Source organism: Zingiber officinale, chromosome 4B (assembly GCF_018446385.1).
Source record: "Zingiber officinale cultivar Zhangliang chromosome 4B, Zo_v1.1, whole genome shotgun sequence".
Lineage (NCBI taxonomy): Eukaryota > Viridiplantae > Streptophyta > Magnoliopsida > Zingiberales > Zingiberaceae > Zingiber > Zingiber officinale.
In genome coordinates this window covers 139,100,843-139,212,197 of record NC_055993.1, presented here as the reverse complement: position 1 = coordinate 139,212,197, position 111,355 = coordinate 139,100,843, and the positions used below count along the sequence as shown (strand labels likewise).

General features: G+C 38.1%; 6 protein-coding genes and 1 pseudogene across 6 annotated transcripts; 5 read left to right on the top strand and 2 right to left on the bottom strand.

Annotated features, from left to right (window-relative positions):
• Positions 1 to 17,684: 17,684 nt before the first annotated feature.
• LOC121978759 (F-box protein At5g03100-like) lies at positions 17,685 to 19,232 on the top strand. The gene is made up of 4 exons (XM_042531056.1): positions 17,685 to 18,509; positions 18,581 to 18,739; positions 18,806 to 18,967; positions 19,053 to 19,232. The coding sequence occupies exons 1-4, from the start codon at positions 17,685 to 17,687 to the stop codon at positions 19,230 to 19,232; spliced, it is 1,326 nt and encodes a 441-aa protein (XP_042386990.1).
• Positions 19,233 to 20,640: 1,408 nt separating this feature from the next.
• LOC121977079 (transcription and mRNA export factor ENY2-like) lies at positions 20,641 to 23,800 on the bottom strand. Its single transcript, XM_042529590.1, has 5 exons — positions 23,658 to 23,800; positions 23,438 to 23,525; positions 23,160 to 23,254; positions 22,646 to 22,722; positions 20,641 to 20,983 (listed from the first exon to the last, which is right to left on the bottom strand). Coding segments are annotated over exons 1-5 (345 nt in total). The 5' UTR covers positions 23,660 to 23,800; the 3' UTR covers positions 20,641 to 20,900.
• Positions 23,801 to 33,771: 9,971 nt separating this feature from the next.
• Positions 33,772 to 35,387, top strand: LOC121978039. The gene is made up of 3 exons (XM_042530434.1): positions 33,772 to 34,517; positions 34,764 to 34,837; positions 34,969 to 35,387. Exons 1-3 carry the CDS (start codon positions 34,136 to 34,138, stop codon positions 35,107 to 35,109), a joined length of 597 nt encoding a protein of 198 aa, XP_042386368.1. The 5' UTR covers positions 33,772 to 34,135; the 3' UTR covers positions 35,110 to 35,387.
• A 3,737-nt stretch (positions 35,388 to 39,124) lies between these two features.
• On the top strand, positions 39,125 to 44,523 carry LOC121977078 (MKI67 FHA domain-interacting nucleolar phosphoprotein-like). The gene is made up of 9 exons (XM_042529589.1): positions 39,125 to 39,281; positions 40,011 to 40,119; positions 40,218 to 40,338; positions 40,424 to 40,479; positions 41,630 to 41,677; positions 41,759 to 41,856; positions 43,098 to 43,167; positions 43,582 to 43,692; positions 44,272 to 44,523. Exons 2-9 carry the CDS (start codon positions 40,024 to 40,026, stop codon positions 44,326 to 44,328), a joined length of 657 nt encoding a protein of 218 aa, XP_042385523.1. The 5' UTR covers positions 39,125 to 39,281; positions 40,011 to 40,023; the 3' UTR covers positions 44,329 to 44,523.
• An 8,404-nt stretch (positions 44,524 to 52,927) lies between these two features.
• Positions 52,928 to 55,501, top strand: LOC121978038 (CRAL-TRIO domain-containing protein YKL091C-like). The gene is made up of 6 exons (XM_042530433.1): positions 52,928 to 53,203; positions 54,382 to 54,640; positions 54,729 to 54,765; positions 54,847 to 54,952; positions 55,039 to 55,149; positions 55,247 to 55,501. The coding sequence occupies exons 1-6, from the start codon at positions 53,078 to 53,080 to the stop codon at positions 55,349 to 55,351; spliced, it is 744 nt and encodes a 247-aa protein (XP_042386367.1). The 5' UTR covers positions 52,928 to 53,077; the 3' UTR covers positions 55,352 to 55,501.
• Positions 55,502 to 57,319: 1,818 nt separating this feature from the next.
• On the top strand, positions 57,320 to 63,011 carry LOC121977077 (annotated as a pseudogene).
• A 1,369-nt stretch (positions 63,012 to 64,380) lies between these two features.
• Positions 64,381 to 71,769, bottom strand: LOC121977075 (retinoblastoma-related protein-like). The gene is made up of 18 exons (XM_042529588.1): positions 71,302 to 71,769; positions 71,088 to 71,192; positions 70,874 to 71,007; positions 70,695 to 70,791; positions 70,515 to 70,561; positions 68,980 to 69,181; positions 68,829 to 68,895; positions 68,543 to 68,722; positions 68,273 to 68,463; positions 67,326 to 68,199; positions 66,448 to 66,595; positions 66,290 to 66,362; positions 65,999 to 66,175; positions 65,794 to 65,913; positions 65,579 to 65,723; positions 65,386 to 65,498; positions 64,962 to 65,077; positions 64,381 to 64,887 (listed from the first exon to the last, which is right to left on the bottom strand). The coding sequence occupies exons 1-18, from the start codon at positions 71,380 to 71,382 to the stop codon at positions 64,731 to 64,733; spliced, it is 3,027 nt and encodes a 1,008-aa protein (XP_042385522.1). The 5' UTR covers positions 71,383 to 71,769; the 3' UTR covers positions 64,381 to 64,730.
• Between the last annotated feature and the right edge of the window lie 39,586 nt (positions 71,770 to 111,355).

Sequence of the window (111,355 nt, the reverse complement as noted above, 5' to 3'; positions counted from 1 at the left end):
ACTAATAGCAAATAAAACAACCTCCGGACTGTCCGGTTTTGACTTTCGGATTTCCCGAAAACCCTTGGTCAAACTGACGCCAACTGTTCCCTCTTTGGGGAATGCGTCCTCACCTACTCCTCTTAAAAGAAGTTACCTTTTGTCAGACCGGTCCTCCATATCGTATGGACTTTTGCTCGGTGTCTGAGACTCCAAGACTTTCTGTTGAATGTCCGCTCCACGACCTGCCCAGTCTTCCACCCGGTGTCCGCGACCTTTGAGATTTTCACCTAGAGTCCTCGACTCTAGGATTTCGCCCAAAGTACTCGACTCGCCAAGGCTTTGCCTAGTTCTCCAAACCAGGACTTCGTTGCCTAATCACATCTAGGGCTTTCCACCTGCCTAGAATCCACTAGGACTTTTGTCTAAGACAACTTAGGACTTTCGTGCAAGATGAGTCACACGTGTTAAATAACAAGACAACTTAACTTTTGAACCCTTTTTCTATTATTAAAATATAGGTTTGATTGTCTAATGCTTCATGCACCAACAATTATATGTTACATAGGATAACAAATGTATATAGAGAGAGAGAAAGAGAGAAATTTGATATACTACGTGACCGCCTATCTGTGACGCGCGTCTGCTATTAAGAGATCGGGTCGTCGGGTGCCCTAAAGTGAATGCACTCAAAGTGTCCGAAATACTTTTGGGTAACTCATGATAGGACGAACGGACCCGTCAAAAATTCATCATATGACGGGGCGGAGTAGCCCACCATCCTAGCAAGTTGGGGAATCTTCAACCTAACCTAAACCAAGGTGGGGGTGAGTTGTGGGTTTGACGGACCAACCCATGAGTCAGCCAAATATACACAACAAAAAAAATAGCATTTAGCGACAGAATTAGAGACGAAATTATACTTCCGTCTCTAATTTAGAGATGGAAGTATAATTCCATCTCTAATTAGAGAATTTTGGCCGTTTTAAATTTAAAAAAAATGAATCTATAAATATTAGCGACGGAAATAAATTATCCGTCTCTAAATAGAGACGGATATTTTGTTTCCGTCTCTAACCAGGGATAAAATTATATTTAGACAGCGAAGAATTGGCGACGGAAAGTAAAGTTCCGTCTCTAACAAGCGACGGAATAAATATTTCCATCGCTAGTGTCGCGATTTAGGGCACAGAGCAGAACCCTCGCGCTCCTCTCTGCGCGCGTTGTGTTCTCGTCGGCGATCCCTTGTGTTTCTCCTTCTCTCCGCAGACCGTAGCTTTCATCTCCTCTCCGCAGCGGCTCGTCTCCTTCCCAGTTCCCTCTAGGTAAGTTCGCAACAAGCTACGCCCTCGCCTCCTTCTCCTCTGTGCTTCTTCTCTTCTCATCGGCGCCACCTTGGTTTCTCTTCTCCTCTGCGCTCCCTCACTCGTCTCCTTCTCCTCTCCACAGACCGCAGCGGTGCTTTCATCTCCTTGACGTAGCAGCTCATCTCCTTCCCAAGTCCTTGCCAGAAGTGTGATTGGTAATCTCCTCAATTGATTTTGCTAGTTTAAGTTTTAAGCCAGTTTCTTTAAGCTAGTTTACTCCTCTGCTAATTTTTATATCTCATTTAATTTGAATTTCTCTCTTTAAGCATGTTTAGAGAATTTTGATTTGGAGAATGGCTTTCTAGGAGGAACGTTGTATGTTGATTGCCAAATGGTGTTTCCAATCACAACATTTGTTTTTCTCACTATACAACTGATTAATGATTAATGTCAAATGGGTTCTTTTTTACAAGTAAGAGGAAGAAGTGGACTTGTACGAGTAAGATTTGGAGCACTTAGTCAAAGGAAGAAGAGGACTTCTAGGGAAGGGAAGAAGAACGTGATTCAAGGCAACTAAGGGTTGTACTATCTCCGGAAGAATTGGAAGCACTTAAAGTGAAGGAATTACTCTATCTAATGACAACTAAGTGTTGTTGAGGAAAGTGGAGTTTGGATATCTAATGAGTAGGCTTTGGTTGACACGGAGATTAAGAGCAGTATGTATATTTTTGCCAGGCATTGACTTTCCCTTCTAGAGTATAACACTTGATTATAGAATATCGAGATGAAATTCATCTAAGATCACATTCTTTCGATTAGCAAATGAACACAAAACTTCAACCTAGCCAAGTGATGATTGACAAGGTGGTTGCATGAGTTTTAAGCTTACTAGTGGAGTTCCTTCATGATTCAACCCTTTAAATTGATTGAGAGAATTGAAATTCTACAGTAGCAAATAAATAGCATGATCATACCTTCTTATGTTTATTAGGATACAATGTACTTGAACAAAGATTGGATGTACAATAGATTAGAAATGGATTTATCCGAGATGACTATTTTGCTGGAGTTGAAGAGTTTGTGAACTTTGCGAAGAGTCATCCAGAATGTATGGATGGTGTCATGTTACGTTGTCCGTGTAATCATTCCAAATGTAGAAATAAAGCTTTCCATGATGAGGATACTGTCAAAGTACATCTATGTAAAAAAGGATTTGTTCCAAATTACTACAACTGGTACTATCATGGAGAGCCTTATTTGTCTCACCGTATTGGAACTTCGGATGCTTCATCATCAGGCACAACTCCTTTAGGGGAATCATCATCTAATGAGAATACAATGCAATCAATGGTTTATGACACTATGAATGTTGTTGATCATTCAAATATAGATGATGTACCAACACTTGAAGTTCAGCAAATGTATGACATGTTAAAGGCTAGTGAAAGAGAAGTGTGAGAAGGGATTCCGTCTGGTCATTCTCAATTATCAACTACTGCAAGATTATTGAACATAAAGGCAGAGCATCATTTTTCAGAAAGATGCTACGATCACATCTGTCAATTGATGTCTGAGTTACTTCCTGTTGATAACATAATGTCTGATAGCTTCTACAATACAAAAAAATTGGTGAGAGGTTTAGGTTTGCCGGTAGAGAGGATTGATTGTTGCATTAATAACTGCATGATATTTTGGAAAGAAGACAGTGAACTGATTGAATGCAGAATATGTACTCACCCTCGTTATAAGCATAGTAGTCGAATACCAAGGAAGAAAAATAAAAAGGTTTCATGGAAAGTTATGTATTATTTCCCGTTAACTGCTAGACTCCAACGCTTGTACGCATCTACTGCAACAGCAAGTTACATGAGGTGGCATCATGAGCATGTACACGAAGAAGGTATAATGTGTCATCCTTGTGACTCACCTGCATGGAAACATCTTGATACAACATTTTCCTCATTTGCAATGGAGCCACGTAATGTGAGACTCGGACTTTCTGCAGATGGATTTCAACCTTTTGGTCAGTCTGGACAGTAATATTCATCTTGACCAGTTATAATAACACCTTACAACTTACCGTCATGGATGTGTATAAAAGATGAATTCATGTTCCTTACTGTACTTATTCCAGGGCCAACTAATCTAAAAGAGAAGATTGATATTTTTTGCAACCTCTGATTGCTGAGTTGAATGATTTATGGAATATAGGGTCAATGACTTATGATGTTGCAAGTAAAACTAATTTTAGATTGCATACTACATTATTATGGACGATCAATGATTTTTCAGCATACTCAATGTTGTCAGGATAGAGCACGTCTGGTAAATTAGCATGGTCACATTGCATGACAAAGTCTGATGCATTTTATTACCCTGCAGTGGGAAGGTATCTTGATTTGATAATCATCGTAAATTTTTATCAGTTGACCACCCTTTCAGGCGAAATAAGAAAAATTTCATTAGAAATGTTGTAGTTAGAAAACTTCCTCCAACAATCAAGTCAGGTGAAGAAATCCTTGACCAAATAGACAGTTATGGTTTTCTACCAGTAGCTGAGACTAATTTTAATGAGATAAATAAATACATCGTTAGGCAGTGCAAGTGTGGTTGGAAGAAAAGGAGTATTTTTTGGGAGCTACCATATTAGAAGTATCTACTTATTCGACATAATTTAGATGTAATGCACGTTGAGAAAAATTTCTTTGATAATATTTTTAACACTGTGATGAATGTGCATGGAAAAACTAAAGACACTGTAAAATCACGCGAGGAATTAAAAAAGCTAGTTAGCAGACCAGAGTTGCATCAGGATGAAACAACCAATAAATTTCTAAAGGCTTGTTATACATTGGACAAAGACGGTAAACAAGTTTTATGTAATTGGTTGAAAGAAATCAAATTCTCAGATGGGTATGCCTCGAATATGGCTCAATGCGTGGATATGAACAAGTTAAAGATGTTTGGAATGAAGAGTCATGACTGCCATGTATTCATGAAAAGACTTATTCCAGTAGCTTTTCATGACTTACTTCCTCAAAATATTTGGCAAGCACTCACAGAATCAAGTCTATATTTTAGAGATTTGACTGCGAGGTGTATTATGATGGATGATATGCTTTGACTAGAAATAGACATTCCTCTCATACTATGTAAGCTTGAACGTATTTTTCCACCCAGTTTTTTTGACTCAATGGAACATCTACCAGTACATTTAGCATACGAGGCACGAATAGCTGGTCCTGTCCAGTACAAATGGATGTATCCATTCGAACGGTTTTTAAGGAAATTAAAGAATAATGTTCGCAACAAAGCTAGAGTTGAGGGGTCAATCTGTAATACTTATCTGGTTAAAGAAGCATCCTCATTCTGCTCCTATTATTTTGCTGATAATGTAAAAATCAGACATCGCAAGTGTCCTAGAAATTCAGATGATGCACAACCTATAGACCCATCTATGCTTTCTATTTTCAAGTTTCCTGGCAAGCCCATGGGAGCATCTATTTCTAGATGGTTAACTCCACAAGAATATTATGTTGCGAGGACATACATACTCTTAAACTGTGATGAAGTCAAACACTACATAAAGTAAGTTGACTTCTGGAATCAAACATTTATCAAAAACAAAAGTTGTTTCCCGATAGTGTAATTTTTTAAAAATTACCTTATTTTCCAGCTTGTATGAACAACAATTACAAGTAAAAAATCCATCAATTTGTGCAAGTGAGATAGCTGAAAAGTTAGAGACGGAATTTACATTATGGTTTCAAATCTATGTAAGTTAGAGGATAATTTTAATTTCTTACATCCATATTAAATTATCAGAGGCTTATTTTATATTCTACTATTGTTATAGGTGTCTGATCGAAGAATATCAAATCTGCAAGATTCCAGGATAATCAATCTTGCATCAGGACCTCTCCGTAAGATAATAGTCTACTCTAGCTACTATATTAATGGTTTTAAATTTCACGTAACACAACGGGATTCACGCAGATTAACTTTCAATTCGGGTGTTTGTGTGAAAGGATCTATCAACAACAATAATTCTAAGTTTGATTATTATGAGAGACTTGAAGAAATCATAGAAGTTGAATATCCTACTTTACTCATCAAAATATGTGTTATTTAAATGTTCTTGGTATGATCCGACTCCAATAACAGGTACCAGAATACATCCAAACTACAATTTAGTTGAGGTAAATGTAAACAAAAGCTTCAACAAGTATGAACCTTTCATTTTTGCGGTACAAGCGGGGCAAGTTTTCTATCTTGAATATCTCACAAAGAGGAGAAGAGCTAGTGAATGGTTAGCAGTTTGCCGAACAAAGCCACGCTCTACCATAGAAATGCACAACTCTATCGTGTACCAAAACTATGATGCATTTCAAAATGATACAGTGGAGATATATTCAGTAGATTCTCAGATTCAATCAACATCTCAATTACTTATAGATGTTAATGTACCTTATGAGGAGATAGATGATGGAGAAATATCCCGCAGTGAGAAGCTTATTGAACAAACATAGTCCAGTGAGGAGGATCTCCAAAATGTTAATGATTAAAATTGTTATATCTTCAGATTAAGCATTGTTCAATTAAAGTTTAGATCTAAATATTCATGGTTATATCACAATTGTCTTACTCTATTAGTCATTATTATTTGTTTGAATAAACCTAGTGTGCATGCGTATGTGTTATAATGTAATTCTGCAGATATAGACATGTCTGATGCTGGTGGCCAGATTATTCTACGGATTATCGAGGGTTGGTAAGTATTGGTGTTATTAGTCTTATTCACTGCATCTATTTTAAGTATTGATGTTTAACTTTTTAAGTTTTTTTTGTTCATTAATGAAACTATGTCTAACATTATATTATATTTTTTCAGAAACGTTGATATCTATACAACACCATCATCATATAACCAAACTAGCTTTCACCATCATCATATAACCAAACTAGCTTTCAGGCATGTAAAATAAATTCATAATATTAAATTTAATATGTTACTCATAATTGTGAATTAGTTTATTCTTTGTTTTATTAGTAATCTATCGTATTAACATTTTTGCATGATTGATTACTACTCGCTAGCTTAGGATTAGATTTTCTTTGCTAGATGGTGTTGTATTGTGTTTTTAAATTTCAGATGTTGTAGACTTGTAGTACTATACAATCAGGTGTTTATGGTTGGAGATGTTTGGATATTTATCTTTATTTTTTGATTGGATATTTAGTTTAAGTTTTGTGCTTGGATTATTGTTTTGTGCTTGGATTATTGTTTTGTGCTTGGATTAAGTTTTTTGTATGAATGTATTGTTATTTGGAGAGTTTTGTGTTGTTTGAAAATCATTGTATGTGATGGTTTAGATTATTATAAAATGTAAATAAGGATGACTACAGGAACAAAATTGTGATGCTGAAATCTCCAGGTATTAGAGACGGAATTTTAAAATTCCGTCTCTAATTTCTCCATGGAAAATACTGTTATAATGATATTTAGCGACGAAACTTTAATTTTCCGTCGCTGATTGCCTTGAAATTGTCTGAAATGTCGATGCCTTGCGACGGAAAATTAAGTTCCGTCTCTAATTAGAGACGAAATTTTAATTAAATCAGAGACAGGATTTTATTATTAGCGACTGATAATTAAATTCCCGTCGTTAATATTTTAGAGACAAAATATATATTTTGTCGCTAAATTTAAAGAAGGAATATATATTCTGTCTCTAATTAGCGACGGAATTTATATTCCGTCTCTAAATATAGTCAGCAACATAATTTGTATCGACGCAGTGATTTCGTCGCTAATCTAGTTTAGCGACTGAATTTTCCATTTCTAATGCTTATATATATATATATATATATATATATATATATATATATATATATATATATATATAATTTTAGAAGAATTTTTTTTCTCAATGCCCCGTGCGGATCACGAGCCAAGGCAGGTTATCATTCCTAAACTCATCTTAAAATTGATTAATAACATTTTAACACAATCCGTTTAAATTATTTAGTAGAGCTAGGGCTATAATCGAGCTTGGAGCTAAGCTGAGCTCAAGCTCGATAAAATAAAAAGGCTTGGTTCGAGCTTGTGAATTTGATCTTGAGCTTGGCTCAACCATCTAGTCGCAAGCTCGAGCTTTGCTTAGAAAGCTCAAATTAAAATCAAGTTTTAACTCGAGTTCGAGCCCGAATCAAAATAAAAGTAATCTTATAGTAATTTTTTATATGGTATATCAAACCATAATAACTATTTGATTCTTTCAAAAAAAAAAATAGACTTTTAAATTTTAAGATTTTACCTAATATTTATCATTAATTATCTGATGATATTAAATTGTTTAATATATAATATGTAGTATGACTCAAGAAGACCTTGAACTAGTATTAAGTAAGATCGAGATCAAGATCAATTCAAATATTAAATGAGCCAAGTTAAGTTCGATCAACACTGAACTCGAGTTAAATTTTAATCGAACCATCAACGAATAATTCACGAACGACTTAGCACATTTATACTCCTAGTTGAAGCTTCTCCTACTTCGACCTAGAACTCAACATCAAGAAACACTTCTTCATTTCCCGCGGCGGCGACTCTGTTTCTCATCTTCACCTCATCGGACGATCCCAAAAATCTCGTCTTCAACACGGACGACAAATCCTGCGTAGTCTTCATTTCGTGTGAAAAACTCGTCTATGACTTAGTCAAATACGCCAAATCCCACGGTGCCCGGCAGGTGACTCTCCTCAATTTCTTCTACACGCAATGCAGATCTTCTTTTTTTAAACTCGTGTTCGATTGGCCATCGCTCGTGTCACTGAATCTACAAGTCGTCGGCTACGTGGGTTTCATATTTAAGAATCCGATCGGCATTTCTGAAAACATTATCGAAGACGGTTTCAACGTGGGATCGAGTAACAGTCATCTACTAAAATTTGATATGTTAGTTAATACAATTATCTCTATATATGCCTATGCTTCTCCGCCAATTAGTTTTATTAAATTATTCATTATAAAATAAAATTTTATATAAATTGTCATGTAACTTTAGATGTGTAAAATTTGATATGTTAGTTAATACAATTACCTCCCTTAAATGAAGCTTACACTCTTCCAAGTCAACTCAATAAGTTTGGCAAACAGTGATTGAATCATTAAGCTCATGCAATTAGTGACCATAATTGTCATAAACAAAGTCCCAACTACACAAGAGTTTCCCAATCAAGATTCAAGTCCCTGCTAATCAAGAATTTTGTGTCAAGATCACCAATTTAAAAATACCTAAATCATTTCACCAAACCTCTGCATAACAATAACTTGTATAAAAATTAACCAAAATTGACCTAGATGATACCAATGCATTCAGACACAAAGAGTCAAAGACAGACTACAAAAATGTAGAGTTGAAAAAAATTTCTGTCAATCATGTTCATTCATCAATATTATGCCAAATTTATCTTGGATGGTGCCAAAATTCTCTAACTATAAAAATTAAAATGCATAAATCCATTAAATATTTTTGTACAATAGGTTGGGCAGGTCCTGAACTAGATATTATAGGGGAGAGAAGGTAGATGATCCGGTGGTAAGGGAAGGGGGCCCATCTAGCAGGAGGTCAAGGTGGTCAACGCTCTACAGGTATCCGGTCGACGAATTACCCCTCGATTGGCTGGAGGAGAGCCGACCCAGCTTCCGACAGTTCGGCTCGACGCCAAGCTTCTGACACTCTTAAAGCAAGACGGAAGAGGATAACGGACGAGCGAGCATTCCGCTCGGTCGACGGTAGACGAAACATCGGCTCGGCAGTCAAAGCGCACTCACCCGATAGGGTGAGCTCAGCCTAGCTAAGGTGGCCTTCACTCAGCCCAAGGAGGGTGTTTGGCCGAACGGCCCATCCGCCCGGCCTGGTAAAGGACAAAAGGAGCAAGTATCGATATCTTCCTAGGGACCAGTGTCGTCTGTAGGGGGTATGGTTAGTAGCAGTCATACGGTGGAAGCTTCCACTGTCACATCAGAGATATGCTCGTCCTGTTGAGGTATGGGGACTGACACACCCATTCCAGGTATGCTTTGAAGGTCGTGCACGTCTCGGGGAGCGTGCATGCGCCCCTGAGAAGCCCTATATAAGGGCTTTCAGACTCCAACGGAGGTATACGCTATTTATCACTGTAGCTACAGTTCTCATCATTCTACTTCGATTTCTTGCTGCTGGAAGCTGACTTGAGCATCGGAGGACCGTCGCTGGGAACCCCTTCCCGGCTTGGTTTTGTGTTTGCAGGTTCTCGTCGAAGGTCTACGTCACACACCGGGCTACGCGGAGTTAATGAGAGCACCACGTCCCCAGCGACCGTCGACTCAGCACTCAGACAGGATCAAATTGGCGCCGTCTGTGGAAATGCACCTGAATCCGAGTCGAGAAGATGGAGGAAGCTGGACGCTCACATACCGTGACGCTCTCTCCAGAAGAACTTGACGCGCTCATCCAGGCGCGAGCGGCAAAAATAGTGGAGCACCAACAGAGGGCACAAGCCGAGCGGCTTGTGCAACAAGCCACCTTGGCATCCGGTGGCTGAGCGGTGTTGGAAGATTGACCGGAATAATTTTCTACTTGGGCGCAGAATAAAGGACAGACCGGCACGCCAGGAGAAGCACCACCCGCGCCAATTCCCTTCCATCGGGCCCTATTCCAGACTCCCTCCGAACTCGCGCAGGCCAACCAAGGATCGTCAGCCGATGAAGTGCCCGCGCGGGACGTCAAGAAGGGCAAGGCGCCTCAGACCGATTCTTCTCCCGAGCGGATCAATTGCCAGTTCTCAGAGGCGATTCTGCAGGATCCGCTCCCAAGGTACTATGCCCCCCTGGCGATTGGAGAATACAGTGGTGCGACTGACCCGGACGACCATCTCGGTAAGTTCGATAACGCCGCTACTCTACATCAATACACTGACGGAGTTAAGTGCCGGGAATTCCTCACCACCCTGTCCGGCTCGGTGCAACGATGGTTCCGGAGGTTGCCGAACGGATCAATTCGGAGTTTTAAGGACTTCCGAACGGCGTTCTTCCACCACTTCGCAAGTAGCAGGCGATATCAGAAGACGAGCGTCAGCCTATTCTCCATGAAAAAAGGGCCCAGAGAGACTCTCCGAGCCTACATCCAACGATTCAACTAGGCGGCCATGGATATCTCGACAGTTTCATCTGAGACCATGATGCACGCCTTTATCCAAGGACTGACCGATGAGGATTTCTTCCGTTCGCTCATCCGGAAGTCGCCTCGCGATTACGATCATATGCTAAAAAAGACAAGCGAGTACATCAACGTGGAGGAGGCCTAGACAACCAGAAGGAAAGAGACGCCTACTGACTCACCAGCGCCAATCGAGCAGAGGCAGCCAGTCAGTCAACCACCGAGAGGGCCTCGAAACGAGGGGATGAGGCCATATCAAGAAGCTAGACCATGCGTTGTTCAGCATGTGACATCCGAACGGCTGAAGGCAAGGGGAAAGGTATGGACTCTCATGTTTTGTTCCCTACACCAGTCAGCTAGCCACAACACCCGCGATTGTCGAGGGTTCGCCCCAGTTGTCCCGCCGACGCCAAGAAACTATCGACGCCGATCGCCCTCGCCCAACCAGCGGCATCAACACCAGCACGCCGGGCGATGAGAAGTTAGGCAATCATCCGAGCGGCCACATCATGGTGATCAGCCTCGGACCTCTCATGAGCGAGCTAGACTATCCGCACGAGAGGAAGAAAACAGAGGCAATGTCGCTCGTGGGGGATCAATATCATAGCAGGGGGACCCACCGGCGAAGATTCTAACAGGGCATGGAAGTCGCACGCTCGGCAGATAAGGATCCACACAATAGGCTACAGCGAAGAGAAGGCGAGCGGGCCCGATATTAGCTTTGGTCCGAGGAACCTCGAGGGAGTCGAAATACCGCATGACGACGCTCTCATTATCAAAGCGGTAATAGCCAATTATACTATTCACCGCATATTTATTGACACAGGCAGCTCGGTCAACATCATCTTCAAGAAGGCATTCGACTAACTCCAGATTTACAGAGTCGAGTTGTTGCCCATGACAACCCCACTGTACGGGTTCATAGGAAACGAGGTTCTGCCGGTCGGACAGACCAGACTAGCCATATCGCTGAGAAGAGCCGCTTCAGAGGACGCGGGCCACTAACTTTATCGTTGTAGACGCCCCCTCCGCCTACAACGTGATCCTGGGGCGCCCCGCCCTCAACGAGTTTCGGGCGATCGTCTTGACTTTTTGTTAGAAAATAAAATTCCCCGTCGAGGACCAGGTAGGAGAGGTCCGAGGAGACCAGCTAGCAACTCGGCGCTGCTACATGGAGATGATCCGCTTTGAAGCCAGATCCGCACGAAAGACACCCCGGATCGAGGTAAACGCTATAACCGAGAAACCTCCTACTTAAGTTTATGAGGAAAATGAGGAAGTGCAGATTCATTCTTGTCGACCGGAGGCCACCACCTTCATAACATCTGACCTGGATGGGGAACAAAGGAAAGAGCTCATCAAATGCCTTCAACAAAACCACGATGTCTTCGCATGGTCAACGAACGAACTGCCCGCCATTTCCCCAAGCATAGCTCAGCATGAGCTTCACGTCCGACCGAACGCCCGACCAGTAAATCAATGGAAGAGAGAGACTTCAATGTCGAATAGAATCAAATAATCTGAGCGGAGGTTGAGAAACTCTTGGAGGCCGGCCACATACGCGAGGTGCAATTCCCGAGCGGACTCGCGAACGTAGTGCTCGTTTCCAAGTTAAACAACAAATAGAGAGTCTGCATCGACTTTCGGGACCTGAACAAAGCATTCTCGAAGGACATTTATCCTCTGCCCAGAATCGATCAGATGGTAGATTCAACCGCTGGGTGCGATCTAATATGTATGTTGGATGCATACCAGGAATACGACCAGGTGCCGCTCGCCCGCAAGGACCAGGAGAAGGTTAGCTTCATCACGGCGGACGACACCTACTGCAACAACGTGATGCCGTTCGACCTGAAGAACGTTGGGGCCACTTACTAGCATCTTATGAACAAAGTATTCAGGTGGCAGATCGAGCGCAATATGGAGGTATATGTAGATGACATATTGATTAAATCACTTCGGGTTGTCGATCTCTGTGCAGATATAAAGGAGACCTGTCATACGCTACGGACATACGGAATCAAGCTCAACCCCCAGAAATGTTTGTTCAGCGCCAAAAGCAGACGTTTCCTAGGATACATTGTAACTGAGCGGGGCATTAAGGCTAATCCCAGCAAGGTGAAAGCGCTACAGGATATGCTACCACTGAGAAACCTAAGGGAGACGCAGCGTCTTACCGGCCGGATAACAGCTTTATCAAGGTTCATTTCAAAGTCAGCTGACCGGAGCCTACTATTTTTCAAGATCCTGTGCCGAGCCACGAAGTTCTAGTGGGACGAGGAGTGCGATCGGGCGTTCGAGGAGCTCAAGGCCTATCTCAACTCCCTACCAGTGCTAGCCAAGTCAATAGCTGGTGAACCCCTCAAAATTTACCTATCCTCGACCGATCACTTGGTCGGCTCGGCCCTTGTAAGGTCGGACGGCGAGAAATAACCTGTATACTTCTTGAGCCATATATTAAAAGGCACTGAATCCCGTTACACCGGTCTCGAGAAAATCACCTTTGCACTGGTCCTCGACGCTCGGAGGCTCCTTCTGTATTTTCTCGCGCATACCATCATAGTAATGACCAATAGGTCGTTGAGCAGGGTCCTCCTCAATCCATAAGCATCAGGGCGGCTGATCAAGTGGACCACGAAGTTCAGTGAGTTTGATATTCAATATCAACCCTGGACAGCTATAAAGGCACAATCTCTGGCAGACTTCATCGCCGAGGTGCAAGACCCCGAGCCCAAAGTCACCTGGAAGGTGTACGTAGATGGATCTTCCACCCGGCAAGGGAGTGCGGTGGGAATACTACTGATCTCCCCCAAAGAAGAGCGGATGCAGCTGTCTGTTTGGCTGGACTACCGAGCAACCAACAATGAAGGTCGAGTACGAGGCTCTCATAGCCGGGCTGCAAGCCGCTTGGCACGTGGGCGCCATCAGAGTTCTGATTCATTTGAACTCGCAGTTAGTCACCCAGCAGCTCTCCGTAACGTTCGAGATCAATAGTGCTCGGCTCAGGCTCTACGCCGAGGCCTTCGAAAAGTTGAAAGCCAATTTCTAGGAGGTGGTTATAAAGAAGGTTCCCTGAGCACAGAATCAAGCGACGGACGAACTGGCGAAACTAGTCAGCTCTATATCGACGATCGTCATTCAGCAGCCGATTGACCAAGTGTCCCTCGTGGCCCATATCGACCGGATGGAGGGACTCACCTTTCCCAGTGACTGGAGAACGACGCTGATAGAGTTTCTGCGAGCAGGAGCTACGCCTTCTGATCGGGAAGAGGCTCACCTGTTGAGAAGGCGAGCGGACAGATTCACACTAATCGGAGACCAGCTGTACAAGAAAGCTTTCTCCCGACCGCTTCTCAAATGCGTCAGGCCAGAAGACATCGACTACATACTATAGGAGATACACCAGGGCTCTTGTGGTGGACATCCGGGCGGTCGTTCGCTAGCAAGAAAGATTTTGCTAGCCGGATACTTTTGGCCGACCCTTCAGGAGGACGCCGCTCGAACCGTATCCACTTGTCTGTCCTGCCAAAAGTACCACAATCTCTCACACCGCTCGACGGAAGAAATGAAGACATTCGTGGTATCCTACCCGTTCGACCAGTGGGGCCTGGACATAGTGGGGCCCTTCCCCATGGCAAGTGGTCAACGGAAGTTTTTACTCGTTGCTGTTGATTACTTCTCCAAGTGGGTAGAGGCTGAGCCGCTGACCAGGATCACCGAACAGATGGTCAAGAAGTTCATCTGACAGCACCTTATTTGTCGGTTCGGCATCCCGCGCCGACTCATCTCAAACAACGGAAGACAGTTTGTCGGTCAGCAACTCAGAGAGTGGTGTAAAGGATACGACATCCAGCAGGCCTTCATCTTAGTGGCTTACCCCCAGAGCAATGGGCAAGCTGAAGTACCAATCCGGAGATCCTGCAGATTCTCCGAGTTTGACTCGACCATGTCGGAGGTAGCTAGGTGGACGCGCTTCTAGGCGTATTGTGGGCAATCCGAACGACGCTAAAGGAGGGAACGAGTGTCATGCCTTTCCACTTGGTGTATGGGGGCGAGACAGTCGTTCCCGTCGAAGTTGGAATAGAATCTGACCCGGTGCAGCAGTACGATGTGGACAACGCCGAGCGAAGACAACAGGAGCTTGATTTGGTGGATGAGACGCACGCCAAGGCGATCGCTCAGCAGACGGCCTATCGGCAAAGAATGAGGCAAAGCTACAACTGACGAGTGATTCCTCGATCCTTTCAGGTCGGCGACCTAGTATGGAAGAAGGTGAAGTCGATCGGCGACGTCGGCAAGCTGGAGGCTCCGTGGGCTAGACCGTTTAGGATCGTGGAGAAGCTTCGCTCGGGAGCTTACTATTTAGAAGATGAAGACGGACGGCGACTGGAACGTCCATGAAATGCGAACCATCTCCAGCCGTACCGAGCTGGGTGAAAGGTGTGTCAATGTATTAGTATCGTAAATCCCTTCTTTGCCCTACGTCTTTTGACTGCAGGGTTAAAATCGAAAAAGCAAAGGATTGCAAAATCATTGTTGAACGGCTCGGCAACTCGGAAGACCGTCGAGCGACGACGTTAAACGCCATAGCCGAATCGGCGGCTATAAATATCCGGCCTGAAGACTGTCGAGCGGCGACGTTAAACGCCAGAGCCAAACCGGCGACAATAAATACCTGGCCTGAAGACCGTCGAGTGGCGACGTTAAACGCCAGAGCCGAACCGGCGGCTATAAATACCCGGCCTGAAGACCATCAAGCGGCGACGTTAAACGTCATAGCCGAACCGGCGGCAATAAGTACCCGGCCTGAAAACCGTCGAGCGGTGACATTAAACGTCATAGCCGAACCGACGACTATAAATACTCGGCCTGAAGACCGTCGAGCGGCGACATTAAACACTAGGGTCGGAGCGGCGACCATAAATACTCCGCCCTGAAGACCGTCGAGCGGCGACGTTAAACGCCATAGCCAAACCGGCGGCTATAAATACCCGGCCCGAACACCGTCAAGCGACGACGTTAAACGCCAAAGCCGAACCGGCGACTATAAATACCCGGCCTGAAGACCGTCAAGCGGCAACGTTAAACACCAGAGCCAAACCGGCGGCAATAAATACCCGGCCTGAAGACCGTTGAGCGGCGACGTTAAACGCCAGAGCCGAACTGGCGGCTATAAATACACGGCCTGAAGACCGTTGAGCGACGACGTTAAACGCCAGGGGCGGAGCGGCGACCATAAATACTCCGCCCTGAAGACCGTCGAGTGGTGACGTTAAACGTCAGGGTCAGAGTGGCGACCATAAATACTCCGTCCTGAAGACCGTCGAGCAGCGACGTTAAGCGCTAGAGCCGAACCGGCGACTCTAAATACCCGACCTGAAGACCGTCGAGGGGCGACGTTAAACGTCAGAGTTGACGCGGCGACTATAAATACCCCGCGTGGGAGACCGTCGAGCGACGACGTTAAAGCCCGAAAAACCTTCGTTAAACTGATGCCTACTGTTCCCTCTTCGGGGAACGCATCCTCACCTACTCCTTTAAGAAGAAGTTACCTTTTTCCAGACCGGTCCTCCAGAGCGTATAGACTTTTGCTCGGTGTCCGAGACTCTAAGACTTTCTGTTGAACATCCGTTCCACGACTCGTCCAGTCTTCCACTCGGTGTCCGCGACCTTCGAGATTTTCACCTAGAGTCCTCGACTCTAGAATTTCGCCCAAAGTGCTCGACTCGCCAAGGCTTCGCCAAGTTCCCCCGGACCAGTACTTCATTGCCTAACCACATCTAGGGCTTTCCACCTGCCTAGAATCCACTAGAACTTTTGTCTAAGACAACTTAGGACTTTCCTGTAGACTGAGTCACACTTGTTAGATAACAAGACAACTTAACTTTTGAACTTTTTTTTTATTATCAAAACACAGATTCGATCGTTTGATGCTTCCTGCACTAATAATTGTATGTTGCCCAGGATAACAAATATAGAGAGAGAGAGAGAAAGAGAGAAATTTGATATACTACGTGACCGCCTATCTGTGACGCGCGTCTGCGACTAAGAGATTGGGTCGTCGGGTGCCCTAAAGTGAATGCACTCGAAGTGTCCGGAACACTTTTGGGCGACTCATGATAGGACGAATGGACCCGTCAAAAATTCATCATATGTCGGGGTGGGGTAGCCCGCCATCCTAGCAGGTTGGGAAATCTTCAACCTAACCGAAACCAAGGTGGGGGTGAGTTATGGGTTCGAGGGATATATATATATATATATATATATATATATATATAATTTTAGAAGAATTTTTTTCTCAATGCCCCGTGTGAATCACGGGCCTAGGCGGGTTATCATTCCTAAACTAATTTTAAAATAGGTTGATAAAATTTTAACACAATCCGCTTAAATTATTTAGCAGAGCTAGGGTTGTAATCGAGCTAAGCCGAACTCGAGCTTGAAAAAATAAAGAGGCTTGGCTCGAGCTTGATTGAGCTTGCGAATTTGATCTTGAGCTCGGCTCAACCATCTAGTCACAAGCTCGAGCTTGGCTCGAAAAGCTCAAATTAAAATCAAGTTTGAGTTCGAGTACAAGCCAGAATCAAAATAAAAGTAATTTTATAGTAATTTTTTTATATGGTAAATTAAACAATAATAACTATTTGATTCTTTAAAAAAAAACTTTTAAATTTTAAGATTTTATCTAATATTTATCATTAATTATCTGATGATACTAAATTGTTTAAGAATTTATATAAATAATATATTATATGAAGTCTGGCTCAACAAGACCACGAATTAGTATTAAATAAGACCGAGATCGATTTAAATATTAAATGAGTCGGTTCGATCTCAACCAACACCAAGTTCGAGTTAAATTTTAATCGAGTTATCCACGAATAACTCACGAGGAACTTAACTCTAAAATCAAATTGACATCTCTGCCTCAATGTGTTTACATGGTAAGTATTAATTTATTTTATTTTTATTTTAAAAATATCATTTTTATTACTTACACATTACTTCAATTTCGTATATCTATCCGGATTGATTTGTTATTTTTATATTAAATTGTAAAATTAGAATAACATGCCAGAAAACATAAAACAGAAATATTGGAAGTTAAAGATTTTTTATATATATACAATTTTATTTGGTTCGTTATTAATTGTCGGAATTTTCTCTAAATCAAATTATTTATTTCGCTATAAATATGGAGTTCCAGACAAGAGATCGACACACCTTTAACGCCCGCCGCCGCCGCCGCCGCCGCCGCCTCCGCCTCTCTCTCTTCATGGTCATGGGTGATTTGTGTAGCAGAAGCCGCCGCCGCTTTCGCCGCCGGCACGTGCAGTCGGAATTAAAGGAAGAAGACTACCTGAGTACTCTCCCGGACGAGCTTCTCAGCCACATCCTCTCCTTCCTCCCCACCCTCGACTCCATCCGCACCTCCGTTCTCTCCCGCAGATGGCGTCACGTCTGGACTTCCGTCCCCGTCATCAACTTCTCCTACTTCGATCTACAACCCATCATCAAGAAGCACTTCTTCGTTTCCCGCGGCGGCGACTCTGTTTCTCGTCTTCACCTCACCGGACGCAGCATTGATCCCAAAAATCTCGTCTTCAACACGGACGACAAATCCTGCGTAGTCTGCGTTTCGTGTGAAAAACTCGTCTATGACTTAGTCAAATACGCCAAATCCCACGGTGCCCGGCAGGTGACTCTCCTCAATTTCTTCTACACGCAATGCAGATCTTCTTTTTTCAAAATCGTGTTCGATTGGCCATCGCTCGTGTCACTGGATCTACAAGTCGTCGGCTGCGTGGGTTTCATATTTAAGTTTTCCGAACGCATCGCCTTCAGATTGAGCAATCTCAAGACCCTTTCCCTCACACTCGGCGAAAATATTATTCCTAACGAGAGCTTGTCGAGGCTACTCTCGGGTTGTCCTGTTCTGGAAGAACTAAGATTAAAAACAAAATATTTCCGGCCCGAACTCGTTCAAATAGCGGCACCAAATCTTCTCAGATTGACTCTTGTAACTGCTCCAGAAAAACTTCAAATCAATTGCCAGAAACTCGAATATTTAAAACTAAAACCTTATTTTAGTTCGACGAACTTGCAAATCGAAGCACACCCTCTTTGACTTGTGTCCGATTATTCAGAATTTGGCGCATGGGAACATTTGCCCAGACGTTATGCGATGTGACTACGCTGACTATTACTGTGTCGGATAAATGTCTTTCAAGCTTGTCTCCTAGATTCCTGGTACGTATGTTAGTTTATATATGGTCTTCTTCTCCTAATTACAATCAATATTTTTGTTTGTTTCAGGGAAAGTATAGGGCCCTCGTACAAGGGTTTCCTGTCTTTCACAAACTGCACCAGTTGAAGATCAAAATGTATGTGGCAGAGCAATTCAGCCTGGACATAGTGTTTGATCTTCTTCGATGCGCACCGAATCTGCAGTCACTCGTTTTAACTGAGTCCAAAAAGGTTTGAGTTTGGGATAATGTTGATTTTGAAATTAATGGCGATGTTTTCTTTAGTTGCCTTGAAATGATCATCTCTTCAATTTCAGCGACCGAGTGATGAGCATTCCGATGAGTGGGAGAGTAGTTCATCGTCGAGGACTAATGAACCTTTGGAGCATCTGGAAAGGGTTTCGATGAATATCAAGAGTAAAAGAATCCGATGGATGTTTCTAAAGAAATTATCGGAGACGGTTTCAACGTGGGATCGAGTAGCAGTCACCTACTAAAATTTGATATGTTATATAGTTGATACAATTATCTCTGTGCCTGTGCTTCTCCGCCAATTAGTTTTATTAAATTATTCATTATAAAAAAAATTATATAAATTGTCATGTAACTTTAGATGTGTAAAATTTGATATGTTAGTTAATACAATTATCTCCCTTAAATGAAGATACACTCTTCCAAGTCAACTCAATAAGTTTGGCAAACAGTGATTGAATAATTAAGCTCATGCAATTAGTGATCATAATTGTCATAAACAAAGTCCCAACTACACAAGAGTTTCCCAATCAAGATTCAAGTCCCTGCTAATCAAGAATTTTGGGTCAAGATCACCAATTTAAAAATACCTAAATCATTTCACCAAACCTCTGCATAACAATAACTTGTATAAAAATTAACCAAAATTGACCTAGATGACGACACCAATGCATTCAGACACAAAGACGAACTACAAAAATGTAGAGTTGAAAAAAAATTCTATTGTTTAAAGGAGTATTTGATAGAGTATTTAAAGAAGGTAGACAATTGAGACTAATATAGAAGTGATCATGAAAACCGAAAACATAATAAAGGAGTATTTGATAGAGTTTTTATGCTTTTTAAATTCTAAAACTTTACTCAGCTTAAAACTGGAAAGAAGAATTTGATTTTTTTTTTATAGCTTCTGTTTGCTTTTTGTTAATGGTCTGACATTATACCCTTAATAAATTTATCACTTTATATAATTATCACTATACTTTTGAGTTTAATAAATTTATCATTTTATATAATTACCATCACACTTATGTGATATTTATTTTTTTAAATAATATATTATAGTTTTATATAATTTACATTTCTAAAATTGATTATACATATTTTTATATATTTATATAAATTTTATCATTTTTTATTTTTATTAATTATATATATTTTTAATTATAAAAAAATTAATTTTAATACAATGTTAAACATATAATAATAATTATATAACGTGTATCAAGATTATATTTAGATAATTAAATAATATTAATTTATATAGTTTAAAGATATTATTATAAGTTTATATAGTTTAAAGATATTATTATCATTTAACTAAAAATTAAACTTAGAAACAATTATTCATCACACTCAAAGTTTACCTTATATTAACTTTTTACTTCTACTTTCAAATATTCCATACTTTAACTCCTCACTAACTTCAAAATAATCTTTATAAGAATCCCTTTTAAATAAACAAAAACTCTCTCAAATACTCCCTAAATTAAAGTCTGTTGGTTCTGCTAGTTAAACTCACTCAAATACAACACAGCAACAGCAGGGATGTGGTGCTTTAGCATGAACATCATTAGCAGCTTCTGATGCATGCTAATCAATGTTATCATGGCACCTACAATGAATTGTATAAACTGAAGGAACTACAATGGGAGATGAAAAAAACTATAAATACATATCTTGAGTTTAGTTTATGAAGCATTTAAGAATACTACATATCATGCATTTTACAAAATATGACGCAACAAATTGTTGCCGCAGCTTTGAGGAAAAATAGGATAGGAAGGCAACAAGTGATCTCTATCTGCTGCCAGAATCAAGCCCATAGGATTTGATCGATCTCCAACGAGATTTTAGAGAAGAGAGTAGCACAGTTTGTGTGAGATATTATGCTTGCGAGCACCCGCTTTTATAGTTCAGAGGGCATCAAGCGGAACAGATTTGAGGAAAGATTGGATGCGTAGCAGTAGTTCAGCCTTCACAGAATCCGGCACTGAAGCTGCAACAAAGCTCAATCAAATTGTTAAGATAGGTAAAGTGTGACAGAGAACAAGGTTTTAAAAGAATTTACCTGGGTTAATGGAATTTGTATACAATGATTACTAAGATGTTGTTTAACAATAATAATATTTGTAATAAAGCAAGTGTAAGACAAAAAAAAGCTTCGAAGTTTAGCTGTGAAGCAAGAGACAATTAGCTCCTTAGATTTAATTATGTATATAAATGTGGACCTCCTTGGATTATGATAGCTAATTAGTTCTTAATGTTTGAAATATCTTAATCTTACATCCAGTTAACAAAGCTCCCTCTAGTTTTGTCAATTTATAAAATATGAAATAGAGCAACAGCAAACCCAAGCCGTGATAAAAATTAAATATCCAATAAAACAACCCACAAATCAAAGCAACACAAGCCGTGAGAAAAACTAAATATCCAATAAATCAACACACAAATCAAAGCAACACAAGCCGTGATAAAAACTAAATATCCAATAAAACAACACAATTCAGACTTGAGAAAGAGGTGAAAAAGAAACAGTTGGGCAAGCCTAGCCCCCCTTCTCCCATATCTCAGGACACCTAAAGCCACCGCCAGAACACCAAACAGGCAATACCGTTTGTATTCTGTTGCTCATTACAAGATCACCCTAAAGAAGATCACAAAAATGTGAAGAGAGCATGGTCTCTGTCAATTGGATTACCTAATATTGGTTATTATTTATTTTTTCTTCTAAGCTGAAACCTATAGATAAATTACCTATGCTCAATTAATTACTATTCTAAACCACAATCCATCACACTTGTTGAGGTTACCTAACGTCTCTACTGACCTAGACATTCTCCCACCAACTTCCTTTCATTTTTATTGATAAACACATCTACCTCCTCTTTAATGGAAGGAGAAACTGTGTGAAAAAGTTTTTCAGTAGCATCAAAGAGGAGGAGATTCTAGCAGGAGTCAAACAGACACTTTGACTCCCCTCATGTAGAAAAAGTTTTGATTTGATGTTGCACATGTCATTTACAAACATTTAAATTGATTGAGTAATCACATAAAAAGGTAGATATGATTGGATCCCCACCTATCAAAATTTTTTCGCAATTGGCAAAGAAAAGAGTCCAATCTAGGGATGGAAAAGGATTACCACATCCTAGGGATGACAATGCAGTGGATTGCGATGGGGATTTTATTACCACTCCCATATGAAATAGAACAAGTTAAAAATTTATAATTTCATTCCTCTTGCAAACCCATCCATTCATATATAAAGAAACTAGATGAGAAAACTAAAAATATAAGAGCTCATAAACTCAACAAAATCCATCATCATCACCATATTATTTAATGTTGAAGAACCGTTTAGTCTATTCCTTCCATTGAAAATTGGATGGAGAGTAAAAGAGTGAAGACTGTTGAAACAACTTCTTACAAGCTGATGTAGAAATTGCAAATTTGCTAGTAACCGAAATGCACAACTTTTCTCCAATGAACATTAAAAGTTGAAGATTTTAAGAAACAATTTCTTACAAGCTGATGTAGAAATTGCAAAATTGCTAGTAACTGAAATGCACGACTTTTCTCCAATGAACATTAAAAGTTGAAGATTTGAAGAAACGATTTCAAACAAAAGGATAAATAAATTCAACAAGGAAGTACTCACCTCTTCCTTTTGGAGTAATAACATGTACAAGGTCATCAACTGTGACATTATTTCTTCCCTTTTTCTTTGCATATGCTCTTTGAGAAAGACAAGAAGAAACAAAGGTTCAAAAAATCACAGGACCCAAACAGATAAAAAAAGTGAAGCACATGAAATTGTAGACAAACAGCAGCATGTTTGCACATATAGACAAGATTGATATGTCTTCGGACAACCTTAAGTTTCATTAAAATATTAAACACAATTGTTTTTACCGTCCAACTTTGATCATATCATTAAAACAAGTCAGAACCAAACACATCGAGTCTAAATAACTGATAGTAAGTCTAAATAACTGATAGTAAGATAATAGTTTTGTTAAGCTAATCTGTTTGAATTTCATATCTTTGGATGCAACTGTATGGAAAAGTATGTCACCAAAAAAGTATGTCACCAAAACGGATATTCTATAAGCCATCAAACACAGAAACACTTATTTTGCCGCATTAATAATAACAAAGGAAATACTTCAAACCTGCAGAGCGCTCTCATCTCGTCCCTCCATCCGCACTCGATCAGCCTCTCCCTCAAAAGCTCCATCAGTTTCTCCTTCTCCCCAGACTCTATTAGCTGAAGAACCAAATTCAACTCATCGACATGTGCGAAGTTCTCCATATGAGTATACACACAATCATCCCAATACAGAATAAATAACACTTTCTAAACCCTAAAACCCTTTCTTTTTTTCCTTTTAGCATATTTTTCTAAGATGATTCTCACAAAAAATTGCCTAAAGGCGAAACAGTCCGACACCTTGATGTTGATGATCTCCTGAATGGAAAGCTCTTTTTCCGGCTCCTCGTCCGGGTTGGGTGTCGGGGGTCGGTTGATCGAAGGCCTCCTGCATGTCCGCGAGTGCAAGAGTTGGAAATCGAACACATCGCGGCGTAAAAAGCATCTTCGAACTCAAAGCTGAATCGAAGAAGATCAACGACTCCGATGAACATGAAGAAAGAAAGAAGCGAAAACTTACATGAGTACGGCGTCCCCTTCGCTCGATCGGGAGAGGAAGAAGCCCTAGATTGGTTCTCTTCACGCCGTCGTCTTGCAGCCACCGCCACCAGCAACGCGAATTTATAAATGATAGGGGTGAAACAGCCGGTCCGGTAGACCACCATGAAGCGGAACCCAGCTATATTGTGTTCCGAACCGGACCGGTGAATCAGCCGGACAAGTTACCCATTCGTGGTTCCAATGAGTCGGATCATGTCCGGACCGGACATAGCGACTTAGGGAAGGTCCGATTTGAGTTTTTTTTTTTTTTTTCTGCGTTATGTTTGATTTAATAAATTTTAAAAAATAAATTTAAATAAAGTGTAGGCAATACATTGTTTTTTACAAAAGCAAAAAATTCTTAAATAAATACAATCTACTAATCATAAGTTCATAACACACTAATAGTAAATAAAAAAAAACTAATCATAAATAAAAAGCAAAAAAATAGATAACACAATTCACCAAATAATAAATGAAATTTATAATTCATCACATTGAATTCAAGATGTAAACTATGACAAGGATTACATCAAAATGATTGGTAACGAAACATGGAATGAGATCCTCAAGATCATCTTTTTTGATCCGCTCCTCTTGGATTAGAAAAAGTGAATTGGCGGGAGACAATGACCCTATATGTTAAATAGATAGGGGATATTATCTCTTACTAATATAAATATTAGACCAAGAGATGAAGAGCATTTTCAAGGTTAATCTTTGAAAATAAAATGGATTACTATTTACTCTTTGGAAAAGTAAAATGTGTTAAAATTTGAGAAATTGAACTTAATTTAAATTGACACACTTGAGAAAAATATAAAAAATGTCAAGTTGGGATTTTTGATATTTTCTTCAAGAGTTAAGGACAAATTTAAGTCTTAATTTAAGTGATTACTCATTGGAAGAGTAAAATGTGTCAAATCTTGAGAAATTACACACAATTTAAATTGACACAACTAAGGAAAGGTAAAAGAAATGTCAAGTTGGGGTTTGACATTTTCTTGAGAAAATATAGACAATTTAGGATTAGATTTTAATTTAGCTAAGGAATTAAGGATACTTAGATAGGTTATCTAAGTATATCTTATTTATTCTTACTTGTCATGCTTTATTTGTTATCATATGTCATAACATCATATTTTACATTCATGTTTATTATGAAAAATATAACAAAAATATCATGTCATATCATACATACATCATGTAGTTATAGTGTATTTTCTTTTGAAAATAATTTCTTTTTTATGTACGTCATAAATCATCATACATTATTTTCAATTTCCTTGTAATTAAGGACAATGACATTTACTACAAGTAACATTCTAGGTGAATGTTCAAAATTCCTAAAATACTTAGATAGATATGTATGATCCCTAGTTTAGAGCAAAATCAAAATCTACATCTGATAAAGACCACAAGGTGACTTGTATGTATTTTAATATACATTAAATATAAGCGAGATGCTAGGATGATGAACAAGCCTCAAGATCTAGATTTAGTGCATCTGTTTGATTTTTGATTTCATCAAAATACATAGTTATGTGTACTACAATTATTGGGAAAGCTAATGTACAAGTCATATGCATTGAGCCCAAATAACATGGTTGGAAATTGATTTTGTAAAACACTTTAAATATACTTTGGAAAACCTTGGTGAAGGCTATTTTTTTTATAGTAATCATCATTGGAAAGTTAGACACAAACTTGAAAGAAACATTGAAGTTTTTACAAGTTTCTAATGTTATGTTAATCTTTGAAAATAAGATGTATTTTCTAAGAAAACTATTTTTCTTTAATAGTATATACCCTAAATAATGTCTACAATAATTTTCATGATTTTTAGAATTTTATATAATTTTCGGGACATTTCTGAATTTCATTGAAATTGGATTTCAGGAAATCAGACCTCCAATCGATCGGGCGATCGATTGGAGTGTCTCAATCAATCGGGAGATCGATTAAGATGGGTATTGTCACGAGTAGAACCTCGTTGAATCGATCATCCGATCGATTCAACCTTGCATGGATCGATCAGTGGATCAATTCAGAGGTAATTTTTGTGAACAAAAGCTCGCGGAATTGATCAAACGATCAATTGAAAGTGTGTCAATAGATTGAGTCTCAAACCAATCGATTGAAAAGATTGATTTTAGTTGGGAAAGTCTGATTTCAGTACTTTGAGCCATGTTTAGCCTCTTTAACCACTCATAAATCCTTGGAATATATTTATATACATTTAAGCGTAGTTTTCATAATGAAAATAAGGATAAATGGTTAAAGAACACTAGGTTGAAGTTTAGAATAAGGTTAGTTTCAATATTGAATCTTTTAAACCTCAAAACTTTAAATTTTTGGGTTTCCTAAAGATTTATGGATTCCAAGTCATTATTGGTACAATGACAGAAGTTTGAAGCATGTTTTTAGGGGGAGCTGTTCTTTAAAAACATGAAAATATTTGTTCGTAACCATAGAAGGTGGTAAAACCTTCGTTTTGTAAAATGCTCAAGGTTGAGCATGGGGAAACAATAGTAGATCAGATATCTTCATTGTTAGAAAGCAGAATGCTCAAAGGTGAGCATTAGATACAATGAAGGGTATGAGACATTCATTGTTGAAATTGTTAATGCTCAAAGGTGAGCATTAAAGATAATGAAGGGTATGAGTCCTTCATTGTAGTGTTGTGAACAACATGTGAAGTTGCAAACAACATTGAGTAACTCTTAAGGGGGAGAGTTTTTGATGTGTACCAATAAAGGAAGAAAATATAGGGTTTAAGTTAGGTCTTTATTGCCCCTCTAGTAAAGTTTGGAGGAGAATGCTCTCTTGGAAAGGGAGAGAATGAAGGAAACTCTCATTCATACATTGACATGAATGAAAAGTTGAGGCTATGGGATTAGCCTAACTTAAAGATATTGTCAAACATCAAAAAGGGAGAGATTATTAGTGCAATATTCCTGGGTCAATGTTGACCAAGTTAACTAAGGTTGAGTTGGCTCAAGCTTGATTCTTGATGTTTGGGTTTTGATGTTTAACAATATATGGAGATTGCAGGAGCAATCGTCCGATTGGGGATATTATTGGAGCAATTCCCCTTTGGTCAATTGATGACCAGTTTGATGTGAAGAAGAGTCAAGTAGGTCAAAGAAGTTGACCGGATACTTGATTGGGAAAGTCTTAACTGGAGGTTAGGCAAGGAAAAATCCTGATGAGTGAAGCCAAGTGGAAGTCTTGGTGAGTGAAGCCAGGCAGTTGGAAAATCTTGGTGAGTGAAGCCAGGTGAAAGACCTAGTGAGTGAAGTTAGGCAGATGAAAGTCCCAGTGAGTGAAGCCGAACAGTGGGAAAATCCTGGTGAGTGAAGCTAGGTGAAAATCCTAGTGAGTGAAGGTAGGTGAAAGTCCTGGTCAGTGAATTCGGGCAGATGGAAAGTCATGGTAAGTGAATCCAGGCATATGAAAAGTCGTAGTGAGTGAAGCTAGGCGGAAGGAAATACCTGGTGAGTGAAGTCAAACACGTGGGAATCCAGGTGAGTCAAGGTTGACCGGACACTTGGTATTGGGAAGCCCAAGTAGGTCAAAGGATTGATTGGATGTTGCCACAAAGAAATTCAGATGAGTCAAGGTTAACCGAACATCTGGTGGAAGTCCAAGTGGGTACATGGAGGACCGAACACTTGGCACGAGACGATAAGTCCAAGTAAGTCAAGGTTGACCGGACACTTGGCACGAGGAGAAACATCCAAGTGGGCCAAAGGGTTGACCAGACACTTAGTGAAGAAGTCACAGCAGGTCAAGGTTGACCATATGCTAGGCACGAGGAGTCCCAACAGGTCACAGGTGACTGGATGTTGGGTTTGGGGCACCTTAGACTTGACTCGGGCAAGCTAGGGTTGGTCAATTTGATCAAGTGTTCAAATTGGACTGAGTCCAATCGATCAGTTGATTGATTGGGCACAGCGCTGCGATAAATAGTATCCCAATCGACCAGCTGATCGATTGGGGAGAAATGTCGCAAGCACAGAACAACCCCTAATCTATCAACTGATCGATTAGGCACCGTCAATCAATCAACCGATAGATTGGGGGCTGAAAATCGCGTGTGACGTGAGATAGTTGAATCGATTGGTCGATCAATTCATGTCATTTTCCAGAGAGCACATAAGAAGGTTGAATCGATCAGTCGATCGATTCAGCCACCCCAATCGATCGACTGATCAATTGGGAGACGACCGTTGCGCAGGATAAAGCTGTTGGCGAGCGTCTTCTTTTGCAGTTCTTCGTCTCCACTTCTTACGATCATTCTCACAGATTCACGCCATTTCTTGAAGTTTTTTTGGAGCTAAGTGTTGCTGTACTTCCAAAGTTAAGAGACGTTCCACACAAGAATAATAAGTTAGGGTTTCGGTTGTATGTTGTAAATCTTGTAAGATTTTGCTTGTATTTATTTCCCTTTTCTTCTTGTTGTATTGTGAGTTTGTACAAGGTTTCCCCGCCTTCAGTAGTTACCGTAAAAGAGTGTTTTCATAGTGGATGAGTGTGTGAGGATGGATCCTTGGATTAGTCACCTCTTTTTGAGGTGGATACCAAGTAAATCATAGCGTTAGCATTGCTTGAGTGTTTTCTGCTGCATATCATCATCACGAAGCAAGACAATGAAGCGCGACGAGCTATTCACATCCCCCTCTCCCCCCTCTAGACAATGAAGCAAGACAATGAAGCGTTGCATATCGACCCTAACATTTTGTAGTCCATCCGAGCAGATGATCGAAGTCCCTCGGAGGCTTCCTAATAAGGGATCGAAAGAAATTATTAGTTGTAAGTCCTTTTGAAAAGACAATTATAGGGTCTTTATTAAAAGATTCAACCAAATGATCATGGGCATCCCATCAACCACTCAGGAGGCCTCCGAGGGACTTTGATCATCTATTTGGATGAACTACAAAATACATCAATATGAAGGAGGCCCGGTCAGCTCGAAAAAAAGAAGCCATCCCCCTGAGTCGGTTGTTGTTCACCAGCGCTGATTGGGTAACAACAATAAGCCCCCAAAAGGGCCCTAAGCGGGCCCTCAACAGCAACATCAGGAGTATCGACCACATGTGGTCCGACACGTGGAAGCTAAGCGGACAAGATTCCCCACCTGAGCGGCTGATGAGATGTCTATGACCACTTGGTTGAATCTTTTGATAAAGACCCGTAATGTCTCCTTGGGTCCTTGCTTGAGTGAGAACAAAGTTACAGTCATTTTCTGATAGCGACGACTACTGGCGAAGTGTTGGAGGAATACTGCTCGGAAGTCCTTGAATCTACAGATGGATCCGATCGATAGTCATTTAAACTATCTCTGTGTTGAACCAAACAGGGTAGTAAAAAATACTCGACATTTAACTCCATCCGTGTATTGGTGAAGTGTGGCGATGTTGTCGAATTTGAGTAGATGATCCTCGGGATCGATCGATCCTCTATACTCTCCAATTGATAAAGGACGAAAATGAGCTGGCAGCTGGTTATCGAGGATTTCTTGAGAGAACTGCCTGTTTACCCATTTGGGAAAGTCGATTGTTCAGGGTGCCTTGCCTTTACGCATATCCCGAGCAAGTGCATTCTTTGAAGACAATCCTTGTATCCTCTTTACTCGGTCATACTCCACCGAGGGCATTCGGAACAACGCCCTATGGTACGAGATCGGTGCATTTGGCACTGGTGGCGTTTTGGTCTGCGAAGAGGGTGCTTGTTGGAAGGTGCCCGTCGGCTGGTGGTTTGACTTGTGGCCAGTGGGATCCTCTACTTGGGTTTTGTGTTCAGCGTGCTGTCCTACAGTAGAGATGGTCGGGATCAGCGTCCGACACTCGACTGTCACTTGTTGTTGTTGCTCCACCATTTTTGCAACTTAGGCATTTATTAACATTTCCAACTCTTCTGGTGTTAAGGTCACAGTCGTGAGTCATCCAGCGTTCTCCATCTTCACATTTCAAATGCAGATGAGATTCCCACAGACGGCGCCAAATATTATCCTGTTCGAAAGCTGAGAAGATGGTTTGTTGGGGATGTGGCTCTGTGGTTGACCAAACGAAGACTCCACGCTCTCCTACAATACAATGAGCGTTAGTGTTGGGTCAGGAAAGGGTCCCGACATTAGCCCTTCGATGCTTAAGTCAGTGATCGATTGGGGAGGAAAATAGTGAAGATGAATAGTAGCTAATGAGCATGTAAGAATATATAGTGTTGCATACCTTTGCAAGTAGATATGGATTCCTTTGTATGCTAGTACTGTTGCCTCTATGCTCAAATTCCAAAGTATTACTGATAAGTGATAGGTCATAAAGTAACTCTAAAAGATGTATTAGAGTAACCACAATCCTAAACTTATAAACCCAACATCGTGGGACCTACTATGTCACATCACTACCACATTAAAAATATAAAAATCTATTACTTTTATAAACCTCTTCCTACAATCATAAACCCAACAAATAACTTTATATTGGACCCACCACATCATTATCTATATTTTCTATTTACTATCTTATTTACTATTTATTTATATATTACCATAAATATATATTTATAATATACATGTTAATTAATTTATTAATAATATATATTAGTTTTATTTAATATTTTTAAATAAATTATTAATTTAATAATTAATATATAATAATTAGCTACATTTTTTGTTCACTAAATTTATTTACAAACAAAATAATTTCATACAAATATTATTGAAAATTTAATAATTTACAGCATTAACAAATAAATCATTACAATGAGATCATAAAATAAAACATAGTACATAATTAAAATAGAATTAATTAATAATTAACTTATTCCTCACTAATTATATTCATAACGTGTCCAGACATGTTCAACTAAGTCAGCTCGAAGCTGGTGATGCACTTCTCTATCATGTAGCTCGCTATAATTCTGGAGGTACTCTCGGAATTCTGGAGTAGAGCCCATGACTATTCGTGCCGGTGGAGGAAAGTCTTCATCCGACCAATTGACTGATGTCTCTCCATCATCCTCAATAATCATGTTGTGTAAAATAATGCACGTATACATGATATCCTTTAAGTCATTTTTGTACCAAGATCGCGCAGGACCTCTAATTATTGCCCAACGAGCTTGGAGCACTCCAAATGCTCGCTCCACATCCTTTCTTGCAGCCTCCTGTCTCTCCTTGAATTTTTTCCTTTTGGGATCCTCGGGACATGGAAAGCTCTTCACGAACGTAGCTCATTCCAGGTATATACCATTTGTCAGATAGTATCCTTTTATATATGATGTGTCGTTTACTGTGAAATTAACATCCGAAGCATTTCTATGTAGGATGGCGTTAAATAACAGTAATTCATTAAAACATTTATATCGTTACGCGACCCTGCGACGCCAAAAAAAGCATGTCATATCCACAAGTCTGCAGACGCGACAACTCCAAGAATTATTGTTGGGACATCATAATCGCCTCTAGTAAATTGACCTTTCCAAGCGACGGGACAATTCTTCTACTCCCAATGCATGCAATCAAGGCTGCCCAACATTCTAGGAAAATCGTGTCTCTGCTCATGCATTTGAAGCAAGCGTTGAGTATCAGCAGCATTGGGTCTTCGCAAGTATCGTGCCCCAAACACATCGATCATACATCGACAGAAGTTGATCAAGCAATAAAGGGCAGTTCTCTCACTCATCCGTACATACTCATCTAGAGAGTCGGCGGGGGATGCATATGTCAATTGACGAATAGCCGCCGTACATTTTTGAAGTGGTGACAAACCTTTCCTTCCAATTACATCTCTCCTTCACTGAAAATACTCTGAATAATCTGTCAGGGCATCGACTATACGAACAAATAACTCTCTTCGCATGTGAAATCGTCGTCGAAAGACTTCAGCGTAAAATGTTGGAACATCCGAGAAGTAATCTCAGACAAGGCAAACATGCCCGTCTTCCCGATCCCGGTCCATATACCTCCGATTTGCAGCTCTTCGAGAACTTCGAGTTTCTTGACATCTCTGTTCTTCCTGCTCAAGTATCGTAATCATCATTCAATCAGCATCATCTTCCGCATCTTCCCACATCTCATTTCTCCAAAATTCATGGATATTATTTTCTCTAGAGCGATGAAGATTTTTAGACATTTCAAATATAAATGAAGTTTTAAGTGGTTCAAATCAGAAATACAATGAAATGAACATTGTCAGTCAGTTTTGCAAAATGAACATTGTCATTTGACAAAAATGGGCGTTATCTATTGTCTCATTTGATTAAGTTTTTAAAAAAAAATAAAAAAAATAATTTGAGAAAGGGCATGGTGTGACATGTGTATGGGCTCCAATGTAGGTTGATTGGTGTCCGCTCGGCTGGCGAACCACCATCTCGGCCTTATAAAATGCAATCAACAATCCGTTACGTTCTACGCTCGGCCCTTCCTTCTATCGAGAAGGCGCATCCTATCCGATCAGCTAGTATATGGCTCCAAACTGTGTTTGCAAGCTACTAAGGGTGGTTGCTCTGGAGGTTCGGTCGGCCCTTCACGTCCAACCGACGACGATGCGAGGACCGATTGGCCCACACTGCCTAGTCAACAATCCTGGTCTCGTATGACAACGTGTCTTCAACCATTTGACTTTGACTACAATGTTAGTCAGTCTTTCTCCCTTTGGCCCCCTCTCGGGGGTCCACCCTGATCAGTGTATCAATGCACTTTTGAATGCATTGCTTCTTAAGTAGTACAATAGTCTAAGGCAAAAGTAGGATCTGATGTATTCTGAAGTAGATGACCAAATTATATTTGGTTGGGAGTCTAGCATTCTATTTGGGATACAGGAATGACATCTATCGTATCAAAATTGGGTTTTATGCATACAGGGCAAGGCTTCTCAAATTTGATGGTGCCTGTATAATTTCTATTTCAGGGACACTGGTTGTTTTTGTCAGACGCGAGGTCTGAAGCATGTAAGAGCTATCGTGGTATTTACATGTGCAGCTGTAGCAACGATTGTTACTGTGTTCTATGCCATTATGTGTGTTCGTCACCTTCCTGCCAACTCTAGCTGGTGCATCGGATTTCATTACTTTTATATGATGTCTTTTTTCCTTTTCTTGTGACTGCCTAATTTCTAAATTACCCTCAACTTAATGCGCTTATATAGTCATATGTCGTGTAAATAATTAACATTTGGTGTCTAATTTTGTCATTCCATCTACTTTTAAAATCCTAAGCCCGATCATCGATACGGAAATATAAGGAGAATTCATATAGTTGTAGGATTGGAGTTAAGTCCTCATGATTTTACTCTTGGATTTTATCCAAAAGGTCTCATGTCAATGAAGATATATTCTCTTTATAAATTCATGATTTTTCCCATGTGTTTTACAATGTGGGACTATGTTTGTAATCTTTCAAATCCAACAATCTCCCCCCTCAAACAAAGGACCACATGCCAAGTTCGATCCTTTGACCCACCAGGTCTTCCTGTCCTTCGGTCCACTCGACCTATTAGGATTTTCTTATCCAGTGTCTGGTCCTCTTAATTCGAAGATAGGAGTCCTCATTTTCTTTATTCGAGGTAATATTGTACTCACATGACTTAATCAGACCATGACTGTTGTGCGTAGTTGGTGGTTAAATCTTATGACAATCCGAGCTCTGATACCACTTGTATGATCGAAAAGAATTTAGATATCTCCATATTTGCATGATATTGTCAACTTTGAGCCTAAACACTCATGATTTTACTCTTGGACTCTACCCAAAAGACCTCATGTCAATGGAAATATCTTTTCTCTTTATAAACTCACGATCTTTCCCATATATTTTACAATGTGAGACTATATTTGTAATCTTACCAATCCAACAATAGTTTCCTTTGTTTCTCCATCTTCATCCCGGTAAATTTCCCTCCAAGTAAACACAACTTTTTTTTTACCACGTTGGATTTTTTTTTTATGTTTTTTTTTTTGCAATATTATTCCAGCTTTATATCTAGATGATGAAATGCAAGACGATCCGTCCGTCTGTTTCGCCGTTCTTTGATATAAAAATGAAATTAAAAAATAATTATTATTATTACTAACAACTCTAAAACAGAAAGGAAAAAAACGCGCGTTTTTTACAACAACCCCAACGCGACACGTTTCGGAACTAACGGCGGGTTCGCCAGCTCAATGCGATCAACCGTACGTGTCTCTGGACGGCATCGGATGGCCAGTATCGCTCCGCCACCACGACGTCGTGATCGCGACACCCTGGAGGCGAGCCGACACGAGCTCCGAGAATGGCAAGTGGCCACCGGGAAACCCTCTCCGCCGCCGGCTCCGCCTTCAAAACCCTAGTCCTATGTATGCCTGCTCTACTCGAACCAACCCTCCTCCTCTCCCTCGAGAATTCAAGTACAGGTCTCGGCGAGAGAGGGACAAGGGCGTGGCGTCGCTGCCGGCCTCGATTCGCTTCGTTCGATGGGCTGCGGCAGGTCGAAACCGGAGATGGGCAGTGAGAACCTCCGGCGCAAGGCCATGGAGGTCCAGCGGCGCCTACGGCCTGGGCGCCACCTCAGCATCGCCTCCTCCACCGATCTCCCCTGCTCCGAGGATGCGAACGGCGAGTATAACCTCGTTGCGACTCCCTCCTCCACCGCCGCCGTCATCGCGGAGGAGGAAGAAGGGGGAAAGAAGTTAGCCGCGATGGAGGCGTTAGAGGAGGCGGATACGGTGGAAGCGGAGGAGGAGAAGGGGAAGAAACTGCGGCGGGCGGTCGCCGAGGACGAGCAGTTTCCGGGGTCGCCGAGTTTTAGGTTTTACTTCGCCGGGCCCACCGACGGCTCCGTAATCTTACAAAGAGGTACTTTTTCTTTTAAACAATTTCAAATTTCTCCTTCATCAAGGGTGTAATGAAGATTTGAACCAAACTTTCTACTATTTACCTTAAGTTAACTCATTAAAATGGTTATTTAAATTTGATTAAATTTTAAATTTAATTTATTTAGATATTATTGATAAAAAAAACTTTATTAATAAATATAGTTCATGAGTTTTGTTTAAAAATTTGAAATTACAAAACAAATTGATATGTTCTCTATGAATGCAGAGAATATTGAGAAAAGTAAACACTCTGTGGATGGATCAAAACACAAGAGCCAGCCTATGAGCTCAACAAAAGAGGTACATACAAATAAAATTTTAATAATTTACACTAGTTACATACATTACCATCAATTTTTTATACTTTTAAAATTAATGACGCCATAAATCTATTTCCAAATTGTTTTTTTTTCTTTTCCTGATTTTACCAGGATTTGGATACTAAGCAAGGAAAGCCAAAGGCGAAGAGAAAGAGCAAATTGAGAGCATTAGCAAAGACTCCTATGATTCATATATTCAATGCTAGGAGTTATTCCAAAGTTGCTCATGCAAGGGATCACCATGCAATGTAGTTGAGCACGAGTAGTGTTTTCACTATTGGATCAGCAAGTGAACCGGTGGCTCGATGAGTCGGGTCAAACAATTCGGTTCGGCCGCGGGTTGTTTGCTTTATTTGCGGGTTGACCGTTGCCTGGTCCATTTTCAGAAACACATGCAGCTCTTTGAAGTTTAGCTTCATTTTATATGGATGTGTGTTGTGTTCTGTTGGGAAGGTTTTGAGATCATATTTCATTGCTATTCTCTTAATGATTTGATAATGTTTATTGGTTTATTCATTGCTAATTGTACATGGAACAGTCTCAAGTGTTGATTTGGGAAATCCATTTAAGTTTATGTGTTTATGCTTGACTATAGATATCAAGATGCAATGGTTGATCGATAATTTTGCCTTGAAAAAGCATAAATGAAATTCAAAAGGTATCATCATAATTATTATAATATTTAATAAATATAATTGTAGTTATTATTATTATTTTTTCATTCATCTATCAGATAAGATAAATTTAAAGTATAATTTATTCATATTCAGAGTCAACTTCTATAATATTCATTTATATGGGATTTGCACCTTTAGGGGTTGTAGTTGGTTCATGGAAGAATATTATTATCAATAAGTTTGAGATTGATTTTTGACATGTATAGTGATCCGGTGATAAGGACGGGGGACCCTCATCGGTAGGGGGTCAACGGCACGTGGAGGTCAAAGGTCAAAATAGTCAACCCGGAGACCGACCGGACGAGGCAGGCCTACCAACAGGGCCCCGCGGGCCGACCGGCCGTGAATCCTCCGAACCGAATGAAAGACAACCCGACTAGGGGTCGGGTTTCCGATGCTCAAGGTAAAAAAGGTTTCAAGAGTCGAGCGGGCTGTCCTTTCGGCCAGTACACAAGGCAACACAGGCAGGAGCAATCTCATCCGAGCATATGACCGATGCAGAAGTGATATGCCTGCCGAGCGGCCGATCCGCTCAACCCCGGAACAGACAAGGAACGCAAGAGGACAAAGGAGACAGGGGATAACATCATCCTCGAGACACCTGCCGCCGACAAGTAGCAGAGTTGGCGGCCGAGCCGTACACAGAATCATACGGTGGAAGCTTCCACCGTCACATCCGGGATATGGTCGGAAGATTGCGGAATGACGCCAGAGGTACTTTTCTGACACAGGCTTGTTAAGGTATGTTTGGGGAAGCGTGCACACATCGGGAAACGTGCCCGCGCTCCCCCGGGGTCCTATATAAAGACCCCGGACGTCGACGAAGGTATGGACACATCTCTACTGTAGCCTCGTTACTCTGCCTCTCTCGTTGCCTGACTTGAGCGTCGGAGGACCGTCGCCGGGAAACCCCTCCCGGCTCGGTTTCATTACAAGAGGGCTACACCACCAGTCGGAGATAGCAGAGCGTGCCACGTCCCCAGAGTCCGTCGACTCAGCGCTCGTACAGAATCATATAGAATTCATCAATGATGTCTCAACCCCTCCTCGTTAGAGCTGTAAATGAATTAAATGTTCGTGAATAAACTTTGTGTTAAGCTTAGTAAAAACTTATTTATATTCATTCAATATACACAAAATAAATTAAACAAAAAAGTTTGAACAACTAGTTTAACTAAATAAACAAACTTGAATATATATATATATTCAGTTAATTAAGGTTCAACATTCATGAGCAATATTCACGAATAATTTAGCAAATAATGTTTGTGAATAATATTTATAAATGATGTTCATCTTATCAACTTGCTAAATAAATAATGAAGAAATAAATTTATATTATCAAGCTCAATAAATAATCACACAAGCTTAAAATGTAAAAGATTGACACAATCAAATAAATTTGAATTAAGAATTTGATAATATTTAAATGAACCCTGCTCAAACCAAACAGTTAAATTATAAAAAAAAACAAGTCAACCTTCAATAATCATTTTAATGACTTTATTTATTTAATGACTTTATTTATTTTAGACTATGCTCGATTACCTTATTAAATATATTTAAATACTATAAAATTTGACTGGGGTTCACTTATTTATAATCGTACTCTTTATATGCGCTATTATTGTGGGACAAAGTTTTTATAATTTACCTCCTTTTTAGATAATCAAAGCTGACCATCCCAGTTCGAGATGATAATTTCATCTGATAATTTATGTGGGATTTGTAATAATAATAATAATAATAATAATAATAATAATAATAATAATAATAATTTTATTCAAATTACTCCACATGACAATACTATTAAAATGATTTTTTTAAAGACTATATTTGAACAAATTACTCTACCATTATTACAATACAATATTAAATTTTTATTCAAATGACTCCACGTTACATACTATTCAAATTACTCCACCATTTTTTTTTACTATTCGAATGATATTTATAAAAAAGGGATAAATAGTATGTTTAATACGATAATATACTATGTGGTATTTTTTATTAAGTTGAAGTAACTATATCTTCTATATTAATATTAAAAATAAAAACTATTTTTTAATAAAAAATAAGATTACCCGTCCTTTAAATTTTTTTAAAATAAAATATTTTTTTAATGACAATAATAATTTAAAAAAAAAATCCCCAAAACAAAGGATCTCCTTTTCGATTTTTGAGTGAAATTTCTTAATTATTTGTATTCAGTTAAACTATTTTTTAAGTTACTTTGTTTTTACTGCTAATATCTAGAAGTGTAAATTTTCTATTAAACTATGAAAAAGATTCAAATACATACACAAACAAATCCACTATCTATTTTACGTCAAACAATATGTAGAGTAACTCTCGATATAGTAGTAAAAGCAAGACGTGTAGGCGGATCGACTCATCAAGTTCCTATTGAAATAGAATCTACACAAGGAAAAACACTTGCCATTCGTTGATTATTAGGGGCATCCCGAAAATGTCCGGATTGAAATATGACTTTCAAATTAAGTTCCGAATTAGTAGATGCTGCCAAAAGGAGTGACGATGTCATACGCAAAAAGGAGGAGACTCATAGAATGGCAGAGGCAAATAGAGTTTTTGCACATTTTCGTTAATCCACGAGCAGGATCTATATAGACACATGGATCCATACATCTCGACTAAAATCAATGTAGTTGTATGCAAACCTAGAGCAATAGCATGATGAACCAAGAAGTCTCCAGGACCTATTGTTAAGAAGAGTGAATTACTATTCTCATTAACTGCATTCAACCAGCCCGGTAACCATATGCTTCGGCCTGCGTTGAATGCTGGGTCATTCGTTGAAGATAAGAGTACATCGAACTCGTATGAAGTCTTATCATGAGCGGATTGTATCCATTGGGCAAATATGAGTTCGATCCAGATTTGTTTTTTCGGAGTACCAAAAGCGAGCATGACATCATTATGAACATAAAGGCCCAAAGTATGGAATCCAAGAAAGAGGCTGGCCCAACTTAAATGAGATATGATTGCTTCTTTATGGTCTAACATTCTTGCCACATTCGTGAGCTATTCGAAGCTCGATTTGATAAAAATTCGTTTGAGTTTGTTTAATAAGGCTCGTTAAGATAAATAAACCAAGCTCAAGCTTCATAGTATTCGACTTGTTAACTCGTGAACATGTTGGTTAAGCTCATAAATCAATTTTTAAATAATAATAATTTTGATATTGAATTTATAGATTTTACATTCTGCTTATGAAAAATATAGATAAATATATTAAATTTATTTATTAGAATAAAATTATAAATTTTAACCCGAATATTATATTTCTTTAAAAAATATATAATTTAGTTTTTAATGAATATTTAATTTATAATTTATATTTATTAACTCGTTTAGACTCGATAAAAGTTCGAATAAACTCGTGAGGTATGAATATATTCGTTAAATAAAGCTCGAGCTCGACTCAATTATAAATGAATCAAACTCAAACATTAAATAGCTCGGCTCGACTCGACTCGGTTCGATTTCTAATATCATGATTTTAGATATGTGGACTAATTTAGATTCATGCGAATATTCACAAAAATTATAAATATATATTTTGGAAACCCTAAGAAACCCTTTTTTCCCGCAACCGTCTGGAGACGGGAGACCGGCCGCCGTTCTCTTACTCACTTTATCCCTCTCGCGATCTCCGTAGCGATCACGCTGCAGCTTCGCCGGTGGTCGCAGGGCTCCTGTTGCCGGCACTCGCTCCTTCCGAAGGTAATTTCTCGACCGTCCGCTAGTTGTCTCGTTCCTCCGAACTCGCAGGTCAGTCTCTCCTCCCGGCTTCCCTCCGTCGGTGCAGATCATTCCTCCCCTCTTCTCGAGACCCCCGTTCCCCCGATCTCACAGGCGAATGTTTCCCCATTAGTCTCGAATACCAATCTCTCGGTCGTCACCTTTGTTCGTCCGATTTCTGATTCATAATTTTGTGTCTCCCTTCCCTCCTGTCAATGAATGTGTTTTTTTCGTCATCTATTTATGTTTGCAAGTTGATTTATTTTTATCGACTGTTTTTTCTGATATTATTTTGTTGATATACCGGTCCGAATCCCCTTTTTTTCCTGCTATTATATGCTTATTTGCACCTTCTATTCGATATAATTATGTTTAGGGGTTTTCTAATTCCTTTTTTATTTATCGGAAAGAGAGTACTTGATAGGTTAATTTTTCGTGTTTGGCAGTGGATATCTCGCACTATGACAGGAACAGATAACTTTTTTTTTTTTTTGGATCGTATAAAATTTGACTTGCAATATCAGCTTTATGGTTTATGGAGTTATCGACTTTTATGGAGACGTGATTTTTTTATTTTTCTATCCACATTCAGAGAACACTTTAAATAACATTGTTTTTTGAGATTCGATCTTGTAATAACCTTAAAACTGTTTTATGTTACTTCTTAGCTATCTTCATAATATCTTCAGCTTTTGGTGGATATTGATACAGGAATTCAAGTGAAATGGGTGCGAAGGCAAAGAAAGCTTTGAAAAAGAAATTGAAGAAGACATCTCAGCTATCAATTTCTCGTCACAAAAATGAATCATCTGACTTTTTGGTACATTTTTATATATCTAGCTATACTAAAGTTCCCTGTTCTTCTAATTTTCCATTAGCCTTTCAGAAAATCTTAATACAAACAATGTTCCCATACAGCCTTTAGAAGGAGGTCCAGGACTGCAACTTGCAAAAGTGGAAGAAGAACCTGCCAAAAATATAGCAACAGTATTGTATATTGGTCACATTCCCCATGGATTTTATGAAGAACAAATGAAAGGTGACATTTGTTATTTTTTTCTCAATAGAAAACAAAATCTTGGATTTTCATTCGTAAAAGACATTGCAAACTTTGATGATGTCAGGATTCTTCAGTCAATTTGGAAAAATTAAGCATGTGAGAATTGCTAGGAGTAGGAAGGTACATTTCTTCCCTTGTTGGTTTATATTTGTTGGGCAGATGATTTTACTGTGTTATCTTGGATGGAGGAATGCTGTCAAGAAGTTATGTACAAAGGAAAAAACTTACTAAACATGGTAATGTGTGATGCCCAAGTTCATATTCGCAAGGTCCTCCATGATTCCACAAACCAAACTATCCCTTGGGATTTTCAATAGAAAAAACCATTTGACCTATGCACTATTGCTGGCAATGTTGCTTTCTAGAAGTGAGAAATGAGAACAAAAAAAAACATTTTTGAGGGTCCGAGCAACTAAAGCTTTTTGATGTTACTTTATAGAAGATTGATGATGAAAAATTATGCTACTATTGTAAAAGGATGAAATGGAAAATGGATCCCTCATGGAATGAGAATTCAAAGGAAAAATATCGACTTCTACATTCATGAAGGGTAAAATGACATGAATGAGAGAATGACACTAGACAAGATTCTATTTGATGAAAGCTGATTAAAATGATGAATCATCTTGGATCTGGAGCATAACGAGCTGCAACCTACGATAATACATTTGAATCCTACAATTGGTGTTCTTTGGAGAAGTGAATTGACTAGAAATTGGTATTCTGAGTCAATTTTGTAACCAAACATAGGAATACTTATTGCATAGGAATATATAAGAAATAGTTATTCCTATGAATCATCAAGGTGATGGAGAACCAAAACTACTTTTTTTTAGCAAAGCTTCAGAACTTTCCATCAGTAATCTTTTTCAGATTTTCATGGTTATAATGAGATGCAATCACTTTTTGCATTTATATTGGGTGTTTTTGAAATTTAAAACACAGTCTAAGAGATGTAACAAAAAATCTTATCTAACACAAAATGAATGAATGTCATGTTAAATAAAGTTTCTAGCCGAATGTTATAAATTAGTTGTTCTGTATGTTTATCTCATTATTATTTATTTATTGTATTCCTTAGGAAAAAAATACCCCTTTCCTTTTTATTTCTTTGTTTGTTGGTGCAGTATAGTTTTATATTTGTATAAACGTCTTCTTACTTCTCTTAGGAATTCAGATGTTTTCTCATGGATGCGTCTTTCAATGGTCTTGAACATAATAGTAGTCTTCTGTTATTAGTTCAACTTTTTTTTTTTTGGGTTTGTTGCAGACAGGAAATTCTAAGCATTATGGTTTCCTTGAATTTGAAAATCCAGAGGTAATTTTATTTCTTGCTAAATTTGTGAAAATTTCTTTATAAATCATTTTCATTACATGCATACTTGTTAATGATTTGTAGGTTGCCAAGGTTGTAGCTGATGAGATTAATAATTATCTTGTGTTTGAGCACAATCTTCAGGTTCATCTTATCCCACCAGAACGTGTTCATCCAAAGCTGTAAGTTTTTATCTATTTTTGAATGTATTATGTCAACGACTTTCTCACTACTGGATCCTTCTTTTAACAAATTTTGTGGTAGTAGGTTTGTATTTCTTGAAATTGTTTTAATAAGTTAAAATCAACTTAATATATTCAAGAATTAGATTATTCAAGAACACTTGTGATTTGCTGTCGTTTTGGTTTGTTTTTAATCAAGTCCAAATCTTAAAATTTAGCAAAAACAAAGGAAGAGAACATTTCTTCATGGTTACAATTTGCTTGTTTGGAATTTTTTGTTCCACATGTGGACTGATGTTGAAACAACTCAGCGGTGATAAATATTACTAGTATAGGATAGGATTGGATTGATTATGATAGGATTAAAGGTACGATAAATAATCCCTCTTGAGGCCAAGAGATTATGAATCCTGCACCTAATCACCCATAATCCTACTCTTAATCAATTCTACCAAACGTTTGATTAAAAACTTTTTGAAAATATAATCCTATCCTATCATGCATACCAAACGGAGCCTAAGAGGTATAAACTCTGAACAGTGACGAAGAAGCACAAGTAAGCTATCTAGGATGTAATAGGCCAAGTGAGACGTGATCAGAGAGTTGAAGTTGGTCCATTCTTTAATGCCCATATTGTTTCAATACAATTCAGTATTGATATTCTACTGTTTTGACCTGAGACCAAAACCAATATCGAAGTTAAAATTTTAAACCTTGCTCCTTGTTAAAGGTTGTCATGAGCGTGACTGAATATTAACTGCATCATTTGCATCTTGATGTGTTAGAAATTTTGTTACTATTTGTGTTTGTTTAATCAGTTTGTAGCAAAGGTAATTATACTCTATGGATTTTAAATTTTTGATTAAAATATTTTATTTTGTCTTTAAGTTTTACGAATGCAATCAATGCTAAATAATCTTTTTCTAAGAGCCAATTCTTTGCCTTTCCAACACGAATCAAAATATAATTTTATGCATCCACTCTGGTGTGAGCTTGGTCTTTAGGTGCTACTACTTTTAATCACTATGCACATCTATGAATAAATTGTTACTGCTCGATAATATTTTCTCAGAGAATTACCACAAAATGATGATTATATCTACTTAATGATTATTTACTTAGTCTTCTTTCAGTTTGATAGCTATCTTCATGGTGTGTATAGTAAGCATTTTATGGATTCTCAACAAACAAAAACATTTGTTATGTCTCTGATCGTTGTCCTTTTCTTTTTTATCTTATAGGTGGAAATGCGCTAATTGGAGAGACAATAGAAAAGATTGGACAGCGATTGCACGTACGCAGCACAGCAAGGTACTTACTGGGGTGACACTTTATTAATGTGGGTACATAGCATCCACTCTGATCACCACAAACTTGATACATTGTCCGATCGGGGTTCTGGAGATTCTATCCATTCTCTATTCTAGTTTGTTTCTTTTTGATAGTTCCTTGATTACTCACGTGGGCCATGTTTTCCTAGGGTTACCGTTTATTATAAGTCTATCTAATTGTGATTGAATGAAGGCTAATATTTCAACTCATATTAGATGTACTGGATATCAAACAGAATCAATAAAGTTTATCGATAGTTCCTTGATTACAAGGTTTATTGATGTCTGTAGTGTGTCGCAGACAGGTGTTTGGATGGGATCAATGTAAATCCAAATTCATCGAAAGACAATGATTTTGCTGTTTTCTTAATTTCATTCCTTGGTATATGCTCAGGAAAGAACATCTGATGAACACCAACACATGGTTCAAGGCATCGTTAAACGGGAAGAGAAGCGGCGCAAGAGAATCAGAGCTGCCGGCATCAACTACGACTGCCCAGATCTTGTAAGTCATTTGTTTTTTTTTTCTTGTTGTACGTTTTTTAGTGTGTGTCTATATATGACTTGGCCGCAAGCAAAAAAAAAAAAAAAAAAAAAGCACTGCCGCGTGTATATATATATATTAGTTTTAATACTATAATTCAAATAAAAAAACAAAGAAAAAAAATACTTGGTGTATATATGCACTGCACAACTGTGTGGTGTGCAGGTTTCTTTTTCTTTATGTTTTTTTTTTTAGCTTGTGGTTAAATCATTTAGGATTTTAGGGGTGAAGTTATAGTATTAATTATAAAAAAAAAATTTAGGTGCATGTAAGGTGAGAGATATATCAAAATTATAGGGATTTTATAGCACAGCATAAGAAAATTATATATATAGTGGGTATGTTATTTAGGATTTTATTTTAGGATTAGATCATAGTATTAAACATTAAAAAAAATGAATTGAATAATTTTTTGGAGTGTGCATCATAAGGTCCTTAGCATGTATATATAGGCTTAAGATTATTATGCAAAGATTTTATTCCATTGATCCATTGTTCATTGAATATGCTCAATTGATTTTTTTTTTTTTTTTTTGGCAGGTTGGTCTTGGTCAGCCAGCTAGTAAGAAAATAAAATTTGACGAAGAGGATGATTAAATTTATCAATATGGTCTGCAGTCTATAGATGGCGTTGCCTTCTGAGTGCTACAATTGTTTTGTACTTGAATTGACAGACAAGCTCAATTTAACGGTAGCAAGTGCCAAAATACTATGTGCCTTTTTTATGTTATATACAGTTCGACTCTTTATTACGTGCCCATTTACTTCAATTAAAATCAAATTTTGGGTGGAGTCATATCGTGCATTTATGTTGATAATAAACGCAGTGTTTAGTTTTTTGTTTAAAAAAAAATTGCATGGCATGTTTACCATTTTCTTGTGTTGTTTTTTTATAGATAATTTAATTGTTTAAGTTTTGCTTGATTAATTTTGAAGTTACACTTAGATAAATTTAAAGTATAATTGATGTACATTGATTATTTTGAATATTCGTCCAGATTCAATTCAGACCCTTAAGCCATGGTAATTTTGTGCTTTGTTTAATTAATTGGCGTCTATTTGTTTTAATCATTAAGCGAATCTATGGATATCTATCGTTTTAAATTAAATGAATTTTGGAAATTTTGAAGGTTTAAAATTCTAAATTGATTTAAAATCTGCGGGATATCTAATTAAAGCTGATTAATTTTGAACGTTGAAAATTATTATAACTTTTTAAAATAATAAATAATAAAAACCGGCTAGTCCGGTCCAGTCTCAAATATTTTGTCTATGTTCAAACTTATGTTAATTAGTTCTTATGTCACTTAGAAATTAGAATTCTTATTTTTTTTTTTATAATTTACATTAATTTAAAATAATTCATAAAATCTAAATTTCCATTTATCCATTCTAAAAAAACAAAAGATCAACCAATGTATTTTCATGTAAAATTATATATATATATATATATATATATATATATATATATATATATATATATATATATGTTATTATTATTTTATTAAAAATCTTCCCCCTTTACTAACTAATTTTGGTGAAACCTAAAATACATTTACGTTAATGTCCTTTTTTCTATTTACACTAAAAATAATTCCAAGGTTTATTAGTAATTTCACAAGCGAAACAATCAGTGATCTAGAGTTTGAGACTCAACTACAACATATTATTATGAATTTTTCTCATCATTAATTTTCTCTGGTTGTTTTATATAAAAAAAAAATATAGTTCTCTTTATTCTCATATTTTAGAATTGATAACACTATGATTAAAGTAGTTTCTATAAATATTTTAGGCCAAAGATGTTAAAAAATATACTTTTCTTAGTTTTTTTTACTAAGACAAGTATAATATTAAATAAAAATAATTTTTTACATAGGGAAGTCCGTTACAGTAGTTTGTTGCTGGATTCTCTAGCGTCATTATTTTATGAGTCTGATGAATCTTACCCGATTTTCAAAGACCCAAATAATTTATATATTATTATATTGCACACGCAACGCATGTGCACGATCACACTAGTATATATAAAAGATAACCATTTTGAGAGATTTAAAAAAATAAACAACAATAACAATTAAATCTTATTCCGACATATAAAATACCAGAACTCATTATGACAACACCTTATGTACTAACCATTAGATCCATCCGAAGGGATCAAATAAAGTTCAAGATGATTTATATGATGAAGGAAGATAAATATAATTACGGGACAGATAGTTTAAAAACAATCAATGGCTTAAGCATTTCAGCATGATCAAGAGTCACAATCTGCTATCGCACAAAAGTGAAAAATGTATACGCTTTTAATTTGTATTATATATACAATATTTAATTTATATATATATATATATATATATATATATATATATATAAAAGATTTTTTAATTATTTTTTAAAAATTTTAAATTTAAAATTTTAACATTTCTTTATATAAATCCTTAATATATAGATATATCCCCTAAACATATTACAATATTTTATGAATACTTAATTTTTTTAAAAAAATTATCTTTTAATTAAACGCTAGAACCGAATTAGAAAACCTGAACCTAGAGGTAAAATCTTTAAAAAAAAAAAAAAACTTAAAAATTATAACCCAATTCGAAAGTCGAGCTTAGAAATACAAAATTTAAAAAAAAATATTTTAATTAATTTTTTTATTTCAAAATTAAAAAAACAATATCTATTATTTTTTAGATTTTGAATTAAAAAAAAAACATCTCCTTATATAAATCCCTAAAACATTAATATATCCCCTAAACACATTACAATACTTAGTAAATACTTAAATTTGTCAATATCTATTATTTTTTGTAGATTTTGAATTAAAAAAAATCAACATCTCTTTATATAAATCCCTAATACATTAATATATCCCCTAACACATTACAATACTTAGTAAATACTTAAATTTATTTTATTATTAATTTTTCTTTTAATTAAACACTATAACATAATTTGAAAGCATAAACCCTAGAGATAAAATCTAAAAAAAAAAAAAAAAAAAAAAAACTTATCTCTTCATCTCACAATTATCACGTCGCCGTTTATGATATTCCTTTCTATTTTTTTTTTTAAAATTGCCTTTACCTTTTAAAATAGAACCCACTTAATTCTATGGTTTGGATAGTTTTTTTTTTTTAGTTTGCATTAGATATTTAATTTAAGTTGATTAATTTTAGAATGACTGTCCCGTAAAATTTTCCATCAACTAGCAAATAAATCGAAAAGCGTTTGTAAGATTCAATCTATCAGTCTAATATTATTAAGGGATGACTGTAAAATTGAGAAGACATTGGACTTGGTTGAATAGTTAGTTTTCTTGTGAACCAAATTGTTATTGTTATATTTATCGATTTAATAATATTTTATAAGATATCAATGGTCAATCTTCTCTCCTAATTCACTTTCCTTTTGCTAATCCGGTAGATAAGTAGATAGGTCGATGAACTTCTCTCCTAATTCACTTCAAAGTATAATTGATGGACATTCAAAAATTGGCATTCAAAATATTCATCCTATTTGATCCTAAATTCTCTCCGGTTCTACTCTTCCACTTATAGTACTTATGGTAATAGATGAAGTGCTCATCGTAGGTGTCTCTTCATATCTCTTTTAAGATATTTAAAAGGGAGATAAATTACGATGGTCAATCATGTCTCTTTGGATGAGAAGAATTTTATTTTTGAAAGAATTATTTTTCTGGAGATTCGATTTGTATTCTTTTATAACAATCTATCATTCGAACACCAATTCAACTATGCCCCCTTTCCCTTTCTTCCATGAGGTTGTGGTCCTTATCCATAAGGTTCCAACTATGACAGTTTACCTTTGCTATCAATTCCTTTATCCTTAGCAACTATGTCACCTTCCTCTGCCACATGAAAATCACATCCCTCTCCTCACTTCCTCCCATCCCATAGTTGAGCTCTTTCGGTAGGTTAGGTGTATATTAGGTCGGCTTTTGTGGGGTCAGCTTCTATCCAATCTACCTTTATCGATCGGCTAGTATCGAGTTGGTTTCAATTGGGTCGGTCCTTATCGGATTGGATAGTTGCATGGTCAAAAGTTGTCAGGCCAAGCTACGCAAGGATTTTGGTGAAGGCCCCGGGCAACGAGTAAAAGGGTTGAATAAAATGATTAGAAGGAAGGTCAAGCCATACTTGACGAAACTCCTCTAAACTCAAGTCAGATTCGAAAGGAAAATTAAAAGGAGGAAATAATGAAATAAAAATTAGCAATACTTAAAATTGCCTACTGCCTCTCTCAATACGGTCACCGTCGTTATTTTATATAGGAAGTGAAGAGACGACTCAGCCGACCAGGTGATCTATTCGGGTTGTGGGCTGTACCAACGCTGTCAGCCGCACTGCTTCCTTTATCTATGACGTTTTCTTTCTTTTTTTCATGATAAATCTAAATTTTTTTCCTTTCCAATTGCCATCGGGGTAGCTTTGAACGTGGCTCCCATTGTAATGTTGTGTCCCTTCATGCAATTATTGTTAGAGATTTGTGAATGGAGAAGAGGTGGAAGAAGTATGGAGTTTTATTGTGAATGAGACTTTAGTCTCATATTGGGAGCTCTAAGGTAAATAGGTTGATTTATATTAATTATTAATTCACATGCATTGAAGATGTGAACAAATGCATGGAGAGAGGCTCTCTCTCATACGTGGGTGCGCAGGGGGTACAAATCCAAGGCCCGGATTGCACTGAACTATGTTGACTCGTATGCAGGCACAACCTTATCTGTCATTTTGACAGATAAGTAAATTTAATTCCGTGTATTTAAATTTAGCTAATATCCGTAAATCTTCCAGATTATTTTCATCCAACAATCTTGAAACAGATTTTGGTTCTGTTGAGATGGCCACAAAACATAATATTGGTGCAACAGACTCAATACCTGAAGGTAAAGTGGAAGGAGTTCAAGAAGTACAAAATTGAGGATGCAGGGTTCAAGTATAGGAGCTTAAGTGATCTTGCATGAGATCCACTCAGAAGGGATGATTCTGCCTGAAACCTTTCAGACTGCTATCATTGAGTAGTTGTCTCCCCCCTAGAAGGGCTTCAAGAACTACCTGAAGAACAAGTGGAAGGAGATAAATGTGGAGAAACTCATTGTTAGACTTCGTATCGGAAGGACACGTGGAAGGAGATAAATGTGGAGGAACTCATTGTTAGATTTCGTATCGAAGAAGATAACAAGAGTTCAGAGAGAAAGTTGTTCTCTCAAGCTACTGTGAAAGCCAACGTGGTCGAACACAGTCAAAGCTTGAAATGGAAGAACCCCAAATCTTCCAAGATGGGATCCAGAGGAGTCATCAGCAAGAAGTTCTCTAGAACGTGCTTCAACTATGACTGAGTGTATCACAAATCTTCGGAGTGTAGGAAGCCAAAGAAGAAGTAGGAGGTCAACCCTAACGAGGGACCAGAAATGGACAACCTCTGCACTGTGGTCTCAGAACTAAACTTGGTCGGTTCAAACTCGCGACAATGGTGGATCGATACTAGAGCCACTAGACATGTGTGCTACAACAAAAAACTGCTCCACAACTTCAAAGAAGTCACTGGAGATAAACTGTTCATGGGGAACTCAGCAACCTCGGACATCATGGGCCAAGGAAAGGTGGTGATGAAGATGACCTCGGGCAAGGATCTCGCTCTAAACAATGTATTGTATGTTCCGGAGATTCCGAAGAATCTGGTGTCCAGATCACTATTAATCTGGTGTCCGATGGACTTTTAATGATCAAGAAGAGTAGATGACTACTCTCGAGGGATCACTTATGTGAGAAAGAAGTGGGCCCGCTTCGAAGAAAATTGGAGACACAATTCTTAGGGCTTCTCACAAAATCAGGCGTGTTCATGGCCAAGAACGAACACACTCATAAGAACTGAATTGTATCAGGAAGAATCCTGGGTGATATATATTGGACCTGGTAGTGGCCGGCTATAGGAGGGAGAATAGCCCTGTAATAAAAAATGAACCTTCTCATTCTTTATAGCATAATTAAATCAAGCACTTGCATAAACAAAGTAAATAAACTAAAAAGAAGAGAAACAACGAATTACTTGGTTACAACCGGGAAGATTGTTAATCCAAGAAAGATAAAAGCTCAGTAAACTCTCCTTCAGGCAGAGAAGTCTCTTACAGCAGTTGACGCACTCAATTACAACTCAGAACTCAAGATGGATCAATTACAAGTGTTGTGTTCTATTTCCTAGGTTCAGGGGTCATTTTATAACTCCTGAAAAATCTTATCCTAGGTTGGAAGGCGTCTTCCATAGGGCTGGAAGGCGCCTCCAGCATGGCGCCGGTGGATAAGAGTTTATCCACCGTCAACAACAAAATCTGCCTGGTTGAAGGCGCCTTCGTACTATCCATCGAAGGCGCCTTCCACAGTGAGGCGCGGAGGCACATTCAATTCCCTTTGAAGGCACCTCCCGCAGTGTTTCCAACCTCCTTTCGCTTTTCTGCTGCTCCGATTGTCTGGGTGATTTCAGCCAACCGGAATGGGGCTCACCCGAACCCTTTTTCCGATCTTCTCCTCGAGTAGGCTTCCATTCTGGCTTCTCGTCCCTCGAACCGTCGCGCGCGTCCTCCTCATCCGCCGATCTACTCTTCCGCAGCACCTCGTCCCTCGGACGCACTGAGCTTGTCGGCTCTCTCCCGTTCAGTCCTTCTCACTAGTCGCGTCTTCCGCTCGACTTCCTGTGCTCATAAGCTCCTGCACACTTAGACACAAGGTCAAACACCAACAGGACCTAACCTGACTTGGTTGATCACATCAAAATTATCACGGGATACCAACAAGATATGCCAATATTTACACAAACAACAGAATAGTTCAAGGACATCGTGTCTACTATCAACCAATAAGCAGATCTTCACAAGGGAAGGTTTAAAGAATAAAACTTACTTGTCCTATACTGGACTCAACTGCTGAATGTTATCACATACCATATTTCCATTTATGTGGGGGATTGTTCGAAATTTATGAATGAAGAGGTGGAAGAGTCATGGAGCTCCATTGTGAATGAGACTTTAGTTCCACATTGAAAACTCCAAGGTAAATAGGTTGGTTTATATTGATTCACATACATTGAGGTTGTGAACACATACGTAGGGAGAGGCTCTCTCTCACGTATGAGTGCGCAGGGGAGAGCAAATCCAGAGCTCAGATTGCATTGAACCATGTTGACTCGTGTTCAAGCACGACCTACGCACGCGCGAATGCCAGACTGGTCGGGGCAAAATTTGCCCAAGCAGACCAACTAGAATTTTGCCACATAAACCTTTTTGCTACTTGTGTAACAGATGTTGAGTGAAACGTCGGCGTTACATAGCTAGCAAATAATGATCATTAAACGATCATCAACGCTGTCATTGGTTCGAGCTCCTATATAAGGAGGCTGCTACCACAGGCAAAGGTTACGCACATAAAAAAGCAGCAGAAGCTCTCCACCTACGTTCCCTCCTCCTCTGTCGTGCAACTTTTGCTCGATGGAGTGCCCGTGATAGTTCGGGTAAAACTCAGTTCGTCGTGACCACTAGTGCTTGGTGGAATTACGGTTTACTGTTGTATCTTGAGAAGCAGACATCCTAAGAATGCCTCGAAGCACAGCCAAAGGTGGGACATATCTCTTTTAAGGAAATTGCGTTTATCGCAGGCCTCGATTCGCTCAGCTCTAGACCGGTCGCTTCGCTCAGCTATTCGCACGCCCGGTCGCTCGGAAGCATGCTCGTCCAGTCGCTTTCTAGTGTTCGCCCGACCGACCTCTAACTTGGCCGGTCGGTCAACTCGCTCGACCTCTTTGCCTAGCCGACCCCCAACTCGCTCGGCCTCTTCGCTCGACCGGCCTCCAGTTCACTCGATCGCTTGCCCTTTCGCTCGGTTGGTCGCTCTACTGCTCTGCCCGACCAACCACTTAGCTGCTTCGCTTGATCTATCTGCCCTACCAACCTTGATCTCTCTCGACTCAATCGCCAAGCTTGGTAGGCTAAGTTGCCCGGCTGGCCTTCAACTCGCTCCGTCTCTCTGCTCACCTGACCAGCTGTAAACTCGCTCGGTAACTACGCTCGACTAGTCTCAAGCTTGCTCGAGAGTTAGCCCACTCGGTCACTGTGCAGCCTTCGTTCAGCACTTGGCAGATACCAGTCTCTGCTGACAGCCTGAGAATATCAGCTCAGGTCATTTCAACATATAAGTGAATTTAATTTGGTGTTTTTAAATTCAGTTAATACCATGTAAATTTCCGACAGTAGATTATTTTCGTTTAACAATTATAACTATCTTGTCGTACTTGAGCTTTAGTTAATTGGACTTAACTTGGATATGACTCGGGCCGACTTAGATTGGGCTCGACCATGAGTCTTGAACCGAGTTCGAGCATGAGCTGATTGGCTCAGCTCAAGTGCGTCAACTAAGTCCTGGGTTTGATTGACTATAGTGGAACTCCAAAGAATTGGCCCAACCCAAATTGGACTTGGTCTTTCTTGAATTTATCGGGATCTGCATTGATTGAGTGGGCCCCTCCCCCGCTGAAAATACATTAATATTACTACAGTGTAGCTATATTTTATTTATTATGTTCACTATTTTTTTTAATATGTATTTAGTATTTTTCCAAAATCTAAACTTTCATTTATGATGGTTAGATTTGTGATATATGTATTGATCAACTTTACTATGCTGAACACTCAATAATTATGGGATTAATTAATTGATGGATGAGATTTCTGTATTAATTATAATATCTTATGTATTATTTCATTCAAATCTTATTAATAAATTAGGATCACACTAGATTTAAATTTTTATAATAAAATAATATGAACATTAAAATAATAAAAGAAAATCTATGCAAATTTTGTTCTTGGTTCAATTAATCTTTAGGTATAAAGACACAATTTTAATTTTAAATTTTAAATTTTAAATTTTAAATTAAACAAATAAATTTAAACATTTTTCCAAAAATAAATTTCATAAACTATATTTATTTATACTCTTTTTTTTTTAACAAAAGAATCGAGTTCAAATTTTGGCCGATTTTGAAATTAATCAATCTCATGCATTTTAAAGTATTTCTTGAGGAAATATATACAAATATAAGAGTTATAGGGGGCTAATTAAAATTATCCTCTTATTCATGTCATCTCCATGTTCCCGGGAAAAGGACTATAGCAGATCGGCTTCATTAATGGCACGGCTCCCCCCCACTTTCGTAGAAGAGCTTCGCGCTTCTGATCCACCACCCACTTCGCCCGCCCGCCCGCCTCGATCTCATCAATAAGAAGGAGAGTGCCAGAGAAGCAGCAGAAGAAGCGACGCCGGCAATGGAGCCCGAGAGGAAGCTCGCGGAAACCCCAATCGGTGGCGTCGAAGACCACAGCGACGACGGCGAGTGGAAAAAGGTGGCTCTTTTGAGAGAACTCGTCGAAGTTCAAGACCCAGATTCCAAGGTCAGATTTCTCTTCCGCTCCTCTCTCTTCTTCCCCCAGCTCCTTCTTTTACTCCCCAAATTCCAGTTTTTCACAAGGGTTTCCATTCTTGTCGCCAGTCAAATTTATGGTTCGAGAAGGTTCCGCAAGAAAGAATCAAAATCGACTTTTGTTAATCTTTGCAGTTTCTTTTTTTCCCCTACTGATTAAGATGTTTTATGGTTATCTCTGAAAAGTCATAGATTGAAATTTTCTCTCTTTGGAGTGAATGGCGTTTGTGTCATCAATCACTATCATCATTTATTATCAATAATTTTGCGAAAATTTTTTAAAAAAGAAGGGTTGGTACTCAGAACCACATCTTTGAATCGATGTGAAGCATGATCAGATTGGTTAGATACTTACATTAAACTTCTGAGATATTAAATTTATGGGGGTGTTGACAAGTAGGAAGGTAGATGCAACTAATTGGCTGCTTATTGCAAATGGTCATTGTCGAATGAAAGCTCCCTTGTGCAGAAATAGTTTAATGACAGCTTATTAGGACAAAAAATTAATAGAAGACTAATGATTTATTCTTCAAGTTTAAACTTGTGTCTACTTCTTCCCTCAAGTTTAGATATTGATATATATTGATGCTTTAGGACTTGTGATAGTCTCCCATAGTTCACATTGTTCTTCAAGAATTGTTCACTATTACAGTTTTGATGATTAGTCAAATTGTATATATCTTCATAAGTTGTTCCATGGTCTTTATACTACCCGGTAACAAGATGTCTTTGTTGATTTCCTGTACAAAAAAAAAATGAAAAGAATAATTGTTATGGTGTTATCAAACAAGTTATAAATAGGTAAAACTCTACGTATATATGTATTATTGATCAATATGAAATATTGCGTATACCGACATTTTTTTTAACGATCTACAACTCGGTATATACCGACATTTTTTATAGCTCATATGCAAGTTTTTTCATGGCTTATTTTCTAGTCGATCATTCTAATGCTCTTGTCAGTGCCAACAATTACTTGTTCTCTGAGAATAAATTGTTGGGTCTATTTGAGTGGATTTCTTGTTAGTTCTTGGTTATTTCAAAATTGACCATAAGTTCCTCGCAAAAGTAACTTCTCTCTTGAAATCTCAAATCATTCTGTTACTTATTTGTTAACCTTCAGTTTGTCGAATTGGTATGATGCAGGAAGTAGATGACTTGATGCTGCGAAGGTTCTTGCGGGCACGAGATCAAGATGTCAACAAGGCTGCTGCTATGTTCTTGAAGTGCTTAAACTGGAGGAAAACTGCAGTGCCTAATGGTTTCATCGCAGAGGAAGAAGTTGAGACCGAACTTGCTCAGAAAAAGTTATGCATCCAAGGACTCAGCAAGGCAGGCTGCCCGATTGGGGTCATATTTGCAGCGAGACACTTCTCTTCCAATCGGGACATGCATGTGTTCAAGAGTACGTTCTCAGTTGATACCCTCACAAAATATTAGGAAGTTGAAACTATTATCTCACTGTGCTCTTGTTTTCGATCTCGTGATTTCAGATTTCTGTGTTTATGTCCTCGACAAACTCTGTGCAAGGTAATCTTTTGATTTATCGAATGAACAAGAATGCCGTCTACTCGATTACATAGAATTCTGATAAGGAGTATGACCTTGCAGTATACCAAGTGGGCAAGAGAAGTTCGTTGGCATTGTAGATTTTAAAGGTTGGGGTTATTCCAACTGCGATATTCGCGGGTATTTAGCGGTTCTTGACATCATGCAGGTCTGTCTCACAGAGTATTTGCCAAGTAAAACTGTAGACCATCACTGATCAATTATCGAAAACTTGTTTGGGGTTGTCATTTGCAGAATTGCTACCCGGAAAGGCTGGGGAAAGTCTATTTAGTTCATGTTCCTTATCTTTTCATGAAGGCATGGAAGATCATATACCCATTCATTGATAACAATACCAGGAAAAAGGTAGTCTTCAGAACTCTAACTCTGTTTACAATCTTCGGTTAGCTTTTTTGTTGTTAGTTTTGAAACGAATCTGAAGTTTTTCCAACACCGATCATAGATTGTCTTCGTCGGGGATAAGAATCTGAAAGATACTTTGCTGGAAGAGATTGATGAGAGCCAGATACCAGATATATATGGAGGAAAATTGACCCTGGTTCAATGATATATTCATTAATGAATAATTATTCAAAAGTTTATGATAATTTATGAGTTTAATTATGAACTCTAAAGCTACTCTTGTTAAAGATTTAAGTATAAGAAAATTATGATTTAGCATGAAATAAATGAGAAAGTGCTACTCTTATTCTCTTTAGTTGTTGCTTTGTTCTTTCTCAATCCATTCAAGGATGGCAATAAATAGAACACCAGTGTATGTTTCAGTCAGAAATATTTAATCTGCGAAAAATTTAAATTTCGTCCCCTCGCAGCCTCTTCACAGTTTCCTGGTACGAGAGTAAATTAGGAAATCGAAAATCAAAGTAAGTCACCATATGGAGAGGTAGTTTTGCCGATTGTATTGGGAATCTATTCTTCTTCAATTCTACAGTTCGATCTAGTGGTGAACCGCGCTCTGTTATGCACAGGGGTTGGACAGAGATATTTATTGTTGTATTAATATTGGATAATTATTTTAGCGGGTCATTAAATTAATAATTCTACTTTTTCTGGTTTTTTTTTCTTTCGAACTTTAGCTTATCATTCTTAGAAAAATATTTATTTTATTAAAAAAGTATATAAAAAAAAAGTAGATCCGTTATCTTAACGGCCCCCATAATGTCGACCTATTAAAAAAATTTAAAAGACATTATGTTACATGATCCTATCCGAAATTTGAGAAAATGATAAATTAAGGATATCATTGTTGTATTGACCGAATATAAATCATGCTCCACTCTATTACACAAGAAATGTTAGTGTTGAGTCAAGAAGGGGTTTTCGGTGTTCACCCTCCGATACTCAAGTCAGTCATTGGAAAGAAGGAAGAAAACAGAGCAACAACAAACACAGGCGTAAATAGTGAATAATGTGTACCTCCGCCGGTGCATAGACCCCCCCCCCCCCCATATATAGCGCCCCAACTGGCGACGTGTATGTTCCTCGAAGTGTGGGCACGTTCTCAAATTTGTCCTATAAAGGACCTATCAGGAAAGTACCTCTAACATCATACCTTGACAGGGCATGCATATCCCTAACAAAATAGTAGAAAATTCCGTCGTATGATTCGCTTGTTGATCATACCTCGTGTCAGCGGTACTATTCCCAGAAGGATATTAAGAGATACGACAATGATCCCGCTGCTCGGTCGAGCGCGGTAACCGCTCGACTTGGGACTACTCGACTCGATCGGCCTCAACTATTCTTCCTTGTGGTGACTAGCTATAGTAGCTTGTCCCCTCTCGATCGGACAAGCGCTTCGGTCTCCTTAGTGCTCTGTCGATCCACTCTGAACGTCTGGCGATCTTACCATATTGTTCTGAGCTAGACGGGTGGTCAGTTCGGACAAGCCTCTTGCCGATCGGACATTACCTGCACTAATCAGTCATTGTAGTTGACCTCCACTCGTGCACCATAGGTGAGGTTTTTGATATCCTAGTATTGATCATCTTGACTTTGACCTCCACCTTAGCAATTGACCGGTACAAGACGGGCCCTTTTATCACCGCATCAATATATATTAAAAAAATACTCTTAATTTAATATTATCATAGTATTTTTGGTCAGAATTATTATAATGTTGATCAGTGTTAAAGTTGGTTAAAATTAATTAGAATTATTTTTTTTTATCAAAACCTTTTCAAAGTTGTAATAGTTTGGGATCCAACTGTTATAATAATATTAAAATAAAATTATTTTAAGATAAAAAAATAAATGAGGTGTTTTCTTGATATATTTTTTAATATGGGTATTTATTTTTATGATAACGAAAAATAAATGGTTCCATTTTGAAAGAAAAAAAAAAATCATTGCATTGCACAAGTATTTACACTAATTCTAAAATATATATTTCAAATACTACACGGTTGACCCGTCAGAAGACAATTATTGCCTTACCCTCTTTATAACTGGTACTGCAAGCGGGGCCCATTTATTCTTGTACTCAAGACAACTACGCCCCCAACGAACCGGGGTGGACAATACATTGCCATGTCCCATCGGATTAACACGTTTCGCCTTTCCATTCGTCCGATTCAAAAATACCCGATGTATCGCCGTGGAACTTCGCAAGGGATTCCGATCGCCCCATTCCAAGATGACGCCTTGGCGCTCTCTTTGCTCGCTAATCCTTCTCCTCGCCGCCTTCCTTCCCTCGTCGGAATCCGACTGACGGAGCGGCTGCAGCCTCGCCCTCGGATCATACCAAGTAATTCCCAACGACAACGCCAGCTACATCGCTTCCCTCTTCGGTTTATCCGACAACAGCTCTCTGGGCCCTTACAACCCCGACGTCTCTAACCTCAACAGCATCGAGATCGGGAGGCGACTCCATGTCCCCTTTAGCTGCGACTGCATCAATGGCTACTTCCTCGGCCACAATTTCTCCTACCGCGTCCCCTCGGGGTACACCTACATAAGGATCGCCAGCAAGGTGTATGCCAACCTGACCACGGTTGAGGCGCCCACCCATTTCAATAGTTTCGAGGAGAAGAACGTGCCGACTGGGGCGAACATCAGTGTGATTGTCAATTGCTCTTGCGGGAATGGGGCGCTGTCGAGGGGCTATGGCCTGTTCGAGACGTACACGATCCGTCCAGGGGAGAACCTGTCGTCCGTGTCCGCGGCTTACAACTTCACCTCGCAAGAGAGTTTGCTGCAGAGTTATAACCATGGGTCAAATTTCACTTCCGGAACGGTGTTTATCCCGACCAAAGGTGAGCTTGTTTCATGTCGAGAGAAAATTTTGATTCAGCAACACTGTTCAAGCAAGCAAGTAGATATATATATTTATATTTTTTGTAAAGAAAAACTTCAAAATTGTTTGCCTGGTGGACTTGTCATCATTTACCCTGTATTCTTGTGACTTTACTGCACGATAGCACTGCATCACTGTGCTACGCCACCTGCTATGGACCCTGAGTAAAGTATCCTTCTCAATGAACCGTAGAACATTGATGGAGAAAAGTGAAAAACTTAACCTCTAGTGCTCTTTGGACAACAGAAAGCACTCCACGACAAACAAAAAAAATCTTCTTTTCTACGAGTCTTTTGGTTTTCCAAAGTCTCTATAATCTCTCCAAGATGCCTCGTAGGATCGAAAGTTAGTCTAGAATGCTCCTTCAGTAGTCAAGCTTATGGTTTTGACTCACTGGGCCTGAGCTTATTTGCCCTGCTGGCTTTAATGAAGTGTGACTATTTTTCTTTTCTTACATTTGCTAATCCAGTGTAGGAGTCTCTTATCTTTCTTCTATCCTTTTATTTCATTATCTTGATTACAACATTTGTTACTTAATTTTGCAGACCCAATTGGAAACTATCACCCACTTTCAAGGTAAATATTGATGTTCACCAGTAGTAACTTTGAACTTTGACTGTTCTAAATGTAGTCTAACACAAATCTTGCACTACCGTGCTATTCAGTGCAGGTTATTTGTTTTCCTATCTGTTCTACCGATTTTTTATCATTATAGCAGAAGGGCATAAATCTCTCATGGAAAAATAAATCTTCCTGGATTACTGATTTCCCTGAAGAGGTTATTGTTGCTGTTGTGAAAACCAACAGGAATTTCTGCGGATGCTATTTCTGGGATTATTGTAGCTGTACTTGTTGCATTACAATTGGGAATTTGTTTATACATTTGTCTTCAAAGGAGAAAGAACTCAAAGGTAGCTTCATTCCGATCACCAGCAGAAGGTATCTTATATTGCGCAGTCATCATAATTTTATATTGAGATTACATTAGGAACTGCAAAATTGGGTGTTTTATGTTTTCTTCATTCTCAAACTCTTTCAGTTTTTTATGGGAGAACAATGGTTTTTTTTTAAATTTCTTCATTGGAATATTGTTTCAACTTATGATTGCTATGATAATTGAAAATTAAATATAACAGTTCTTGGTTAATGCATAATATAACGTCATAGAGTTTGCCACATGAAAGGCACTTGGCAAGGGCACTCTTTTGGGGACTTGAAAACCAATCAGTAAATGAATGCAATCAGGTAGGGAATCCCTAATGGATTACAAGATGTCTACCCTATATATTTATATGCTCTGAGACATCTATAGCACACCATTGATACATTATAGGCTGCATTTAAAAGAGTATTAATTGGTACTTCTGGATCACTGATCGAAATCCCAAATGACCAAATCTACATACCATATGGTTACATACTGGTTAGATAGAGATGTAGCTAAGCAAGCATCAAACTCTTTTTACAAACAATAATATGTTGTTGAAGTCTGGAAAATTTTTGACATATTTCATCTGGTTCTGGTTAAATATGAAAATTCTGCTTATGTAAGGTAATGATGAAGTTCTAAACGGTAGAAACATAGATTTTGATGGATGAATTTTCTTTGAAAAAAAAAAATTAAAAAAGATAAGGAATTCGTGATGAAACAATTTAGCAAGAAGAGGTGGAAGGATAGATTGGGAAAGAAAGGATGTGTGCAAAAAAAAGTAAGCAGAAATTGATAGGGAAAGATAACTTTAATTTGTGATTCCTTGGAAGTAAAGAAAGATGGAGGGAAAGTTTAGATTTGCAAAAATTTATTGTTTACAAATGTAAAAATGATTATTTATTCTATTTTAGAAAATGTTTTGGGTTAGATTTTGACCGATTTTCTGGTCAAAAGCATGCATAGTATTGCTTTCACTCGATTTGAGCAAAAACAATACAAGCATGTGCTGGGTAAACATTTCCTCAGCACAATCCTTACATTCCACCAATGTTACTAAAAGAAATGGCAGGAAACACACATTTCCTTTTGCTGGCTCTTCTGCTGTAAGAAATTCACAACAATATCTAAGTGTTAACTTACCACGAATCAGTCAGTGTATTTTCTATCTCCATTTAGTGGTAATTCCGAGTTAAATTGGTACTTCAGTAAATATTGTAATCTTAATGAAAAGGGTAAGGCTCAATGGAATCAGTATGACTTTAGTCAGCTTTGCCTCAATTCAGTTTACAATATTGATATAAAGGAAGGATAATTGTAATTGATTGGGATCTTTCTGTCAAATGAATAGGGATGAGATTTGTTTATGTTTGGCTCATGAATGATCTCTTTCCAATATCGTGAAAGTAACTCAGTTCTCCAAATTTTGGATTATTCCACCTTTGAAAAACTTTCTAAACTCCTTTGTGATGAAGACATTAATTCCTTCTTATCCTCAAGCTTGTTTTCAGCATGTAAGAACTTAATATTTGTTGGCCACTAACACATTGTTTTCCTTTTGAAGCTGAAGTTTCAATATACAGTAAGTTTCATCCCGAGTGGTTAGTTCCCCATTCACAGGCTTCACTATTGACAGATCAGTGAAATTCTCTTATGAAGAGCTTGCTAGTGCTACCAATGATTTTAGCAGGATAAATAAAATTGGAGGGGGTGGCTTTGGACTGGTTTATTATGCAGACCTTAGAGGAGAGGTTAGCTGCATGATGCAATTATAATGTCAGTGAATTTGAACTGCTTTTATGAATGGATCCTCTATGGTTGTGGGAAAATGCCCACCAATCAAATCAAGTCAGAATATTTTGTTTATCCCACTTTATTGGATTTATATTCTTTTCCATGACATGGTTACTAGGTTCTATAATGATCATAAGAACAAAACTTTGAGAGATCAACTTTTAGTATTTAGAGTAGTTCAATGACTGCAATTTATATGTTTCACTTTAATATCAATAATTGGACTGCTGGATCAACCTCTATCAAACTTGAAAGGTTAGATACATACTCTTAGTTATGAGCTGAAATTGTACTTTTATGATGACTTCTCTTTGCGGCACCTACAGAATTTTCAGTTATTTTTTTTGTCTGCTCGATTTAATTTGTTCTTCCTTACAGAACCTCTCTCCTAATATTTGGTCTCTTCTGCAGAAAGCTGCAATCAAGAAAATGGACATGTGGGCAACTAATAAATTTCTTGCCGAACTGAAAGTCTTAACGAATGTTCAGCACTTGAATTTGGTAAAGCTTTAATTCATTCGGTGCATCATGCATAGTCAGGATAACCTATTTTGGTTGGCTTTTTTTCTCTTTCCATTTCTTCAGGATTTGTTTTCACTTGGGAATCCCGAGTGTTGCCAAACCTTATGGAAGTATTTTGATAATTTCTCGAATAATTTTCTGAAATTGGCTTTTGTTTTTACTCCAGTGGTCACATAAATGGATGTAGGCATGGAGCTGACCTTAAATAGTTGGGACTCATGAGTTATTGTTGTACGGCATAACAACTTCTAGAAGACTTATTAACTGCCAGTAGCCTTTGCTTATATCTTAGCCTTCTACCAAGGCTTTGGAGGTTCAATGCTATTGGTTCTAGCTTAATGATCTTACTAAATTCTGCATACATCTAAATCCATTCACATATGGATAGACGGGATTAACCATTCTTCAATAGTGCTCATAGTCAACTACACTTGTCGATTGGTTTTGAATGCTGTTTGCCTTTTTTTACCAATCTGATCAATCATTTATAACAGATTGAATAAGTGAACATTTACCTTACACAGTTTCTCTAGAAAAGGGCTTTCTGCATCCCAACCCATGATGCTTGGTGTCAACACAGTTGAAATAGTCAAGTCACTTCTTATTTGGATTCCATTTTGTTTCAGATTCTTGCTAGAATACATAATACTGAATAAGAGCCTTGGATAACCTCATTGACTGAAGTGGAATTTGGAATGCCCCTAATCTAGTAGTTAATGGAATGGGAGAACTTATGACAAAAAAAAACAAAATAGTTATTGTTATGCCTCTCTCTGTGCCACTTTTTCTGAACCGTGGTAAACTAAGCATTTTATGCAGGTACGTTTGATTGGATACTGTACTGAGGTTTCCTTGTTCCTTGTTTATGAGTTTATTGAAAATGGTAACTTAAGTGAGCATTTGCGTGGGTTAGGTAAGAGTCTACACAAAGTAAAAAATCAATCTTGAATTGATTAATTTGAAGCCCCATCGTCCTAGATGAAGTACCATTTGCTATATTTTAATATATTTTCATGTAGGTAGAGAGCCTTTGCCCTGGCTTACAAGGATACAAATTGCCCTTGATTCAGCCAGGGGTCTGGAGTATATCCATGAGCATACCAATCCAGTGTATATACATCGTGATATCAAATCATCTAATATACTGATTGACAAGAACTTCCGAGCAAGGTACTTGTTGGATTGCAAGATAAATGCTCGCACTGAATGCTGGAAATTTGTGTATTTTGAAGGTTGCAGATTTTGGTTTAGCAAAACTCACTGAAGTAGGTGTAGCTTTGCAATCAAAGCTTGTTGGTACATTTGGTTATATGCCTCCGGAGTAAGAAGCATTGATGCTTCTCTCTAGTTTAAGATACATCTTTGTTCTCACTATTTTCATCTCTACAATGAATGAAACAAGATGGTTTTTGCTTTTCATTATCAACTCACAAATTCATGTGATGTATAAAGAAAATAACTAATTCACTACGGCTGGTTTCTCTTGCAGATTCACATGGTAAAATTTCTCTAAAGGTGGATGTCTATGCATTTGGAGTTGTTCTTTAACAAATGGCTCGGCTACAGAACCAAGGGGATTGGCTGCTCTAGTTATATTGCACTTCCCTAATCATTCTATGCATGACATCCATATTTGATCATCAGGAAATTAAAAAGACATTCTATTTACACACCATTGAAAAAATGCAGTTCGAGGAAGCCCTTGGCAAACCTGATCCAAAGGAAGAACTGAAAAAGCTTGTTGATCCTCGGCTCAATCAGGACTATCCACTCTACTCTGTTCTCGCGGTGAGGAACTAGTCCCTTAAACAGGACAATAGTTATATGAAATCCTCTTTCACTGAGCATATGGCGAAGGGGACTTAAAATAACAAGTGGATAAATTTCTTGCATAATCTTAAAGCATTTGAATTTGTTATTCTATTGTAATCATTGACATTCGCTCAAACAATACCAAAGCACACGGTAAATAAAACTGCAACACCTAAATAAACATGACCACGATACTTGCTTGCAAGTGGCAAAGATAGAACAACAAATTCAAATACTTTTAAGATTAATGCAAGAGCCACGACACTTGCTGGTAGTAGATATAGATCAGTAAATTCGAATGCTTTAAAATCTGTTCGAGGAAATTTATTCACTTATTGTTATTTTAAGTCTCACTTCACCAGATGCAAGAACCCATTAAACAGTAAATATTCCTTAAAGATCTTTGCTTTTCTCTAGATGGCCTTGTTGGCAAAGTGTTGCACCCAAGAGAATCCCCATCAGAGGCCAAGCATGAGGCAAATTCTAGTATTATTGATGACACTATTGTCAGTGACTGAAGACCGGAACATGGGCTCCTTTTTTTGCAAATTCATCTGAAGGTACTTCTTGTCCCTCCACTCTTTTCAGTCATCATTTGTACTTGCGATCAATAAATTTTCTGTACCTTAGTATTATTCATCAGCCAAGTATTATAAGATTAGAGATGTTAATGGATGAGTTAGTATTGATGTATATACTGTTTTTAACTTAAAAATCTTTTCGAGATCTACTACAGTCTGCGTTGAGTGAACAATAACAAATTCCCTTGAGACTCTTTAAGATTCTTGCAAAGGCGTGTTAAAACCATAGATTTTGGTGACATTTTCTTTCTACGTTACATTTTGTCGACCTTTGTTGATTCTTCGCCATAAATGACTTGGAAGCGAGAGTTCATTAGATAATGGATCTTAAGTTCTAATATTCTATATGAACGCTATTGTATCAAATGACAAAGACTGTTGAGAAGGAAACGACTTTTCCCAGACGAATTGAAACATTTGATTCATATAACAAGAGAAAGGTAAAGATATGTAGAACTAAGTGGAACAGGATTGAAACTCCAGATCTTTGTATTGGTTATTCCTAAAAATAAAAACATATTATTCAAAATATTTTAAAAGATAATTTTAAGAAATCAAAAATAAAAAACATTTCCTCTGGGAAGTTGGCCTTCGCCATCCTATAAATGCCCTCCATGAACAATATAGAATCATTTAAAGAACAATTAATAGGCAAAAGGGAAAGAAACTTTCTTCTGGTAATCAAGAAACTAGCAAATATACATCCCTCAATCACTGACCAGGTAGAAAAACATCATAGAAACCTGAACGTTTATTGCCAATCACACTAGATCTGGCCTTTTTCGCTATAAATATTCGGAAATAACACATTCAGAAACTTGGAGGCTGCGAAAGAAGCAAGATTTGATTTTTAGAATTCTACGGCATCAAGTTTTGAGCTAATTGCTTGTGTCAGACCCCTGTTGACAACTAGTCAGTGAAAGAGGTTAGGAACTTCATCTAAGTGGTAAGTTAGCATAGATCAGATTGATTAGACTACCACACTGTGAACACTTCAGCTATCAGGTTGCTCAGCTTTTACAGTTGACTTTAAAGTCAGAGCATCATCAGTGCCTGGAGCAGCAGCAGCAGCAGCACCGTTCTGGAGACTCCTAGCTACAACGAAGTCGCTTAGCACATCGAAATTTAGTCTGCCACTGACCTTTCTTCCACTGCAGATGAGAGGCATTGAATCAAGGTATCCAACAGGGAGGTCAAATGGTATAAGTGACATCTCATGAAATACCAGTTTAGACGGTCGTTGATGGCTGACAGATCTTTCGAGGGGCTCTGATACGCGTGGGTGCTTTCGCCAACACATGCATAGTAACTCTTTGAGCTTGGAGAGAGCAAGGCATCCATCTGGAAACATTGAATGATGCTTTCGCATAAATTAGAGAAGGGCATTAAATCATGAAGGTTAGATTTTGGTCTAAACCTTCTTGAATCAAATAAGATTGTAAATGATTTCTTTTTTTTTCTACATGCACAAGCATTGAATCCATTTCTCCTAATTTTTATTCCAACTGTTGTGCTTTAGATTCAGAAATCAGTTATCAGTTGAAAACATAATGGAGACCAATTCCTATAAAACATGCTTAGACACTAGATCTACATGGATAAACAAGAAACTGATGAAATTGACATGAAAATTGCAGAAAACTGCACACCTTAGATGATCGCAGAGGCGAAACATATACATTATGACCAGCGGAGACTTTCTTTGGAGACATGTCAGGAAGATGTGGAAAGGAGGACATCCTAGGCGATCCTGGAATTTGGCCTGTTTTACATGTTCTTAGCAATGCTTCATAGATCATGCAACATAGTGTAACATTTTGAAATAAAATAAAACAAACTTACCATCAGAACTAATTTTGTCTTCAATGGTTTTGTTGCTAGTATTACTCACACCGGCATGCCCTAGTTCAACCAACAGAGGCTTCACTGAAGGAACAAATACCTCATTGTAAAATGTAATGATATCAACATGCTCCTGCCCTGTTTTCTGTTCACATATATGTCAGAATGGATTCATAAATCTTCCATTTAAATGGAACAGAGTAAAGATATATTACTCCATTTCGGCTGTTCGATGGCCAGTGAACAAAAACACTGCGAAAAACTTGAGGTTTACATTGTGATTGCTTTCTGTAGTTGTATATGATCTCCTTAAAGGTTAGGCTGAGTTGAGAAATCTGTGGAAAGAATGCAAGATTCACATGCCTTTCACAGCTTACAAGAAATGGAAAAGGAACTCACTCCTGGTCATCAGAGTTATACCTTGGCAACCCCATAGAAGCTACAAAGAATTAATTGATCAATATGCCGATTAAAAAAAAGAAGAGTTCGGTGAACAAGAATCTGCTGAATGAGAGAATAGATGCGCTCTAGAATTTGCTGGGACAACTGAAGCCTTTCACTCAAGCTTTTGATTCTGATAGCTGCCAGCTTTGTAATCTATGAAGCACCAAAAGAAAGGGAATAATTGGAAGAACAAATAAGTCACCACAACTCTGTCGCAAGGGCAGCATTTATACGTGCATCTATATTAATTCAAGGTTCATATTTAACCTTACTAAAGAAGACATTGATCCCTGTTTCTGCACAAGTTTCCCCTCCTCCAGTTGGATTTGGTCGTGTTGGGCTGAATACAAATTTACTTTTTAGATTCAGAAACAGAAAGATTTGGGTAAATGGAATAAAACATATATCTAAGCAAAGTTATTAACCTTGCAAAAGCAGATTGAAGAGGTAGTTTAGATTTGGGACTACAGAAGCCACGATCCTTCACAGGTGATTTTAGGAAGTTTCGTTCTATTAACACATTTCTGTATTCATTGCATGCTTTCTTTGGAGATCTAGGGTCTTCATTTTGTTCTGTAACACCAGTCGGAGAATAACCATTTAGTTCAGTACTTCAGGAATGAATAAACATATAATGATATAATCTGAGTCAGGAAACATGTTAATATAAGATGGTGCACAAGATGCAACGTCTGTGTAACCGTTAATTACAAGGTCAGAAAAACTAGGTATTTGAACAGGAATGGTTTCAGTAGCTCAAAATGCTTGCTGCAATAGCATAGTCACCATGCAATCACCACATAGCTACATGAAAACAGAGAGCAAACTTCAGCATTGAATCTTGTCAAAGGACAGATTTGTTAACAAGTACACAACTACCATCTCTTTTCTTGAATACAATAGGTGAACTATGGTTGGCTTTGGTTATTGGGAAAAAAAACCTAAATTAAGTTTCTTGCGACACTGACCATTAGAAACACAGATTGCAGAAATCAGATACTCCTGCAGGATTCACCAACTAAACTTTGTGAATCCTAAATGGGAAATGATCAAACCAAGAGACAGAAGCTAATTTAATGCGGCTTAGGTTGCTTAAAAACACTGTATAGTTTTACAAGAACTAGCTACACCATGTGCTTATCCTCCTAAGAATATGGTTTTGTGCATGTCTAAGATAAACTTGCATGATTAACAAGCAATCAACTTCCAAACAAACAAACACACACAATTATAGTTCCAAAAATAACTTAGTATGCCACTGAAAAGAGACAAATTGCAAGCTTCACAGAATGACGCTACAAACCTGGGGAATGTTCAGATTTTGGGAAAGGTAGAGTCAGGCCTCCAGAAGAAACATTATAATTCCCAGCGATTGTATCGAGAGATGGCATTGGTTCTGCTAATAATCCTAAACGATTTATTTCTGTAGAAAGAACTGGTCGGGCTACTATCAAAGAATTATACATCGAGGAACCTTTTTCCCATGCCATGCTTTCTAAGAGCCTCTCTTCCAGAGAATTTAAATGTCTTTTCAACTCACGCGGAAGGCTTTCCTCATGCCTGACATAACTCTCTATGACCTTGCTCAAATCAAAGGCTGTAATGCCTGTTTTCTCCAAAACAGCAGGAAACATCAAGGTAACAGTCTTATGCGCAGTCAAAACTAGTTCAGATGAACAAGCAAGCATGCAGCGATGAAATCGTTCATTTGATAACAATGAAGTAAGATTGCTTCCATTTAATATATGTGATTCTGCTCTACACATTGCCTCCAAAACCCTGTAGTACAACTTAAGCGCCTCCAACTTTCTCTGCTCAGCCCATATACTATCCATCCGAGCAGAACTCTGCATGCTACCTGAAATATGCCTATCTCCAAAAGCAGAGGAAAGAAAAATAGCTCCAAGAATAATGTTGGCTCTTTGTGTTACTTCACTGGTTATATCCTTGTCACAAGTTGAAAGAAAACGAAGAAGCTCCGGCGAGGGCCTTGAAGGAAGAGGAGATATAATGTTTCGAAGCCACTTTGCCATAGTCATAGCGGAGCTCACTGGAGTAACAGGAGCCAACTTAGCACTCCCTATAAGACTTCCCTTCAAAGGAGAACCAGGAGAACATGGTGGAGACAATGGACTTGTGATAGACTTTGCTGGTGAAGCAATTAACTCATACTTTCTCTACGATTGAACAACATCAAACAATCAGACAGATTGCGATAAATTAAAAGAAGCATATGCTGCAGAACCATACCTTTGTTCCGCACATGTTAATAATGCCTCCAGATAAGCTTCCACTGCCAATTAGACTGTCGCTGTCATTAACAAACATTCGCTCATCTAGCTCACCTTTAAGGATTGCATCTTCGTAATCTTTCTCTAAGATAAGTATACTTGACTGTAATGACTTTTCCTCCAAGAGGTCATCAAAATAGGTCAAGCCATCTATAACATAGAAATAACTATTATGACACAGATATAAGAAAGTGTATGAAGTAAAAGGGCAGTAAAGGTGGCTTAGGACCTGTGTTGATGTAAGCCAGACATTCATTCTTTGCATTTGAAGCTTCTTGTGGTTTTTTCTTCAATATGCCCACTATCAAGTTATTTGCCATTTCCATTACTCCCCGCAGTTCGTCCTCTGAGGCATCATATTTCTCACATAGAGAAGCTAAAAGGTTGACTCCCTTATCTGACCGTTTAGCTGAAAATGGAATGCCATATTAGCCATCACAACTAAGATGAGAAACAGTACACAAATGATTGACTCACAATCCTGGAAATGAAACAAAGGTACAAGATGTAATTACCAAAAATTGGTGAGTCTTGAATACTAAATTTCCTGATATGTTTGGGCGCGTGGAGAATAAGTATAGCCTACATGGGAAAAAAACAGTAATAAGGAACTTTGGAAGTGTTACACTGGCATAGAAGTTTGAAATATATGTTCCACAGACTAACCAGTATGGAAACTAGTCCATTAGTACATGTCACAAGATCCTTGAAGCGTCCAAATGCATGTATGCGGAGAGCTAAAAATAATAGCCATCCAAATCGATGGTAGTCAGAAATATAACCCTTTTCACAAGTAGAAATTGTTGAATCATGACCGTTGCTTGTATCAGTTTGCATGAATAACTCTTGGTATGCTCGTTTATAGTACCTGATCCGTTTCATCATGATAAGCTTACTTGAGATTATATAGTTAACATACAATAATTACAACTATGACAATTTCAATCTAGAATTATATTATATAAGAAACAAGCTGTATATTGGACATCAGAAATACATCCACTTCAACTGCAAATTGGAAATGGTATTTTAAAATCTGAACAGCTAGCAAATGTCAACCATTTTTAGAAATCTAAAGTTTTACAGCCATGCAGGTATATGTAAAAGGAAGTCAGTCACACTAATTCTAGGTCCAGAGGTTACCAACAAATGCATCATAGTGTCATCCAATGCACCATGAAATGCAAATCCATTTCTAATATTTGATTTTGAAATTCATAAGACAAGTAGCTTCTCTAACTATAAGTTGCAAAGGAAAAAAATCAACAAAAGGGAAATCAAATTCTGAAAACAATATTAAAATCATTCCCAATGACAATAACAAAGGAATTGTCAGAGTTATAATCCCTTCCAGCTCATCCAATTATACAATTTGTTGATGACCGCCACCTTGTAGCTAAATATGTGAAATGTCAATCCATTTCTACCATTTAATTTTAAAATTTGAAAGACAAGTAGGTCTCCAACTAAAAGTTGCAAAGGAAAAATCCAACAAAAGGGAAAAAATATCAAATTCTGAAATAAATCCTTTACAGTTCATCCAATTTTACGAACATCATCCAATAACAAAGGAAATACCAGAGTTATAATCCCTTCCAGAGTTCCAGATCATCCAATTTTGCCAACATCGCAGAGATATCATTACAACTTATTTATGCATACTCCATCACTCATAGTAAAATATGTGAAAATGCTAAAATTAATCTGGACTGGAATGCAAAAAGGAACATATGATGATCATAAAAATGAAACCATTAATTCTTTTGCTAGATACAAATACCACAAGAATTTGAGATATAATTATTTTCCAACCTCCCTTATAAAAGTAATCATTCATTTCCAACCAAAAACTATTAAAAAGTCATTGCACAGAAAATTAGGGCGAACAAGCCAAGCGATTTAGGTTATAATGTTGGTAGAGGAAAGAACCAATCTCAACAAGCACAAAGAACTAAGTGATGATTCTTGACATGATGTGATACTTGGATTTTTTTTTCTCTTTTCTGATCCAATTGATGGTTGTTTAGAATTAATAAAAATAACTACGAAAAGCATTGCAAGTTTTATTGATAGGCAATATGTCACCGGTAATCAGACAAATAAGTTCAATAATCATTAGTTACAATGCAAATGTTGTGGTATACACATAAGCACTTGAAATGTCAGCCAATAGTACAAGTATCAGTAGATTGAAAGAATACCTGCTAAGAAGACATAAGTGAACAATGTTCGCCTGTAGCTCCTTCACCTAACCAACAAGAAAACATGAGCTCTAACTATCTGGGGTAGACAACATGGAACTATATGCGAGGAAAGAGAAGAATCTGAAATCAGTGACCAGTTGCTTAGTCAAGATAACAGAAAGGAATGTTTTTTTTTACCTCAAGCCTCTTCTCCCAGTCTGAACCATATAAACCACTTAATATGTAACCTGCCTTCAGACAAAATTGTGGCATCTCTTTGAAGAAATCCACAACACTACAAGTAGAAAACAAAGGTTCAGCCTCACAAACACAAAAACCCAACAGTGAAAAGGGATTAAACAAGAAAAGTAACTCACTTCAGCTTAAATATTCTCAGTATCTGACAGAGCGTGATGCCATTTTCTTCCTTGTCTTGCTTAAGTCTCCCCTTCCCTAGCTTTGTCACACAATACAAAGTAATTGCAGACCAAAACCTCTCGATCTCTTCAGGCTACAAAATGAGTAATTTTGATAACGAAACGACTAAACTTAAACCCTTAACCCCCCAAACGACAGCCCAAATTCCCTTACCGATCCACTTCCGATAGCGGACATATTTGCCAAGAGGAAGTGTTTGGTTTCCTTGAATAAAAAGATAGCTTGTCTAAGCATGCCCTCGTCAAGAGTCAGCTTACTCTGCATAACAAATCAGCAAATCACCCAAAAGAGGAAAATAGTTAGATCGGATAAACCAGATCAAAAGAATCACATGTGATAATTAATTAGACGACAAATTCCAGCAAACCTTGCACACATCAATAAAACGAGCTTCCATGGCGCCTCCGTCACCCTCAAGCGATGCAATCGACGGCTTCACGTCCTCCATGTCCAACCACCACCTATCTGCTATCTACTAAAAATTTATCCTCAGAAACCCTAGCCGACCAACCTTCTTGGCTCCGAAACTCGCCGAAGGGTAGATCCAACCAAAGACGGCGCCGAGGAGCCAGCAACCTCCAAGGCAAAGTTGGTAACTTCTCTCTGCCCCGACCAAAAGCTGCCGGAGATCACCGGAATTGACGGATCCAGCAGGAAACGAAACCGGCGGCAGCGGATCGAGGCCGAAATCGCCGACTGTAGGGTTTGGGGATCGATGCCGCACACAACCCTGCTCTCTCTCTCTCTCCTCCGCCTCCTTGTTTCCCTCCCTTTTCTCCCGCCGTCTTTTATACCGGCGATGGATCTCCCTCTGTTTTCGCGCGGGAAAACGCATATGCATGTTATGTGAAGGCGGCACACATGTCATGGCCGACCATACATGCATGTGACAACCAATCACCGAAAGACGCGTGTTCAGCCCTAGTAAATTTCATCTTATTGATTCTTTTTTGCCACGGAAAATTACGTGCTCTGGAGAACGACAGACAAGGGTGGGACCGCAATTGTGCAAGGAAATAGTCGGACCGACCCTTCTTGACAACCTTCACTTGCCTACTCTTTTGTTGATTGGGAGACTGGATGCGGGTCCCAAGTTGCTCTGTCAGCTTTAGACTGGTTGGACCTCATGGGTTGCCTAGTCGAAGCAGGAGAGAAAGCTAATGGGTACCTGACAATACTCGACACGAATTCATACCTTTCGGTTGGTTGGATGAGGAGCGCGGGGCCGCTTAGTACGATGATCCATCCATGCAATTTTAAAATTCTAGATATATTAAAATATGATTTTAAGGATTTTGTTATTAAATTAAATTTTTTCATTGCAAGATTTAAAAGGGTGTTAAAAAATCAATCCGATTCGATTTTTTTTTTTTTTAAAGAATGTCATAAATGAATCCAATGAATTTGAAAAAAAAAAAATCATGGTCAGATTAAGGATTTTTAAATTTTGGTCAGAGAATTTTTGAGTTAAAGATTTTCGAATCAAATTTGGATAGAAAATTTAAATTTTAATTATTTTTTATATTAAATTAAATTTTATTTTAAAAGTAAGGAATTATAAGAAAAATAGTAAAAAAGTTATTTTTAATCAGATTATTTACAGTGGGATTCGAATTTGAGTTTGGGGATTTTGAATTGTATTCAGGTTTGGGCTTAGAAATTTTTATAATTTCTTTTAGTCTGATTGGAACCCAACCTAATCCACCCGAATTGACACATCTATATTTCATTGTTTAATGTTCGATAACGATATAATGGTTAGTCCCTTAAATGAATAATCAAAGGATCTAAGGTCCGAGTTTCAGTTACAGTACATTGTAAATGATTTTTTCTTCCGTTGAAAAATGGTCTTAAAAAAAGTAATCATTTGTATGAACTTTCATGAGCGTTTTTCGATGTATTTAGTGATCAATGAAAAATTTTCATATGGGCAGATCGACCACTCAGGATTAGTTGATTAAAAAATTAAATATTTAATATCAACTAAAAAATTATAAATAATAATAACAAATTTCTTTGTATAAGCCCTAGGCTATAGTGTAGTAGGGTGCCATACATTTTTCTAAGTATTCAGATATGGTATATTGTAGAATATTTTTCTTATAATAAAATGATAAATCTGACATGTTAAATTATTGAGGCATTTCAACTCCTGAATTTACCAAGTGAAAAAAAAACATTTATAGAACCAAACTGAGTTTAAAATTAATCGGTCAGGAGGGAATAACTAGCGGTAGATTAAAAAAAAAAAAATCCATCCTACAAAATATATAATATTTAAATTGTAGTTGACAATATGTGATACCTAAATTAATATAATTATCTACTTATTTATAATGATAATTTATCAAAAGACATACGTAGAATTACATATTTATTAAAAAATATATCATAATGTTGTTTATATCAAATGGTGCATAATAAAAAAATAAAGTTCTCTTTTTACCCCTACCGTCAATTTCCTCTTGTCAATCATCATTTTTCAAGCATTCAAGTCACATTTGTAATTGAAAATCATTTTATAGTTCGGATACACGTCCTCACACCTCCTCTCTCCCTCCATCCCTCTTACTGGTCTTATAAACACGAAGCGATCATGAACCTCCTCCACTTGTTATACCTTCTCGCGATGTTTGACGGCATTGTAAAATAAGAGTTTTAATAGAAGAGTTCATAGAACAACAGCGGTTAAGAACTACAACGTTGAAGTTCACCGCTACTCTCAATTTGAAATAGAAGTTGAGACATGGGTGTTTCATTCATTGTTGATTTAGAAATAAATTATTGTAACTGCGGGGAGTTTCAAATCTCAGGATTGCCTTGCTCACATGCTATTGTTGTCATCGTTCACCAGAACATGAATATACTTTCATATTGTGAGCATTTTTTTCATTCACATAATTGGAATGTGACATACATGGATCGTATTTACCCATGTCGAAGTAAGGAATTTTGGCTTAGGGGCATAAACAACATTATAGTTCTATGTCCTCGTATCCTTATGCTGTCGAGTAGGTGAAAGAAGACAAGGATTGAGTCGAAATATAATGGGAAGGTAAAAATCAAATGCAGCCGGTGCAAACAAATGGGTCATAATCGAATGACTTGTAGAATGCCGCCAGCCTCTGATTCTTGACTTACATGTATATGCATACAGGAATATTATGCTTGATTTAAATATTTTGTAAGCAGGAGGAATGGATCATTATATTTTGTATGCAGTGCATCTATAGTGTTGTAAAAAAAAAATAATTGTGCAAAAATTATTATTGTTATATCGTTGTCTGTAGTATTCAGTTTTTAATATAGTGATATATATGATATGAGAAGTGTAAACAAATACCAGGAAGGCAGAATTAATACTTCACACTATATATTAATTTTGTAAAATAAAAACTCGATAGTAGTTGTGAATATTCAGAAATATAATAGGCTCAGTCTAACTGTGCATTTAAAATCAATAGGTTGGGGTTGAAAATTTTAAAGTCTTATAAATCTGTTTTCAACTCTAAATAAATTATGACCTAAACAAAATAAGTGTTGTTATGCTTGAAAATAATAGGACAGTGGTTACTGCTAATAGAATACAATTCAGGTGCACATGTTTTGTGCTAACTGGCGCAGAGCACGAGCTTCATTTGTAAAGGTTAAAACTAAGTTTTGACACTATATATAGATTCTACAAACTCAAATCTTGATGGGGAAGGTGATTTTAGAGAAATCCAAGTACCGTAAGGTCATCAATAGGTTTTGACCAAAACCTATTGATGGACCTACACATCTCTGATCACGCTCATTTCAAGTCTTATAAATTTATAGTATTATAAGGACTACAACAGTGCTATCAATTATTAATTTAAAGATCCTTAAAGGTGATCAAACGTTACGGAATATCTCAGTCTTATTTTGGGTCTGATAGGTTGAGACCTTGGCCGCTTTGTTCAGCCGATCACTTCCAAATTCTTATTCCACAAATCTAAAACTTGAGATCATCTCTCCCTTCTATAAATTATAAACTTACTACGGATTGCGAAAATGTATAGAAATTCTAGTAGGTCATGCCCAACAATGGATTTTAAGGCTACAATGTGTGATTAGAAATTGCTAATAGTAGCACAATATTCCTTTAACCTCTAATTAAGTTGTCACTAAAAAATAAAATGGTGGTACATGGTGTTGTTGTAAATTTAATGATGTTCATTTAAAGGAATCCAATAGGTGCACATGTTTCGTGCCAATTGGCACGGAGCAAGAGCTTCATTTTTATTGGTTAAAACTAAGTTTTGACACCATATATAGATTCTACAAACTCAAACTTTGATAGTGAAGGTAATTTTAGAGAAATCCAAGTATCGTAGGTCCATTAATGGGTTTTGACCAAAACCCACTGATGAACCTACACATCTTTGATTGTGCTCATTTCAAGTCTTGTGAGTTTCTTGTATTCTAAGGACTCCAACGCTGCTATCTATTACTAATTTAAAGATCCCTAAAGGTGATCGAACGTTACGAAACACCTCAGCCTTATTTTGGGTCTGATATACTAAAATCTCAGACCCACGTTGGGCTTGATATGCTAACATATCAGGCCCAACGTTGGGCCTGATAGGTTGGGACCTTGCCCGCTTTGTTTAGCCAATCACTTCTAAATTCTTGCTCCATAAATCTAAAACTTGACACCATCTCTCCCTTCTATAAACTATAAACTCACTACGGATTGCGAAAAAGTATAGAAATTCTAGTAGGCCAGGTCCAACGGTGTGTTTTAAGGCTACAGTGTGTGATTGGAAATTGCTAATAGTAGTGCAATATCAATTTAACCTCTAACTAAGTTGTTAATAAAATGGTGGTACTTGATGTTGTTGTAAATTTAATGATGTTTATTTAAAGAAATAATCCAATAAGTACACACGTTCTGTGCTAACTGGCACAAAGCAAGAGTTTCATTTTTATTAGTTAAAACTAAGTTTTGATATCATATATAGATTTTATAAACTCAAACCATGATAGGGAAGGCGATTTTAGAGAAATCCAAGTACTGTAGGGTCATTAATGGGTTTTGACAAAAATCCACTAATGGACCTACACATCTCTAATCACGGCCATTTCAAGTCTTGTGAGTTTCTAGTATTCTAAGGACTCCAACGATGCTATCCATTACTAATTTAAAGATCCCTAGAGGTGATCGAACGTTACGAAACATCTCAGCCTTATTTTGGGCCTGATATGCTAGAATATTAAGCTCACGTAGGGCTTGATATGCTAGAATATCAGGTCCAACATGATGTTGGACCCCGTGGTAGTTTTGATGTGATCAACCAAGTTGGTTAGGTCCTGCTGTGTTTGATCCCTGTGTCTTAGTGTGCAGGAGCTTAGGAGCACAGGAAGTCGAGCGGAAGACGCAGCTAGCGAGAAGGATGGCACGGGAAGGGAGCCGACGGGCTCGGTGCGTCCGAAGGACGAGAGAGCTGCGGAAGAGTACTCCGGTGGGCGTGAAGAGCGTGCGCGACATTCAAGGAACGTTAAGCCGGGACAGAAGGCTACTCGAGGAGAAGGCCGGGAATTGGGTTCGGGTGAGCCCTATTCCGGTTGGCCGCAATCACCCAAAAGAACGGAGCGTCGGAAGCTGGAGAAAGCATGCTGGAATTGGAGCTGCCAGCTTGGAGGTGCCTCCATCAGGCTTGGAGGCGCCTCCAGCTTGAAGGCGCCTTCAACCTTGTTGAAGGCGCCTTCAACAGGTCAAAGTGACCGTTTTAAGGTTCGGATAAAGTTTTATCCGCTCACCTATTGGAGGCGCCTTGGACCCCTATTGGAGGCACCTTGGACCTTCGAGATCAGATTTCCAGAGGCTATTTAAAGGCCCCTGGAGCTAGGAATTCACAACAACTCAAGCAATCAACTGTGTACTATTTTCTAGCAATAGTTCTAAGCTTCCAAAGTGTAAAAGGCTTCTCCGCCTTCAGAGAAGGAGAATTTTCCTACTGAGCTTTTCATCGCCCTGGATTAACAACCGTCTTGGTTGTAACCAGGTTAAATCTCGGTCTTCTCTGTCTTTCTATATTTATTTTTGATTGCTTTACTATTTTATCACTATTGCACTAATTGAGTTGAAAGTACGAGGAGGGTGTTTTTATTTTTGTTTTCAGCAATTCACCCCCCTCTTGCCGGCCTCCGCTGCACCTACAATTGGTATCAGAGCCTGATCGTCTCAGAAGTGTTAGGACCAAAAGTAGCTAGAGGGGGGGTGAATAGCTCGTCACGTTCTCTCGGTGCTCGGCGTTGCTTGTTTTTTCAAAGATGTGCAGCGGAAATACAAAGAAACAATCACACAACGCTAACACGGTTGGTTTACTTGGTATCCACCTCACAAGAGGTGACTAATCCAAGGATCCACACCAACACACACACCCTCCGCTAATAAAACTCTCCTTTATGGTAACTACCAAGGGCGGAGAAGCCCTACAAGACTCAATACAAGAAGAGAGGGAAAGGATACAAGAAATACAAGCTTACAATGAGTATAAACCCTAACCCTAGCTTCTCTTCTTGGCTTTGATCCGCCTCTTGACTTGGAGAACTTCCAAGATCCTTCAAGAACTGCCGATCTGAGCTTTGTGAGTGCTGTGGAGGAGCTGGCGAGAGATCTGGAGTGAATCGGTGAAGAGATGCCGAAGGAATCATGCGCCTGCGGCCTTTATCGACGCCAACGGTCGGATCCCGATCGATTCGAATGTTCCCAATCGATCGGGGAGGCTTTGGATCGATCCACGGATCGATCCAGAGCGCCTCTGTGCTCTGGGAAAAACGCCTGGATCGATCCATGGATCGATCCAGCGCTTATCGTGCGAAGCAGCCGCGTCCCAATCGATCCACTGATCGATTGGGACATCTGGATCGATCCACGGATCGATCCAGAGGCTCTCTGTTCGCTTAGGAAAGGCCTGGATCGATCCATCTCCTGGATCGATCCACTGATCGATCCAGCACTTGGTTTTTGCCCAAAACCAAGTCCTAAGCCTCTCAACCCAACATCCGGTCAACCTTGACCCGTTGGTACATCATGCCTAGCATCTGGTCACTTCTTTGACCATTGTTGGTTGCTACTCGGAAAACCTATAGGTTCCACTGTACAAAAATTTTGTACAAAGGTCTGAACCTTTTCCTAGCTACCATGTGTTCTTTTAAATTAAATTTTGGATCGCCTGCGGAACTTAACACGTTTGATCCAAAACTTAATCTATTTGTTCTTTTAGGTTTTGACTTGGATCTCCTGCGGAACTTAACACGTTCGACCCAAGTCACCTTAAGTTATTAATTCCATTAAATATTAATTTCCATAAAAGGTTCCCAGTACTGACGTGGCGAGGCACATGACCTTCTTGGATATGGGAGCAACCACCACCGACTAGACAAAACCTTTAATAGAAAGCTAATATTTAATTTCCTAAAATAACTTTAGGTTAACCAAAAGGAACAATCAAATCACAAGGAAAAGAAAGAAACAAAATAACACAACTTCGAAAAACATCTTCGAAATTCTAGAACGTAAGCCTCTTGTATTTGGTATTATTTCCATAAATAACTAGCATGATGCGGAAATAGAAATTACTAGTTATACCTTGTAGAAAAACCTCTTGATCTTCTACCGTATTCCTCTTCTAACCTCGGACGTTGTGTGGGCAACGATCTTCCGAGACGAGAAACCACCAATCACCTTCTTCTCCTCCTAGCTAGGTTCGGCCAACAAAGAGGAAGCTTCACCAAGGAAGAAAAACAAAATACTAACCAAGCTCCAAGAGATGCTAGCTTTCTCTCCTTCTTCTTCTTCTTCTCCGAGTAGTATCCGCCACCACAAGAGCTCCAATAGAAGGGTAGGGTTCGGCCACCACAAGAGGAAGAGAGGGAGAGGTTGGTCGGCCACACCAAGGAACAAAAGAGGGAGAGGAATAATAGATGTTGTGTCTTGTGAAGGCACCCTCACCCTTCTTTTATATTCCTTGGCCTAGGCAAATTAGGAAATTTAATTACAATAAATTTTCCTTAATTTCCTTGACATGATTTAATTGAGAGAAATAAAATAAAATTTCCCAATTAATTTCAAGTGGCCGGCCACATCATTGGAAAACAAAGAGGACAAGTTTTAATCAACAATTAAAACTTCCTAATTTGTTTCCGGAAATTTTAAAAATAAAATTTCTCTTTAAAATCTCTTCATGGTTGATAATAGGAAATTTCTATAATTTTAATTTTATCAACATGTGAATAATTTTAAAGAAAAATAAAACATCTCTCCAATCTACAAATAAGGAAAGAGATCTAATCTCTTTCTTTAATCTTTAGATCTTTTACAAGAGAGATATTTTAATTTTAATTCTCTTTAAAATATATCTTCCACATAATAATAAAAATTAAAATTAAATTTCTTTTTAATTTATTTGGCCGGCCCTACTAGCTTGGGTTCAAGCTAGGGCCGGCCACCCACTTGTTCCCAAGCTAGCTTGGCCGGCCCCTATTGGGTGGGTATAGGTGGGTATAGAACTCTATAAATAAGAGGCTACGATAGGGACCGAGAGGAGGAATTGGTTTTGGTCTCCCGATAAAATTAAGCATCCCGTGTTCGCCCCGAACACACAACTTAATTTTATCAATGATAATTCATTCCACTAGAGAACTATCATTGAACTACCGCACCAATCCCAAATTACATTTTTGGGCTCCTTCTTATTATGAGTGTGTTAGTCTCCCTGTGTTTAAGATATCGAATGTCCACTAATTAAGTGAGTTACTGACAACTCATTTAATTAATGTCTAAGTCCAAGAGTAGTACCACTCAACCTTATCGTCATGTCGGACTAAGTCCACCTGCAGGGTTTAACATGACAATCCTTATGAGTTCCTCTTGGGGACATTATCAACCTAGTATCTCTAGGACACAGTTTCCTTCTATAATCAACAACACACACTATAAGTGATATCATTTCCCAATTTATCGGGCTTATTGATTCATCGAACTAAATCTCACCCATTGATAAATTAAAGAAATAAATATCAAATATATGTGCTTGTTATTATATTAGGATTAAGAGCACACTTCCATAATAACCGAGGTCTTTGTTCCTTTATAAAGTCGGTATAAAAGAAACGACCTCAAATGGTCCTACTCAATACACTCTGAGTGTACTAGTGTAATTATATAGTCAAGATAAACTAATACCTAATTACACTACGACCTTCTAATGGTTTGTTCCTTTCCATTCAGTTTGTGAGCTACTGTTTAATTTATAAGGTACTGATAACATCATCTTCCGTATGTGACACCACATACTATGTTATCTACAATATAAATTAAATGAACAACTACAAACAAATGTAGATAATTAGACCAAATGTGATTCTTTATTCATAATGAATGTTTACAAAGCTTAGGCTTTGATACACTCCAACAATCTCCCACTTATACTAATGACTAAGTCGCCATATCTTCTACCATACATCCGATTCTCATTCCTCCACATGCCGATCGAAAGCTTTGTGGAAGGGCCTTAGTGAAAGGATCGCCAGGTTATCCGATGATGCAATCTTGGCGATGACAACTTCTCCTCGCTCACGATATCTCTTATCGGTGGTACTTGCGCTCTATATGTTTACTTGCCTTATGGGCTCGTGGTTCCTTCGAGTTTGCAATTGCATTGTTATCACAATAAATTGTGATGATTTTGGGCAAACCAGAATCACATCTAAGTCCATTAGAAAGTTCCTGAGTCATACTGCTTCTTTAGCTGCCTCAGAGGCTGCCACATACTCAGCTTCCATGGTTGAGTCCGAAACACATTTCTACTTAACACTCCTCCATGCAATGGCTCCACCTCCTAAAGTAAACACATAGCCTGATGTAGACTTCATTATCCCTATCGATTGGAAATCAATCAGTGTAACCCAGGGAGCGGATCATCCGCTTGGTAAACTAGTATATAATCTCTAGTCCTTCTCGGTACTTTAATATATGTTTTACCGATCCAATGTCCTTATCCAGGTTACTCGATATCTGTGACCATGCCCACGAAAGATATCGGTCTCGTATAGCATTGCATACATTAGGCTTCCTACAGCCGAAGCATAAGGAACTGCTTTCATGTCCTCTATCTCTTTCGACGTCTTTGGAGACATCTCTTTAGATAGAGCTACTCCATGTCTAAAAGGTAAGAAACCTTTCTTGGAATCTTGCATACTAAAACGAGAAAGGATTGTATCTATATATGAAGCTTGGGACATACACAACATTCTTTTCTTACGATCCCTTATAACTTTGATCCCAAGAATGTGTGCACAATCTCCTAAGTCCTTCATATCAAATTGTTTGGATAACCATACCCTTACGTCTGATAATACCTTGACATTGTTGCCAATTAACAAAATATCATCTACGTATAGTACAAGAAATACCACCACGTTTCCGTTACACTTCTTATATACACAAGACTCATCCGGACTTTGAATAAATCCATATGACTGGATTACTTCATTAAACCGGATGTTCCAAGACCTTGAAGCTTGCTTCAGTCCATAAATGGACCGATTAAGTTTGCACACTAGATGCTCTTTGCCTTTTTCAATGAACCCTTCTGGTTGCTTCATATGGATGTTCTCTTCAAGACTTCCATTAAGGAAAGCTGTCTTGACATCCATTTGCCAAATCTCATAATCCATATGAGCAGCAATGGATAAGAGTATCCGGATAGACTTAAGCATGGCTACCGGTGAAAAGGTTTCCTCATAATCGATTCCCTCTTTCTGAGTGTACCCTTTCGCAACAAGCCTAGCTTTGAAGGTTTCTACCTTCCCGTCTGTCCCTCTTTTTCTTTTGTAGATCCACTTGCATCCAACGGCTTTTACACCATCAGGTGGTTCTACAAGCTCCCAGACCTTATTAGAGTACATGGACTCTATTTCAGAATTCATTGCCTTTTGCCAAGATGTTGCATCTATATCTTGGAGTGCTTCGTCATATGACCGGGGATCAGGTTCATGTTTACCCGGGATCAAGTCCGAAGACTCTCCCAAAAACATGAATCTTTCAGGCTGCCTCACAACCCTCCCACTACGACGAGGCACTGTCTGTGGTTGTGCATCATGTGTGACACGTGTTGCAGTCTCTTGTGGTACTTCATCTTGTACTGTTGGTACTGAAGTAGACATGTCCTCTCTAAGTTCTTCTAAAACAACTTTACTACTGGGCTTGTGATCCATTATATAGTCTTCTTCTAAAAACTGGGCATTGGTGCTAACAATGACCTTCTGGTCTTTAGGACTATAAAATAAACCACCTTTCGTTCCTTTGGGATATCCTACAAACACGCGAACTTCTGTACGAGATTCTAACTTATCAGCATCTGGTTTCAGCACATGTCTTGGACTACCCCAATCCGAATATGTCTTAGGCGGGTTTTCGCCCATTCCATAATTCTATGGGAGTAGAAGAAACGATTTAGAAGGTACTAAGTTCGAACATATCTGCTGTTTCCGAGCATATCCCCAAAGCAATTTGGTAATTCGAATAACTCATCATCGATCTAACCATCTCCATAAGAGTCATATTCCTTCGCTCTGCTACACTATTCATTGGGGTGTTCCAGTGCGAACAATTGGGATTGAATCACCTTCGATAAGTAATTCCTAAACTCTCCTAAGAGGTATTCGCCACCACGATCGATCGTAGTGTCTTGATACTTTTACTTAATCGTTTCTCCACATCACCTTGTATTCTTTGAACTTGTCAAAGCATTCGGACTTCGCGGCGCATTAGGTAAATGTATCCATATCTTGAATAATCGTCATGAAAGAGACAAAATATTCAAAACCTCCTCTTGCACGGACGGACATAGGACCACACAAATCGAGTGAACCAACTCTAACACTTCTTTGGCTCTATACCCCTTGGCCTTGAGCGGCCTCTTGGTCATTTTACCTTCTAAGCAAGATTCACAAGTTGGAAAATTTTCCAACTCTAATGAACTCAAAGTCCATCGGCTATAAGCCTCTGAATCCTACTTAAATTAATATGACCAAGTCTTAGATGCCAAAGATATGCTTGGTTCATTTAAGGTTCTTTTCTCTTATTAGAATTAGAAGATGAGTTATAAATTTCCATGTTTTGCTTTGTGGAAGAAATTGGATTTAAAATATACAAATTGCCAACTAATGCACGAGCAGATAATCACTTTATTTCTTTTAATAACTACATCGTTCTTGAAGAAACTGAATATCCATCTAAAAGCAGTTTAGAACCGAAATTAAATTCTTTCTAAAGCTGGGTACATAAAGACAATTTCTTAAAACCAAATTTTATTTCTACTAAAAGATAAGTAGACGTCTCCCGCAACAATGCCACCTTAGTAGCATTGCCCATGAGACGGTAATCTCCCTTCAGATAGTCGTCGGGTTTCCTGGAACCCCTGCAAGGAATTGCAGACATGATCAGTGGCTCCATCTACACACCAGGTCTTGGTAGATAACACCGCTAAACATGTTTCAACAACTAGAGCATGAGATATACCTTTGTTTTGATTCTTACGAGGACGATCCGCCTTCCAATGCCCTGTTTGCGGATGAAGCACTTGCCCTTGACTTCTTCACTCGCTTTAAATCCTGTACACTGAGATTTATTCACTTTCTTTCTTGAACCACTTGTTTCTTCTTCTTCTTTCCTCTCGGTTTAGAAGTAGAACCATTTTAGATAGTGAATTTGAGAATTGTGACGAAATAATCCTTCGGCTGCCTTCAGTAGTTTCCCTAATGAATAAATCCTCTTATTCATATTATAGTTCAAAGGGAACCGCTCAAAACTTCTAGGTAGCGTTTGGAGGATCATATCGATCCGGGTTTCCCATCAATTTCTCCTCCAAGGATCTGTATCTCGTTCGGATAAGCCATCATGTTTAGGATATGATCCCTTACGAGTACCCTCTGCATGGTGGCTGTCATTATCTTTCTCATAGCTTCTTGTCTAGAAGTCCTATCCGATGACCAAAGAGTTCCTTGAGATTGTTCATAATATCATAAGTTGTTGGTAAATCTTGATGTTGCAATACATTTGACATTGAAGCCAAAATGTAACACCGCGCCATCTCTTCGCCTTTACCCATCTCTTATGATATTCAATCTCCTCTTGGGTAGATTCACCAATGGGTGCATCAGGACAAGATTCATCAATATAAATTTTTAGCAGTTAAAACAATATCCGGTTTCTTTTCCAATCTATGTAATTTGGTCCAAGTAAGTCTATTTTGTTGAAGTATGATGGACGGTGGGTTGAAAGTCATCCTAAGAATCACAAATAACTTTTGGTCAGAACTCTAAATTTAGAATAATATTGATTCCTCAAACAATACTATTTTAAATTAACCAACACCTTATAACACCGTGAATTTTGTATGCCACGTTAGTGTGGACGTATACAAATTCAACATTTGTAAAAGGAGGGTTTTAACCCATTAATTTTATTATCTTGTCAACCTAACTTTTGACAAATAAAATTAATAGTTGGTATTATTTGGTCACACAAATAATAGCAGTGACTTCGTTGGGGAGGATACTATTAGATGTGTCTAAGTGTACACCATTACTTGACACTAAGTCCATTAATAAGATTATGCCCCTTCCGTTGGGGAAGATCACACGCTCTTAATTAACTTCCTATAGTCATCCAAAAATGGAAGTCTGTTCTAGTGATCCGCAAACAAGCTCATCCGTTATGGAGGAAGGCACTCAGAGCCAACGCGCAAGCTTGTTTGCATCACTTACAAACCAGTAATGGAGACCATGGGATTTACTTAAATATCCCTCTCCCACTTAGTTATTTATAAATGAGGAATTTTAACTATGCTAGCCTACTAAACTTGTAAACTAACATGCACACACAGCACAATATAAAAGCAATAAATAGAAAATCTAATTTTCAACTATTATGGCTTTTATCTCTAGTTGTCCTCCGTGTGTTGTCATCCCAAGCTGCTGCCATATTTGGCCACCGCCACCGGGTCTAGCTGTCGCATCCATCTTGCTTTGAGTTCCGCTATGCCTCTGGCCCTTAGAAGGTTCCACGCTTTGCAAGATTCGATCCGCGACATAAATAGAATTTTACATTTTTGATCCTATATTCCATAAAAGGAATGTACATGTATCTAGATCAAAAATAAAATCCTAATAAAACTAAATACAGCTCCTGCTATATTTTAATACAATCATGCACACACATATAAATTGCCCTTGACATGTCCAAGGGTCCAATCACACACATAATTAACTAAAAGCCATAATAGTTGGATCCTGCATCCATAGAGTTAGCACATCCTACTATTAACCTGCCTGAATTATGTATGACATGTGCATAATTAAACTAAATACCAAATACACAGAGGCAAAACCCTAGCTCTGATACCAATTGTTGGTTGCTACTCGGAAAACCTATAGGTTCCACTGTACAAAAATTTTGTACAAAGGTCTGAACCTTTTCCTAGCTACCATGTGTTCTTTTAAATTAAATTTTGGATCGCCTGCGGAACTTAACACGTTTGATCCAAAACTTAATCTATTTGTTCTTTTAGGTTTTGACTTGGATCTCCTGCGGAACTTAACACGTTCGACCCAAGTCACCTTAAGTTATTAATTCCATTAAATATTAATTTCCATAAAAGGTTCCCAATACTGACGTGGCGAGGCACATGACCTTCTTGGATATGGGAGCAACCACCACCGACTAGACAAAACCTTTAATAGAAAGCTAATATTTAATTTCCTAAAATAACTTTAGGTTAACCAAAAGGAACAATCAAATCACAAGGAAAAGAAAGAAACAAAATAACACAACTTCGAAAAACATCTTCGAAATTCTAGAACGTAAGCCTCTTGTATTTGGTATTATTTCCATAAATAACTAGCATGATGCGGAAATAGAAATTACTAGTTATACCTTGTAGAAAAACCTCTTGATCTTCTACCGTATTCCTCTTCTAACCTCGGACGTTGTGTGGGCAACGATCTTCCGAGACGAGAAACCACCAATCACCTTCTTCTCCTCCTAGCTAGGTTCGGCCAACAAAGAGGAAGCTTCACCAAGGAAGAAAAACAAAATACTAACCAAGCTCCAAGAGATGCTAGCTTTCTCTCATTCTTCTTCTTCTTCTCCGAGTAGTATCCGGCCACCACAAGAGCTCCAATAGAAGGGTAGGGTTCGGCCACCACAAGAGGAAGAGAGGGAGAGGTTGGCCGGCCACACCAAGGAACAAAAGAGGGAGAGAAATAATAGATGTTGTATTTTGTGAAGGCACCCTCACCCCTTCTTTTATATTCCTTGGCCTAGGCAAATTAGGAAATTTAATTACAATAAATTTTTCTTAATTTCCTTGACATGATTTAATTGAGAGAAATAAAATAAAATTTCCCAATTAATTTCAAGTGGCCGGCCACATCATTGGAACAAAAGAGGACAAGTTTTAATCAACAATTAAAACTTCCTAATTTGTTTCCGGAAATTTTAAAAAATAAAATTTCTCTTTAAAATCTCTTCATGGTTGATAAAAGGAAATTTCTATAATTTTAATTTTATCAACATGTGAATAATTTTTAAAGAAAAAATAAAACATCTCTCCAATCTACAAATAAGGAAAGAGATCTAATCTCTTTCTTTAATCTTTTGTAGATCTTTTACAAGAGAGATATTTTAATTTTAATTCTCTTTAAAATATATCTTCCACATAATAATAAAAATTAAAATTAAATTTCTTTTTTAATTTATTTGGCCGGCCCTACTAGCTTGGGTTCAAGCTAGGGCCGGCCACCCAATTTTATACCTAGGCCGGCCTTAGCTTGTCGGCCCCTATTGGGTGGGTATAGAAGGTGGGTATAGGTGGGTATAGAACTCTATAAATAAGAGGCTACGATAGGGACCGAGAGGAGGAATTGGTTTTGGTCTCCCGATAAAATTAAGCATCCCGTGTTCGCCCCGAACACACAACTTAATTTTATCAATGATAATTCATTCCACTAGAGAACTATCATTGAACTACCGCACCAATCCCAAATTACATTTTGGGCTCCTTCTTATTATGAGTGTGTTAGTCTCCCTGTGTTTAAGATATCGAATGTCCACTAATTAAGTGAGTTACTGACAACTCATTTAATTAATGTCTAAGTCCAAGAGTAGTACCACTCAACCTTATCGTCATGTCGGACTAAGTCCACCTGCAGGGTTTAACATGACAATCCTTATGAGTTCCTCTTGGGGACATTATCAACCTAGTATCTCTAGGACACAGTTTCCTTCTATAATCAACAACACACACTATAAGTGATATCATTTCCCAATTTATCGGGCTTATTGATTCATCGAACTAAATCTCACCCATTGATAAATTAAAGAAATAAATATCAAATATATGTGCTTGTTATTATATTAGGATTAAGAGCACACACTTCCATAATAATCGAGGTCTTTGTTCCTTTATAAAGTCAGTATAAAGAAACGACCTCAAATGGTCCTACTCAATACACTCTGAGTGTACTAGTATAATTATATAGTCAAGATAAACTAATACCTAATTACACTACGACCTTCTAATGGTTTGTTCCTTTCCATTCTGGTCGTGAGCTACTGTTTATAATTTATAAGGTACTGATAACATCATCTTCTGTATGTGACACCACATACTATGTTATCTACAATATAAATTAAATGAACAACTACAAACAAATGTAGATAATTAGACCAAATGTGATTCTTTATTCATAATGAATGTTTAAAAAGCTTAGGCTTTCAGTATACACTCCAACAGTTAGGACTTCCCACCAAGTGTCTGGTCAATCCCTTTGACCCACTTGGACTTTTATATTCATGCCAAGTATCCGGTCACTCCCTTGACCTACTTGGACTTCCATCAGATGTCTGGTCAATCCCTTTGACCTATCTGTATTTCCTCGTGCCAAGTATCTAGTCAATCCTTTGACCTACTTGGACTTCCCAACACCAGATGTCCCGATCATCCTTGATCCATCTGGATTTTCCCTTGCCTGGCTTCACTCACCAGGATTTTCACCTAGCTTCACTCACTAGAGTTTTCCATCTGCCTAGCTTCACTCACTAGGGCTTTCACCTGGCTTCACTCACCAGGACTTTCACATAGCTTCACTCACTAGGGTTTTCCATCTGCCTAGCTTCACTCACTAGGACTTTTCTTCTGCCTGGCTTCACTCACCAGGACTTCCATTCTACCTAACATCCCAGTTAGGACTTCCCAGTCAAGTATCCGGTCAACCTTGACCTACTTGACTCTTCTTCAATCAATTTCTTATTGTCAAACATCTAAACTCAAACCAAGACTCAGCTTGGTCAACCAGGTCATCCTTGACCTGAGGGATGTTGCACCAACAATCTCCCCCTTTTTGATGTTTGACAATACCACAATAACACTTACAATACCACATGTAAGTTAGGCTAATCCTATAGCCTTAATCTTCATGCCACTAGGTAATGAACACATAAATTAAGCTCTTCATTCTCCCCCTAAGAGGGCATACTCCCTCTAGGTAATGAAAGCCTAACTTACACCTTCATTCTCCCCCTAAGAGGGCACACTCCCTTTAGGTAATGAAAGCCTAACTTACACCCATTCACAGGTCCTTTCATTCTCCCCCTATTGGCACACATCAACCCATATTTGGGCACACATCAACACATCCATTTGTTGACGACTCTCCCCCTGAAGAGTTGCTCATCGTTGTTCACAACATCACTCGTTGTGATCAACACGATAATGAAGGTCTCATACCCTTCATTTATCCTTAACTTCTCCCTCAATGTAGACAAATACTCAATCTTGAGCATTCTCTAACCACTTGAGTTCCCACTTGAAATAATGAGGATATCCACTCCCCATTACAAGTTCAAAATCTCATACATGAGCATTTTCTTTAAAGAAGGTTAACCACCTTCCAAGGTTCATGAAAAATAATTTTTCATGTTTTTAAAGAGTCCCTCCCCCTAAAGACATGGTGGTAACTTCTGTCATTGCACCAACAATGACTTGGAATCCCTAAACCTTTAGGAAACCCAAATTTAGAAGTTTTGAGGTTCAAATACTCAAAATTTGAAGCAAACCTCAACCTAAACTTCAATGAAGCCTTCCTTAACCAATCCATCCTTGTTTTCACATGAAAACATCCTTTGTATGTATACAAATGTATTTTAGGGGTTTGGAATGGTTACCTAGACTCAAAGAGGTTCAAAGATGCTGAAATCAGGCCTTCCCAGCCAAAATCAGCAACTTGGATCGATTGGAGTTGGGTTCCAATCGATTGAACATTTCTGAATCGATCCACTGATCGATTCCGATCAGCTGATCGATCCAGCGAGCTTCTGCTCGCGGGAGACTTGCCTTCTGAATCGATCCACGGATCGATTCAGGCACTCCAATCGATCCATGGATCGATCGAAGCTCTGATAGTTGCTGAAATTCCATTTCAGTCAACTTCAGAAATCCCTAGAAAATTCTACAAAAATCCAAAAAACATAAAATTTCGTGTAGACATTATTTAGGGCATACTTAATCATGGAAAAATAGTTTTCTATGAAAATACATTGTTGGATCGAGATCGCGCTAGAGGGGGGGTGAATAGCGCTCGCGGCTATTTTTATCGTATCGGAAACGTAAAACTACCAAAGTAAATATACGCAGCGGAAGTAACGAATGCAATCACAGAAGGACACAGATAGTTTTACTTCGTTCGGAGCCTAGGTCGACTCCTACTCGAAGGTCCGCGATCCTTGATCGCTTTCGGTGGGCAACACTTATAAGTACGAAAAAGAGTACAAGATTTACAATCAGTACAATAATTAAAAACAAGTTTACCGACGACAGAATCGTAATCTCGAAGCTCCTGGTCGTCGTGGACTTGTAACAGCACTTCAGGGTCGTTGAATGAGCAGCACGCAGCACAAGGATTGCTTGGAAGTTGTGTACTGAAGCTGCTGGTCGAGACCCCGTATAAAGGGGGTTCAAGGCGCCTTACACTGTTCACCAAGGCGCCTTGAACGAGCCGAGTCACCCGCGTGGATCGAGCGACCTGGTCGAACTCTATCTGGTTTAAGGCGCCTTGACCTATATGCCTTCAACCTTCGGTTCAAGGCGCCTTGAACCCCATTCAAGGCGCCTCCACGCTGGCTTTTTCTGGCTTGCACCCGAGGCGCCTCAAGCTCCATGGAGGCGCCTCACTGTTCATCCGAGTCCTTCTTTGTGTTTTTGGTACCTGCAAGTATGTTAATCCAAAGATACCGCAACACAAAGTTAACACAATATAATAGTATGAATATGAAATTATGATAGTCTCTGACTTCGGGTTTCCAACCGGAAACCCTAGGTCGACCGATGTCTCTGTTCCCTCTACGGGAACGCGTCCTCACCTACTCCTCTCGGGAGATTTACCAGTGCGATCCTCCGGATCGATGGACTTTTGCTCGGCATTCGATGCTCCGGACTTCTGAACATCCGCTTCACCGGCCAGTTCAGACTTTCACCTGGTTCGCGACACCAGGACTTTCCACCTAGGGTTACCACCCCCTAGGACTTTTGCCTGAAGCCTTCGACCTGCCAAGACTTTCCGCATAGGGTTACCACCCCCTATGACCTAGGGTTACCACCCCCTAGGGTTTTACCTTGCCTAACCGCAGTTAGGACTTTCCTGAAACACTCAGCAAAAGCTGTCAGATAACAAAGTACCTTAACTTTGAATCCTTTGCCATTATCAAAACTTAGGTTCGATCGTCGGATGCTTCCCGCACCAACAATCTCCCCCTTTTTGATTATGGCAACACGTAATTCAAAGTTAAGAAAAACAACATATGTAATAACTGCATAAAGTTAACCAAGCTTAAGTAAATAAACTTCAAATGCAATAGAGGTTAAGCTGGAAACTTTGAACTTTGACATATTAGACTCCCCCTTAATAAGCTGGAAACTTTGAACTTTGACATATTAGACTCCCCCTTAATAAAAGCCCTCCTTTTATCAAATACTTTGAATTTAACTTTAATTTACCTACTCTCTGCTTTTATTAAATACTTTGATTTTTCCATTAACTTTAAATCTACTCTCCCCCTTTGCCATATATCAAAAAATAAACTAGTTTGAAAGTAGATTTGTATTTTTCTGAAGGAAAATTTTCAAAAGAGGGAAAAAGAACAAAAAACGACTTAGCTTTTTGAGTTTTGGAATTTTCTAAATTTGAAAATACTTAGCTATATATTCAGCTTCAAAATGATTTGTATTGAGAAAATATTTTGCCAAATAGCTAAGTTTAGAGTACAATCTAACTAAGTGTAGTAAACATATTCTTAAAATTAACTAAGTTTGAAGATATGAGTATTTGAATTTTCAATAAAATGTTTTTAATAAAAAGTTTTGCTTAGAAGTTATAAAATTTGAGGTCACTTTAAAATGTTATAATTAGTTTACTAGATTTGAAAAATAGTTGAATATTCAATTTCATGGTCAAGTTTTTGAAAAAAACTGTAAATGAGTTTTGAATACTCATTGTGAAGAAAATTAACAAAATATTTATTTTTAGGACAGAGGGAGTAGTAGGAGTTTGTTTTCAGTCCAAGCATGAGTCAAATTAAATTATTAAGTTTAATTTGATTAAGTATCAGAGCCCTAAAATAATCAGGTAAAGTAATTTGATTAGAACCGTAAAGTATAATCATGCTTAAATTGAAACACACTTTTCCCAACTGTCTAACCTTTAGCTACTTGCTGATTGCCTAGAGGGCAGTAGCTTTCACATGGTTAGTCAAATTAAGTCCATTTGGTCCAGTTAGATTTGTCTAGAGCTGGAAGACTTGACTTGATTAATATTTATGATGTGTTTAACGCCCAGACTCATATTGATGCACAAATATAAGCATTCCTGAGTTCAGGCTGTACCCTATGCATCTCACGCCATTCTAAGTTTTTCAAACACAAGCAAGGTAGACCTAGGTGTTTGTGAGATGCTCTGGCTTTAATCTAGGGGAACATGATTTCTAGGGGAAAACTTAGGCTAGTTCCAAATGTTGAAAATTCTAAGAAATTGGAATTTTGAAATAAGTATTTTCCTAGAAATTTAAAAGCAAATGATAACCAAACATTGTCTATTCTACCCAAGACATTCCTATTTGTCTTCTAAGTGAGCTGAACTCAAGTTCGGGTAAGGGTTTTGTGAAGATGTCACTAGCTTTGATTTTGACTCAACATAGTTGAGTGTAATGTCACCCTTAGCTACATGATCCCTTACAAAATGGTGCTTTACTTCTATATGTTTAGTCCTTGAGTGATGAATTGGGTTTTTTGTTAAATTTATGGAACTTATATTATCAATTGAGATTTTTGTGTTATGATAGTTCAGTTGATAGTCTTTAAGAGTGTGCATCATCCAAAGCAATTGAGATGTGCATTCACCTAAGGCTATGTATTCAGCTTCAGTGGTAGACAAAGCCACACAATGTTGCTTTCTACTTGACCAACTTACTAGGCATTGTCCTAGAAATTGACAACTACCACTTGTGCTTTTTCTATCTAACTTGCATCCGGCGTAATCCGAGTCAAAATAGCCAAGAAGGTCAAAGGTGCAAGTTCTAGGGTACCAGAGTCCTATATTTAGAGTACCTTTAATGTACCTAAGTATTCTTTTAACATAGGTTAAATGTGACTCTTTTGCACAAGACTGGTATCTTGCGCACATACCAACTGCAAATAATATGTCGGGTCGGCTTGCAGTTAGGTAAAGCAGGCTTCCTATGGCACTCCTATAGTACTTTGGGTCTATTGGTTTGCCTTCAGGGTCAGAGTCTATGTTAATGTTGGTTGCCATGGGTGTATTTATTATTTTTGAATTTTCCATGCAGAATTTTTTAATTAATTCCTTTGCATATTTAGTTTGATAAATATATATTCCATCTTTAGTTTGTTTTATTTGTAAGCCTAAGAAAAAATTAAGTTCACCAACCATGCTCATTTCGAATTCATTTTCCATTAATTTAGTGAATTCTTTTAAAAATTTAGAGTTATTTGATCCAAAAATTATATCATCAACGTAGATTTGAGCTATGAAGATGTCTTTGTCTACAGTTTTTACAAATAGAGTTGGATCTATTTGACCTTGGTTGAAACCTTTGGATATTAAGTGATTTGACAATCGTTCATACCATGCCCTAGGGGCTTGTTTAAGTCCGTACAAGGCCTTTTTTAACCTAAATACATGATTAGGATATCCTAAGTTCTCAAATCCTGGGGGTTGGCTTACATATACTTCCTCCTTAATAAATCCATTTAAGAATGCTGACTTGACATCCATTTGGTATAGTTTAAATCCTTTGTTTGCTGCATAGGCTAACAACATTCTAATGGATTCTAGTCTAGCTACTGGGGCATAGGTTTCATCATAGTCCAAACCTTCAACTTGGCTGAATCCTTTAGCTACAAGCCTAGCCTTATTTCTAATTATTTCGCCTTGATCATCTAGCTTGTTTCTAAATACCCATTTTGTATCGATTATTGATTTATTTGAGGGTTTAGATACAAGTTCCCAGACTTGATTTCTCTCAAATTGGGCTAACTCTTCCTGCATAGCTATGATCCAGTCCGGGTCAGGTAGTGCTTCTTCTATTGTTTTTGGTTCGATTTTAGAAATTAGGGCAATCTGACTGTGAATTCTGTAGGAGGATCTAGTTCTTACCCCTAGATTTGGATCACCCAAAATTTGATCAGATGGGTGAGAGGTACTGACCCTAGTTGGTCTGATAAGTGGGTCAGGGGCTGGTTCCTCTGGTTTATGAAGATTTGGTTGAATTTCATCATCTTCTATATTTCTTGGATCAATATCAACATTCTCATTTATATTTGGTAGATTATTTTCTTCATCAAATATTATATTAGTTGTTTCTTCAACTTTTAGGGTGTTTTGATTGTAGACTCTATAGGCTCGACTGTTTGAGGAGTATCCTAAAAATATTCCTTTGTTAGATTTGGGTGTGAATTTTCTTAAATAATCTTTAGTGTTTAAAATGTGAACTTTACATCCAAATACTTTTAAATAATTTAAGTTAGGAATTTTATGATAATATAGTTCATAAGGGGTTTTCTTGTGAAATTTGTTGATCAAAATTCGGTTTTGAATATGATTTGCAGTATTTATTGCTTCTGCCCAGAATTGGTGATTTAAGTTATATTCATTTAACATGGTTCTAGCGGCTTCTTGTAGGGTTCTATTTTTACGTTCCACCAGACCATTTTGTTGGGGGGTTCTAGGACATGAAAATTCATGTTGATATCCATTTATTTTACAAAATTGGGTAAATTTATGATTTTCAAATTCCTCTCGTGATCACTTCTTATTCTTTTAATTTTAGTATCTTTTCATTTTCTATTAATTTACAAAAGTTACTAAATATTTCATAGGTTTCATCTTTAGTTTTTAGGAATTTTACCCATGAAAATCTAGAGTAGTCATCAATTATTACTAAGCAATATTGGTTCTTGCTTAGTGACTTAGCTCCATGTGAATCAAATAAGTCAAGGTGAAGGAGCTCAAGTAAGGAGCTGGTTCTTTCAAGATTTGTTGATTTGTGTGTTGACTTAGTTTGTTTTCCTTGTTGACAAGCATTACAGATTGAATTTTCAATGAATTTTAGGTTTGGTAAACCTTTAACTAGACCATTATGACTCATTTTTGAAATGAGTCTAGTGTGAGTGTGACACAATCTTCTGTGCCACAAAGCAGTTTCCTCTTCTTGTGTTAGAAAACACTTTGTTGAGGATGTTGGTAGATTAATTGAATACATATTATTTATCCTAAGTCCCTTAAGTAAGATTTCAGGATTTTCAATGTTTTTAACTAAACACCTGGTTTTGTCAAAAGTTACTAAGTATCCGCTATCACACAATTGACTTATACTTAGTAAATTAAACTTGAAATTTTCAACTAAAAGGACTTTTCGAATAATAAAATCGGAGTTGAGTTCGATATTACCTCTTCCGATTACCTTAAGTTGACCTTCGTTACCGAATGCAACTGATCCTAAGTTCTTGTATGTGAGTTTAGTAAACTTCAATTTATCTCCAGTCATGTGTCTGGAGCAGCCACTATCCAACATCCATTGATCCAATTCCTACATAGGAAGTGGTTGAATTGTTTTAATGGATTTCACGATAGTTAAATTGAAGTAAACTTGTTAGAGATAAATTTTGAAGGAGTTTTGAAATTGAAAATAATTTTGAAATTTAAGTTTAAAATAATTTTGAAATTGAGTTTTAAAAATAATTTTGAAATTGAGTTTTAAAGTAATTTTGAAATTGAGTTTCATATAAATTTTGAGATTTGAGTTTTAAAACTTAGTCATCTCACCCGATCTAAGTTTTCAATCAGGGAATCCTATGATTGATGTGAGATGATTTATTGTTGAATTCAGGATTTTGGTTTAACTTGTGTTAGATTCAGGTTTGGCTTTGGGTTCAACAAGTAAGCATTCTTTGGATAAACTTCTGGGCTATGGTGAGTCACAAGGAGCTCATTAAAGTAACCATGCCTTCGAGGTTTTCCAAATAGTCCTACCCATTGAACTTAATACCAATCCTTGGTCTAACTAGTCAGGATTCATTTAAGGGTAGCTTCGGTCAGTTCCACTTGGCCAAATGCACCAGGTTGAAGCCATATCTTCCTAGACATGCGATGCCCAAGCTTCCCTAACGTACTATCATCCAAAAATTTCACCAGTACTGTGGGTCAAGTTAAACCTAGCCCGTTTTAATCTAACCTTAATTACCCTGCCGGGTAATCTACTCTTGTTTTACCCATTTCGGGTAGATTAGGTTTAGTTACCCTGCTGGGTAGTTTAGTTGGGGGTGCCAGCGAGTCTGGATCCTCCATTTTTATTTTCAGTGTTAACTTAATTTCGACTCTTGAATATCTTAACTTGATTTTAATTTTGAGTTTTGAATTGATAATTTAATTTTGAATTTTGAATTTTAAATTTAATTTTAGTTTTAAATTTCGAATTTTGAATTTAATTTTTAATTTTAAATTTCGAATTTTGAATTTAATTTTTAATTTTAAATTTCGAATTTTGAGTTTAATTTTAGTTTTAAATTTTGAATTTTAAATTTTTAGGATTGTTTTTCGTTTTGCTCCCCCTGGATCATGGCTTCGATATGGTCTATCGAGGTAGTATATTTGATCCTTTGGAACCCAGTATTGGTCAGGTCTAACTTGATTGACCAAGTTAGACTTGGAGACCCATGCTTGGACTGATTTAACACTTTGTTTGTTTATTAATGATAAATAAGATCTATATTTACTTTTGTATCCCAGCCCAGTTCTGTTGTAGACGGCTCTTTGTGTCCCAAGAATCAAGTCCAAATTCTTGGAGCCCAAAGTAAACCGTTCTAAGGTATTTTCTAAATCTTTAACCCGATTTGTTAGACTTGAATTTTCTTCCTCAAGTTTTTGAACTTGAGTTGGAAATTCAGTCTGACTTTGGTCAGGTAAGGGTTTGGTGTTAGTCACTTCTTTAAGGACACTTACTTCCTTCAGAAGTGACTTAACCTTCAGGTTTGACTTAGCTAATTTGCGCAATAAATAGCTAACTAAAGTGTTCAACCGGGAGATACTTACAGTGGGGTCTGGTCCTTCGGAAACGGATACGGATCCGTGGCTTTGCTCGGACTCTGCCTCAGACTCGCTCTCGCATCCAGATTCGATGACTTGGTCCCGGGCCATTAATGCGAGTAGACTCGTTTGTTCGAGCTCGTCGTCGTCGTCCTCTGATGAAGATTCGTCCCATGTTGCCTTAAGGACCTTTTTCCTTCTTTGCTTTTTGATCTCCTTCAGGTTAGGGCAGTTGGTTTTGATGTGCCCTTTTTGGTTACACCCGTAGCATGTAACTTCAAACTTCATCTTTGTATTTTGTGGGCCTTCCTTTGATTTCACTGCCTTCTTTAGATCTCTTTTGTCGAATCCTTTCGTCTGGTAGAGCTTCTTCACGAGATTTACCAGCTCGGTTGTAATGTCACCTTCTTCATCATCAGAGTCTGGTTCAGCTTCCGATGCTGGTTCGGTTCTCCGTCGAGGTCTCGGTTCCCGGGTTCGGCTTGTACCTGCAACTAGACCTGACCACGGTTCGGAACCGACGGTTCGACGGTTCGGAACCGCCGGTTCGACGGTTCCAGGCAGGTCGACCCTTAACCTTAACCGCCCAAGACGGTTACGGTTCACGGTTCGGTTCACGGTTCGTCACGGTTCGTCACGGTTCAAGATTAATATGTTAATAAAAATTAAAAATTAAAAATTAAACATTAAACATTAAAAATTAGAAATTAAAATTTATTAAAAAAAGGGCTTGCACTTATTTAAGTTGCCTACGTATCCCTTTAGGGGAATCAAAGCCCACGTAGTTCTTTTACATTTTTATCCTTTTACATTTTCATTCACTTCCATTTCCTGTTCCTGTCGTATTTGTTCCTTCAGTATCAAAATCTTCAACTTCGTCATCTGAAAGTTGCATTCCTTGGATTCTTTTCTCCGCTCTGGTCCAATCGTCCAGTAATGCTTGGGCTTCCAATGAGTCGGGAGACAAAGTTGATCGTCGTTCATCTAATATGTTGCCGCCGGCATTGAACGTCTGCTCCACAACAACAGTTGATACTGGACAAGCTAAAATTTCTTTTGCGATCACGGAGAGAACGGGAAAGCTTTGAGCCTTCGTGACCACCACTTTAAGATATCAAGTTTTCGCTATCTGCATTAGTAAAATCAAAAGAATTCGTAAAATAATTCTCAAATTCCTGTATGGAACTTAAGGATCCTCGTGGATGTTTTATTCATTCTTTTAATAAAAGTTGTGATTTTATAGGTTTTAAATTACTATTGGTCATTTGTTGTATTTTAAAAATATTAGTTTATATTCCATATTTTGTATAATATTAATTATAAATACCATATAAATAAATTCTAACATTATATATAATATTAACTTGATCAAGAATTTTTAATTGAATTAAAGCATCGTAATATAAAGTTAATATTTTTTTATAAAACTTCTAATTTAAATTTAGTAGCTAAAATAAATGTAATTAAATAAATTTTAGAAATAAAATAAAAATAATTTTTTATCATTTAGTTTTCATAAATACAAAAAGATAAAAATTTATTATTAATATATTCATTTAAAAGTAATATTATATTAAAAAAATTAAAACTAATTAAGCACCGAAAAGTTATTAGGTTGCAGCATTAAATACTTTTAAATTTTCACAAATATTACTACAAATATTCCATTGTTATGAAATAAATATATATTAGTATTAGTATTAGTATTTTGTGAAAAAAATATAAATGAACATAATAATTCTTTATATTGAAATGAATCTTATAATAATTGATATGTTGAATTTCAATATGTTGGTACATCACGTGGGAATTTGTCAGATCTCATTCCATTAAGTTTACAAAACCTACCACATTGTTTCATTATAGATGGATGCAATCATAAATATGAAATTGTAATTCTAATTGGTTTAATATAATTTTCTAAAATTTTTAATTCATCTTGAATACGTAAATTTAAAATATGATATACATAACAAATATGAAAAAATAAACCATCAATAATAGGTTGACAAATAAATTTTAGATTATCTATACAACCGGTATTGGAACTAGCATTATCTAATGATATTGAAAATATTTTATGAGTTAAACCATATTCTTCTAAAATTAAACATAATAATTGTGCGATATTATGAGCATTATGTGATTCATCAAAAACTCTATAAGCTAATAATCTTTTTTGGAGATTCCAAGAGTTATCGATCCAATGGCAAGTCACACCCATATACGAATGTATTTGCCAATGATCACTCCAAATATCGGAACATAAAGAAACTTTATTATCTAATTTACTAAATTCATCAATTAAATTCTTTTTTCCTTGTTTTACTAATTTTTTAATTGTACGAGTAAGTGTAGTCCTAGGAACACGTTTAGCACATGGATTAAGAGATTCTTTACAAAATCTTCAAATGTGCATTTAGATCCAAAACTAAAAGAAAGATGTTCTACGGAAACAAATTTAGCTAATGATTCTCTTAATTTATTATCCGAATATAAAAATAAACCGGAATCGGTACTACCGCTAGTTGAAGAAAATCTTGATAATTGTGTTTGAGAACGGTCGAGTCCATATTCCGTCGGGTGCTTCGTTTCTACATGTCGTTTCAACGACCCATAGCCGCCGCCGGCTTGGAATTTGTAGGAAGCATTGCAGTGCTTACATTTTGCACGCATTTCTCCCGACGGAAGAGTGACCTTCTCAAAATGTTTAGTAAAAATAGAAGATTTTAGAGGAGGAAGTTCCCGAACCTTAGAAGTAATTGCATCGGTACTTCCTTGTGTGTCGGGTGTCGGATTCGGAAGATGCTCGATCTCATCATCGGTGGATTGAATGTTGGGGTCCTCCTCCATTGTATTATATGCTTGCTCGAGATGATGCACCTCCGCGGCCTCCTTCCATTGTAATTGAAAACGAAAGCGTGTAGAGATTAGAGAATACGAAAATGAGATTAAGAGTAGAGAAGATGTGTGTGAAAATGATGAAATAAGCTCTCTATTTATAGAGTTTTGATAGTAACGGACACTAAATCATAGCCATTGATCAAAAAACGGTCAAATGATCCTAACCGTTGAAAAAATATCCTAAAAAACCCCCAACGGCTACGAACCGCCGGTTAACCGGCGGTTCCAACGGTTATGAACCGCCGGTTAACAGGCGGTTCAAGCCGTTAAAAAAAAAATTACGGCTAAACCGGTGATTTGAACCAGCGGTTAACCGGCGGTTTGCCAGTTTTACAGTAGCTGAACCAAAACCGGCCCGACAACTTGCCAGGCCGATTCCGGTTCGACTAGGTGAACCGGGTCAACGGGTAACCAACCAACGCAATACCTTTCTCGTAGGTGTGCATTAGTCTGCTCATGAAGTTCAAATTCACTAAAAAGTTCATCTAGTTTTAAAGAAGATAAATCCTTGGAAACTTTGTAGGCATCTACCATTGATGCCCACAATGTATTCCTTGGAAACGAGTTTAGGCATACCTTATTACGTCCCGATTTTCTATCTTCCGGCCAATTCCGTGAAGAGAGTTAAGGATGTCTTGTATTCTTGCGTGAAGAGAACTCGTCGTTTCGCCTTCCTGCATTTTTAGATTATATAATTTATTAAGTAAAAGATCTCTTTTACTTACCTTGGTGTCGTCAGTGCCTTCGTGGAGTTCGATGAGCTTTTCCCGAGTTCTTTTGCGGAGGAGAATGGACCGACTCTGTTGAGCTCTTCTTTGGTAAGACCACATTGGATGGTGCAGTGGCTTTTGTGTCGGCTTCCACCTTTTGATAAATGCTGGCTCCCAATTTTCACAGGGTGTAGGCTTACCGTCGGTACCAGTTGGCAGTTCCAGTCCTGTTTTGATGATCATCCGTATCGAATCGATCTTCAGATATATCTCCATTCGCCCTTCCAATACCGAAGTCTTCTCCGGAAAATAGTGGGGACGAACGGTGCTATATCCTTCTTGTTGGGCCATTTTAGATCTAAAGAACAAAACAACAAAATCTATTCCAAGACCGAGTCTTGGATTAGTAATCGAGAGTAAAGGATAATAAAACAAACTCGAGTGGTGTTGCACCTACTTCGAGCAAAAGTCGATTCGAGGAAACAAAATTAGAATATAGCTATAAGGCTAAATTCTAATTCGACTCAAAACGAAAAAAACTGCGAAAATTTGTTTTGAAAGGTGGTTGCACCAATTCAAAACGACCCCGCCTCGATACCAATTGTTGGATCGAGATCGCGCTAGAGGGGTGAATAGCGCGCGGCTATTTTTATCGTATCGGAAACGTAAAACTACCAAAGTAAATATACGCAGCGGAAATGATGCAATCACGAAGGACACAGATAGTTTTACTGTTCGAGCCTAGGTCGACTCCTACTCGAAGGCCCGCGATCCTTGATCGCTTTGGTGCAACATTATAAGTACGAAAAGAGTACAAGATTTACAATCGTACAATAATTAAAACAAGTTTACCGACGATAGAATCGTATCTCAAGCTCCCGGTCGTCGTGGACTTGTAACAACACTTCAGGTCGTTGAATGAGCAGCACGCAGCACAAGGATTGCTTGGAAGTTGTGTCAAGACGGGTCGAGACCCCTTATAAAGGGGTTCAAGGCGCCTTACACTGCTCACCAAGGCGCCTTGAACGAGCCGAGTCACCGCGTGGATCAGCACGGACCTGGTCGAACTCTATCTGGTTTAAGGCGCCTTCAACCTATCCAAGGCGCCTTCAACCTCCGGTTCAAGGCGCCTTGAACCCCATTCAAGGCGCCTCCAGTCGTTACACGAGGCGCCTCCAAGCTCCATGGAGGCGCCTCGGACACTGTTCATCCGAGTCCTTCTTTGTGTTTTTGGTACCTGCAAGTATGTTAATCCAAAGATACCTGCAACACAAAGTTAACACAATATAATAGTATGAATATGAAATTATGACAGTCTTCGGACTGTCCGGGTCTGACTTCGGGTTTCCAACCGGAAACCCTAGGTCGACCCGATGCCTACTGTTCCCTCTACGGGGAACGCGTCCTCACCTACTCCTCTCAGGAGATTTTACCTGTTGCCAGTACGATCCTCCAGATCGACTGGACTTTTGCTCGGCACTCGATGCTCCCGGACTTTCTGCTGAACATCCGCTTCACCGGCCAGTTCAGACTTTCACCTGGTTCGCGACACCAGGACTTTCCACCTAGGGTTACCACCCCCTAGGACTTTTGCCTGAAGCCTTCGACCTGCCAAGACTTTCCGCATAGGGTTACCACCCCCTATGACCTAGGGTTACCACCCCCTAGGGTTTTACCTTGCCTAACCGCAGTTAGGACTTTCCTGAAACACTCAGCAAAAGCTGTCAGATAACAAAGTACCTTAACTTTGAATCCTTTGCCATTATCAAAACTTAGGTTCGATCGTCGGATGCTTCCCGCACCAACATACATCATATTTTCAAAGATTGACACAAGCTTGAAAACTTGCTAAAACTTTAGCGTTTTCTTCAAGTTTGTGTCTAACTATTCAATGGTGATTACTATCAAAAGATAACCTTCACCATGATTTTCCAAAAGCATTTTCAAAACATTTTCAAAACCAATATCCCATCATGTTCCTTGGGCATAATGCATATGACTTGTACATTAGCTTTTCTAATGATGGGAAAACACATAACTATGTGTTTTGATGAACCTAAAAATCAAAAGAATGCACTAAATCAACATCTTGAGCTTTATTCATCATCCTAACATCTCACTTGTATCTAATGTATACTAAAAACACATACAAGTCATCTTATAGGTCTTTGTGAGATGTAGATTTTGGTTTTGCCCTAATCTAGGGATCATGCATATCTATCTAGGCATTTTAAAGATATTAGACATCCACCTAGGATGTCACTTGTTAATAAGTGTTGTTAAATGTCATTTGTCCTTAATTACAAGGAATTAAACTTAATACATGATAATGTTATGACATACATCAAAATGAAATAATTTTCAAAAGAAAATATCCTATAACTACATGATGTATGAATGTCATGACATGGTATTTTTTGGATTTTTCATAATAAAACATGAATGCAAAAATAGACATGATGTCATGGCATATGATGGGCAAACAACCATGGCAAGATTTAGCATAAATAAAATATACCTAGATTAACTATCTAAGTATCCTTAAAACCTTCGCTAAACTTACAACTTAAACCTAGATTGCCCTAAGGTGCTTCATGAAAATGCCAAAGCCTAAATTGGCATTTCTAATTCCCTTGATTAATGCATGCCCGTTGAAATTAAGCATATCCTCAAATGTTGACATATTTCATTTTTCACAAAAGTAGCACTTTTAAATTAAGGCCCGGATTGCCTTAAATTTCCTAAGAACATACCAAAATCCCAACTTGGTAGTTCTTATGAATTTCCCAATATGTGCCATTTAAGATTAAAATCAATTCTTCCACCATTAGACACATTTTACTCTTTCAAGGAGTAAATAATAATTACATTTCATTTTCAAAGGTTAACAAAACTTTGAAAATGCTCCTTGAGTGTCAATTTCCTCAAAGTTGGGTTAACTACCCTTCTAATCGGAGTTGACACTCTCTAACCCATCTATGGGGTAGAGAAGATGCTCCTAGGAACCCAACACCTATTGGTGCTCCTTGGATGCTCTAGGTACTCACTAGGGATAACTTCCCTAGATACCTTCCTAGTGACCTTGTTGGGTTTCTTAGAAGCCTTGGTCACATTTTCTAGGTTACCTCTAGGGATTGCTTCCCTTGTGACCTTGTTAGTGACTTTCTTAGACTTCTTAGAAGCCTTAGTCACATTTATTGCAAAAATACTCTTAGGAATAACCTTCCTAGTATTTTTGACTTGACCACTAGACCTAGAGTTGATTCCATAACTATATGGAACCCTATGGTAAGAGGGCACATCCTTCTTAGCCTTGGGTTTGTATCCCAAACCTCTATGGCCATTAGATGACCTTTGTGCTCCTAGACCTAGGCTATGCTCATTTTGCCCTTTTAGGATATTTTCCATCCTTTTAAGGGTCTTTTCCATTTTATCAAGCCTTGACCTCAAGACTTGATTTTCTATCATTAAATCCTTAGGTTTTGGTCCATGAGCATTTTTGTTCTTGGGCATGTATCTATTATATTTAGTGTTCCCGCCCAAGTGTCTATCTACCTTCCTAACCTTAGGTTGGGTAGTTTTAGCATGTAGGGCCACATGCTTTTCCTTAAAGCCCTCATGCTTTCTATTCTTATGGTAAATTGCATTAAAATGATAAAAATTTGAACTATCATGCTTTTTACCATAATGTAAAGGGGTAAGCTCAATAAATGTTACCTTCTTCTTTACCTTGGAGGCTCCCCCTTGACTTGAGCTTCCTCCATGAGCCTTGACCACCTTCTTCCCCTTAGGGCATTGACTTCGGTAATGCCATTTTTGTTGACACAAGAAGCACACAATGTGCTCCTTGCTCTTCTTTGTCCCGGGGGTGGTCTCCTTGGGCTTCACCTTGCCCTTTTGTGCCACTTGGCCGTTTCTCTTGGCCAATTTAGGGCACTTGCTCTTGTAGTGCCCATGTTCCCTACATTCAAAGCATATAATATGATTTTTATTATTAATTGAAATGTTTTTACCTTTATGTGTAGGGATGACACTTGATCCTCCATTTGATATTTCTTGAGTTTCGGAGGTGGCACCATCTTCTTCTTCTTCACTTGACCCGGATGTAGAAGCTTCTCCTTCTTCTTGATCTGGCATCACCAAGGATTGCTCCCCCTCAATCCTAGAGGTGGAGGCTTCATCATCTTGAATATGAAACAAGGAGTATGCTCCCTCCTTGTTCCCTTCGATGCATTCCCTTGAGGATGAAGCTTCTTGGATTTCCTCTTCTTCGGAGGTTGAGCATCTCTCAACCTCGGAGTCCTCCTCTTGGTCTTGCTCCAAAGAGTCACCCTCTCTAGATTCTTCTTGCTCTTGTACAGTGGAGGGGATCTCTTCATGAAGCTTGGCTAATTTTCTCCATAATTCCTTTGCATCTTCAAATTCTCCAATTTTGCAAAGGATGGTGCTTGACAATAAATTGACCAAAAGCTTGGTCACTTTGTCATTTGCCTCGCACCTTTGGATTTGCTCTGAGCTCCATTTGCTCTTCTTGAGAAGCTTGCCCTTGGAATTCCTTGGAGCCTCGAAGCCTTCCATTAGAGCAAACCATTGCTCTATCTCCATCATAAGGAAATTTTCGATTCTTGATCTCCAAGAATCGAAGCTTGCCGATGTGTATGGTGGAGCCACCCTTGTGTCAAATCCAAACCCATCTTGGAATTGCATCTTGAAGTTGAACTTCTTGAATTTCTTTGACTTTGACAATTTTGCTTCAACTTCTTCACCCTCTAGCTCTTCTTGTTTTGCTTGACCCTTCCGGCGATGATTCCGGTGAAGAGCGGCCTCGCTCTGATACCACTTGTTAGGACAAAAAGTAGCTAGAGGGGGGGGGGTGAATAGCTCGTCACGTTCTCTCGGTGCTCGGCGTTGCTTGTTTCTTCAAAGATGTGCAGCGGAAATACAAAGAAACAATCACACAACGCTAACACGGTTGGTTTACTTGGTATCCACCTCACAAGAGGTGACTAATCCAAGGATCCACACCAACACACACACCCTCCACTAATAAAACTCTCCTTTATGGTAACTACCAAGGGCGGAGAAGCCCTACAAGACTCAATACAAGAAGAGAGGGAAAGGATACAAGAAATACAAGCTTACAAGCTTACAATGAGTATAAACCCTAACCCTAGCTTCTCTTCTTGGCTTTGATCCGTCTCTTGACTTGGAGAACTTCCAAGATCCTTCAAGAACTGCCGATCTGAGCTTTGTGAGTGCTATGGAGGAGCTGGCGAGAGATCTGGAGTGAATCGGTGAAGAGATGCCGAAGGAATCATGCGCCTGCGGCCTTTATCGACGCCAACGGTCGGATCCCGATCGATTCGAATGTTCCCAATCGATCGGGGAGGCTTTGGATCGATCCACGGATCGATCCAGAGCGCCTCTGTGCTATGGGAAAAATGCCTGGATCGATCCATGGATCGATCCAGCGCTTATCGCGCGAAGCAGCCGCGTCCCAATCGATCCACTGATCGATTGGGACATTTGGATCGATCCACGGATCGATCCAGAGGCTCTCTGTTCGCTTAGGAAAGGCCTGGATCGATCCATCTCCTGGATCGATCCACTGATCGATCCAGCACTTGGTTTTTGCCCAAAACCAAGTCCTAAGCCTCTCAACCCAACATCCGGTCAACCTTGACCCGTTGGTACATCATGCCTAGCATCTGGTCACTTCTTTGACCTGCTAGGACTTCCCACCAAGTGTCTGGTCAATCCCTTTGACCCACTTGGACTTTTATATTCATGCCAAGTATCCGGTCACTCCCTTGACCTACTTGGACTTCCATCAGATGTCTGGTCAATCCCTTTGACCTATCTGTATTTCCTCGTGCCAAGTATCCAGTCAATCCTTTGACCTACTTGGACTTCCCAACACCAGATGTCCCAATCATCCTTGATCCATCTGGATTTTCCCTTGCCTGACTTCACTCACCAGGACTTTCACCTAGCTTCACTTACTACGGTTTTCCATCTGCCTAGTTTCACTCACTAGGGCTTTCACCTGGCTTCACTCACCAGGACTTTCACCTAGCTTCACTCACTAGGGTTTTCCATCTGCCTAGCTTCACTCACTAGGACTTTTCTTCTGCCTGACTTCACTCACCAGGACTTCCATTCTACATAACATCCCAGTTAGGACTTCCCAGTCAAGTATCCTGTCAACCTTGACCTACTTGACTCTTCTTCAATCAATTTCTTATTGTCAAATATCTAAACTCAAACCAAGACTCAGCTTGGTCAACCAGGTCATCCTTGACCTGAGGGATGTTGCACCAACAAGAAGAACTAACCGTCAACTGAAGCACTACGATCAAGAAGATGGCCGGAGCGAACATTCATCCCCCGAAGTTTGACGGAGACTTCGCCACATGGAAGCGCAAAATGGAGGTATTTTTTAAAACCGAATTTGACATTCTTTTAATAATGAAATATGACTATGCAGTTCCGAAAGATAAGGAGGAAAATACATGGACGAAAAAGGAGCAAGCAGATTTCGTCGCTAACGGAAAGGTTGAGTTTCACCTACTCAGCGTTCTGCCGCCTTAGGAGGTAAATCAGATCGGAAGCTACGACTCCGCGAAAGATCTCTGGGAAAAATTCCTGGAACTTCACGAAGGTACCTCCGAAGCGAAGCTAGCGAGGCGCGACATCCTCCGGAACCAGTTGACGAACCTCCGGATGAACCAAGGCAAGAAGGTAGCGCAACTCCAAGCAAGAATCAAGGAGCTGATAACGCAACTAACGAACCTTGGAGAAGAGGTAACCAACCGGAATTCTATCCGATACGCGCTCAATGCCTTCCGGAGAACTCCAGAGTGGGCTTCCTTAGTAGATGCGTACTACATCTCTAAGGAGCTCGAGGTAAGTACTTTAGAATAATTATTTCCCACTTTTGAACTTCACGAATCTCGAGTTTCAGAGCCCAATGGAGTAGAGAAGACTAGCCAGAACATTACCTTAAAGGCAAAAATAAACAGTTCTGACTCCGAAGCCTCAGTCGACGAATCCGAAGAGGCACTACTGGTAAGACGCTTCAATAAGTTTTTCAGTACTAATAAATTTAAATCCCAGAGGCATCATCGAAAGAAGAGGACGGTTCGCTGCTACAACTGCAACGAAGAGGGGCACATTAAAGATGACTGCCCAAAGCTAAAAAGAAAGGAAAAAGAAAGGGAAAAGTCAAAATACAATAAACCAAAACCCTCCAAGCACAAGAACTTGAAGGCTACTTGGTCAGATTCATCATCCTCTGAGTCAGACATCGAAGAATTCTCAGGGTTAGCGCTTATGGCGAACCATCAGCCGGAAGAAGACTCAAGCTCAGACATGAGCATGGATAAAGGGGGAGGAATATCAGAAGAAGAAAGCAGCAGTGAAGGGGGAGCGTCACTAGATCAGGTAAGTAAGATACGCAATCTAACCCCGAATCAATCTTTTAAATTTATTAAAACTCTTTCTAAAGAATTAGATAAACTAGAAAAAGAAAATGAAAATTTGAAATCAGAAAATGAAAGTTTAAAATTAGAAATTGAAAAACTGAAATCTGTTGCATGCTTAAATCAATTTCCAAACTCAAAATTAAGAATTTATGGAAAATTGAACTGGTACATTAAAAACCATCAGGGTCAACTTAGAAAAGTGCCCAAAATTTATGTACCCCCTAAATATCTGATTAATCCAGTAGGAAGGAACCTTTATTGGGTTACAAAATCTGTGCTAAATTAATTACTTTTAAGTTAAAAGCTTTACAGTGAGAAAATTAAACATTGAAATTCTTTATGGAAGCTTTGTTTAAGGAAGTGGTTGTTGCTCCAATAACTAAGAAGGCCTAGTGCTTCGCCACGACTTGGAAGCTAAAATATTGAAAGAAAATCTTTAATTAACTTTATGAAAAAGCATTAAAAACAAAAATTAAATAATGCTTTGAAAGTTTATCAAACATTTTTTTTGAAATTTTTCTTGAAAATTCTAACTTAGAATTTTTTTTTTGGTTAGAATTTTTTTCCTGGAGAAATTCTAAATAACCTCATTTACCTTAGAATTTTTTTTGGAACATTAAAAAATTTAGTTTAATTAGGATTTTTTTTTAATTAATTGACTTAGAAATTCTTTTAAGAAAATTCAATTTAACTTAGAATTTTTTAAAAAATTTCTAAAAATTCATTTTTGCTTAAATTTTTTTTTCTGAAAGTTCAATTTAACTTAGATTTTTTTTAAAAAAAATCATTGTTGCTCAGAATTTTTTCTTACCTTATTAATTTGCTTAATATTCTCTTATTGATACCTCATTTTTGCTGTGATCAAAGGGAGAGTTAAGAAAATGAAAATTTTACCTATTTTTTGAAAATGTGTTGCAATTTTAATTATTACAAATTTATGCTTAATATGTTAATTTAGTAATTTCCTTTAAAATTACTATTTATGTCTATTTGTAAACCCTAACTTGAACTTGGGTTGATGCACATCAAAAAGGGGGAGATTGTTGGACCCCGTGGTAGTTTTGATGCGATCAACCAAATTGGTTAGGTCCTGTTGTGTTTGATCCCTGTGTCTGAGTGTGCAGGAGCTTAGGAGCACAGGAAGTCGAGCGGAAGACGCAGCTAGCGAGAAGGATGGCACGGGAATGGAGCCGACGGGCTCAGTGCGTCCGAAGGACGAAAGAGCTGCGGAAGAGTACTCCGGTGGGCGTGAAGAGCGTGCGCGGCGTTCGAGGGACGTTAAGCCGGGATGGAAGGCTGCTCGAGGAGAAAGCCGGGAATTGAGCTATTGCGGTTCACCACAATCACCCAAAAGAACGGAGCGTCGGAAGCTGGAGAAAGCAAGCTGGAATTGGAGCTGCCAGCTTGGAGGCGCCTCCAGCTTGAAGGCGCCTTCAACCTTGTTGAAGGCGCCTTCAACAGGTCAAAGTGACTGTTTTAAGGTTCGGATAAAGTTTTATCCGCTCACCTATTGGAGGCGCCTTGGACCTTCGAGATCAGATTTCCAGAGACTATTTAAAGGCCCCTGGAGCTAGGAATTCACAACAACTCAAGCAATCAACTGTGTACTATTTCCTAGCAATAGTTCTAAGCTTCCAAAGTGTAAAAGACTTCTCCGCCTTCAGAGAAGGAGAATTTTTCTACTGAGTTTTTCATCCCCCTGGATTAACAACCGTCTTAGTTGTAACCAGGTTAAATCACGGTCTTCTCTGTCTTTTTGTATTTAGTTTTTATTGCTTTACTATTTTATCACTATTGCACTAATTGAGTTGAAAGTACGAGGAGGGTGTTTTTATTTTTATTTTCAACAATTCACCTCCCTCTTACCGGCCTCCGCTGCACCTACACATCACCCTTGTAAGATTCGTTCTTGGCCTCTTTGTTCATTAATCAAAACCAAGATTTGATCCTGAGATCTAAAATTTCACATCATATTTTACGTCTCTAAATAAATAAAAAATTGCTAAGAGTTAAGATTTTTTAAAAAAATTTAAATAGCCTAACACCAACCGTTAGTTCGTGTTATTATTCTAAAATAAACTTCAATATATAAAAAGAGTAATATATAGAATAAAAGTTACAAATTAAATAGCAAATAAAAAATTTAAACATTAAACAAAATATTAAAAAAAATTACTAATAAATATATTAATATTATAAATAAATTTAAAGAAAACAAAATATAGTATATAGATTAAAATAAATACAATAAGCATTGAATATGCATTAATTACTAATGTCATTTATGTATAGGTGTCATTTTTTAAGGAGCTAAACTGGTCATCCTATCACATATGACATCGTGGTTTAACATCTATCTCCTGGAGAGAGTTTAAATATATTCAAGTAAATGGATCAACACAAAGCAAATTATAAATATTTGTTTATGTTACATCATCTTTACTACAAAATAGACTCTTACAATTTTAATATTGTTTTCTTGTAGGTTAGATTGTATTTTTTTATGATGCACTATGCAGAGAATTTGATGTTTCAGCGATCAATGAATTTTATACAAGCTGAAATTAAAGCTTATAGATTTAAGCTTGACCATAAAATAATGACCGTCAAAAACTTTAAATTGTAAATTGTAAATTGTATATTTGTAATTTCAAATAAGTGTAATATTATGTTCTTATAATGACTGACAACTTGTCATATTTTAATTTACAAAAATAACAACCACCAATTTAAATTATCCCATATCTATTGTTCGACCTATCCTATTTGAAATTCTAAATGAATTCACAAATCACAATCCGTAGCAAGTTTTTAGTTTATAGAATGGAGATATAGTCTCAGGTTTTAGATATCGGGATCAAAAAATTGGTTTGTTATCAGTTGAACAAAACGGGCGAGGTGCTAACCAATCAGGCCCACGTTGGGCCTGATATAAGAGAATATCATGCCCATATTGGGCTTGATTATCCCATATCAGGTCCATAATCATGCTGAACATTTTTGTAACGATCGATCACCTATAGAGAGCTTTAAATACGTACGTAATGCATAATACCGTTGAAGTTCTTGCAAGACTAGAAACTCATACCACTTGAAATGGGTTCAATCGAAGAAGTCTAAGTCCATCAGCGGGTTTTAACCGAAGCCCACTAATGGACCTACGACACTTAGATTTCTTTAATTTCACGTTTCCTAGAAAGGTTTGAGAGGGGAGAAGCAAGATATGGTGCTAAATCTTGGTTCTAGCCACCATAAATAACGTTCTTGCTCTGTGCCAATTGGCACGGAACATTTCAATTTTATGGATTTCCATTCAATGAACAACACATACCCTATCAAATTTTGATATCTGGGGATAACACCTACCACCAATTTATTTTTAAGTCAAAAATTAATTAGATATTTAAGCCAAATTATAATACAATTAGATATTTCCAATGTTCTTGTTGTAGACTTCAAATCAAGTGTTCAACCTAGCCTATTTGAAATTCTAAACTAATTCACAAATCATAATCCGTAAAAAGTTTTTAGTTTATAGAATGGAAATATAGTCTTAGGTTTTAGATATCGTGATCAAAAAATTGGATTGTGATCGATTGAACAAAGCGGGCGAGGTGTCAACCAATCAACCCCA

Bases quoted from the DNA above. Each gene is read 5' to 3' on its own strand.
- LOC121977079 (XM_042529590.1), bottom strand. The intron at 23,255-23,437 runs GTGTCGGACTGT...TTGGTTCTTCAG, and splicing joins AGGAGATCATCAACATCAAG to CTAATAGAGTCTGGGGAGAA. The intron at 22,723-23,159 runs GTTTGAAGTATT...TCTTTCTCAAAG, and splicing joins GAGATGAGAGCGCTCTGCAG to AGCATATGCAAAGAAAAAGG.
- LOC121978038 (XM_042530433.1), top strand. From the start codon at position 53,078: ATGGAGCCCGAGAGGAAGCTCGCGGAAACCCCAATCGGTGGCGTCGAA. The intron at 54,641-54,728 runs GTACGTTCTCAG...TCGTGATTTCAG, and splicing joins GGACATGCATGTGTTCAAGA to ATTTCTGTGTTTATGTCCTC. The intron at 54,766-54,846 runs GTAATCTTTTGA...ATGACCTTGCAG, and splicing joins CTCGACAAACTCTGTGCAAG to TATACCAAGTGGGCAAGAGA.
- LOC121977075 (XM_042529588.1), bottom strand. From the start codon at position 71,382: ATGGAGGACGTGAAGCCGTCGATTGCATCGCTTGAGGGTGACGGAGGC. The intron at 68,464-68,542 runs GTCCTAAGCCAC...TCTATGTTATAG, and splicing joins TCTGGCTTACATCAACACAG to ATGGCTTGACCTATTTTGAT. The intron at 65,914-65,998 runs GTATAACTCTGA...TTCTTTCCACAG, and splicing joins GCTTCTATGGGGTTGCCAAG to ATTTCTCAACTCAGCCTAAC.
- LOC121978759 (XM_042531056.1), top strand. From the start codon at position 17,685: ATGGAGTTCCAGACAAGAGATCGACACACCTTTAACGCCCGCCGCCGC. The intron at 18,510-18,580 runs GTAACTGCTCCA...ACCTTATTTTAG, and splicing joins ATCTTCTCAGATTGACTCTT to TTCGACGAACTTGCAAATCG. The intron at 18,740-18,805 runs GTACGTATGTTA...TGTTTGTTTCAG, and splicing joins GCTTGTCTCCTAGATTCCTG to GGAAAGTATAGGGCCCTCGT.
- LOC121977078 (XM_042529589.1), top strand. From the start codon at position 40,024: ATGGGTGCGAAGGCAAAGAAAGCTTTGAAAAAGAAATTGAAGAAGACA. The intron at 40,339-40,423 runs GTGACATTTGTT...TGATGATGTCAG, and splicing joins TTATGAAGAACAAATGAAAG to GATTCTTCAGTCAATTTGGA. The intron at 40,480-41,629 runs GTACATTTCTTC...GGTTTGTTGCAG, and splicing joins GAATTGCTAGGAGTAGGAAG to ACAGGAAATTCTAAGCATTA.
- LOC121978039 (XM_042530434.1), top strand. From the start codon at position 34,136: ATGGGCTGCGGCAGGTCGAAACCGGAGATGGGCAGTGAGAACCTCCGG. The intron at 34,518-34,763 runs GTACTTTTTCTT...CTATGAATGCAG, and splicing joins CTCCGTAATCTTACAAAGAG to AGAATATTGAGAAAAGTAAA. The intron at 34,838-34,968 runs GTACATACAAAT...TGATTTTACCAG, and splicing joins CTATGAGCTCAACAAAAGAG to GATTTGGATACTAAGCAAGG.